The 144,179-nt window shown below is 42.6% G+C and overlaps 2 protein-coding genes across 3 annotated transcripts; one reads left to right on the top strand and one right to left on the bottom strand.

The window, feature by feature from the left end:
* Nucleotides 1–80,023: 80,023 nt before the first annotated feature.
* Nucleotides 80,024–116,357, bottom strand: LOC120722073 (teashirt homolog 1-like). 2 transcript variants are annotated; one of them, XM_040012839.1, is made up of 3 exons: nucleotides 116,211–116,357; nucleotides 113,461–114,034; nucleotides 80,024–85,459 (listed from the first exon to the last, which is right to left on the bottom strand). In XM_040012839.1, the coding sequence occupies exons 2-3, from the start codon at nucleotides 113,498–113,500 to the stop codon at nucleotides 81,921–81,923; spliced, it is 3,579 nt and encodes a 1,192-aa protein (XP_039868773.1). In that variant the 5' UTR covers nucleotides 113,501–114,034; nucleotides 116,211–116,357; the 3' UTR covers nucleotides 80,024–81,920. The 2 variants fall into 2 exon arrangements, with proteins under 2 accessions (XP_039868773.1, XP_039868772.1); XM_040012838.1 differs by lacking the exon at nucleotides 116,211–116,357 and adding an exon at nucleotides 114,255–114,599 and having other exon boundaries at nucleotides 80,255–85,459.
* Nucleotides 115,414–128,732, top strand: LOC120722074 (prostaglandin reductase-3-like). Its single transcript, XM_040012840.1, has 2 exons — nucleotides 115,414–116,045; nucleotides 118,317–128,732. The coding sequence occupies exons 1-2, from the start codon at nucleotides 115,762–115,764 to the stop codon at nucleotides 119,245–119,247; spliced, it is 1,215 nt and encodes a 404-aa protein (XP_039868774.1). The 5' UTR covers nucleotides 115,414–115,761; the 3' UTR covers nucleotides 119,248–128,732.
* Nucleotides 128,733–144,179: the final 15,447 nt, after the last annotated feature.

The raw sequence follows: 144,179 nt of genomic DNA, 5'->3' as shown, positions 1-144,179 counted from the left end.
CAGATGTCATTTAGATAAAGCGAATATACAAAAGCATTAAAAGCCGTATTTTGCAGACATTAGCCAAACAGAACATCAAGCAAAAGATATAAAGGAAAATGTTAACATGGTTAACCTCTTTTTTTTAAATATCTTATTATCTTGCACAATAATACAGCACAGCAAATCATGAACCAACTGTGGTGATTTGATAAATGATATCGAGGAAAAACCAGCAATGTTTAAAGCAGGGTTGTCAAATTCATTTCTCATTATGGGCGTCATTGTTTTTAAGTCGGCCAGAATGGTGAAAATCCTTTTTCCTCAGAGTAAATAAGTTGAACTTTATATTTAGTCCTTGTAATATCTCAATATAAGGAAAAGAATTTGAACAGTATGTCGCCATTGATTTTTACATGACAAAGAAATGCTGCTGAAAGAAATCTGTCAGCATTACTCTGTAAAATTGTAAAAAACCTTCCAGTAGCTCATTGAGCAGACTTTCCCATAATTATAAAGCAGAAAGTTTTTTTTTAACTTACAGAAAATTTTCAGTTTTATTGATTTAACTCTGGACATATTGTTCAAAAGAATATTATTACTTAATTACGTTGGTGTCATATGAACTACGTACGAGTGAGGGAGGTCTTTATCAGGAGGACTAGCTGTAGAATTTATGAAAATACAAAATGTTTGCCCTCCTGCACATTCTCCAAATTCTCCAGTGGGCTGGATTGGAGTCTTTGCCGGGCCTTAAGTTGGACCTCCCTGGCTTAAAACATCACAAGGTGATTAATTATACTGAATTTAACCATCATAATCATATATGTATCTTGTGCAACAGAGGTACAAATTGCCTTTTCAGCAAGAGTCCGGTAAAGACATATTAACAAATCAGGCCAGTCCTGTTGTGGGCTTCAGTGAGGTCTAGCATTATAATAATATCATTTTATACAAACCACTCAACTATGTGCTTCACAGGCAGTTTGGAGAAGCTTCCAGGCTTTGATTTTGCCTCACATCATGCCTAACAGCACCTCTCAGCTCTCCTAAATTCACTGTAAAGCACTGCCTCTTATCGCATATAGCTTAAATCAAATCAGACCCATTGCCACAAATAACATGGCAGGCATAAAAAGCCGACGGGGTTGCAGAATATTTGTCTCACGAGTGGCCCTCAACTTGTACCTAAGTGTTACCTCTTTATTATGCAGAAAGTTCAAAGGTTTGCCTGAATGCATATTTGCATTAAAGAGGAGGGGCAGGGGGGGTTGGGGGATAATAAAAATGTATGGTTTCAGCCTGAAGTTGTCATAGCAACACTGTCATTGCTTTTCTTAAGCCTTTCATTTTATATTATCATTGAGCGAAGTGAGGAAGTTACCTGCTGCGTGTGTGTCTGCGCGTGTGCGCGTGTGCACTGCGCGTATGTGACGGGTGGGGACTTGTTGTGCTCTGAGAGAGTGATGGGTTAGGCAAGATGACAGGCTGGCACAGGGGGCAAGCAAGATGGCGACTGAACATGCTTGGATCTGGGGAGAGGTGTCAGTCCTGCAGCCAGTGAAGCAGAAACACACAGGAACACTTAGGAAGAGGTGATTCAAAGAGGAAACAAACAGAAGCTCCACTTTAGATATTCCTGTGAACCCGGAGGAAGTGAATGCTGGCAGGAGATGATTTCTTCCACATTAAAACAATTAAATTACAGTGTTTACATTTCAGCACGCCGTTCCTTCACCCTAGCTTAGCAGCGTTTGCACAGAAAAAGGCAAATCAGGGAGTTTACATTTGCAAACAAATTTTGCAAATTCATGCATCTCCAGGCTTTCCTAGCGGCACTTATCTGACGTTCACCCTTCATTATAATGACAAAGCAAGATTGAATCTGTTAAATGTGATCTCCATCCACAAGGAGTAAAAGGAAGACATACCAGCTGCTCAAATTCATAGGTGATGAATTGAGCTGCAGGCTTCCAGGCATCATTTTTCAAAAAAAAAAAAAAAAATCCTCATGGTCACAGTCCATTTTTTACATAAAACAGCATGAGGGTTTTTTAAAGAGAGATGCTCAACTTGTAGTCTCTCTTAGTCATGGCTAAAGAGCGATATTGCTTCGGCTTCATCGTTTACGTGGTGCAAAGGGGGGAAATTAATCAAAGCTGAAGAGTGATTTTTTTCGAGCAGCTCCCTGGGAGAATAAACATCAATAAACATTACTTAATACCCTACAACACAACCCCGCAGGGTCCCATTTAATTTCACTGGTGGAGAACGCCTAAAGTGCTACTGTTTTACACCAAATTACATACTTTGAAAGTTTGAAGAGGCAGCTAGTTTTCCCGCCCTTGAGAAAGAAATTAAATTAGCTCACATAAAACTGTGCACGTGTGTGTGTTTGTTCCTCAGTCTAAATTATTGTATTTTTTTTTTAAACCTGAGAATTTCCAAGTTAGTGCAGAAAGTGATTAACAATATTATCCATCAAGCCTCGACGTGCGCAGCTTCTCTTCTGTTTTTTTCAACACTTTTCCTGCAGCTGCTTGCCGTTCGCATAACTTTGAGCTGTCGCGCTCGCCCGCTACAAGGTGACAGCCATCACAACACTTCACATTGTACTTTTCACAACACACTTTTTAAGGAACTGCTTGGACTGTTAATTAATTACGGCGCAATTATCCGACAGCTTCGGCGGCGTGACGTGTTTAAAAATCAGCCGCAGAAATGAGTGACACGGAGATGTGAGGCTGCCTGCCGCCCTTTTACATCCTTTTTTTGTTTTTTTTTAAAGAGTGCGCACACACACACACGCACGCACTTGCATGCACGCTTCGCTTTAAACCAAGCCGCGGATGGCTGGAGAACACCGTCAGAACATCGTGCAGTCGTGTGGGGATTTCATTCACCGTGTCAGTTTGGAAACAGACGTTCGGCGAGGATGCCGGGTGTCGTCATCTCTGTGCGTTTAACACCGTTTGGCCTCGTGTCAAACATGAAATGAGTCATATTTCATCATGCTTTTCTGAGATGTTCTAAGGAGCTCGGCAGGCATTTCAACATGTTGACTTATCTGGTATCATCAAACACGGCATGTGGGAAAATCTCTGTCAGTCAAAGCTGTCACAATCTCTTTTTCTGATTTGACTTCAGCTTGATTTTCTTCTCTCATTGCTCCATCTCCTGTCAGAGCTAAAGCAGCTGCCTTGATATCATCATGAATTTACACGTTATCATTTAGTTATTTTTCTTTTTTCATCTTGTATGAAGAGTTGAAGGAGCGTTGGGGTCGAAGTAAAGTTTTAATAAAAGCTGAGCCAGTGTTCACTTCAATTGATTTTATGTGGTTTTATCATAGTGACCAAATTACAGTTTTTAATCCCCGGAAATATTATCACAGGTCACAAAGTTTTAGCTGCAAATGACATCCGACTCAGAGACTCTGCCAGAGTCCCTGCAGAGTCCCTCAAAGTGTCCCCCCCCCCAAAAAAGAGCCTCATTATAGCAGCAGACAAGAGCTGGGTTTGTGTACTGACTATCATTCTGGACTTCCAAAACCATAAACACTGTGCAAGCCCATGAAAATAAATAGTCAGCTAATGCCAGAACCTATCCCTGCTGTGTTAGCACACTTCTTTTTTTTCAAAAATAAAAATAACAGAGGGAGTGATGAAAGAGCATTTGGATCCAGATTTCCTAATGGGCTGCAGGAGCCTGTTTCGAATTACAGGACGCTAGATGGTGACGGAGCTGGAGCTGGGAGCACCTGATTGTTGTGTTTTTTGAAAAAAAGGAACACCTGTCATCCCCGCTCATTCATCCCTCTTTGCATCCCCTGCTTTCAAGCACTCACAGAGAGAGGAAGGGCGGCCCAAGATGAACGAGGGGCACTGGCAAATACCCAAGCCGCTGATATCTGATCACCCTCCCACGTCCTAGCAAAGGCAAAGAGACAAAAAAAACCCAGTCACATCCCAGCCCGCAAGAAAGCAAGAGAGAGTTTAAGAGATGAGAGCTGTGTTTCCTGTTACTCTCACTCCTCCTCCTTCTCCTCCTCCTTTTATTTTGATTTAAGAGCGGAGCTACTTTAGCAGCGATATGAGGGGCTGAGAGAAAATAACAAGGCCTACCAAGAGATTAAGCCTTTAGCCACATGACTGTTATTGGAGAAGAGCCTCTGTGATCCTAGCCAGTAAAACACATTTCAAAAGTTTACACGATGCTGTAGCTTTGTGCTCGCTGCCATCATAACAACAGTCGGCTGAGCTTTTGAGTTGCCGTCTGAAGATCAAATTTGAATCAAATGGATTTAAGTGGTTACACTGAGAGTTGAGCTTTAAAAAAAATAACAATATAAGTGCTCCATTGGGATTTATGTATGCATCTCTGTTCCTTACTTTAAATCAAGGAATTAGAAGTATGTATTAGATGTTTTTATTCCCGAAAACATCACGTCTTGACTTGACTTTTTTCTAATAAAGTACCAAAAAAGTAAGAATAGAAACATTAGTTTCAGCTGATGGGTCGATTTTCATTCTTCCTTCATATGTTTGCAGAGAACATCCTTCAAATTCTGAAGCTCCACATGACTTCAGACAGGGCTTTGATCTGATATGCTACTGCTAACCATGACCTTTGACCCTTTAGTGTTCCTATAGGGACCACTGTGGTATTACATTGTATTTCTTGTGCTTTCCTCAAAGGTTTTAGTTTTAAAAAGAGTGAAACAAATGTAGCTTTGAGTAAGCATTTGAGAGCTTTAATAAATGTACAAAAACTAAGCTGTCAGTATTAAAGTGCAACGTGTAGTTATCTTTCTGGGTGTAGAGTTTCAGAAGGGTTTTTGGTTATGATACCTAAAGATTTAATATATAATCCTGTATATCAGGGGTTTGGTTAGTGCACGTGCGCAATCCACAGGAACACCCATACATAGGAACCCTAGACTGTTTTCATTCTTCTTTTCTTTCTTTTATCAGCTCGTTTTATTTTTGCTTTTTAAAATTTAACATGTCTTAAAACTAAAATATGCAATAATTCTGAAAAACCTGCCTAAAATTTAAAAAGATTACCCCGCATAGTTTTGAGGATGGCAGTCTTTCTACACTACATTTGCAGCTGTATAAGAAATCCCTGACCTGTTAGCCCGGCGATGGCAAGAATCTGAATCTCCAAATTGTCCAATCCTGCAAGAAACCTTCCAGATCCTTTTTTCAGCGCTGATGAATCAATATTTTTAGTTACTGTTGTGCATTGCAAAACAGAGCTTTTGTGTAAACCATTTCCCTTTTTAGATTTAGAGCAGAGTTGTGTGAAGTGTGTTCAGGCCAATTTTGTTGTTTGCCAAAAAGAAAATAGATCATGTAAAGGGACCATTGAAGAAATTGACCTCAGTCAGTCAATGATGACTTTGCTGTCAATAAAATCTTATCAGTGTTGTTCCTCACCCCAAACCTAGACCCTAAATATTATACATTAACTTTACAATATTAATGCAATGACTTTAATATACTTTAATGTCATTTTAAGATTGCTGATCAAACTTTCTGTCTATGTTGTGAGAAAATCATTGCAACATATTTAGCTTAGTGTGTTCTTTACGGCTCTTTTTCATACAAGAGAAGTTTAATTTAAAAAAAAGTTTACATCATGATGAAATCTACTCTGATCTACTCTCATCCTTTTTTTAAAATTTTTTTTAAAATCCTTTTTAAGCTAGTGTTGCATGAACCGGTCTTTCTCTAGGCCATGCATGCTTACTTGGAAGGCTGCAAAATGCTTCAGGAAATGCTTGAGGCAACACCGGAGCACACACACAGCTGTATGCACTAACAGACACATGCAACACAAGCGTGTAAAATCAAAATCCCAGCTATCGCCAACTGAACAACTTAAAGGTTAATTTGCAAGTTTATGTCTAATACATGTGAGTTTTTCACAGTAGGGTCTCTGCAGATAGATGCAGCGAAGGAGCGTACTGGGCTGCTAATTTGTCTAATTCTGGCTTTGAACTTTCAACCTCTCATCCACAACCCTGGTTATCCTTGACTTGTCACCCCTCGTGACAAATCTTTTATCAACAGGCACGATTTCATTTGCATCTCATATCTCTGTTAGATAAATGAATAGATTGGTCACTGGTAATCATTTCACTGTCGGTGACTTTTCAGAAAGAAAAAAAAAAGAAAGCGAAAAAAAAGGGCGAGATAATCTTTAAATAAAACTGATAAGCTTAACATTCAGTGCACAGTGCATTTCATTTCCTCCTCTGCAGGGATAGAATATCAAACACAAAACATGAAATGTGTTTTAAATCACTGGAGGACGGTGACATGATTGTTTCCAGCACACACACATGCACACACTGACAGACAGCACTTTCCTTTTCTTTTTCCCCTCCCTTGTACGTAATCTGCAGAACAATCACACAGAAGCCACACATCACAGTGACAGAGATGCACCTCCTCTCTACCTCTCAGTATCGATCTCCCATCCAATCTAAATGACCCTGTTAACCATTCCCTTAGCCCACCCCGCCTCTTCTCTTTACTACCCCTCACTGCTTTGAGCCCTACTTAGCGGCAGCAGCACTAACCCCCACCACCCCGCCGCGCCCCACCCTACCCGAACTGCCGCCCACCCACTCACCCACCCACTCACACACATTCACCACCTTAGTCCTCTTAGTTTAAAATGGCCCGGTGTGAAATAACTCACATCACTACAAGAGGGATGAGGTCATTAGAACATGTGACGCCCTCTTGAAACAGCAAGCATGATTGAAAAATCAATTTTGATGCCTGTTTTTTTTTTTTTTTTTCTTCCTCTCTCTCCTCCTCCTTCTCCTCTGTGCTCACCTCTCATGCCGTCTGTGTTTGCATTTACTCTTAACAAAGCTCCCCGGTAACGCGTTTCCACCACTGAAACGCCAAATCAAAAGACATAAAACTATTACAGCAACGCTCCTTGTACTTCAAATAGCCTTTATCTTTGTCTACCTCTCGCAGCTTTTCATGCTGCTGCTCTGATTTTTGGTGGGGTGGGGGTGAGGGGGGGTTGTTTGAACATGTGGGAAGAATACATTTTAACCGAGGAAGTAGTTGAGGGTGGGCTCCGGAGTACAAACTAGGCTGTCACACTCAAATGATAATGATGCTGTGCTAATATGTTATCATATACATAACATCACCCCACCACACACACATACACACACACACACACACACAACTTCCCCCCTCCACTCCTCTCTCTTGGTAATATTTCAATCTAGCTCATTACTCCGAGCCTCTCGATATGACTGCAGTCTTTTGGGAGTGCAGTGGTGGCTTTGAGTGATTTCTGAGTTTTTTGATCTTTTTAGCGGATCGCTTCAGGTTAGCTCTTCCGCTCACCTCACATCTCCTATCCATTAAACCCGAGTCATTTTGAAGCATGTTCTTATTAAACAGCTCCTGTGTTCTTTTTGGTTGAATATTTTCACGTTGGAAACCCAAGGACAGGGCCTGCCCACGGCGAGGGAGAGAGAGAGAGAGAGACAGAGAGCGAATGAGAGAGAGAGAGCGGGCGAGAGACGTCAGTGTTTTTTTCTTTTTTCTTTACCAGCCGTCAACCTTGTTGGGTTCAGTGTAACTTTCATTAGAGAAGGAGATTTAGTGCACTTGAAAAGACAGATGAAAGAGTTAGAGGCTAATTATCAGGAAATTGAAAAAAGATAGATGTACTGCAGCGACTACAATTAGTGAAGCACAGAATATCAAAGACTTATCAAGAGCAAGTGAAAAGGCTGCCTTGAAGAGCGAGCACAATTAAGGCATCTGCAGCCCATGTGAAATGAGAGAGAAGAGGAGGAATAAAAATATGCCGGCTTGAATAGAAGTCCTTTTTTTTAACATTACAGGGATAGAGGGGGCTTTAGCGAGCCAGCAGATGACACTAAATCACACTGTTTGATGAGCTTCACTCGCTGTGGCAGAGTTCTCCCACTTCTCTTGCTCGCTTGCCCTTCTCCCATCCTCACTTCCCCTTTTCTTCTTTACATTCATGGTGCCTTTTACACCCTGCTCCTTCCCCCTCGTGGCCCTACCCATACCCACACACACACACTCACACACTCAATGGTGGAGATGGGGGCAATGTGTTGCCTCTGCTCTGACGGGACTCTCTTGCATGCTTCATTGCCTCACAAATTTGCACTGATCGACAGTCGCAGGTCACACATGCTCACAAATAGGTCATTTTGGGGCTATGTGTGTGTGTGTGTGTGTGTGTGTTGGAGGATGTACCAGTGTGCAGTGATACCGCCATCGCAAATCTTCAAATCAGTTTGTTCTTTTTTTCTTCTTTCTTTAAAGAGGAACAGGAGTAATTTGAGGATGTTGTCCGAAAGTTTGGAAAGCGAGGAAAGCTAAACCGAATGAAGACAGCGGCGTTAGAGGCAAACCCAACACATTAATGACCAATTTAAGAACCATTTGTTTAACTTTTTTTTTTCCAAGCAAACGATTAAATGAAAAATCTCAGTCATTTTCTCCTTACATGCATCTCCAACATGAGATAAAGGTGATCAGCATGCTCACTGTTCATTCATTGTTCAGTGGTGGCGTAACGTAGGTGGTTTTATAAGTCACGTTACAGCCATGTGTTTTGACCGTGAGCTACGTGAACTCTATGCCACCTTAAAGGCTAATTGTTTAACCCAGCTATTCTAAATTTGGGAGCTCGTTTTTTTCCAACGCTTTTCCTCCAGGAAGCGGTGTTCTCATTCGGGTAAAAAACTCCCAGGTGACTGAAGAAAGCAAAAACAGTAGTGTTTCACCATTAGGGGCATCTCTCTTTGCAGCCTGGCCATGATTGTGACTCCTCAATATGTGAGAGATGCTTCGGGGGTCTGTGCTCTTTCCAGACAGGCTTTTACATAAACTGCATGGCAGAGGCCTCGCCAAATCTACCATCTGTTGGATCTCTCTCTCCTTCTCTCTCCCCCCCTCTTCTTCCCATCCTTTCTCCCTCCCTTTTCTCTTGTCTGTCGTTTCTTTTTTTCCTCTCTACTCTATTACAAATACGACACAAAAAACCCACAGCCATTCTCACACTGTTTACAAAACAAGAGCTTTTTGCTGGTTAGAACAGAGAGCTCAGTTAAGGCAAGTCGTCACTTTTTTCTTTTTTTCCTTTTTTTTTCTTACCGAGCATTTGTTACCAGAGATCTTTAGGGATACTGCAGTCTTTAGTCAGAGGACCTGCTTTTTTTGCCATTAGTAGAATGATATAAAACATGACAAAACAGCGTCTCTGTGAAGCCGGGTGTTAGACGGGTCTATTCTCTCCGGGACTGATATGTAGGGCAAGAGAGGAACAGCAGGAGGAAGAGGGGGGGAAAAAGTGGGGGGGATGGGCCTGATCCGAGAGCTAGGGGGCGCACTAGCACATGCACGCTGCACTGTGGCTCAAACACAAAAAAGTGATGGCCCTGTTGGCATTTATCTCTATAAGAGTAACAGTGACAGAGCAATGTGTTTTGTTAAATGTACAGTCTTTGAGTTTTTCTATGCAGATTGGAAGCAAAAAAGCAAAAATCAAAGTTCTGCAGATTTGCAAGGCACATATCAAAACCACAGCGTGTGTTTTTATGTGCATAAGTGAGAGCACACTCTCTGTCTCACATTCACACTCGCGCATACTGAGAGATGAGATGAGATATTGGGAGGTGGTGGTGTCTCTTTGACTGTTGCGCCTGAGGCTCTAGCACATGGGATGGGGGGTAAAACAAATGCTAATGTCTCTCAGCCAACTAGCACACATGTCTAGCAAAGTGGAGAGAGAGGGGTACGTAGATAGACAGAGAGAGAGATTGGCATCTGTCTGTTAGCGCCGAGATCTGCAGTACAGTCGAGTGTTGTTTTACGCGCTTATTGTTTCGTTTGCCTTACAAGGCCCCCAAAAACTGAAGTGCCAGGAAATTAATTACTCTCTTTGGGAAATTTCTCTTCCTGTTGAACACTTTGAATTGTATCAATTGCGAGAACATGAAAGGAAGAAAAAAAAAGCGTGCTCGAAATATTGGCAGATATTTGCTAGATGAAAAATTTGGTACACTTTAAGGGCTGAATGAGGAGACAAATATGTCCTCTAGCAGCTGCCATTGTTTTTTACTCTGAGAGAGTCAGATCAAAAAAAAAAGAAAAGAAAAGGAAAAAAATAAAAGATCAGTAAATATCAGTGAATGACAGCGCAATCCTTTGGCTGAAAAAGAGGATTTAAATTGGGATTTATTTTTAAGGGTTAGCATCTGCAAATGCCTTTGCATGCATGCATTCATGCACACATTAATGTCTTCTGTGTGCGTGTGATTGTGTGCGTGTGTGTGTGTCGACAAACCAGAGCCACTATCTGCTGTCGCCTCATTCATTCCCGCCACCTGATCTCCATCTGAATTGACAGCTGTAATGCTGACTCTTTTCATCCGTGCTACAGTTGAAAACAGCCAATAACAGCGCGCACAGCACTGCAGCGTGCTGATGGCGTCCATGTGTGTGTGTTTGTGTCATTCACTCATCACAGACAGTGTTACAAGTCACCCTGTATTTTTAACTCATCTCCAACAGAACTGTAATCTTGCCCATTGAACCTTCAAATTGTTGGATGTTACCTCAAAGGGAATTGGAGAAGAAAAACATTACCCATTGCTTATCGTCACCTCTCTTACCTCTTGTCAAACCTGTGTTTGCTTCTCTGCCACCCTTTTATTCTACCTGCTACTTTCTCCTGATTATTTTTTTCCGCCTGTCTTTTTCTGAATGGGCGCACCCCTCTCGTTCAATTCGAAGGCTTTATTGGAATCCGTGTGCAATATTGGCAAAACAGAATGTCGGTTTTTACACTCTGTCGAGCATGTTTATGCACTGAGATCACAATGGAATATTTAATCATTTAATTTGAGGGCCACCGTTAAGATTATCTAGAACAATGTGGAAGGAGCAGCAAGACGGAGACGCCGCTGAACGTTTCCCCCCATTTATGTTACACGGCGTCAACGCCTGCTCCGTGTCTTTTCCCTTACGCTTCACCCCACGCTGCCTCCATCTCCTTGTGTCTCTCTGTTTTGTTTTCTGTCTCTCTCCTCACGTCTCTCATCCGATCCTCCAGTTGCAGGATTACAGGGCTGAGGGTCGGAGTCGGTGTGCGCTGGACTAAGGGGCAGAGATTAGCTTCTAAAGTTCCTACCCAGCTCAGTTCATAACAGGAGGAGGTCGCATGTGTGCGTGCGCGTGTGTGTGTGTTCTGTGGGTCAGGGGAGCAGACGTTGGTTGAATGAAGCAGATTAGCTAGCGTGTGAGACCGAGCTGCAACTCTCTAAGTAGACCCCTCAGTCTCCAAAATCTATCCCACCCTGTCATAGAAGAATGGTATAGTCCTCTATGTGTGTGTGTGTGTGTGTGTGTGTGTGTGTGTGTGTGTGTGTGTGTGTGTGTGTGTGTGTGTGTGTGTTGTGCGTGCGTGCGTGTGTGTGTGTGAGAGAGTCTTTTTCTTTTTTATTTGCTGTGCCCTGTCAGGCTTTTGGTAGGGTCTGGCCCAGGAGGAATGCTAACTCACAGAGCTAGTGCTTGTCACAGATTCTACTCTCAACACACACATACACAAAGGTACACACGCACACATTTTGCTTGTCAAGGCTTCTCCACACCAGGCTGGTAATTAAACTCCCACTGATTTATTGAGTGACACCAACAAATCCCAACCCAGCTTTTTTTTATGACAACCATACCTCCTCGGGCAACAATCACCATCTTTTTTATTCTCTCTCTCTCTCGCTGTATATATAAATGTTGTCTTTGAACGAGGTTTGGGGGCAGGGAAATACTTCAACCATCTTTTTTTAAAGACACATAAATTACATCAGTTCATGTTCACATGAAAAGAAAAGATCTATAAACTTAGACTATTTGTAGCATGCTTTGGTGTCTTTTTTCTCTTTCCTCTTTCTTTTTTTTTTGCTTTTACCCCCCAAGCCTCAAGTCACAAGATTGAAATGTGCATGTCTATGTTATAAATGAAGTCTTTCATAATGCTTGGCGAGCCCAAGAACACATAGTATAAACTATAATTAGCCATTCCCTGTGACAGGAAGCCTTCTAGGTGTCTCTCGCTGTCCACTCATGATGACACTGTGGGATGCTTCACTTTTGTAATCACAACACAGCGTCTGATTGACAGCTATCTCACAGGGCACTAAATGCCAATGGACGTCAGAAACTTTGCCTTCTCTATCTGATTCCATCCCCCCAAAGCGAGGTTCTCATCGCCAAACCACAAGCAAAACCATTGTTTGTCGACAAGCGCTATCATTTACCCTCTCTGAGTCAGGGAACATTAGCAGGAGTACGGGGAGATGAGGGACTGTTGGTGTATCTGATTCCTCGGCGGGGGCTCTGAGATGATGCTTAGGTGGGTGGACTGGTGGGATAAGAGCCTCAGATCCTTGGCAGCTGCCAATCAAGCAGCTCTCTGAAGTACAATCAATGTCATCAGGCTCCTAGTCAACCTGATCCACATCAGAAGAAAGCGTGTCTCTGTGCATTTGGAGAAGAACAGGAGATTTCCATCAGGAAACGTGAACTAGAAGTCAATCAAACAACTCTTCTGTTGTATCTTTTATCTGATTCGCTCCTATCACTATAAAAGTGCAACAACAAATGTTTTGTGCAAAGTTTTTTATTTATTTTTTTCGTTTTGTCACGGCAACGTTGGCTGGCAGATAGGTAGGCGGGTGGGCGGGGCTGCAGGCTCCCAGACTGCGGGACTAAAGGTGTGTCACGGAGGTGGTGGAAGAGACGGGGTGGCAGCGGATTTGCGCTGACAGCTCGACACACCGAGGGTTGCTGGTTCCCCCATGACAGAAAGAACAGCATACTAAATGCCTACCTGAGGTGCCACAGATGGAGAAGTCAAAGACAGAGGAATCTTTACAAGGCATTTTGGAAGGCGCCATTAATATTTCATCAAAACTGCGTTTACACGCGCAAACAAACAAAAAAGAAAGTGTGTTGCCTTAATCCACCCTGCAGTCTCTCACTCACTCACACACAGACACACACACACTGATGCTCTGTTCTATACTTCTGATCCCCCCTTTGCTCACTCTTCTTTTCTCTTTATTGCTTCACCCACAAGCCCGAGCCCAACATAATATTTTGTTCTTTACTTTTTTTTGTTTTACTCACTGCTGCAGCAAGTAGGTTAAACCATGTTTAGGGATGCCATGCTAAGCAGTTAGATACAGCCTGTTGTTTGCTATAGTCAAATTTACAGTCTTAAAATTCCACCGCAGGAAGTCTGTGCGTGACTACTTTAGTGTCAGCATTAACACAGTTTACACATTATCCTTAAACCTACAGTATAGATAGAGTATAAAGGAGCAGATGGCTACCTGTAATGTAAAACGTATCCGTTCTATCTCTGCAATTATCCTCAGATCTTTTTCTTGTAATAGTTTTTTTTTCTCTTACACTTCAAGCAGAACTAACAGAAGACTTAATATTGAAGCTAAATGTGTGCATACTGCCTTTGCATATAAATAGATGAAATAATTATTGGATAACTGCCATGCAACTCTCACAAACTTCATACCTGGAGTATAGTTGGTCTTCATTAAAATCATATAAAAGATAGTATTATTATATTAACAAATGCTGTACATCTTTGCCACAGCTGTTTTGTATGTACAACGGAAAACCAAATTTCACTGATCTCCCACAGGTTGGGAATTTATCCATGGCGGTGGTGGTGCGTGGTGTAAATTGTGACCAATGAGTATGCAGACGATGTAACCAAAGTTGTATCTTTGATTTAAAGAGGGAAACACCAAACCTTTCAATATACTATTGATAGATGCTTCAATTTACCAGTGTTCCCTTATTTGAACTCTTTTCCCCATGAAAGCTGACTGGGAGTAGCCTTTGAAGATCTTTTCTGACCTGAGAAGTGGTCTCTGCCTATGCGGCTACCCTCAGAAACTCTTTTAATGGTCATCAAACTACATTTTTGGGGAATACAAACTTGTGTTTATTGGGATGGCCCCAGTGTTGCACTCCAGCTGGAACTCGCTTCAAATGTTTGTAATTCCCACCACCAACTGATAAAGTCATATCCTAGAATCCGTTTGAAGATGCAGTTGTAAAAATCATATTTCCCCACAATCAATAATGTATTTTTTTTAAATCACAAAGCCTTTACACAAATTACAAAGACTTTAAATAAATTTGTGTAAAATGACTGTGGTTAAAATTGCCATAGAAAAACTTTTATTGCCATGCAGTTCAAATCTGGCTTCTTCATAAAAATCCAATCTATTGACATTATCTCAAAATCAGAGGGATATTCAATCAGCCCTTTTAAAAACCCTGCTGCTACTACATTAGCTGCAGAACATAAATAAATTTTTCCTCTCTGATCCCAGTGTGCTTCACTAATGCATTGTGTAGGACTCTTGGATTGTTGGCCAATGTGATCTGAAGCCTCAAAGGTATTTATGGAAGCTGTCAGTGACCTGAGAAATCAAGACAGCAGCAGGGTGGCGCTGCTTTGGCATGCTAACTAAAGCATGGACTGTTTAGATTAGAGATTTTGAGAAGGCTGGAAATCTGGATTGCATGTTCACTCACAGTAAAATCTTGTGTAAATATTGCAATGATGTGAGAAACAATCAGTCCGATCCACTTAATCCAAACACACGACGGCCTGACCTGACTTTATGTGCGCAGAGTAACAGGCGCCCCTTGTACGTACAGTGAAGGAAAAATATTAATTTGCAGAACACAGAAAGTTAAAGGCGCATAAAGAATAATGTCAATACGCTCACACTCTCTCTCCTACACTCGCAGTCACACATGGCACAGTGGTAGATCAACATGTGACGGTGAGAGATAGCAGCAGCTTGCCGTCTTTGCCGGGAGCAGCCATTAAATAAACATGTCAAGTTGTGTGCGTTTTAATGATGATCAGCCGAGCCTGGTTTCCCTGTGAAGCGCCAGCCAAAAAGGATAGACACAGTGCAACTCCCCAGACCTCCTCTCCCTCTCTCTCTCTGTTTCTGCCTCTCATCGACACTTCCTTCACTTTGACAGAGATGGAAAGAAAGAGAGAACAAGAGGCAGGCCCGTTTGAATCAGGTTTGGGGGTGAGGGAGGTTGTTTGTATGATGATTTTTCATTTGAAAAGAAAGAAAAACATCAGTCAAGTGCAAGCTTTTGTGAGGCTTTAACACAGCTCTATCCCCGGTAGTGTGTGTGTTAGTTAGTTCTGAGTGCTATGTGTTTGACATGAGAGTGAATAACGGGCCGGCTGGTAAACGCTCTGTTTGTGTGTTTACGGCATTGCACGCCCTTAGGTGCGGCGTCTCTTGCTCTCCCCCCCTTCTTTTTCTCTCTCGCTCTCTCTCGCTTACTTCCGTCTCCGCTTTGAAGAGCAGGGGCTCGGCGTCGGATTAAAGTTTGTTTGTTTTACGTTTAGCGAGCGAGAGCTGCCATTTCTCTCCTCCTTTCTCCCCGTCTTCTCCCACTCGCCTCGTGAGCGCTCGCGCTCTCTCGCACACACGCACGGTAAATCTCACAAACACTCTCGCGCGCATACACCTCACATCAGAAGTAGTGTGGAGTGCTGAGGCTGCATATGTAAATGCTGAGAGATTGTCAAGTGTCTGGGTGTGCATACATCAGGGTAATCAAGCCAGTGCTGATGGGGAGAGCTCGCTCCAGGAGCAGATCCGCAGTACTGGCAGTCACACAGCCGTCACTGAACTGCTGCCAATAATGGGTTTGAGAGGTGCTGGAGGAGGGGGTAGAGAGCATGTGTGTGTTTGCATGTGCATTTGCTCGCACACAAACATGCCCATCTGCAAGTTGCCATCTATTTTGTATGGCATGTGTGCATGCATGTATGTTAATGTGACACCTCTATGACAGAAAAGCTGATTGAGAGTGTGAAGGTGAAGCCAATCTGCCCGCAGTAGCATCGGAGTTGCAGTTGGAGTGCTGCTGAGTTACAATCTGATAGAAAAAAAATGCCTGTAGATAAACTGGCCTACCGTCACCTTCCTCTGCAAAGCTACTGTGTCCAATGGAATAATAACCTTTTAAGTCCCATCCAAACTCATCCCCCCATACTCTGCTGTTTTTGTATCTGCCACACCAGTCAAAGCCCAGGGATGAAACAATATCTGACTATCAAACAGCCAGTTTATCCAATTCCATCCGGTCTTATCCTATTAAAAGTCCCCTACTTTTTTGTTCCATAGTTTCAATTTGAATAGTTCTTGTAAAAACAGTAAATTGAATGCAGCAGTGTACCTTTGATATGAGGAAAATCAAAGGCAATCCCATTGATGATGAACTAAAAGGTAACAAAAGATTTGACACAACCATGGACTATCTATATAAGATGCTAAGTTACTAATCCAATGTTTAGTGAAATTCCATTTCTAAGTCTGGAGTTGGTATCTTGGAGTTCTGAAACGGGATTTTACAAGTGAGGGTTTGAACTGACTGGTAAACCGATATACACATATGACTTGTCAATCCCATTGCTTTACTGTGTATTTTACTCCAATTAAGCCTGAAGTTTACAAAATGACCATTGTGTTACTAGAACTATGAGCCTTCCCTCCCTGGCCATGATAATGAAAGACTGTTTAAGGCACTTTTTCAGTGGCTTTGGTCCCATGGGGTTTGTGTATCTTTTAAAGTCTATGGGCTTGGCGTTTGAGAATAACATCACAATGACGCACAGATGTTACTGTAAGTTGGCATGGGTGTCTAAAGAGCTCCCTGAATCGAAGCATGGCACTGTTGCAACAACTCTGCTTATGAAATTACTTTCCTCCTTGATGTTCCATAAGGGGTATTATTGCAAAGTGGAGGCGTTTAACACCACGACAATTCCGATATTGACAGATTGTCAGACCATGTAACGTTATAGAGCTGGGTTCACGTGTTCTGAGACTCATACTGCGTAAAAGTCGCCAAAGCTCTGCTGACTCAATAACTGCAAAGTTCCAAACCTCCTCCTCTTTGTGCCCACAGCTCCATGGCATCGGTTTCCATGGCCAATCAGCTCCTATAGGCGTCATGTGTAGGTGGCCCATCACCTTTGCCAATATAGTCGATGTGCTGATGAAGTAATATATAGACAGTAGTCAAATTGGGCACAGATTTTTTTTTCATATAATCTTGAGCAATTACGTAGATTAGCCATATCATATATTATAAGATCATGATACAGTATGTTTTACATGTAAAATCATTATTCTTTAAGAAATTAGTGCAATTTTTCGCCCAAGATAGCAGTGAAGAACAAGAATAAAGGCTTGTTAGAGGTTGTCACTACCCACTTATCAACACAAAAACACCCCAAAGTGGCTGCTGCATATCTTACCATCATCTATAGTAACCCATTACCATATTTTCAACTGTATACCAGAGCACAGAGCACTATGTTATTCATGCTTAGCCTTACAGTGCTATTGTAGTCAGCAGTATCCTTTATCTCATCCAAGTCTTTCACGCCCTACTCGCTTATTATATCCTACACTAGTCTGTTCCCTGGCCTGGCAAGAGCACTGGCACGTCTGATCAACTAAACAGATCCCCCAGCAGGCCTCGCTCTTCCCTGTGGAGATCCCGGGATTGGGAGGAATGTTAACATTGCATTACAGTATGTCGCCACGTACACAATGTCCTCAATGAACGACACGGCTTTATCTGTCTCTCCCGGGATCTGGGCCGTGCCTCCTTCTCCTCTCTGCCGCTCTATTCATATGATATTCTCACTGTCCCTTCCTCCCACCTCCCCCTTTCTTTCTCTGCACACATGTGCGATAGACAGAATATCAGGATTACAGTATGAGCTGACATGGTGACACGGTGTTAATCGTCAGAGTCGTGTTTGTTTCCGCCCAGAAACTGTCACCCTCTAATAACGAGCCCCCCAAACCAAACACAATTGGCGCCGGAATGGCAGGAGTGGCACAATAGGCACAAAACCCAGCAATCTTGTCAACATATACAAATGGAAGGCAAGGAAGGAAGCCGCACGCGTCCCCTTTTCTCTTGTTGTCATAGAACACACATGCGAACCTTTCATGTCTTCTTCCTGCGTCGTGTCAGCAGAGGTCTGCAATTAATTTGTGTAATTGCCTCTCACACACACACTCACACACACCCTCATATCCATCCTAACTCCACCTCCAAGCCATTCTTTCAACCTCCAAGCAAAGTCCTCTCGTTTTCATGCCGCTAAAGACACACACATTCACAAAAACCGAACATGTTTTGTTCAGGACTCTGATCGGGCGCCGACATCAACAGAAACACAGAATTTATGATATCTCAGTGGTCAGTGTTGTGTTTTTTGTTTTTTTCTTCTTAAGGTTGTCCACTGGGTTATGAAGAATTTAAAGGCTTACATACCCTGCACCATGGAAGATGAATTGACTTATTTCTTGTGTGATATTTGAAAATCTTACTAAACCATTTTTTTTAAAGAAAACTACATCACAGCAGAAAAAGTACTAGGGAGCTATAATCTGTATAGAACATTGATAAAGTTTCTTTTGCAAAAGTCAATTGTTTTCAACTTTTGTAATTTCGAACATTTGAAAAAGTCTCGCTGTTATGCTGAACTGTGCTGAGCCGGTGAACTTTTGTTCTCTGTTGGGCCACGAGGTTTCAACTATACACTCAAAGACAGAGATGCTAAAGATTCCCCCTCCACACACGCTAGCATTGCACATTTGCTTTTATATTATTTAAATAACTGAAGGTAATATAATCTTCTACTTCTACTGGCTTTGTATCAAAAAATGAAATTCCAGTATTGGTAAAACAATATATCGCTTCAGTGTTTGTGTGTTTGTGTGTGCGCCTGTATTTGTGCTTTAATAGCAGCGCTCCCGTGCTGCCACGGGGAAAGTATGTGTAGAGCGGCAGCTGCAAAAAAGGGCCCTCCCAAACCTAGGCTGACGTGAAGTGACAGCTCTGTATATCTCTCACTGCCACTGACAGCTGACAGATGGATAGCACTCATACACCGCAGGAAAAAAAAGACAGGGAGAGAGCGCGGGGGAGTGCGAGGAGTGGAGGGATGGAGAGAGAGAAAGAAAGAGAGAGGGAGAGAAAGAGAAAGCCCCCAGGATGATTCGCCAGCATTGCTCTCTGTTCAGAGGGACCGGCGTTTGATTGAGTGCTACAGAGAATAATAAACCCTCCACTACCCGGTGCAGTGCCAGGCTTTCTCTCCCTCCTTATCTCCCACTTTCCCCTCCCTTTCTCTCTAACCCCTCTCCTCCCTTAATTCTCTCCTTCTCTCTCCAACCCTTTTATTGTCGCCCCTCCTTTGGAGCTCTGCTCTTGCTCCTTTATGCTATGCCTCCTATTCCCCAGGCCCATCTTCCACACCTCGTGGTCTATCTTTATGTTTTTCTCTCTCTCTGCTCTCCCTTTCAGTCATCTGCTATCTGCCTCTATCTGCCTTCCCGGTGTATTTGTCTCTCTGTATCTGAGGTGTGAGAGACAGGGGTAAGAGGTCTCTGTCAAACAAACCAACAGTACTCACTCACAGCTATTCCCCTGTGTATCTGACAGTGTATCTGGATCTGTGCTGTGCTCTCTGTTTCCACCACTAAAGATACAGCGAGCATACATGCACACGCACTCACAAACACGCGGCAGCTTTCACCACAGCAGGGAACATGTGATCGGCAAGGCGAGCAAAAGTATTATGTTAAAAGCAAGTAAAAATTCATTTTTGGCTATATGAGGATGAATAAACCCTTATGCAATTTAATTACCTAATCTGAACAACATAACTTTGTTCTTGACCATGAATGTATGTAACACTAGAACTAATATTGGGAAAGAGTAACCAACGTCAAAGCGCCAAAATTCAAAACATTCTCAAAATACAAAGATTTTTAGAAAGTTGTTTTATGATGCAACAGGTAACTTTTTGTTTTCCAGGCAAACTTCTTTACAGTTGGTTAAACAATGACACGTGCACACGAAGTGCAGACTTTTACAAAAGGCTTCTACAAAAACTTTGCATTAACTCTTCAGCAATTATAACCATGTTTTACACACAGTCCCCCATTTTCACAGGCCCCAAATTAACTGGATAAGTGACTGACAAGCAGGTTCATGGCCAGACCTGTTCCTTTGTTTTTTCTTGATGAATTAAGTAGACATAATGCTTGGATTTGATTCAAGCTGTTGAATTTGTTTTTGAATCAGAATTGTAAAAACAGAGTCCAATCTGAAAACATCTACAAGGGAAAATCTTTGGACAGATGAAACCAAGACTTACTTGCATCAGAATGATGGGAAGATAAAAGCATGGACAAGGAAAGAAACATGAAAGCTCATGATCTGAGCCTGTAATGACTGTAACCACAAAGGGGCGGTTCAGGGTCACCTGATCCTATAAGCTTTGTCAAAAAAGAAAGTTTTGAGCCTCATTTTAAAAGAAGGGAGAGTGTCTGTCTCCCAAATCCAAACTGGGAGCTGGTTCCACAGAAGAAGGGCCTGAAAGCTTTGGCTCCCATTCTACTTTTAAAGACCAAAGGAAGAGTAAAGTGCTCTATCACAGTGATACGGTACTATGAGGTCTTTAAGATACGGTGAGGCCTGATTAGTCAAGACCTTTTGTGTGCAGAGAAGGATTTTAAATTCAGTTCTGGATTTAGCAGGTAACCGGTGAAGAGCTTCTCGGGTTACACTTAGAACTGTGCAATCATACTGAATTACTATAAACCAGCCTAGAAGTAATAAATGCATGACGAGGTATTTCAGCATAAAAGCAAAAGCTATTTTAAATAAGTGCAGTTTGCAGTTTTCCTCCTGTTGCCTGTCTTAAATGACAATAATGATGTACACAGTGTGTGTTATCAGTACACTATAATGATTTCATACTGACACATAAAGTCAATTTCAACAGCAAGCACATTATTGAAGAGTACACAGTGCAAATTAAAGTATGAAAGGATGATGCAGTTCACTTATCCAGCAACAATGAAGAAATTATTTAGTGTGTACAACTCTCTGAATGTGTCTACTTGCTAATGAGGGCACACGAACACACTTGAATGAACTTGAATTACTAAACTTATGTGAGATTATACTAACTTACATTAATAATTGGAAGGTCTAATGAGCCAGTAGTCTAGACCTGAAACTCTAGTCATAATTTGGAACTGTAAAACTTGAACAGCAAAGTCCTGCTAAGAAAAATCAAACTTTTTTGTGGTATTCAAACAATGTGTTCTTATGTGGCTCAACCTTACAATAGCCTTACATCTATGGATGAAGGTCTGGCACAAATCAGCTGCTCTTTGCAAGCCCCCCCTGAATCCCTGCCCTGTCGTCCTCTTCTGTGCTGCTTTTATTTGGGAGTGTGAAGGAGAGGATTAGCAGTGGCTTGTGGAAAGGAAAAAGGATGCGATGGAGGGAGGAAGAGATAGAAGGGTAGAGGGTCACGCTGAAGAATTAAAGGTGTGTATTCTATTTGCTTTTTTGCTGTTGTCTCCACTCCAGAGACATAAAATGGACACTGCTGTGTGTCGGTGCCCATCTGAATGTCGCTGTTCATCTGCCCTCTGCCTCGTTCTCGCTGCACACACGCAGATGCACACACACACACGTACGTATGTTCAGTTCCGCTCTATTTTCCATCTCCTCCATGAGGGTTAATCTGTGGATGTGTTCCAGTGCCCTCCTTCTCTTTTTCTCCATGTCTTCACCCCCACCTCCTCCTTTTCTTTTCCCCTCTCATCCCTCCATCCCCTGGGTCTGTAGACGGCCTGTTTCCCCTGCATCCCAACATTGAAGGGAGAAGCTAAGAGGCTGTCTGGCTGCTTGGCTGGCTGGCTGGCATGGAATTGAAAGATGTTTACTAAATAGCCCCCATGTCCCTGCGCCTGGCATTTAGTAGTCAAGACTCTGCTTGCCTGTTACAGAAAAATATGAAGAGAAAGTGACTCACAGTTCACCCCCAGTGACACGCAGCATGCTTTCTGCACCTTATGTAGTGTTCACAGTTTTCATTTTTAATTGTATTTTCTGCTTTTGTGTTTACGTTTTAATAAGCCCTATTAATTAGTGCTCAGTCTCAAAAGCATGTTTTCGTACTCGTGTTTTTTTAATCTTGGGAACTACTCAAGCATCATTTTCACTTCCTGCGACACCAAATCACACCAATGCAACTCTGAGAAGAAAAAAAAACAGCACCTCCTAGTTGCTAAGGAAGTGCAGTGTGCACCGCCGGTATCAGACTTAGGATTTCTGAAGGATGTGATCTTAGCGAATGCAATATTAATAACTTTCAGAGGCACCAATTTTTGCAGCAAGTGGCGCACACAAGCTTTCATTTAATATGTGTGTGTGTGTGTGTGTGTGTGTGTGTGTGTGTGTGTGTGTGTGTGTGTGTGTGTGTGTGTTTGTATAGGTGTATCTGTATTTCACACATGTATAAAAACACACACAGACATCCAACCTTAGACTCCCCCCATCTTCCTGGCTGTGAGAGGGACAAACCAGGCTCATCATAAATCAAAATGATAAATCCTGAACATAAGTCAGTCAGGCTGGTGTCAGAGCCAGCAGGCGGAGACATGCCCTCGAACGACAGGGACACCGGTGACACCCATCACCTTCACATGTCACCCAGCTAAGACACATACACACATACGCGTGCACACTCTGCCCACTACCACTTTGCTCTCCTGTCCTTCAAATATCCCGCCAAGGACGCATTCACTCAGGTCCACATACTCATCCAAAATAGAGCTATCTGTTACTAAACCAGCACCAGACTTAAAGCAATGACTGCATTCACTCCTTTTCAGGACAATTTCAGCAAAGTGAGAGAGAAATGGCCTCGACTATTAGCCTGGGCCGACCCTCATTAACTGATCACCATTGATTCCTCCTAACGGGCTGTTTACCTAATTAAAAGCAGGAACCTTACATTGCGTTACCTAAATAAATGTCTATTAAAATATCACTTTACCATGTGCAGGCAGAGGCGGTGAGGTAGGCTTTATTTCTCTGCACTGTGCTGCCGGGCTTTGTAGGAAGACACAGAGTTAAATCACACTCTGAAAGGTGAGTGTTTGACAGACCTGGTCCTTGTGTCGCTTGTCACGCACATTTGATATTTTGATAGCTTCCCGTCTCTTCCCATTAGCCCCTGGGGTCCCAAAACCATTTTAGATGTTTATCGGGAAAGCGCTGGGGGTTAATTTCGTGTCTCGTCAGAAGTGCCGACACAGAACGGTATCACACTGTAACCCATCGCGGCAAAATCACAGCAATCGGACGGGCTTATCAGGGAGAGTTGTGTTACACTGACTGACACATGACAATGACCCTGGTGACTCTCTGTGGGCTGATAGCATCTGGGTTTTCTTTTCTCTACTATCCCGCTCTTTTTCTCCTGCTCACTCCCCCCCCCCCCCATCTTTCTCTCTCTGACTGCAGGCAATGGAGAAATTGGGACTTTGTCTCTGGGGAAGTGGAAAGAGTAGGAGGGAGAGTGCATGGTGTCTTTGAAGGAGTGTACTGCTCACGCACATGCACAGATAGCACGCACGAAACAAACCCCTGTAAGCGCTGTCCGTGCGTACGCGCATAAGGCAGCTCCGATTGAGCCGAGGGTGTGTGCACGCGTGATAATATGCATGCCTATCTCCGGCCATCCAGTTTTATCAGTGACAAAAAGGTATCGGTTTCACTGTTTGGTGTGGAACAGCATGGAGCCACAGGGCATGCCTGCTCAATAATCTGCTACACGTACACAAATACTCACACACGCATACATGAATGCATGCACACACAGGTTCACAAATGCAAACCAACCCAGCATGCTGGACACGCACGGGTGGTACATATAGAGGTGTACATGCACATGTGTGGTGCATGCAAAAGCACACAAACAAACCAACATAGAGATTCAAAACACACACACACACATACACAAAGTGCATTCTGGCTGTCCATCAAGACTCCCTGTCATTTTCACTCTCCCCTGTCCCCCCCCTCCCCCGTGACATGGCCGAGTCCCTTTTTTCTTCCCCTCAGCTTTAATCCCCCATTTACTTTCAGCTGCTGGTACTGAGGTAGAGTTTATCTTCACTCATACACACGCGGTGTGGCTTGAATTAGTCTATATTTATGTGACTGACTTCATTCGCAATTGAGTGATGATACAAGTATTTTTTATTTTTGGGGGAACGCATAAATCAAGCATGATGGCATGATTTTAAGATATTTCTTTGACAACCATAAAGCAACAAGGGCTGGATTATATTTTGAGGTTTTTTAAATTTATTTATTTCAATTTTTTTGTAGAAAAACTAAAAAAGAAACTACTGTTTTATGACACTAGGGGTGACTGCTTTGTGGCACAAATCAGACGATTCAGATGATTCAAAAAAACAAGAATAATTTCTGACATTGGCATTAATGAGATCAGTGGTTCCCAACCTGCAATAAATGAATGGGATGGCAATGTCGTTCAAGCGGAAAGAAAGAAAATAAAGGTATAAAAAATCTTTTTGAGTTATTTCTTCTTCCAGTTGTGTGAAGATGTGATTATTTTCAAATCTTCTGAGGTCTATAAATCATTCAGGTATATCTGAATATCTGAGTAGGAAAACCCTCTTTGTTTGATTAGTTCACCACAGAACACACAAAGCTGGGAAGCTTGTTTTTTAGGTAATGGATCCGATCATTACGCCCAGCTGATCGGGCCCGAACATCTACAAAGCAGAAAAACCTGTGGTGTCATTCAGGTCTGAGGTTTGAGACTGGGTGTCTGGCGATGTGTTAGACCTGGGTGATCCACAGCAGCTTCCCCCTTTTTACTCTACTTCAGTCATATGCTTCAGACGCGAGCTGACAAATAGTGAAGCACACCTTAGAGGTCTTGTAGAGTCCATGCCTCAGCAGGTTGGAGCTGTTTTGGCTTCACGTGGAGGACCAGCAGCTGGGATCGTCATAGTGTTTTGGCTTCTCAGTGTATTATTTCTGGATTGATTTAAGTGAAAGTAATTCTAGTAATTCATATATTTGAGGCCTATAATTTGCCTATTGGACTGTACTAATGCAGAAAGTCTCACTCATAGTCACTAGATGATGCAGTTGTGGATATTTGCACAAGTGAAGAAGGCAAAAAAGCAAATATGTGTTGGTTTCTTCGTGCGCTTGTGTGTTAGTGTGTGTAATTCTTTGGGCGTCAGCCATGTCAATCAGCCCCCTGCAGCGCAACTGCCCTTCACACTTCTGTTTATCTGCTGCTGCTGAGGACTGGGAAGACTGATAAGAGTACACCACTCCCTGTCTCCCTCTCCCTTTCTCTCCATCTTTCTGTCTCTCGTCCTCGCACATTGTGAGCAAACAGACACACAGACTGTTAGGTGTCTCTTTCAGCGTCATCAGTCATATTCATCCTCTTCAGGTTTTCTCAGAATCAGAAGAACATCATGCCGTTTGAAGCAAAACCTGTTCATTGTTAATATTTGCTTCTTTATGTTCACTTTACTCATGTCTAATCTGCCATACCATATGTTTAATCTGTGTACAGTGAGTGTGTATTGGATTAACGCGCTCGTGTTTATTCTTCAGATGTTAACGGAATGATCACAATGATGTATCTAATGGTCAAGGCGAGCCAATTTTCTTGGTTTTCGGTTTACTTATTCAAGCTCCGTGTGTGTTTGAGCTCTTTTAGATTGTGCCCTATATTATAATCAAGGATCAGAATCCATTTTCTCTATCAAAGCGCTTGCCGACGGCAATGTTGATTAGCACAAGCCCCCAAAATGCTTTTTTTTCCTCCTTCCTTCCTTTTTTTTTTCTCTCGCTGCCACCTGAAATGTTCTCTTTTCATGTCTGAAGACTGGCAAAAGTCAGGCTCCACATTTCCCTGGAGACCAGCCATTGTTACCATGGTCTGTGGACATTATTGGCGGCCACTGTGCCACCCATGTACACCTGTCACTCAAGGATAAGGAGGCCGCGGTGAGCGCACAGACACAGGCTATTGGGCTGAATGTGAGTGTATAGATGTGCTGAGCGTTTAGGGAGTTCATGCGTGTATATTGAGTGGGTTGAGTTTGCATGTCTATGTATCTGTGTGTGTGCGTGTGTGTGCGTGTGTGTGCGTGGTTGTGTGTGCCCTCAAATGTCTTTGTGTGTGTGTGTGTGTCCTCACTCAGTCAGCCAGCTGAGTCTGCAGTCAGTTTACGTTTGACTGCAGGGCAAAAGCTCGAGCAAGAAATGAATTCTGACTCGCCGAGCGCCTCACATAAATTCCTTTTCTCATATTCCGACACAAAAGACAACATATCTGCATTGCATTAGCCCTGGGACTCCTTTCTCATTCTGATGATGATTTAGGGATGTTGAGATCTCCCCATGAACATCAGAGGCAGAGGCAGAGAGAAACAGTAAGACAGAGATAAAGAGGAAAGACACACTGAGAGATGCTTTTGGGTGTGGGTGAGGGGGTGTGGGGAGGATGCTATGAACGGAAAAGAAATGATAAAATGACATTTAGGTTTCATATAGCTATAAATTATATACTTTTCGATTATTTCTTTGACAACATTGGAAGGCTGTGGAGCTGCTGAGCGGTAAGAACTGTTCCCTTGCAGCAAGAGGCTCCTGGATTTGAACCCAGGCAGCTGTTTTCATCTTGCTGTGCCTGTAACCAACAAACAAGCTAGGTCAATAAAGCCTATTTAGGCCCAGGACACTCTTGCAAAAGAGACTCTATAGTCATTTGAAAAATCAAAGTTTTCACAGGACTCTTTGCAGTTCGGTGGAAAGAGTCCACCCCATGATTCAGTAGCTTGTAGCCACCTTTAGCAGCAATAACTGCATGTTATCGTTCTCTGTATGTCTTCATCCGTCTCTCAGATCATGCTCACGAATTGTGGCCCAACTCTGCTTTACAACTTTGCTATAATTCATTTGAGGTTTGTTTATGCACAGCTCTCTTTATGTCCCACCATAGCTTTTCAATCAGGTTGAGATGTGAACTTTAACTTGGCAGCACCTTGATTCTTTTCTTTTTCAGCCATTCTGTTATAGATTAGCTGCATTGCTTGTAATCATTGTCACGTTGCATTCCCCAGTTTTGACCAAGCTTTAGCTGTCGGACTGATAGCTTCACATTTGACTCTAGAGTGTGCAGTGACTGCAAGGGACCCAGGACCTTTGGTGACAAAACAAGGCCAAATCATAACCTCACCACCCTCATGCTTGACAGCTGGTATGAGGTGTTTGTCTTGACATACTGTGTTTCTTTTTCTCTGTGAATGCTGTGTGGCCAGACATCTTCACTTCGGTCTTTTCTGTCCAAAGAACATTCAGAAGTGTTGTTGTTGGTTTCAGAGGCAACCCCTCTGGGCACCCTTTACAAAAAAGCTATAACTGTTCATTCTTTTTGTAATTGTACTGTCATGAACTTTCACATTTAGCATGCTAACTGAGGCCTGTAGAGTCTGAATTGTAACTCTCGGGTTTTGGCAAGTTCTCCGAGGACTGTACATTCTAACCTTGGGGTGAATTTGCTGGGATATCCACTCCTGAGAAGCTTGTGGCAATGTGTGAACTTTCTCTTTCACGTGACTGTAAACTGAAATAGCAAATGCATTTTGTGTAGTGCCCTGGATCAACCTGTTAAAGTAAAGTAGGCTTTACCCGTGACAGCCTTGCATTGATTTCTTTTATGCATCTGCATATGCATCATCTTTGGCACTTTTTCATGCAAATATTTTTTTTTTCTCTCGCACATGGTTTTGTCCTTGAGGTGAACAGAGTGACATGCTGGATAATGTTTTCTTTTGACTGAGGTGACAGCCCCAGATTACCATTTGCTCCCGGTGATGCCACTATCTCAGAGACAGGGAGAAACAGAGTAAGATGTAGAAATAGACACGAGTGACTTCACTTTTTTTTTTTTTTTTTAAATTTGAGCACCTGTTGTTTGTAAAGGTCGTTTGTGCAAAAGAAAAATATTTCAAAGAAGGGAAAATACTGTATGTGCTCTGCTTGACACATTCATAAAGGAAATCATCCCTGGTTATGAGGAAGGCCATTTCTATTTTGTATGTTTTATTGTGAAATGCTTCGCACCGCTCAGAGTCACATCTCAGTCAAATCATCAGATGAGGGTTTTCCTCACTGTTTCTCAAGCACATCTGTGAGGACCGCTGATATCTCAAGTTATGTTACAGTTAGTTATGTTAACTTTTAACGTTTAAAGGTGCTGCAATGTGTAACCTTACCACTAGCTCTCTGTCGTGATATAGTGTTTTTCATGAGAAATGGAAAAAAATCACTCCTTCTTTTGCAAATGGCGCTATGTGTCACATGGAAATCAATTAAAACACTCATACAAATCCTTATTCTCTGTGCTTTCTTAATTGTCCCAGAAGCCGGACTGTAGCAGTCAACCAATTTAAAACAACATCCATATTAAAATGAAAATACAGCTTGCAGCTTGTATCCACACTTAAAACTTCGACATTTCCTCATTTGTAAAACAAGATGTTGATTGACTCGAAGGGTGATCGCATCACTGGTGTTTGACTACATGTTGTCTTGTTATTATTGCCATGTCTCAGGCACAACGGAGGAATTGTCATTGTGAGGGTGGACATGGTAGTGTGGATGGAGGGTGGTGGTGGACTTGCACGGGGAGGGTTGGGGGGGGGGGGGGCTATATATGTGGGCATGTGTGTGTGTGTGTGAGTGTATGGTGGAGGGGTGGGTGAGTGCAGTGGGGACAGGAGAGGCTAAGATGCAGGTGTGAACCTCTCATTATCGAGTGGCATGTGTCCTGTCACTCATTCATTGTTACTGGCCATGTTCACATCTGAGCTCTTTCACATTACTCATCCTCTGTTTGCCCCACCTGACCTCTCTCTGACGCACGCACACACACACACACACACACACACACACACACACACACACACACACACACACACACACACACACACACACACACACACACACACACACACACACATTCAATACAGCTGAGTATTCAGGCAGACAAATCCTCAGTGCACTACAATATTTATACATCTCAGTTGTTCTTGTGTGCTCAACTTAGATTAGGGGAAATTGTTTTACAAAATACTGCTTATACATTATTTACCCTTCATTCCCTTTGTTTGTTCTGCTCTCCATTCCTTTGTAACACCACTTTGTGAACATGTGCAGGGAGAAATCCTCTTTACACTCCTGCAAGTCTATCAATGTGCAATTTGAAAGGGAGCCTGCGGTATCTAAAAGATTCGTCACACTCTTTAAATAGAGAGTCACCTTTAAATTATTGCACCAATTAAACAATGTCAATAACAAAGCATCTTAACAGTATCTTGTCGTATTAATGCTGCTTAATGTGACACGAAATACGACTAAGTTATTGCAATACACTTCATTTAAGGATGCCAGAGTGTAAGTAGAAGTTGACTCGTAGATCGTTCATGTGAGGAGAGCAGTCAGATCCACTGCAAGAAAAGACCCTGGGGTTTTCCTGATGATCCGAGTTTCCTGGGAGCTCCTGGTCCCCTCTGTGTTATTCAATGCAGAAGATATGAGGTGCATGTTTTGTGTGTGTGTCTTAGGGGTGACGGTGGGGATCTTAGGGGAAAGGAAACTGGGTGAGAGTTGTATGTGAATGTTTGGTGGTGGTGGTGGTGTGTGTGTGTGTGTGTGTGTGTGTATGTTGGTAGGGGGGTGTTGTGCTGGGCTCTGTTGTGTTGTATGCATCATTTCATGGGTGACAGAAAATAGAGAGCCCCCATGGGTGCCTCCTTCTGCTCAGAGAAGCCGGAGAGGAGAGACTTTAGGGACTGGGAGAATGAAGGAGGGAGAGTTGAAGAAATGGAGTGAGAGAGGGGGGTCCTGTCATCACATGGGACAGATCAAACCACAGCTGGCTGATTTCATTCGTCCCTTGCCTCCCACTCTTCACATCCTCCCCTCCATCTCCTTGAAACTTCTCCCTCCATTTTTTTCCCTGTCCTCTTTCAGAGACACTGTGGAAATCGTTTTCAGTATTCAGCCTGTTGATCATGTCCAGAGAAAAATGTGCAGTATGAATATTAGAAAATACCATGCGCCCATTCATGCAGTCTTTGTTTTACTAGTTAGTCTGATTGACTATAATCTAGCCTGGTTATTTACAAAGGCCAGCAACTGTTCTGTTTGCATAGCAAGGTCTTTGGTTTCATAAGAGTTGTGCAGAATTAAATTTAAAATCAACCAATAGATTAAAACGTTTCAGGACTAAAGTGGAAAACTAACAGACCCAATAAAATTGCTCTCCTTTGTGTTTTTGCTTCAGAAAAAAATCTCTGCCAAAGATCTGCTAAAAGAAGGTGCAACTGTCTTCAGGAAATACGTCACCACTGTAATTGTATGATTAAACCTGTCAGAAGGAAAATAGGTTCAAACTCTGTATTTTGATACATTGTGCATCATGTTATTTTTTTATTTTTTTTGGTAGGGTATTCAAAAGATACTGTTATCAACATGAATGGATTTTTATCAGGCTTAATAAACTGCCTTCATATAAACTGTAGGTAAAGATGACCAAATTCAAGGCAGTAAACGATGAAGGCAGAAAGTCCACATGACCACCAGCCCATGGCTATATTTCAATCAGTGCTGTTACCCCCACCTCCCACGCTTCCTGCTCCATGCTTTCCTTTTTTTCCCCTTTTTTTTCCATGCAGAGAAGGCGGAGGACGGAGAGAGATCAGACCACACATACAGATCCAGGCCTCCACCCTCCACCCCCAGCCTCCAGTTCCCCCGCCATCTGTGCACGTCCCTCTGCCTGCAACTCCACAACAACAAGGCCCTGAACCTCCGCCGAGGAGTCAATCCATCACTGGAGAAAGAGAGAAAAAGACAGAGAAAGGAAGTGGAAGGAGAGAAAGGATGGGTGGCGGTGGAGGGGGGTGGAAGGGGTTGCAGGAAAAAGGAGAGGTGAGGAAAAGCGAAAGTGAGATGCCATGAAACTTAATCACAGAAAGGGTCGTGTCGGGCAGAGGAGAGGAACAGATTAAATTAGCATAGCATTAGATATGGAAAATGATCTCTGTCAAAATCATCCGCTGCACAATTATAATATGTTAATTACTTATTTCATTAAGGAAGTTTATTATGGCCTCGCAGATGAAATCATGCAGGCCAAAGACACCTGGAGGAAAAGCACTGATGCCTGAATCTCTCCCTCTCCCTCGCTCTCGTCACTCCTCAGTCTCAGCTGCCTCTCTCGCCCCATTCTCATTCCTTCACACATTTCTCTTTGTTCCTCACTACGTGGCTTTAAGACACAACGCTTAATATTGGCTACTGTGGTTGTCATATACCGACGACCACCAGAGAAGAGGTTTGATGTTTGCCTCTCTGTGTCCCATCTCCACGTGGCTCATCGGTAAGAGTGCGCATATAAATAGAAGTGAAAAAGCAAAGCCATATACAAACAGGCATGGGTACTGTGCAAACATCTATATGTGCAGGTTCTGTATAAGGTTTTCTCTCTTTTTAAAAAAAATCCTAAACTCTTAAAAGATATACATTGTCATCTAAAATTTTATTTTGAGTATTTTTTTCATTACAATCTCAGATCTGTACCATTGCTACACATTAGTGTGTCACCAAGGGAGAAGCTTGTTCTCTTTTGATAAAACCATGAAAAGGAGACAAACGTGGTCTGTCCCCGTAGAGCAACTTGCCCAACACATATTAATTATTTATTTTCTGCAGTGGTGTTTTATTCATTCGTGAAACTGAGTTACTCACTCCTAACACAACTGATAAAAACATCGGTAATTCACATTCACTCTTTTTGTTTCGTTTCAAAAGTTTTGCATGTTATTTGCTTAGCACTTGAATTTGAACAGAGGGGCACGGGGCACTTTGCATTTGTTTCCACAGCCCTGCTGTCTGGCTCGCTGGCGTGCTGCCTTCCTGGCTCATCACTGCTGTTCGGACAGACAGACAATGATGATGACAGTCATCAGGGATGTAGCAGCCTTCCGCCTGTCCATCCGACAGTAAGAGCGAGAGGAGCAGGTGCAGAAAATCGAGAACAAAGAGGAAGCAGTGAGTAGAGAGATTACACCTGGCAGTAACGTGTCCCAGGTTACGCTGGGTTAAAATCAAGGTCAGTTAGACACAGCAAATCCACAAGTAAACGAATTCAACCAAACCGTTCCTCTCCTTCCAAAGGTGGTCCGAAGTACTTTTAGATAAAGCGAGATTTTCATGCATTAAAAATCCACATATTCGCATTATCAGTCAATTGTAACTTTGTAGTAACACTTTAAATTAAACCTCTTGGTTATTTAGCCATAGCAGATATTATGTTGCATTAAGGTCAGTGGAAGTGTCATCAGGTTTCTGAGCGTTTGGGTGCCATGGTGAGGAACATGGTAAGGAACAGTTTTTCTGAGGGCTTTTTGCCTTTATTTACAGATTAGGAGTAAATATTAGACAGTAAACAGGGAGAGAGTGCAGCAGAAGACACGCAGCAAATGGCAACAGGTCAGGTTCAAAGCCAGGCCACTGCATTTCAGTCATAGGACATATGGGCACCCGCTCAATCACAGCGCTTAACTGGACCTGGGACAACTTTTACTTTGAAGGCGAAGGATCTTAATAGTTTAAGTATATCTCAGCAAGTAGTTGGCAAGTGTTTGCAGACCAGTCAGCATTCTCTGTGCAAACTATGAACAAGTCTGGCAATCTGCTTGCAACCACAAGGAGGTTTTCATTGCAGCAGTGTATAAATCTTTGTGACCAAGCTCACCTTGTGACTGCCAGCAACCTTCAATTCAATCCAATCCAATTCAATTCAATCCAATCCAATTCAATTCAATTCAATTCAATTCAATTTTATTTATATAGCGCCAAATCACAACAACAGTCGCCATAAGGTGCTTTATATTGTACAGTAGATCCTATAATAATAGATACCGAGAAAAACCCAACAATCATATGACCCCCTATGAGCAAGCACTTTGGCGACAGTGGGAAGGAAAAACTCCCTTTTAACAGGAAGAAACCTCTGGCAGAACCAGGCTCAGGGAGGGGTGGGGCCATCTGCTGCGACCGGTTGGGGTGATCGAAGGAAAACGGGATAAAGACATTCTGTGGACGAGAGCCAGAGATTAATAACAGGTATGATTCAATGCAGAGTGGGCTATTAACACATAGTGAGTGAGAAAGGTGACTGGAAAGGAAAAACTCAATGCATCATGGGAATCCCTCAACAGCCTACGTCTATTGCAGCATAACTAAGGGAGGATTCAGGGTCACCTGGTCCAGCCATAACTATATGCTTCAGTCACCAAAGACTCAGGGACTACGTATTTTTCCCCAGTAGTAGCCTAGGGGTTACTTTCCAGTCTCTCTGCATGTGTGACTGGGGCTTCAGCACCCAATTTCACTGAAAATGCCATCGACGTCTAGCAGTCACCCAGTCAGACAGGCTAGATGGTCCTCTAGCCTGTCTGACTGGGGCCTTAAGTAATCGGTTTAATCGCAGGTGATCCATCCATCCATCCAGCCTTCCACTGTTCACATAATACTTCTTATTCAAAACCACACCACATGAACTGCTTGGTAATATGAAATCAATAGCCAAGGGTGAAAGTAAGTAGGCTTTATCTTCTGGATACTATGAATCTGTGTTTAAAATTTGATAGCAATTTCTCATCTTGCTGAGATCCTTAGTTATGGAACAAAGTGGTGGATCAGGCGACTGACCTACTGAGAATGTAAATGATGTGGATCTACCATGGCTACAGGGTAGACAGCAAATGCGACCATCAAGCATGTATTAGAGATAGACATGAATGCCATAGAAGCCATAGAATACGCACACACACACACACACACACACACACACATATAAGTGTATATATATATATACACTTATATGTGTGTGTGTGTGTGTGTGTGTGTGTGTGTGTGTGTATAGTTTAGTACATGTGAGTTTTATGTTGAAGGACAATGTTTTTTGGACAATCAATTTTTTTTCTTTAATTTTTATTTTTTTTACTTTATCACATTTGTTAAGCTTTATTGAGAAATGTTAATAAGAATTTATTTATTAAGAAATTCCAAGAGTCCTGAAACTGCCATTATAGGGATTAGCAACATGCTCAGTTCACCATAGAATGAAGCGAAACACCATAAAGATAAAGTTCCCATGAAGGGAATTTGATGCAAGAAAAAGCGGCTGAGCCACTGACTGGAGTCTTTGAACTTTACATTTTAAAGTGTATCATATTCTATACAGACATCATGCAAAATACAGACAGAAGAGCGAGTAATGCAGTGTTGGTTTCTAATGAAGCAAACTGTTTTCAAAGTAAATTTATGAATATATAAATATGCATCACATGTTCATTTTGTAACGATAATTGCTACATCCCTGATTTAGTGATTCCCTAATAGATTCAAATGCTGGAATCAGAAATATTATATAAAGAGCCAGAGAAAGATCAAAGATAGCCGATAAAAAGCTATAACGTCTGATGCATGTACAGTATGCAGCTGGGAACTGGGAAAAACAAATTCAGACGTTTAACATCTCTCCGATGATCCCAAATTTTCAAAACATCTTCGCTGTTTAACATGTTTAGCATTCTAACTTCAAAAATCCCGTAGCGCCTCTCATATTGGCTGCGAGGCTTCAAGCAAAAACCGTATTGATCGCAAAGTGAGAGGACTTGCAGAAGATAAATAAAAGAGAAAAAGAAAGGAGATGAGAGAAGAGAATAAGGAGATATATATGGCAAGAGAAAGAGAGGAAAAAGAGAGACAGAGACAGGCCAAATAAACCAGGGGCAATATCTTCAGTATCTGGGGCTCTGTTCTGCAAGGAACACAAGCAGAGGGAGGGAGGGAAAAAAAGAGGAGAAAAGAGGAGGAGAGCAAAAACATCTTAGAGAGTGTGTACAAAGGGAATGAAAACACACGCACACCCGAAGGCTGGGGTCACAGTCAGAATGCTAGAGAGGTGCAGCAGACCCAGCAGCTACGCAGGAACACCTCGCTCTGCCTTTAATATACCCTGCCCACCGCGCAGATTTCAAAACAGATAGTCAAAAACAAAAATCAACGCCCCCAAACACACACACACACACACCTCTCAAACACAGCCTCCACCGTGTACATAAACTCTGCAGCCCCCATGCAGATGTTGTGTAGTCTTGTTAGGTCGAGCTCACAGGGTGGGAATGGGTAAATTCAACAACAATGCCAGCCACTGGGGAATTGCAGAGCAGACTCACACATACATACACTAAACTCTCTCTCTCTCTTTGCACATCACAGTCTCCCTATCTCGATCTCTCATGTGCACGCACGCAGAGTGAGAGAAGGGTGAGGAGAAATGAAAGGTAAGCTTTTCTTACCGTTTCATGCATAATTCTGCCTTACAGCGCCAAACACTGCGATGAGTTTTCGTAGCGCAGATATTTCTTTCTCCTTTTCGCCTCTGTTTTTGCCTGTTGTATGTGTGCGTTTGTGCACGTGTACTTTAAGGCCAAAAGGTGCCATCATGATAAAATAGTTAAGTTGGTTTGGGCAGCAGCTTGTTTTCAATCAGGGCATTTATGAGGGGTTGAATCATTTATGCGCCCAGCGTCCCGGGCGTATGACAGATCCCTTGGAAACACAAATTATCATGTTGACTTGCAACAAACACTGTGTAATTACATCATGGCCTGTCGAGAGGCATTAAGGAATCTTCACCCTATCTCCAAAGTAATGAGACACTAATGCAGCTACGTATGACACAGTCATTGGCAGTTAAAAGATTCACCCAAATATGCTGCCACTGAATAATTATAAAACATCACAGTTTTACAGGTTATCACATCAGAGTGTCTCTAGCATGTCGCTTCAATTTCAATAAAGGACTCAGTAATAGATTCACCATCAGGGACAAACGTCTCTGTGGCCCGCTGCTATATATCTGGCGTGCCCCTGTGTATCAGACCTGCCTCTGATTTCATTTATACATTTCTATTCTTGGGTGAGGAGTAAAAGTGTAGGTCCCATTTGAAATCCAGCAGCTCCTGCCATGTAAAAGAGCCAGAAATGGGACAGTTCTCCTGCATGTGTTAGCTCTCCACTTGATCCATCAGGCATCTATCTATTCACAGAGGTCTCTTTAGGAGCAGACCGCTCAGGGCTGTTTGCCTTCGCGATGTAAGTGTGAGAGAAATTGGGAGGGCCGTAGCCCTTAATGGTGTTGCCCCTCCCCACCCACCCCCAGCCTCCTATCCTTAAATCTGCAGGGAATAAAGAGTGCTGTTAAACCAAACTGGAAGACAAATGGTTTTGTTCAATGGGAAGCCGCCTCCATAAATCCCCACTTAATGCAGTGGAGGAAGGCTGAAGCAGAAACAGGTGAATTCGCCGCAGTGAGGGAAGCCATTCATTACCTCTCTGGAGAAGGGGAGAACAGGCAAAGAAAGGGCCAGGTAGATGGACAGACGGGTGGACAAGTGGAGAAAGATGAAACGAGGGGAGAGAAACGAGGGGAGAGAAACTCAGCGCTTTTCTAATCTTTCCAGGCCTAGATTTAAACATAACTGGGAAAAAAGGACAGTCGGTGGATCTTTTATGTGATTGATTTTAGTTGACTAAGGATATAATCAGTGTGATTTAACCCAGTCTACAGATTGGAAATGCTTTTCATCTGGAGAGAGTCAAACATTTCATCAGATTCCACTCGACACCCTAGCTTAGTGATGATAAATAGAATGATTATTATAATATCAGTAAAGTACCTAATGTGCATCTTTTACATATCTTTTGAAAACACGTGGAAGTTTACACTTTGATGTTAAATACTGTTAAGCAAAAGCCAGAAAAGTCATTAGCTACAATATGAAAGCACCTGTGCTTCTATGAGCGTTCAAAAATCTAAATAATGAGCCTTGACAGAAACACTTAGGCTGTATGATAACAGTGGTCTAGAACAGATTTTGAGTCACTGAATGTTGCCAAAGAGCTAAAAGTGATTTCTGTTCAATAATGTAATATCTGGGCGCACGGCCTTGGAAAGGAGATGTTCTGTGAGAGATGAGGTGAGGATAAGACAGGACGAGAGGCTCTGAAGGGCGAGATAAGTGAAGGGGGAAGGAAAGGTAGCATGGGTGACGGGGCGTAGGAGAAACAGTGGCACGGGAAAGAGGACTGGAGTTTTGGAGTGAGCAGTAAGTGAGTTATATTTAAACCATTAGGCAGCTTATTCGCTCAGTACAAATGCAAATGAACCGGCATTATCATCACGGCCTCTTCCCTGGAAATCGACTCCCTCTGTAATACCTCAGCAGAAGTGGACCGGTCGTGAACCCTCCTCCTCTGCAGTGCCAGCTAGCCCTCAAATGGCCTACATAGACAGCTAGATGCACACACGCAGAGACATGCGCGCGCGCACACACATGTAGAGTACCCCTCCTCTCCCAGGCACCCACCCAAATCAGAGATCAAAGGCTGGATTTGTAAAGCTAATGGCTGCTGCGCTGCAGCCAGGGACAGGGAATGAGAGGAGAGAGAAAGAGAGGGAAAGAGGGCAAAACAGACAGCAACAGCGGAGGCAGAGTGACACAGACGCGCCGAGGAAGAAAATGTCTTTGTGTTTCGAGCATGTGAAATTACGAAGCACCATGTGGACAGCCACCGCAAATGCCACTATTTAAAAATAAGGCGACGCAGAATATAGTGGGAGGTATCTCCAAAAACACCTTAGACAAACGCCACAGTGAGGCATTCACACTTTAACTTTTCGCTGGGTACAGTTTTACTTTTAGGCAAAGTGATGAGAAACACATCCACAGATGGTGACTATCTCTCGCTCATCACTGTGTGGGATTGTGGAATTGATGGTGTTGAAACAGACCTTTCTCTTTGTCTCACACATGGCGCAAGTGCTGCTGCTATTCCCACAGTGCACTGAGGGGCCATTGAGATAAATGGCATGAATACAAGAAAAGGAGTGAAAAAAAAGAAGAAAGGAAAGGAGGAAAAATGCGTCTTCGCCTTACAGAAAGAGAAATCTCAAGCATTCAGTCTGCCAGTTTGCATTGTCCCAACATTTATAATGCTTTAAGCTTGTCAGTAGTGCTCTGTCACTCCCACTCGTTACATTGAAATCCTCGCTGTCACGAAAAAAACAAGAAGGGGGGGGGGAGGAAAAAAAAAGACCCAACAAAAACAAAACCGTTTCATCACGTGCAATGATTTTGTGATGACAGAAACATATTGAGGAGCATATTTCACAGCTAAATTTAAAACTCCTCAGCATGTATACCGAATCTCATATTCTTGTATATTAACAGCTCAATTCTTGCCTGTTTCCAGTTCGCTCAATTAGGAGCCATTTTGGTGGCGAGCGGCTGGCTGACAGTGATGAGAGAAGAAAAGTAGCTCTTGCATACATTAGCAGTGGAACCAGGCCAAAATGCTAGATTTCTCCTGATGACACCAACACTGTGACTTCATTATCATGACAATAAACAAGCGAAATGAGCAAAAATAAAAGTGTCAGAGCAGCAAAATTGCGCTAGTGGCTGGTTAGAGCCTCCACTATGATGTCAATACCTTATTCAATGTGCTAATCAAGACAGCTGGTGATTCTCAATGGAGATGGTTTCGTTTCTATTTTTGACAGTGAACAAACAGTGAATTTCAAATCTTTTTGTTGTTGTTGTTGTTTTTTAAACCACTTTTATGGCATAAGCAGTCCTCTAAGTTTCCCCTGTGATGAAGATAGCCTTTGAGATTTAGCGTCACCCCCACCTTCTTTCTCCTCACTCATCCTTGAGACTCCATCAGTCATCATGATGGGGTGCTGAGGCCCCTCCATATCCCCGTGAGAGAGAGGATGAGGAAGAGCATGATGTAGAGGGATGAGGGCCAAAGCCAGAGCTCTTTGTCAGGTGACAAAAGCTTTCCAACACAACAATAGCTATCAGTCACTCCCCGAGCCTGTCGGATTATTCGGATCACTATACAGCTGCAGTGGTGTGTGTAGGTGTCTGTTTAAGGGTTGTGGGGGTTGGGGGGAATGGGGGTTTAGAGGTAACGGGAGGGGGTAGGTATTGTAAGAAAAGCTGGTCATGGTCGCGCTTCACCCCTCTAACATTAACTATCAGTAGCAGATCGCTAACGTTTTGCTTACATACCAGATGGTTTGTAAAGCAGCGGGGTACCGTAGGAGCTCAAGCCTGGAGGTTCGTGGTGTTACATGCTTACATATTTGAATTTATAGATATTTCTAGGGCTAGGATGCTCAATTGGACAGCTAACAATCAGTCAGTATGGCATGCAACAAATTTACCAGAAATGAGACTAGGAAATTTTGGAAATAAATGTAGCACTGGAAAAAAATACACATATGGAAATAGAAAAAAAAAACATGAAAAATGAAAATAATCTATAATTGCTTCTACATTCATTAGATTCTTCAGAAATGTGGTAGGTTATTGTTATCATTGGTAAAAACAAGGAGGCTGGGTGAGAGTGAGGTATTGACAGTGACCTCCAGCTCCACTCTCTCTCTCAGGTCAAAGTTCAGGGTGAGGCTGATGCTAAAGGACCTGATGAGCAGGAGTCTGAGAGGAGGGCTGGGCACCCGATAAAATAAAATAAAAAATCAATGCATGGCTGGTGGTGGGTCTCCTTCTCAATCAGCCTCCGTGACAGCTACTCCAGATGGCCACTGGGCAGGTTGGCTGTCAGGCCATCAGTATCATCATTACCCATAAGGCACAGCACGGTCAAAAGGTCAAGGGGTGGGATCTGTAGATTTGTCACCCTGCAACACCAGGGAGGCTCCAAATATTTGTACCATTGTCAATGTGTGTGATTTCTTTTTATTGTCAGTGATATAATCCACAATATCCAAAATAGTGGATCAGGCAGGAGTAATTAATAATGGCAAAAATTTAGATATAATTTTAATGTGGAACAATATAAATGCTAGAACGGATCCAGCCTTAGCAACATGTGTTTTTCTTTTGTTTTCATGCCATAGTTTATACAATGCATAGTTGCCATGTACTGTGGAGACTAGAGTTGGATGCTCAGTCACTTCCAGGAATAACAATCTGAGGGTGTACATGGCTGCTGGGGGGTCTCTGTGTGCCTTTGAACAGTAGATGAACTCTGTAAACTCAGCAGCACCACTGCCCTGGTCACAGGGTCATTGGAGGGTCAGGGGTCACAGAAAGGGCTTCCGTCTGAACTTTAGCACTGTGGCCCTCTGATAACCTTGTTGTGGTGTGAGGAAGCATGGCGTAACAGCAAGTAAAAGGATAGTATTAGCACCTTTAAATTAAAATGATATTAGCTTTAGCCATCTTTGTTCCCGAGGCTAGCTCTTTTAGTCAAGTCTACTTTTTTCCAGTGTTGTTGGCATCTTGGAATATATTCCCTGACAACTACATTATAAGAGTCACACAACTTCTATGTTTTTCCTTTAAACTGATAACCGACATCAGCTGACTAGGTTAGCTTAGCTTGCCTGATTCTCCCCAAAGGTAGCAAATGTGGCTACCAGCATGTCTGCGGCTCACTAGTCAACACAGATGCATAGGCCCTGTTTGTTTAGTGATCACACAAACTTAAGCTCCAAAAACATCTTGGTTGGAAATGTCTGGTTTTACAGGGAGGGAATTTTCTTTTCTTGTACTCTTTGGAAATCAGTGGCTACTAAAATCAGGCTTCATATTTAAGCTAATATTTACTCTCACAAAGCAAACTAAGTCCATACCCTGTCAGGTTTTTTCATTAGGCACGTTAGTCTCAAAAGAACCAGCTCTAAATCTGAGAAGGCTGTTTATTTTTGATAGGCAATATGTAACAATAACTGTATCTTCAGCAGGGCTGCAGTGCCACTTGAAAGCACTCTGTGTCCTAGTAGCACAAAGCCATATTCTTCTGAAGCGGTGAAATTATGCTTTTAGCACTGCGCGTGGAGTTAATATTCAGTAATATACACGTTATGATATTAAAAGGCACTATGAATGAAGGCAACGTTGAAGTACCACCTTTGACAGACAGCCATAATAATATATGTTCAGTTTCCTTTGCTGGCTTCCGCTGATTAAACACAATGAGAGATCAACAGCATGTTTTTATGATTGCTGTCTGTTTACTGCCTTGCCTGGTCAAAGCCTCAGAGTGTGTAGTATGTAAACATTATGTGCTGTCTTTCACGCACACACACCACATGCCTGTATGGGAAAACAGCAGTCGTGTAGGAGGGACTGCAGTTGCAGTATGTCTGATGAAGCCACAGTGTGACACGACCCTCTAAACAACAGATGCAGCCGCGCACACACACTCTGCCAAGTCCCATGCACGATGGAGCACACTTGTATCCACACGGACTGCGAGAAGACAGAAACCATATCCGCATACATCCATATAAAAATACATACACTAAACGTGACCTTGCCCTGACAGTGGCATCCACCTACGCTACAATCTGTGTGACAGCAGAAAGCAAAAAGAGATGAGATGCCCATTTTTCTTGAAGTGGCATTTCTTTTTTGGATTTCTTCCTGTTACTAGTATTCTGATGTGTCAGAAATGCGATGTGTTGCACCTGGCAGAAATCTAGCTCTTGCTAGCTATCAGCAAAGAAGCTGAAAACGAGGATACACATAAAGAAGAAGTAGATGTGTCGGGTGATAAAGCCGCTAACTCCAGGTGAAAGAAGTAACCCTTTATTCCAACCCTTTAGACCCCTCACCAACAACCTATGGAAATGTGAATGTTTTGATAGAAGTGTCCAAAGGTAAGTGCAAGAGTATGACGAACAGTGGAATTTATCCAAATATCAGTGTAGTTCTCTGCTATCCCGAACTCATATCCTGCATTTACAATCTTCAGGCCCCGAATCTTTATAGGCTTTCTGAGAACCTGTGGAGAAAAAAAAGGAAGAAGAAGAAGAAGAAGGGGAGGAGAGGGGGGCAACAAGAAAACCTAAAGGCTGTTGAACTACATTTGTCTCTCAGACAGCACCTACAGTCTGCTCTGCCAGCTAGGAAAACAAGGAAGGAGCAACCAGACGGAGGGGGGGCTGTTGTATTATCCTCCTCACAGAGGGGTGGGGGGTGGGGGGGTGGTAGGTGGAGGGGAGTTGCTCTGCCATGTTATTGAAATCTCCAAGTCCTGAAGCACTCTGCTGTACTTCTCATTAACCGGTGCAACGTTTGCCGGGGTGTCTCTTTCCTCTTTAATAATAAAACAACGCTCCCCTCTTTTCTGCCGACTTAAAGGATTTCCTAATTTAATCAACACGGGCAGGAACAATAACAACAAAAGCATCAACAATGGTAACATGGCCTCCAGTGTCTTGTTGTACTTTTGCATAGCAGGGAACACGCTTGGATGCGGGGGGAAAAGTCATGTGCGCGAACGCTTGCGTTTGAGCTTCCTGCCTGGCGGAGGATGGAGGGAGAGCTGCAGAGGGGCTGACATTTAGTTCAGTTTCTTCTCGATGTGCTCATAACGCGGCTGCCAATCCGTTAGCAGGCTAATTGATTAACGCGAAGTGAAATGAATACTGTGTTTTGTCTGAGCGCACATTTACTCCACATGATGGTTTTGAACTGCGGTCACAGAGACACAACCCAGCTGGGAAGGAATCTCGTCAAAGTTAGCCACAGTGGCTGCTGACTGACCCACGTAGCACACACTAGCCTTAGTCTACACAGGCAACCTGACCTGACCCTCACCCTGAATGTCCCTCCAACACCACTACAGTCCCTCACACACACACACACATACGCACACACACACACACACATGTGCAAATGCCCAAAGAAGCACACACCAGTTTCTTGGGTCTGCTGACCTCTTGATCACCCTCTCATAGTCCAGCTGGCCTCTCTTTCACCCCTGACCTCTAGATCACCCCAGATAGCAACCTGAGAGGCTGTGGTCATTTCCCTCTCCTTGGTTGAGAACAGTTTCATTCTGCAAGTCAGGACCTCTTATCAAACCGGAGTAGATCAGATATTTAAAGATAATGAAAAAAATTTGTGTTTGTATTGTTTATTTTTTTCAGAATTATTGTAACAATTTAATTTTAGCTATAGAAATACATAGATTCTTTCTTAACAGTGTAAAAATAATACATTTCAAAAACTAAAGATTTTATTTTCCAGGAAAAAGTGAAAAACTTTAAACTCATGTGAGTTGACTGCAACTAACTTGCACGGCAAGCTTAAGTTAAAATCTGACTCATATCCAGTTTACTTTACTGTGCCGGAATATTTAACCGGTACAATTTTTTACACCAGACTTACAATTCTCAGTGAAAATAACTTTTCTAAGTGCTACTTCAGTACTCTTCTGGTTCACATGTTGTACTCACTTAAATTAGCAGCATCCTGCTACAGATAGCACAGTCGCAGAGCGAGTTATTGTCTGAAGAGAGAGGCTGCATATTTCAGCAGTAGTTGAAAATCATCTGTTTTTGTCTCCCAGTCAGGTATAACATGTTACATGCAGGAATTCAGGGAAACAATGAGGAAAAGGTAGAATTTTGTGCACAATATGCAATTGCTCCATCATATTTGAAATGCAGACTGGCTCTTTTGGTGAGAGACTAGTGGGAGTTGGAGGTGCACTGCAATGGCTTCTGGGAGTAGAAAACAAACAGTGCTGTCAAAACAAATGCTTTAATGCCTGCGGAGGCTGTCCTGCACTCTGCAGTTAGCAAGACTGGTCCATACCAGCCGACTTAATAGGCTAATATGGATGAGAGATTTTTTTTTTTTTCTTCTGTGGTGCTTTTGTAAGCTGAACTTTACATCAAAGACCCATGATTAATTACTGATAAGGGGTTAATAAAACATTAATGCTTTTTGTAATTAACTACGTCTCTGAGATACAGACAGCCCCTCTTGCCACCGCCACTTCTCTCCTCACTCACCCCCAGCTATGTCTTGTCTTCATCTTTTTATGTCACATTCTGCTGCATCGTGCCATCTCGCGTTTTTTTTTTTATTCTGAGGTTGAAGTGAAATCATTAAAATAGAGTATAGGATGGGCCAGAAGGGAACAAACACAGCCCCAGATTTGTTTATCCTGCTCCAGAGGAGGATGGGGTGGCGGGTTTTTAATTAAGAGCTTTTGAATATTAATTTCGAAGGGTGATGGAGGCTCCAACAAGGTCAAGATAAAAAACAAGAGCTTCATGACGCTCACTTTCTCAAGAACTGAGCCTCCAGAAAACAAAACACTCTCATTAGCTGTCTCGAACAGGCCAGGGAGCGGGTTCAGACAAAAAGTAACGTTGCGTCATCTGCAGGGAGATTCTCACTGTTTTCTTCCACCTGAGTCCAGCGGAAAAAAAACAGACTTAATTACTGGAACAAAAACTATTGAGTTATGAAGTGTTTTGCATATAGCATTGGATCTTGTTGACATAATGGGATGTCTTCTGAAACAAGCTTGTCAAAGATTGACAAAAAAAAGGCAAAATATGATTGTAACAGTTTCTTTCTTTCTTTGTCTAAAGTAAATATTATCTTTGGGCATTTTTAGCTTTTAAAATTAACAGGAAATTAAGTAGAGATTAAGGTGTGGGTGTGGGAGGTGAATGGGACATATGAAATGGTCTTGGGTATGGTCAGGCCTCTGCAGGCTTTTGCCGTATAGGGCGAAACCCAGTTAGCTTAATAGGTTTGAAGTATTCAGTCTAAATTGTAATTTTGTGATGGCTATGTTGCATGTAGGCTTTGTTGTGGGTGTCTAGTGTGCTCTCTGGTGTTTGTGTGGTTAAAAACAGCGTAAGAGTTTTGCCAGTGATAGAAACACGGTGATTAATCACATCTACCTGGTATCCATTTTCAGTGTGCTTGTTAAAATCAAAAATACAGCAGCATTCCTGAAACCATGAGGTCCTGGGGATTTGAGAATTTCAGCACAGCTGATGCCTTCTCATAATCCAAGAAAGAAACAGTGCAGTGGGATACCTGGGTGAGGAAATTCAGATAAAGGAGGCATGAGGCATGGTGTTCTTATAGGTACAAAATGTTCAATTCACATTAATAAAGTGTTTAAGGAGACACTGAAAAAAACAGTATAAGGGCAGCAGAGAACCTGACATACTGTAAAGCTATACAGCACAAGATTTGCACATTAAGAAGCTGATATAAAATACTGTAGGTACACGGCACCATAACTAACTGTGGTTACTTCAGTACTCTACTGTAATTTTACAGGTAGGCCACATTTGTTACAAGGTATTAAGCTTTGGATTTAAAATACTTCAATTTTTTAGTGCATGCCCGGGTGTAAAAGGGCCTCATTTTTTATTTCTAAGTTTGATTATGAAATCAGAAAATTATAGTTTCCTGTTTTGAATCCCTCAGCATGGATGTTTTCAAAGTTTAAATACAAAAAAAGTAACAGATCAAAATGTGTTATTGGCGTTATGCAGCTGAGTTCCTTTTTTTGGACATATATACTCATGTCAGAAGCCTCTTGAGATGACTGACTGATCAGGGTCTGTAATAATCTCAGTGATTGCCGAGCGGCACACATTTGATAATTTCAGGAATTTGTATGTTTTCCTATTTATGTGTTTGCCCGCTGTACTATCTCTCTTGTGCATTGAGAGAGTACATTGTCCTCAGGGGCCACCATACCATTCCGATTCTAATGAATTTGTTATTTACATTAAAAATTGGTATTTTTAATGAGACTAAGAATTTAAAAGGAGGAAAAGGACTCAAGATAGAAATGGTGTGAGGGCCTTCCTCACTACGCTAACCAATACACCCTGGCAGTTAAAATACACACACACACACATGCACAAATATTTGATGCACATATACGTGCATGCACACATGGACACAAATAGAAAGGTTGCACACGTAGCTTTCTCTATCTCCCAAACACCCACACCTATACACAGTGGATGAGACAGCGGGAATGTGTGGTTAATATTTAACAAGCAGGAACAGAAATAGATGGGCTTGTGTGTTCAGAGCTGAATAGGTTTCTGCAGAGTGGCCTCTGTGGCACATGAAACATTTAATACACTCCAAACAGTAAATCATAGGAAATAGAAAAGTTTACATCATGATAGACTTGTAAAAGAACCTCTGCTGGGCTGCATGTGACTTCCCTTTTTTCTTATATTTGATTAAAACAAAAAACAAAAAAAGTTGTTACTCAGATTTTATTCTAATAAAAAATGCACCGGGCCTCATTAAGAGCTGGCTGAAAGCATTTTCAAAATTACCAGCAGCTGATAATCATGCAAACGGTACCAATAATAAATGGTCGCTACTTTCGCTTTCATGCAAAGGAAAGGCGAATAATTACTGCCTGTTATCGATTAGGCGGTCATCAGCAACAATTTGAACTTGTCATGTCACCGGGTCTGCTAAGTGTAAAGATCACGTTGCCTCAAAGTGAAACAAAAACATCTGGTCTATGAGTTTGTGAGCGCGTGTTGTTTTTGCTTTTCTCTGCCTTTTTGGAGCCTGCACATGTGCTACCTGTGTGAATGATAAATCTGTTCCCTCTCATAATCTATGTGATTCAAAATGTGATATATGTGAGCATGAACTTTGAATTATGACCCAAACCGTGGATCGTAAATCTCTCCTCCCAAACTCTCTCTGAGTATACACTCTTAGACTCTTTGGTTTGGTCCACTCATAAATCTCTCCAAACTGGAGCGGAGGTACACGCTCTTTCTTTCTTACTTTCCAGCGCTCTCCCTCACACAAGTTGGAGATTTCCGATTGGACAAAACAAACGTGGAGAGGTCGGCTGATTGTTGCAAAGACAAATATGGAGGATTCAGAACAGAATAAAGGAGATCATTTCGATAGCGTGCCATTAAGATCTTTTGATATATAAAAATATATATAAAAATGTAAAAGGCACTATACTTGTCTCACTGTATAGTCACAACATATTCATGCAATAGGGCAGAAACAGAATAGCAGGCACTTTGAACTTGGTGTAAGATAACAATGGTCTTAGCCAAAAACCTCCCACAGCTTCCAGGCTGACCACTGATTCGGAGACTGGAGCCTCGAGGGTGTTTTCCAGACGGTGTTTTCTCTCTCTGTCTCATTTGTGCCACAGCCAAAGTGGATTTCAGGAGAATCACAGCATCAGCAGTCGAAACCTGAGTGGTGAGAGGACAAAAGAGTCGTCTGCTATTGTTACCCCGGCTCTCAATAATTTGCAAGTTAGCATGAGGTGCGATATCACAAAACAAACGCCCTCAAACAGAGGGGAAAAAAATATATTGCCATCTCGGCATTCCTTCTGTCACCTGTGAAGAGAAACACCTGTGATGCGCAAGAGTCAGTGCATGGTGGTGGGATTATTATGTAGTAAATATTCAGAGGCTGCTTCTTCTATTAGTTTATACCCATACTGTGCAGCCTGTGGGCGTTGGTGAAGAGCAACACTGTAAATGTATACGCACACGGATGGGGTTACCTTTCGGCTTCATTTTGAGACGTGACTGAGTTGTCTCTCAAAGCCACCCAGTTCCTTCAGAGCAGATTGATTTACATGTTTGAAACTCAATTCCTCAATTCCTTACACAAATATAAAGCTATCTTTATGCTATGCGCTCATCATTTACCTACATATGTTAATTGTATTATAGTCAAACATACTTAAATAACATGAAAATAATGTTTTTGATTTGGAGTCAGTTTGGTATCTATTCAAATGGACTGAATACAGATTTACACTGTAGGGTCAACATTTGTTTGTTTTTTTTGGTTTTTTTACTAATTAACGAATTAATTTTATATTTTGAGCCACCATGTTTCATAGGAAGTTTCTTCCTGGTGAAGCAGAAAACAAGCCAGCTCATTGGGCAAAACCATGTCCTGCTGTGTCATGGGGGAATCTGGTTTTAGCTGGTTTTGTTTGTGTAGGCTTTCTTCACTCCCTTGTGTGTCATTCCCACATATGTACTTTAGTTAATTTGATTATTACTATATTTTATAAGCACAGCCGTTAACTTCATCTTTCATCTTCTTTCCTTTGTATTTTTTAGGTAAAATACATTTTTAAAAATCTTGTTTCCTCAGAACCTGACTTCTTGCTCCATAAAACCTAGAGTATCTGCTATGCAGACAAATTACACCCATGAAAGCAATACTGTACACTGCATCACTGATTTAATGGGCATTAATCTGAAAGCAGCATATCTAAACTGGATGAGCTGACCTAATTTTAAACCAAGTCAAATGTAAAGGTTATTCTATATAATCTTTTCAATATATAGTTTGCAGCAAAAAAAAAAACAGAAGAACAAGAAGTCAAGTAAAGTTCAAGTACTTTAAAAACTGTTGTTAAGTGAAGTATTTTAGTAAATGTTTCTAGCTATGTTTCAGAATTCTAAATAAGGCCTATTAAAGAGGAGTGTTTGATCTAAAAGTGCAAATGTATGTATTTATTGACTGCGTGATAATAATGTTTCACCAGTTCGTCCCCAGAAATGCAGGCCTGGTGATTTAAAAAAGAAATCAGACACAGCTTGCATTTAGTGAACTGATGCACCTGATATGGTTCATTATGATTGTCATTTCCACTTCTGCTCCTACTGGTGCCGCTGCAGTCGTTTTGCTGCCGGTAACGGCGCTATATGGAGTAATTAGCGCGAGTGTGTTGCGGTGGGTTTACGGGACGCAGCGTTGTCGCCTCCATTACGGCTGACATTCATCGCTCATCAGTCCACTCACAGATGATGATGATCAACATACGGCGCATCATCGCTGCTAATGAGATGCGCTTTGCTGATGAAAGCCATTCGTCGAAATTCAAGCGTAAAAAATAGAGGCAGAGAGGAAGAAGAAAGAGAGACAGGAGGAAAAAAAACACATACACAGGAAGGCACATTCAGACAGCTCTCATCTTTCAATCTAATGGTGTTAACTAAGATTCATTAACCACCAGCCATCTTTGTCCTGCAGGAATCTTGGAAGTGTGTTTGTGTGTTTGTCTGTTCTCTGTTTCTCTTCCACATACACTCTGCCTTATGTGGCATGTGGTCATGTGTGTGTGTTTGTGTGTGTGTGTTTATGTGCGTGTGTGTTTATTTGAGTGGCCATGGGAATCTGTACAAAAATTTGTCTGTTTCAAAGAGAAGGTTCACTTCATGCCATTATCCATAGTAAAAATAAATTCACAAATGATTTGCTCCTGGAAATGTGGCCATGTGTGTGTGTGTGTGTGTGTGTGTATGTGTGTGTGTGTGCGTGTGTGTCGTAGTGGGTGTGTGTGGGTGTTGTCTGTGCAGAAGGGGTGCTCATCATCTCCTGGAAGGATTGATATGAACATTCTGTCACTCACGGGCAGCACAGATGGCTAATTTCCGGAAAAGAGCAGATTTGAGCCAGGTTTTAAAGAGAAAAAAAAATAAAAATGGCACTTTTTCAAAGTGCATGTGTGCCTGTGTGCGAGTTTGGGAGAGGCAGAGTCAGTGTGTGTGAGTGCCTATAATGTAGCGGGGGTTCAGTCAGGCTTGACCACTGACAGATAAAAGCTTTGTGTTGTTGAGCTGCCAGCCCAACATGGCTGCCTGTCAGAGTGTGAGTGAGTGGTGTGTGTGTATGAATGTGTGTGTGTATCTGTATGTATGTATGCGTGTGCGTGTGTGTGTGTCTGTGCGCTCAGTGAAACCTCCAATGTGATCTAGGCGCCCACAGCTGTGGAGCTCTTCCAAAGTGCTAACATTTAGACAAACAATCCCTGCTCCACATCCATCGGAGAAAAAAGAGAGAGAAAGAAATCCAGATAACGTCACTTCAATACCCATTTAACACTCGCTTCTCTCGCCACCAAACATTGGCTATGGTTTTGTGGAAGAATGAAGGAAAGGCTGTGACGGGATTACAGCGCTGTTTACTGTAAATAACCAATTTAATGACCGCTGGCAAGCGTCAGACAACAGGCCAGAGGCTCAAAGAGAGAGACAGAAATACAAATGTGAGTCATCTGGTTGACTCCCCATTAGACCAACGTAGCGAAGGTACTTTGGAGCCATGCTCACGTGATGCCATGAAATAAAATAGTCCAGCAAAACAAGCACATTTACATAAGAAGAGCTTCCTCCTTAGGCAAAGAGTGTTTGAGCTGGACTGTGAGTGACTGGCAATGCCATAACCTCAAGTGGGACAAGACTGGGAAACAATATACTGTCTATGTGTGCACACCCCAGAGCACTACTTAAAAAAAAAAAATATATATATATATATAGGGACATGATTTGTGCATGTGCATCCACGTTTCAAAACGCATGTGTAACCGTCATTGTTTAGATCACATTTAAACAAAAGAAACTGGCATTTTTCAGTGTGTATATGCAGGTGGCCACATTTGTTCATTCAACCAAACACCGGCACCTCCTTATTTTAAATAGATTGACGTGTTTAGGCTTTTTGTGTGCGTGAATGTGTGCGTGTGTGAGAGAGCGGTTTGTTTGACTGGGCATGCAGTGGATCTGTGTGTTTGTCTGCGCTAAGCGGATGAGGGACCCGGTGAGCAACGCTAAAACATCTAACTCCTTGTCCTTGCCCTTGTCAACATGGCGCCGTCCGTTATCCCTCACCTAGCAGACAAAGACACTTCTTAGAGGAGGGATCATCAGTTGCCTTTGCAACTCTGCAGATTCACTCCATAAATCCTAATTACCCCTCCCAAGCACCCCCCCCCCCCCTTCCCCCCCACCCCATATCCTTTCCTCACTCCACAAATAAATGGTCAGAAAGTGTAAAACATCTGCTGCGTGGATCATCTCACTGGCTGCAAAGGTAAATCATCCTCGTCTGTTTCTATTATAAAGGCAGCACAGTCAAGGGACTTCAGCTCAACTGAATGTGGAGCATCACTTCACTGACTCTGTTTCACTGTGTCAATTGACTTTTCATTCAGTTAAGCCATGAAGTGATGTCTGTTGCTATTTTCTATGTTGTTGACAATTTAAAGTAAAGCAGTGGTCATAAGGCAAAACTAAAGGTGTCAAATAATGACAATATTACTGGTTCAAAAACCAATATTTAATACCATATCTGTGTAATATCATATCATTTACATGTATAGCTATGAGATATATATTTTAATATAAACTTGAGAAATTATAGGCAAAGAGGCTATAGGCAGGAATTGCTTTAGTATGAGATGCCTCAGGTTTAAGGATTTCTTCATTATTACAAGTAAATCTTCACTAGTTGTCAATACATCACTCTATTTTTGCTTTTCCAAAGGAAAATACTTAATTGTGTACAGACTACACTTGTTTTATAGTCCACATACTAAGTCATTGTATCCATGGAAACCTTACACTTTGTGTTCTTTATAAAAGTTCTACGTCTGTTCACAGCGGCGACATTCAATGAAAGATTCTTAAAAACCTTAAATTGAAATTTGAGCTAACAGTGGTTATTTTAAATCAAGTATAACTCCATTATTCATGTCAAGTGTGGTGATGATCCACAACAGGCTTAAAAAAACCTGTTGTGGATCAACAACAGGTTTTGTTGTTTGTTGTATCTTGCAATTACTGTATCATGTAATTGCAAGATAGGGTCCTGTTTTTTCTCTTTTGTTAAGGCAGTAGTCTTCCATTATTTAGAATGTAGACTATTATAAAGTTTAAATAGCATCAAATGCCATGCCAGTGATAGACGTTAATAGCATCGTCCCAGTGCATGTCACAAGCAAAAAGGGACCACAATCCCTAAGAAGATGCCTTTCAGTTAAACAAATTGGTCTTATACTGCATGTAACCCTTTATGAACAGGTTGTGTTTGCCTTAGTCACATGTCATGTTGAAGTGAAGCACCTCTCTTTTTCCATAATGCAGCCATTGATAAAAACAGCATTACAGCCAAAACGTAAAATGTCCTTTTAGACTTAATACGTTACTGTGACTTTTCATAAACATAATTGCACTGATTGTTTACTAGGTGATAGGCACTTTTGAAATGAGGGCGTCAACCAAAGACTTTGACATCACTACTCATTTGTGAAACTTGATTAAGGCAATAAATCCATACAAACAGACTTCTTTTTGCGTAGGTTTAAAGGACCCTTTATACCCAGAGGCTACATCCATCTTTTTTATACAACACAACTATACATGACCAAATAACCTGCCGAATATGTGAGGTTATGTAAAGTGTTGCTTTCACTACTTGATCGTGGTAAACCATGTGTAAAATTCTTTGCTTGTGTTCCCTAAAGTGCAGGTCCCTCATTATTAGATTGAAAAGTACAGAAAGTCATGGATTGACTGTGCATAAGTGTTGAGTCAGCCCTCATTTTGTTAATATTTTGCAATTAAACTAGGAAATATGTGCAAAAATATGTACAGTATGTAAGGCAAACACAGAGCTTGAAAGTCAATATTTGGTATGACTGCTTCTTCTCCTTCTTCATCAACATAGCCTGAACTCTTTTAGGCAATCTTTCTTAGAATTTATTTCAGTTTCAGGTCTCCAGGCTTCTTGAAGGACATTCATAGCTCTTCTTTGGATGTTGGCTACCTTTTCTTGTGTTCTCTGTTAAGGTGATTTTAAGGTGGTTAAGGTGTTTTTTTGCTGCCTGTTGACCAACAACCAGAGTTGACTTTGTTTTAAATGTTTTAAATATATACATAACTTGACCTCTTTCCCTTGATGGTACTTTTCTGTGTTCATAACTCCATCAATTTTGAAAAGATCCCCTCACCACTGGCTGAAATGCAGCCCCAAACCACGACAGAGCCTCCACTGTTTAAATAAAAAATGTCACATTTGAATTCATCGCTGCGTAACATCTGCTTCCACTGATTTTCTGTCTAATTCTTGTGTAATTTGGAATACCTCAGCCTTTTCTCCGTGTTTTCCCTGTGAAAGAATGGCTTCTTGACAGCCACCCTTTCACTCAGGCTGTTTCTGATGAGTATAGGACCAGATGCATCTCTTAGGCCCTGCATCAGATTTTTGTTGGATGTCTTTCATATTTCATAAGGATATGACTTTTAGATATTGCTTATCTGCTGTAGAGAGCTTTACAGGCCTCCTAATTCTTTTGTTGTCTTCCACTTGTTCAGTTTCCTCACATTTTTAAGGACACACTGCACACCATGCTGAGATATACCTAGTTTTTGGCTAATAGTTTTTTGTTGATGCAAAATTCTATTTAGGGTGTCAGACTGTGTTATCTTCGGTATTTTGCACAGTACTGTATGCAAGGTGTCAAAAGCTATAACAATAGGTAGATGACTTTACAAACGTTACAGTACAGGAGGCCTTACAGCACAAAATGGGAAGACCAGGCTGTTTGCTAGAGAGAAGAAATTGGCGATGTTTTAAGCGCTTGAACAATACCAGATTGTTGAGGAAATGGAAAGGTTAATGGCAAAAAAACACACAAAGGAGAAACTAAAAAATGCAGATTGAAAAAATAAATAACTAAAATAAACTTTGGCATTAGCAATACCACTGGCATGATACAGAGGCAATAGGATTCATCTCATTTACACTAATTATGGGACTTTTAGCTTTGACAACTACGCCAGTTTATTTCTGTTTGGTATTAAACAAGTAGACTCGCCCAGGCCTGTTGGTATTGACATTGCATTGTTGTTTACTTGTGTAAAAAAAAAAACAGATGGCCTTAACATATTTGATATTGGGGGAAGGGGCGTGGGTGGGCAGCAGGTTCATGCTAGTTTAGTTTTGTGTGTGTTTCTTGAGCAGGCGTGTGGTATTTTATTTGCCCTCGTCCTTTTCTGCCTGTCTCTTCTCCCCTTCTCCCTCCTTCTCGGCTCTCCTCAGCCTCCAGCCAGCCTTGCCACAGACAGGAGGTCAGGCCATGCCACTCCGCTCTGCCTGCTGTGAGCGCTGGGTCACTGAGCCAGATAACACCACCAACTGTTCAATATTTGAAGAAATCAAGCATTCTGTTTGTTTGAAATTTTGCTATTTGTTCGTATTCTTTCCACCTCCCCCGATAAATCTTGCAGTTTATGCAAAACAGAAGAGAAGCTCAAGGGTGAAAAGTAGCAAATTAAAGCTTTGGGAAAGCTGTAAAGCAATAACTCTTATTGTAGCATGTGCATTTAACCTATAAGATAAATGTATAGTGTAATGCCTGTACTTTCTACATCTAATGTAGAATACTATTTCAGTTTTAAATCTTGTTAGAGTTGTGATGAATCATTTAAGTTATTTTCTAAACCCCTTTGTTCATCTATCTAAAATAAATAAAAGTCAGCCATGTGCAAAGAGTTTGTTCAAAATATCCTCTAACTTCTACCTTACTCGTTTTAAATGCACCTCTTGATTTTTACAGCAGTGTGAGGCATTCAGTTGAGCAACAATGTTTCCACTCGAGAGGGACATTTTGGCACTTCTTTTCAGTGTTTATCATGAATATTCAAAACTGTGATGCATTCCAAGACTGACACACCAGACATGCAGATTAGTGGAGAAATATGCTACTCCGCGGTCAGGGTGGTAAAAAATTGATGCCGGATAATGTGAATGTTTATGTTTCCTCTTTGGTCACCTACAGCGAGTGAAAGCAACCAATTTCAAAATAGAATGCGACTGTAGTGAGGGTGTTGTGTAAAACGGTGCTGTTTAAAATAGGAGTGCTCTCATGTGCACCCGAGCCACGCAGTTTTCTCCACAATAAAAAGGTGATTTATTTAGTATTTGGAGGACTGTCAGGCCAAGCAAAAGATTTCACAGGGTCTAATTTAATCTTGAATTGCTTAGCTCCATACACCATTCAAAGTCAAGAAAGGGGCACCCGCTTTATTTTTCACAGCACAAGAATTGCAGACATGCCATTCCACATAACCGGGAAGTTGTGCATAAGCAAACCGATATGCACATTAACGAGTGCCAATATGCAAGGATGTGGCAACGCGCGCAGAGTAGCAATGGCTTGTCTCCTACGCAGCCTGATTTTGTGTTAAAATAAAGAACAACGGTTTAAACACCAGAGGTCAACTGAGGTCACTGAATCAGATGGAACTGGAAATATTTTTTAACAACATTTGAAGAGAATAAGGAAATCGTCTGAAAAACCATCAGCTTTTAAAGTCACGTGTGTAACTTTACAACAGGTTTTCTTTCTATTGGTCACTATGTAGCAGTCTGTAGGCCACAGGAAGCATTTTTTTAATGGGTTAACAGTCTTAATTGCTTCTTCAAGGTCTTATTTACACATTACACACATCACATCACATTACACACACACGTGTGTAATGTGATGTGATGTGTGTAATGTGTAAATATATGTGTGTCACTATTTTCTACTATATGCTCCACTTGTACGCTCTACTCGCTGCTCGCTTCTTAGCTGTTAAAGGCTAGCAAGCAGTTGATCATAGTTTTCCTTTTATTTAGTGCGGAGCACACATACTGCTGGAAACAAAGATGGAAGAGGTAGAAATGAATCAAAACTATAAATATGTGGGCTGTGAAATTAATGTGCCAAAACACAATAAAAACTGTTAAATTCTACTGCCGTTCTAGCCGATCTGCGAGGCTGTACGCATGCACAGCAAAGCTTTGAGTGAAATGGTAATGCCACGCTCACAGTGAGCAAATTTCAAAGTAGCGAAATGCATGTCTTATTGAGCGTTGACTTTATTAGAGAGCGCACAGAAATAGCCTAACAACTGTTTGAGGGATAAGCGCCAATACTTCATGCACAAAATTTTTAAGTAATCTTAACAATCCAAAGCGAAAGCCCAGCCCTGGCGGGTTATTCTTCGTGATCAGTCAGTATGTTTCAGGTTAATGTGCAGGGTTTACTCCTCACTGTCAGACGATTTCAAGTCACCCTCGGCTTCATATGGCAGCTTCTCTCTCTGCAGGTTCTCTCTGCCTGTCTTACTTACTCTCTCTTTCCATAATGTCCTCTCCAGACACCAGTACACTTGAAGGGTTTAAGGTAATTGCACTCAGGGCTTCATCTTAGCGCTGCTCTCTCACATGTGGAATCATTATCCAGGCTAACAATTACAGCCTGCTCTAGTAATTGATCAGAAAACTGTCTCAGGGAGGTTAAAAGGTATTAAATATCACCACTTTCTTAATTTACTGCGCCTGTCAAATAAAAAAGGAGGAAAGAGGAGTGAAAATGAGAGTCTTCAGCCTTTTCCCTCTCTCAGCTTAAATAATGACCCCCAATTAGAGTTCTTCTCTGTTACTATGCACTGCTCTAATGCAGGTCTGTTGGCCCTGTGGCTAATCTTGTGTACACAGGGTCATGAAGATTTTAATTTATCGTCTTGGCATTGTACATGTGTGTGCGTGCGTGTGTGTCTGCTTGCTTCTGTGTCTTTGTGTACGTGTGGATGTATTTGCATGTGCAGCATGTCTACACGCATGCATTTTATTTGTGTGTTTTCTCTTATTTTTCAACTTTACTTTCACCAAATCACCAATTCTAATGAGTTGCCACTGGCAATTATTGCCCACTTTAGCTGTGACCCTACAAGATGAGGGGGTCAGAGTGTGCTACTTTGTGCTTTTGTATGCATCAAAATGGGGAGGGGAAATTATCAAAATGTGCAAAAATAAACACAAGATGTTCATTGTGTCCTAAGTGGTCCATTATGTGCACAAATCTGCCTTTGTATGCTATTATCGCACCTCTTTGTACTTTCATTACGAAAAAAAAAAAAGATTTCTTTGATGTTAAAGCAAGAGTATAAAACGCATCAGATGCTGTTTAGTGATTATTGCATTTATTATTCTACCTCCTTCTTTATTACATTACAACAAATTTCTGTTTTTGTGTCACGCGTTCGAACACTATACTGAATAAAATCCAGCCGTGTTAAAGGATTTGGTGACTTTTGCCCTTTGTAGACAGTTTGGTCAAGAAGAAGTAAGAAGTAGAGAAACGCACAGACTAATACATATTCAAACACACCCTTAAAAAACGACCACCGTGTTCTTGCGTGTGTCTGCTGATTCCTTGTTTTTTTATTAAACATCTATTAAACAATCAGCCCTAACCCATCTCCCTCTGTTCCTCTCTCTCCCCTGGTAAGGATAGCTGACAATGATAGGCAGACAGAGCGAGGTGGAGGAGGTGATGGGAGGAAGATGAGGGGAGGAATGGAGGGATAGAGGGTAACAGCAGGGGACAGCAGGGCTACCAGGGTGAGCGACGCTCGGTGCCTCTCAAATCAGGTCCATTTTTTCATTAGCTCATATCCTTGCCAGGCTTTACAGCTGGCTGATCAGCAATCAGTGGCCGTTTGTTTCAATCAGGCAGCGACTCCACTGTTACAGACAGGACCAGATTACCGAGAGAAAGAACAGGGGAGGAATGAAGAAGGGAGGAGAGGATGAGGAAGGTGAAGGCAGGGGGAAAAGGAAGCACTTGTCTTTACCTCGCCATCAGTGTGATGAAAGGGGTGAAGCAGGGGACATGCAAATACAAAACGTACAAAATGGAGAGCAAGGCAGTTGCAAATATAAAGTTTTAAACAATGGAGTCAGCTGTACTGAACATGCTCCCCATCAGTGCAAGGACAATAGAACGAGGCTAATTTTATTTCAGTGTTGCCACTTGTGTGCTGGAAAAGTTAAGGGAGAAAAAAGGAAAATCTGAATGATTGGTACACTGCAAAAGGTATCTCTTTTAATAAGTCATTTCAGGAAAGTCTTTTGTTTTGGGGTCTTTTTTGTAAAACAAGTGAAAAGAACCTGTCATCTAGCAAGATAGAGTTGGTTGTTTTGCTTTTTTTTTCCAAAGGAGTAAAGTAATCTGCATATTTTTCTCCTTCTTTCAAGATATTGTGGCGTGTTTATAGCAAAAAAACAACGACAAGTGAGACTGCTAGAGTAACAAAAGAAATAAGCTCACCCTGGCTGCCCAAATTACTTTCCTGTTGCCTTCCTGTTTGAAGAAGAAGAGAAATAAGACTTTAAGATCAGATAGGAGATTAAAAGCCTTGATGAGAGTGAGTGCTTTTTTTTTTTTGCTGTGAGGGGAAGTATGAGGAAATAAAGAGAATTGAGAATAATATCTATCTCATTCCTCTTCCAGTCATCCAGCCAGCCTCTCAGCCTTTCAGTGCTGAAAGGACAGAGTGAAAAAAGATGAGAATGAGGGATGATTTAAGGAGGAAAGCCAGCACCGTGCCCAGGGAGGCCTTGTGCCTACTGAGCGTGCCCAATGAGTGGCGGAGACTGAGGCGTGTTGGATCTATAAGCAAAGTATTTATCCTGCCAGAGACCCTGAGAGATTAGCCTCCGCAATGGTGATTTATACTGACACACAGCCATCCTTTACCTTATACTACTCTCTCTCTTTCTCTCTCTCTCTCTCTCTCTCTCTCTCTCTCTCTCTCTCTCTCTCTCACTCTCTCTCTCTCTCTTTCCCTCGCTCTCTTCATTCCCTGTGGATTGTGTCTGTCAGTGGGCCCTGATGCCCAGTTAGCCTCCAGCTATGATATTTGATCATAGTAACTACTGACTCTGTCACCTCCATTTCTTTTCGGCTCAGATACATTATATATAAGGCTGCTGAGACATGGATGTATAGCGGAGAGGGCAGGAATCATATGGAGATGGATTAAAACAAGTTTGATGAATAGAGCATCTTCAGCATTAGACGGCTTGGATGCATGTTTATTTAGCTTCTTGACAACCTGGTTGTCTCTCTATATGAACAAGACAGGATGGAATACATCACAGTAATCAAATTTATTAGATTCTATTAAATTGTAGTTATATAAAACCAAGACTGGTCAATTATGGAACACAATGTTAGACGTAGAGGTATAGGTAAGATCTGCTTTGATTTATTTGTAGTCTTAAAGTCAGAGTCTGTGCTATTCTTTGGCCTGAAGCTGCCAAAACTGTTTTATGTATTTTGAGGCCTTGTCACACCACTTAACAGGATTTAGAAGCAGCAAAATCAGTTCGTTTAAGTGGAGCTGCTGCAGTTGCTGGATTCTCTCATAACATGTAAACCTTAACATATTTTTCAGGACTAACCTGTCATGAAGTCTGACATAGAAATTGGCAACACTGAGTAATAGCATGCTAACTTGTCAATGCTGCCCTCTGAGGAGACTGAGAGCCAGAATGTAAGAAAAGCAGGCAACTCATAGCACATTAGCTACATTTTATAATCCCCCTTGTGGCTACTGAACTAATTTGGTCTGTAAGTTATTCTTTATTAGCTTTTTTCTTCTGTAACTTTAATATAAATTATGAACAATCATAATGTAGGCAACACAGAACCAAGAAAATAAGCCGACTTGCATCAGCCAGGGCTTTAGCTAGCTATCTACCATGAAAAAGACAAAGTGTTTCACTAAGTAGACAGCATGGTAAATGTACTGCAAGCCTCTATAATTATTTTTTATGTAGAGGCTCATTAAAGTAAGTGTGTGTAAAAATTTTTCGTTAGAGGTCAGTAGATTGCAGATTGAATTCTGTTTTCTTTCTCCTCCCAGTTTAAATGCATAATCCTAGGTGTAGTGGCCACTGTAGGACGAACATATTTTAGTCAGGCAGTAGAAATCAAAAACATTACGTTTAGACTGTATCCAATAACAGCTGTGGCCAGCCAGCGTGTTCCTGCAATTGTTTCAGAGCCACCCTGAAGTTGTTACCTATCTGAGTATGTCCACTGTCTCTGTGCACTGTGAATTTGTTAATAGGTGAGATGTATAGCACATGCTGTACTTTTCTATGGGTACAACTGCTGTTTTTACTACTGTTAGCCTCCATTAGCTGCTGTTAGCTGATGATAGTGACACGATGTTTGCTACTCTTAGCCTCCATTAGCTGCTGTTTGCTGATGATAGTGAAACCATCTTTGCTACTGTTAGCCTCTTTGGCTGCTGTTAGCTGCAGTTAGTGAGAGCATCTTTAAAGTGAATTTAACTTTATCAGGCTCTGACACTAAGTAAATAAACTCTGTGTGAGAATACAACCAAAATGTTTATCAGTAGTAAAGTGTGATCTTTTTGCAACACATGAGCCTAACATTAGCTGCCTTCATGTTAGCTTGAAACCAGCTTGTATTGTTGTTTAGCTGGCTCTTGTGAGCTATCTGAAGATGGGAGATGAGGCGTCAGGTGAGGAGCAAGGGAGTGATATTAGGTGTTGGTGACATTGTCAGTGTTGCCAACTCCTCAGTAAGGAAAATCGTATTGGCTGTCCTAAAAGTTGCTAGAAGTTGCTAAATGACATCATCACATAATTTGCATAATTGATCATGCTTGCTGTAGGAGAGAGAAATAACATCATGAAAGAGATATAAACTGAGTAAAAAACACCCTAAATGTATTTAGAATATATTTAGAACTACGAATTAAATTTCTTTTGGCAATTATATTTTTTTAATGTCACAATTCAAACCCACCTCCTTTATCTGGGCTTGGGATCGGCAAAAGTGACCTGAAATAGGCACTTTGGTGAAGTTACTGTTTTTTGGGTGTGTGTGTGTTTTTATGTAGTTTTAAACCTTGTAATCCACAAAAAGCAACAGTCAAAGAAGAACTGAGTTACAGTCAGGGCGGGAGCAACGGCTTCGCTCATGCACAGTTCATTTGCAGTTTGGGCGTGTAGGGGTGAACATCTCCTGCTCTGACAGCAGCTGGGGGCGACTGCTGCGTGAGGACTAGCCGCCACCTGTGAGCGCTTTGGCACGGGCGAGGTGCCCACAGCAGCACCCACTGCTTGTTGAGAGCAACAGTGATACATGCTTTTACATCAAAAAGTCGTCATAAGTCTCCAATAACACCAGCAAAATTTGCTAGATTTTTTTGCTAGTGGCTTTTAAGAAAAAAGTGGCTAAGGGGGTCTGAAAACTCGCTAATCATAGCGACTAAGTCAGTAAGTTAGCAACACTGGGCGCTCCTTTACTGATTATAACGCTTAGGGTTGATCGTTCATATCTTGAGTCTAAAGGTGGAGACACAAATTTAAATGTTTCTCTCCAGCATGTGCATGCCTGCAACTTCTCTTATCCTCTGCCTTTGTTCTTTTACCTGTGTTACCAGTCATTAGCCTCATTCGTAAAATCCACTGTATTCAAATATTGTGGGGGAGCATTGCGCTTTCCCCAAACCGCAAACCCTAATAAACGTATTGATTATAAGGTTATGAAAACCCATCAGTTTGTCAATAGGATTATTACGCTTGAATCTATGGATATTTGTGCATACAATGTTCTTTTTTGCTATTAAATAGCCTAAAAATTACTGAGTGCACCTTTTTGTAATTTAACTGTTCCAAAACTAATGTGGAATAATTATACGAAAACTTATGAAACAAAACCCTTCACCGGACAGTGATCTACAATTGGTAAAATGTTAGTTCATAATCAAATCAGCGAAGGTTTTAGCCACAATTACTAATAATATTTAATTATGTTGTAAATATATAATGAAAGGCAGCACATTAATCAGTTCATTTCTGGGTAGTACAGCCAATATAATAGATGTATGCAAAACCAGTATGAGTGATGGTATATGTCAGATTGTGCTGGACATCTGAAAGAGTCGCTACACTCAACAGAGTTTCCTTTCAGATTTACAGTCTGTTGTCAGGTTTTATATTATTAACAATGTGTTACACTTAAATCATGAATAACAGTCAGTGGGATGTGAAGATTGTGTGAGGCTCTATTTACACCCATTGTAGACCCCCAACCCTCGCGTTGCAGCTGCAGTTCAGCAAGCTCAGACAAATACAGTGTGACAGCTAAAATCAGTAGACAAGTTGGCACATTATGCTAATTATGAGATGTCATTACATCTTAAATGGGAATGGCTGGTGGGCTTAGAAAGAGGAACGAGGGCATCGTCAGTAGCCCCATCGACACAAACTCGATCCATTTTTCCCCACACCCCAACAATCAACCCTGTCCTCCAACTCATTCTCTCTCTAACATCTCACCCTTGGCACCAGCACCCTAAAGTCCCTAAATGTCTAATCTGACCCAGTGTGACAAACACAGCGAGGCTGTAATGTATCATTTCAGTGCGCGACTTCGACTGGTAACGATGGATGTTATTGAGAGAGAGCATGTCATTGGCAGATTCTTGGCTGGATGTAATTAGATAAATACGCTCATATTGAAAGCTGTGCACACATAGAAACTTATATACAGGGTGGGCCATTTATATGGATACACTGTAATAACATGCGAATGGTTGGTGATATTAAAGTCCTGTTTGTGGCACATAAGTATATGTGAGGGGGCAAACTCCTCAAGATGGGTGGTGACCAAAGTGGCCATTTAGAAGTCGGCCATCTTGGATACAACTTTTGTTTTTTCAATAGGAAGAGGGCCATGTGACACATCAAACTTATTGGTAATGTCACAAGAAAAACAATGGTGTGCTTGGTTTCAACGTAACTTTATTCTTTCATGAGTTATTTACAAGTTTCTGACCACTTATAAAATGTGTTCAATGTGCTGCCCATTGTGTTGGATTGTCAATGCAACCCTCTTCTCCCACTCTTCACACACTGATAGCAACACCGCAGGAGAAATGACAGCACAGGCATCCAGTATCCGTAGTTTCAGGTGCTGCACATCTCGTATCTTCACACCATAGACAATTGCCTTCAGATGACCCCAAAGATAAAAGTCTAAGGGGGTCAGATCGGAAGACCTTGGGGCCATTCAACTGGCCCACGACAACCAATCCACTTTCCAGGAAACTGTTCATCTAGGAATGCTCGGACCTGGCACCCATAATGTGGTGGTGCACCATCTTGCTGGAAAAACTCAGGGAACGTGCCAGCTTCAGTGCATAAAGAGGGAAACACATCATCATGTAGCAATTTCAAATATCCAGTGGCCTTGAGGTTTCCATTGATGAAGAATGGACCCACTATCGTTGTACCCCATATACCACACCAAACCATCACTTTTGTTGGTCCAGCAGTCTTGGAGGGATCCATCCAATGTGGGTTAGTGTCAGACCGATAGCGGTGGTTTTCTTCTTTCTGGTAATATTTCTGTGTCACTGAGACAAGCGAGACAATATCTGATATTTTTTCTCAAAGTGCCAGCAGGTAAAATGGGTAATCAGTAAAAGCAAAAGCAGTCTTACAGACACATGCACACACATGCACACAGACTTGCATGTTCACATACAGGCAGAGCATTCATCTCTCAGTAATCTAACCACAGGGATCCCTCACAGTTATGGCCCCAAATAGCAGGAGCTGTCAATATGGACAAGGTTAGTGAACCCAGGGTCATAACAAGCCAGACCCCTACCCACCACACACCGACACACTTCATCCACATAATATGACACTGCCTGGGCTGCATATTGCCTAACTTTGATTACATACATGAACATCATGAATTTAATTCGGAATATCAAAAAAAAGAGTGTGCACTGTACATGCCTTAATATATCTCAGCCTGGTACTAATTGAATTTTATTCATTATACTCCAGGCTCCACAAATGTTTGAGGCACAACATGGCAAATAATTAAGCATTCATTTTTAGTGACATAATATTATATGGATGATATCACAAGGCCTCTGTCAGGGGGATTGTATTGATAAACTCAATAAGCTCATCTGGAATAAAAATCGGAACGTATAGACAAAGTGCGTGCCTGTCAGTGTTTTTCTCTGCTCATAATTTAGATTAAATTAGAGTTAAATAAAAAAAAAAAGTCAAAAGAAGAGGAATCATCAAGCCGATAATAGGATTATTGTTTGTTGTTTGTTTGTTATGGATGGCGGATTAAAAAGAAAACCAGGGTTAAACGCAGGGAAGATTAGCACAGCCTGCGTAGTTATCGCCCTGCCGTTTCATAAAATTAGCAAACGCAACAGACTGAGAGCTCATTTGCATGAGGAGATAACGCTGGCATTGTTGTACGAGTGTTGCTGCTAATTAGAGGTTGTGCGAATACTGTTATGATGAATTAAACCCTTCATCATTAACACTGAGAAAACTCGCAAATGATTGGACAGAGGGGGGAATAGCTGAAAAGCGAGCTTGAAAGAGTATTTACAGGGTGTCAACTTGACTGACACCCCCTCCCCCCAAAAAGAGAGTCTAGGGAGGGGCAGCTTTCTCTTTTGAATGTTATCAAAGTCACTAAAGCCCCAGATTGAAATATTATGGGGTTTAATAATCTTGGGGTGGGAGGTTGGGGGGTGACCTGCTTCTGTGCAATGGCTTGTGCGTGTCTGGACTGCCTTCTGGATTTAGCTAGGACGTGTCTGTGTGCGTGTGTGTGTTTGTGTGCGTGTGCGTGAGCTCATTTGTGAGTGTTTGCGATGTGTGTGTGCTTTCCTGTACCATACTGCATGTGTGTTTGCCTTATCTAAAGTGGTTAATTAAATAGCAGAGTGGAATTGTCATTTAGTTTTAATTATGTGCCATAAATGAGGAGAGCAGCTGACTCGCGCTCCTTCTCTCTATGAACTGGTCCTTCAAAAACATCAGTGAATAAAACCTAATATATGGTTCAGTTGGAAGTTATGCAATCTGACGAGAGTCGGCGAGAGGAGTGGAGAGTGGGGATGGTGGGTGGAAGTCGGGGGGCGGGGGGGGGGGGGGGAGTAAAAAGGGAGATGGTGCTAATTAAAGTCAGCTCTCTGTCAGTTCTGGTGGATAAACACTTCAAGAAGCTTTGCAGATAGACGAGAGATGCCTTTGTGTCAGGGAAATCTCTCTTACGTGGAAACGTACTCCGAAAAGGGTGACATTCCCCAGGGAGAAAGCGTCTGATAAGGACCTTGTTTTAGTTTAAAAAAAAAATACAACCAAAAAAAACCAAAACAGGCCAAAGTCATAAAGATATGCCCTTCTTCTAGTTTGTATAGCCAGCAACAATAAACCCCACAATACATTTCATTGATTACACTATTTGCATTGATTTGATCAGCTCCATGATATCTTAGCCACATATTGGTTCTTTTTTCTAAAAGTAATAATTTGCATGTAGTTTATATAAAACTACGTTTCCTAATCGTTTTCTGAACATGCGTTCTGAAGGCCTTTGTAGGCACTACAACTGATAATTGTCACGGCCCGTGGCTCAGGATCCAGGGAGCCGTGGGAGGCTGCAGTGGCCACACCCTCGGGCTGGGCCGCCTCCAAATCACCTGCGTCTCATCTGAGGCAATCACCGGAGGACTACTTCAGCCAGCTCTGACGGCTTCTCCCCGCCAGTCTGTAAGTCTCCTCCCAGTGTGACCAGCATTCGGCGTGGAAGCCTGTCATCCTGCCGGACTGCCTCCCTCCCTAGGATTCCCTTCACGGGCACCTCTCCCCTCCAAGCTCCACGGTGCTGCTCTACCTGTAAGCCTCGGCAACTTATGAAGTCTAGCCGTTCATTTCTTGATAGACTGCGTGCTGTTAACTGTGTCTCCCCTTTCTGTTGCAGTTTCCCCACGGTCCCGATTACGGTGCTCCTGGGCTCCACGCTCCTCGTTTTCCCCCCGTGGCATGAGCCTTAGTTTTTCGTTAGCGTTGTTAAAAGATTCTTCAGTTAAATAAAAACTTGTACATAGTTCTGAGCTGCGGTGTGCTGAGTCTGCTTTGGGGTCCTGTTACCTGAACACTCCGTGTTCTGTGACAATAATGACATGAACAATTTTAGCCTTTCTTGCTCACAGTTATTTTCTGTATTGACTGAACAAGCTTATCTTTTAAGAGACGGCCTTCTTGCTTTGTACGGCATCTTGCCTGCTTTTCCAAAGGATTGACTGCACCGGTCTGAAATAGATTGATTATCTATTCATTGTTGTAATGCTTGGCAGTTGGTGTTTGACTCCACATTCTATTAGATTTCTTCTGTTTTGATTCTCCTTAGTTACAATGAATCAGAAAAGGAAAAATTACCTAGAGAATGCATGCTGAAAGGCAACAGCATTAGTCATGAGTGCACTACCATGAACGTTCATCTCTTATAGTTATCCACTTAGATTTGGATGGTCCAACCAGATGTTCATTGTTAGGCTCAATGTAAAGACTAGTCTTAACAAAGACAGACTTGAGATATATAAGTGTATACTCCTGTGTATTTGTCTGTCTAGACCAGTTGGTACAACCGGCCTCAGAAATCAGACTCAGCAGTTGAAATGGGCCTGATACCCTTTTCAACTGTTTCACTCACTGAAGACACACTTAAGCAGTCAGAGCTGTGTGCATCGGATTTTGAATGGGAACATCATCTTATCTAAGGAACTACCCCACAACTATCGAAATGCAGTGAGAGGAATATTGATGTATCTCCTAACACTCATACAACTCTTGTACTGAATTACAGTGAGTAGTATGAAAATGTCACTTGCTAGGAATTGGTTTGGGCAAAACAAAGCAGAATAACCCGTCAGGTACCACACAGTAAGAGAACTAACACAGCTGAAATACTGCAGTGAAACTATATCAGGCTGTTGCTTGCTTAGAATAGGGAAGAAAAAAAACCTTGTTGACATGGTTGTTGAATGTTACTATACAAGTGAATTTGTTAATATTTTACAAGTGCAACAGATAGAGAGACTGGAACATTTGTTCTGCTATGTTTTGGTCACTGGCAGCAATGTGCAGCAGTTGGGTCATAGCAACCAATCAAAGCTGCTCAACTCATTGCACCACCTCAAGTGTTACCAAATATATATTTTTTCAAATGTCAAAAATTTCCATTCACATACCATGTTAGGTTAATGGCACAGTAACCTCTTTCAGATTGCCAGATGTTGAGCCCGTTCTCATTTGTCTGCTTTGGTTTGCTCGTGTTATTGCATTACTTCCTGGTCAGCAGACGCAGCCGGGAACTCAGTTCTTGTAGATGTTGGTTGAGGGTTGAAATTCGAGGCGCCTGCTTCTCCAAAGGACCCCCAGTGCCTGCAGGCAAAGCTGACCCCATCACCGTTCTCCTCCGACTGTCTGTGGTGCCGATCCTCGCTTCAGGCTACAAACTTACAAGGGGGGAATGCATGTTTGGAGAAGAGAAGGGGGAGTACAAGGCTGCATAGGGCAAAGGCTTAATTTGCCTGTTTTGTCACTAAATTTAAATAGGAAGATGCTGGGAAGTGTAATATTTTACAATGTGATTAATCCCTCTCTGTCATGGCATACAAGGGGCTAATGGGAAATAATGGGGTGAGGGAGTCGGGGTGGATGAGTTGTGGGGCACCAGTTGACTGGTGATTTGCTTGGATATTTGCCTCTTCCATGCAGTCAAATCAGCCTCCATTTAGAACATGAAAAGTGTGTTTAATTTGTGATTCAAACAAAGTACTTTGAATACATTGTTTTATAGAATCCATTGAAGATATCTGGATTTTTATGATTTTTAAAACAGGTACTTTAAGCATTAGTTTTATATTATTCCATGGTATCCATATTATTTAATTTAGATTACCTTAATAATTTCAGATAACTCAGGTACTGGGGGGTAAGGGGTGTGGGTGTGTGTGTGTGTGGGGGGGGGTATTCATTAAAGCTACTTGCAAGCTACTTGCATACATTTTTTAATTACTACTATAAAATTAATATTCTTGCGGGCACTGTGAAAGGAAGTGATAGAAAACAAAGGAGTATTTGGAAAGAGTTTTTTTTTTTTTGCAAAACAACACCACATTTTTCTTTGAGTGACAGCCAGCAGTATTTTCAAGGCTTTCCTTCCTAGTGAAGCCCAGGCGACAAACTGCACATCACAAGCCGGCCAAGATGGCATCCATCGCACAGCCCTGCCACTGATCTCACCGCCATCGGCCGCCAATCAGACTCATCACATGGCTGCCTTCTGCTTGCTGACAGCAGCCAGGGCCAGAAAAGTTAACTCTTGCTCCACCAAACTGGACAGAAAATCTAGTGGAATGACTGGGCCTTTCTCTGTGTCTTTTTTCCTCTTTGTTTGTGGTCAGATTATATCTGCACAAACCAGGATTGAACCACAGCAAGCGATCACTCTCTCCAGGATCCACCTCAGCCTCCTCACTGTCACTGGGACAGCAGAGCAGCAATTTTTTTGTTTTTTTGTTTTTTTCTTCTTCTTCTTTCTGCTCTTTTTTTGCAGCTAGACCAGCCTTATCATCTCAGTTTGCATACACAACACTGTGGTAAATTATCGTGTGAATGTGCATAGTGAACATTTCTAACTTAATTGGGAATATTGAATAGCAGATAATTAGATATTTGATGTGACACGTGGCGTCTAATGGGCTTGATGCAGTGGTCTCATGTTGTTCCCATAGCGAGAGGGATTTTTGATGTGTTGTCAGGCTCCAGTGTAAAAATAACTGAAGTGACAGCAGTGACTTGGTTGTCAGTGTTGTCGAGGCTGGTGCGGATTTTCACAGCCATGGGTCCTGTGTATGTGTGTGTGTGAGTGTATACGCCTGTGTATATGCGTGCGTGCGTGTGTGTGTGCTTGCATGCACTTGTATACATGTGTGTGTGTTTGTGCACTGCAATGTTGTGGGTGACAGTGCTGATCGCTGTGTGATGACAGCCTATCATTGTCGCTGTGCAAGAGTGAGAGTGGCAGGGGGGCCTTTTTGGCATGTGATTTCTCCACGCCTTCATCTGTGTCTATGGCACTCCGAGCTTGGCTTAACAAAGGAGAAGCAGGGTGGCGAGGTGGAGGGGGAGTACTCGGTGCTGGATGTCGGAGGCTGGGTGGGGCTAGCCGTTGAGACACTGTGATAGTAGCTGCAGTCACATGGTGTCACTTCCACCCACGGTTCAGGAACAGGAAGCAGAATTCACAGAATCTGTAGGGCAAAAAAGTCACCATGGCAACCAGCTCCTTTTAAACTTTTTTTTGTATGGTTGCACATTGAAGCAGTGAAAACATGGCTAACTATCAGTCACATTTAACATGCTTGAGTAATTTCGATTGTTGCAGGTTTGTCAAGTTCACTTGCCATTTGCTAGTCATCTTGTTAAAGCCTCCAAGCAGTTACTTCGGTTTAGCAAGACCAAACCTTTTTTTCTAAATGAATCGTAAGAAAGCCATTGCTTTCATTTCTTTTGTGACTGAGACATAAAAACTCATGTATAGAATTAGCAGCCAAATCTAATGAAAAATGTTAAATTCTTTGATTGCCTCCACCAAGGAGGTTATGTTTTTGGTAGCATTTGCGTACATGTGTGTCATTTTTTTGTCTGTAAACACAATAAGTCAAAAAGGTTTGACTGGAAAAATTTTGTTGGGGTGTAAAGTGGGGTCATGTTAATAATCCATTAAAATTTGGCCTTTATCCACCAAGGTTTTCAGGGCCAAATCAATGATTTATTATTTGAAAATTGAAGGGGAAAAAAACCTTAGAATTTAGAAACCATGATTCTTACAAGCCGAGATGGGCAGTAACACGTTACTGTAATCCGATTACTTTTTTCAAGTAACGAGTAAAGTAAGGGATTACTATTGCAAAATCGGTAATTAGATTACCGTTACTTTCCCGTAGGAACACTGCGTTACTGCGTTACTAAAACCGTGATTTTTTGCGAGAATGTCTCATGACAGTGACGTAAGCAAGTGCGACGTTGGTGACAACAGCTGTGTGCAGATCAACAATGGATAATATATCGAGTGTGGGAGAGAATGTGAGCGTGCAGCGTTTAAAGTGTGGAAGTACTGACCTTACTTTGAGTTTGATTCCATAAAAAGTGACAAAAACATTAGTGTCTGTTGTGCCTGGGAAGAAAACGTCGTTTTACAGCGAAAAAAACCCCTAAACTTCCAAGCACGCACCGAGTGCGCAACGACGTAATGGGAAACTCACAGAGAAACTCGCGGATTCTTCCACTGACCGCTGCGGCACACCTGCACCAGGGTAAACCTCCGCCTACCCCACTCCTGCTTTACAGGTGAAAATAGAGCAAAAGGACCGCTAGTCTTTGACTTTATTTATTTTCTGCTGTGTTTTACTTGCATCTATTTGAAAGAGTGAGTGTTAACACAAAAAAAAATATTTTATGTGCTGGAATGTGCAGAAAATAGGTTTAAATATTAAACAAATTTCTTCCAGTCAGAGAATGTTGCATATAATTAAATTTTTGCTTGATGCATAAAGTTAAAAGACTAAAACTAATAAAACAAGTTTTAAAAAGGGACTTTTCCATTTGATTACATTTTGTATGATGGATTATGTAGAAAAAGTAGAATTGGGCTGAGAGATCTATCGCTTTATCACCTCTTCAGGTTGTAAATCGTGTTTTTAAAAAGTAACTAAGTAACTAAGTAATTAATTACTTTTGAAAATAAGTAATCAGTAAAGTAACTGGAATACTTTTTTGGGGAAGTAATCAGTAATTAGTTACTGATTACTTTTTTCAAGTAACTTGACCAACACTGCTTACAAGTGTGGCGTGCATTATCAGCATATAGAAAGTACCATACAAAGATTTAAAATGGCACGTCACATTTGACCTCTGACCCCTCCTTCAAGGTCAGTATATTGATTTAAAGGTCAAAGTGATAATAATAATACTCTACAGAGCTGTTTAAAACTATTTTTCTTACTGTCATTGTTTATTGTCCACATACAGATATATATAGGGAATAATATATGTAAATTATACATTAACATCCAGATGTTATGTCACATCCAACCTGTGACCTTTTACTTTTCACATCTGCCCTTCAAGTTGATCCCAAATGTGTTATGTCTTTAAAAAAAAAAAAGTAATGTCAACAAAAAGAGAATGAGCTGCCTAGTTAGTTAGAAACACTGTAGTATAATATTATATAATGATATAATATATAGAATATAATCTATTATTATCTACTTCTACATAACATTTGTATAATCAAAGTAAACATCTGTCATGCTACCCTTATCTGATTTTTAATGAACAGCAAACTTAAAAAGCTTTTAGAAATTACAAAGAAAATAAATTGAATACATGAAAAATACAATACTATTCCCTTAAAAGTAAATACTGCCCAGAGAGTGAATGGCCTTGGTGAAGGTTTGCAACCCTTGGAGTTTATCTTGTGGTAAGTTGTGTTAGGTGTGTGTTGGAAAGTAAAGACCCTAATATATTAGAAAGAAATCCCAACAATCACATGAGACCTATGAGCAAGGATTTTTGAGACAGTAGGAAGGAAAAACTTCCTTTTTAACAGAAAAAAACATCCGTCAGAACCAGGCTCAGGGAGGGCTGTCCATCTGCCATGGCCAGTTGGATGTGAGGGGAGGTAGAACCGAGCAGAGAGAGGCAAAGACTACTACAGAAGCACAGTGTTTCGTAGCACGATCTCTGGCTCATCCCAACAAATACCGTGCTAGTTCATATACAGAAAGTCAGTAATTGAGTACTTACACTGCGAAAATTATCAGATATGGCTGTGCATCAGTGTCAAATCTACAAGACTGGCTTGTATGTTTCCTGGTTCAGCTTTTGTAAGCAGATGATTGGCTATTACAACATCAGTCTCACAAAACAATCCCACAGATTTCTATCTGGGATTCTTTGAGTACCATGTCCCTTATAACAGCTCTGGTTTTACTTTGTACTGGTTTTGTAAAAGGAAGCAGAAAAAAAAAATCCAATCTGACAACATCAAAAAGTTTCCTGTGAAAGGAGTCATTTCATTTTCTGGTTAGATTTTTGATAAGGGGAAGGGCTTTTGTAATAACTTGCCTTAAGTCATCAGGGGCGAAATTTCAAGGAGACAGATCACATGATTGTTTCTGTCTAAGGCTGCTTTGGAAATGCTCCAAAAAGCCTCTTTCTTTCCTAGTTATTACCTTATTTATATATGAAAAGTTAAACCAAAATAGGATTCATAATGGAAATATTTCCTCTTTAAGATCTAGGAACAAAAGCTCCCAGTGAGGTTGGCCTTGGCATACTTTGAAACTAGTCCAGTTCATTGCACATACAGTCCACGCACACACAATGGCTGAAGTAAATTATCTCGATGAAATGAAAATGAAGAGACAGGCTGTCCATTAAGTCAACACCCAGGAATTCCAGCTTCCTATCTTAGTAGCACTAAGGTTATGCGTGACTATTAACTAGACTGTCTGCCCATCTCACCTGGAGACTTCTTCATGGGGAAAGAAGTGAGTAGTAGCTCACAAGGACTTAGTGTTTGCTGATTGTCTGTCCTGATCATTGTTTTCATATTAACAGTAAACTCAAAATATAAAAGTTATGTATTTATATATACATAAAGTGTATTTTGTTTAATACTTCCTTACCTCTCATTCACCTGCTTCAGTGTCTGTGTATTTTCAGGTTGAATTTAGAGTCGCCTCCCTGAGTTATTTATGCCAGATTAACTGTGACAAAGATTGTCATTTATTCTTTTATCAGCAAAGAAGACAAACTTTTCAGATGCGTCAGAGACAAGCCACCGCATGTTGTACACTCTGAGGAGCATGAGAAACGTGCGCTTCGTAAGTGTGGAGGCAGTTAACCTTTAATAAACAGATGGACAACTCCAACTGGTGCTGTGAAATTAAAAGGCTTGAAATAACAACAGTACGATTACATGCAAGCTGCCTACAATGCCAGTCTGTTTCTTTTTCCCTTAATTTTACTTTTGTTCCTTCAAACTGATACCAAAGTGGTCAGGGCTCGTCTTATTTAGGGCTCCAGGCCACTAGAAACTCTTAGGTGGTCCTCCACAAAATTACCTAGTGCAGTCAAGGGGGTTCACATGACATAACCTCAGCAAATAGTGGTAATCATTAATAAAAAAAAACCTGCACATTAACAGCAATTGATCAGTGCTTTACACAACAGTGTTGTGCTCGCTTGGATTGAAATTTTACTCAATACTAGTAGTAAAAACTAGTACTCATTTATGGTTGACACATGGAATCAGATGGAACAACCACAGTATTTATGCCAAGCAAAAACTCACACACAGCAACAGATACGCCTCTCTTGTTTCTCCCTTCTTTCATCTTTGCAACCCCCCCCCCCCCCCCCCCCCCAAAAAAAAAACAAAAAACCCTGCTGGCAACCTCTGGCTACAAAAACTTGAACCAATAATGTTAATGGGGGATCACATGGGAGCAGCGATTGAGCTGGGTGTGGGGTTTGCAGGGGAAACTGCTTCCAAGCAAACACATTGTAGTCCTTTAAAGAAAGGGGAAGAATGTGCAACACATGCCCCTGAGCTTCAAATCCTCTGGGAAGTGATCAGTTTATACAAGTCTTGGAAACATGATTTAGTCTTTTACAGGACACAAAAAAATCTCCATTAAAAATCTATATAAAAAGTGTTCATTGCAGGGTTTCCAGACTGAAAAAACTCCCATGCCACGCTGGAAATATTTCTGTGGTCACACTTTCTTTGAAGCAATATTAACAAAAACATATTGACAAGTTGTGGTCAGGGGAGAAACCACCATCAGGGCAGGAGAGGTTAGATCTTCTGTGTCCTGTCCTGTCTCAGTATATATATCTTGTCCTGTGCAATAAAGATCTTGCATTAAATGGATATCGAGCTGTCTTACTGTGTTTTTGTATTCAGCACAAGCAAACTTTTATTCCGTTGGCACCGCATTTATCTGCTCGAGGAACAACAGCAGCTTTGTACACATTGCCCAGTTTGTGGCCTATAAAAAGCCTACGGCTAATTTTCCAAATTCCATCCACTCCAATAGAACAACCTCCTGATTAACAATATGGATATCTCTGCTTTTTGTGTGTGTGTGTATGTGCGTAATTATTCCATTTTAACTGTTTTTTGTGTGGGGGTTTAAGAAAAGAGTATTTTTTAGGACTGAAAGCAGATTTGTAATGCAAATGGTCATATAATGATCATGTATACTACAGTCAGACAGGGCCACATTTACAACTTTGATATTTTTCAAGCTCTTTGTCTTTGACCCCCAAATATTTAAATTTAGTGTGATTAGAAGAGTGTAAGTTTCTTTTGCATATGAGTTCACGTACATGGTGAAAAATGATTTTTTAGTGTCCTGTGGAGGAAATGGCCTTCAACTTTATTACCAGATGAGGTCTTTATATTGGTCATTGGGATACATTTGACAAAGTCGTCTTTTTTTTTTTACACCCAATGAAAACTTTTTTTTTCTTTCTGTAGTATCTCTCCATGGCAACCACAGTGTGAGGAAGGTTTGGAAACGAGCTAGCTCGGCTTAAGCAGAGAGCACTGGTTAAAACTGTTGTGTGTTTTTTTTAATAACCCACAGCTGACACACATGTATACAAAGACACAAAAAGAAAATTTACGGCTTGAATTTTTAAATCTCAACCATCATTTGGTTACACTGACAAGTAAAGATTACCGAGATTGTTTCCTTACATGGTGAAGGAATTTAAACACTCCAATTCTCGTCTCCCGCTGGAAGATAGCCTGTGGGTTACATGGCAACTGTCTTAACCTAAGTGAAGTGAATATATCCCATTAACCACCAGCTTCAGTCTGGTAATACCACTGGACAGGTGACCTGCAGGCCTATAACATGTCTCAACCCTCATTCATGTCTGCCTGGGATGAGGCCTGTCCAGAAAGAGGCCTCGAGGGCCTACTGTATCTCACGGTCATGTCTAATCTGGTTACCGCAGCAACAGCAGGGATTAGGAGTGTGATAAGGGAGGGGCTCCTCTAACGAGTCTGGTCATATACATAATTCATGTAAACGAGCCAGGCTAGGAGGAAAGCATGAGAAGTTGATGGTTGATGAGAATATATAGAACACACACACACACACTTAGACATATACACATGTAATTAACCACTATCTCATGGATATCTCCTTGCAGTGTTGATGTACATGCAACACATTAAGTCTACATATTCGAGGTAAATCATAATGAAGCCGTATTTGCTGCAGACTTTGAAATGAGATTAATTAAACTTTTCTTTCATTGCACTGCTCGGCTTTAAAGGAAAATACAAACACACCTACATGTTCACCCTGAAATTCTTTATTGAGTCAGTGAAGCAAAAATTATGTGAGGCTGATGAGATGTGGTGTCATCCGTGCTTTAACAACACGCTGCAGCTGAAGCCCGGAAAACAATCACATCCAACGGTGTGACACGGGGTCATTTCAACAATATTAGTCATTTTCACTCACGAGCAGATGTCTTAAGGGACGAGATTATGGCTGTGATTTCACTGTGACTCAACCTTCATATCACTAAAGTGCGAATGTGCTTGTGTGCGTGTGTGTTTGTGTGCGACAAAGAAAGAAAGAGATAGTCGGGGTGTCTGCATTAGTGAATTTGAATGCACTTGTTTATGTATATGTTGCTTCTCAGTGGACATGACAAATGTGTCGCCCCCTTCAGTGTGTGCTACAACGAGAGGCCGCCTTCCACCGCCCCTCACAAGCAAGCACACTAACACACAAACACACGCATACACACTCTGCCACCTCTTCGCCCTCGCTCTTCTCCTCGTGCCCCACTCCCCCACACCCCACCTGCATAATAAACCCCCGCACCCTCAACCCCACACCCCCCTTCTGTCTTTCCTGCCAGAGCGCCCATGTCCAAACCAAACACAACAGATCAACAACTCGACATGCAGATCGTGTCACGGGATAAATTATGCGCAGCGTGTCAGCCTCATACGTGGGCTCTCGGCTGGCTGTCCGTGACATGTGTCAGGGTGCCCCTGCGTCTCCGCTGCACAACGCTAATGACGGGATGCCGGGTTAGCCTCCGATGCACCCCACCCCTCCGCCTGCCCCCAACCACCTTCTACCCCTTCAACCACTCCCCTACCACCAGCACCCACCCCCACCACCCACTCATCACCAGCGATGAGACAGTGTGTCACCTCTGTGAGGGTGGAAGTTTAAAAAAAATGTTTTGGTCCAGTGTTTTATCAATGTGGATTTTTGGTTAAAAAGCAGTGAAAGTAAGTGTTTAATGTGTTTGGATTCGTGTAGAGTCCACGGATATCGATAAATATTATAAAATAGTCAACCATCATAAACTGACACAATAAACAATAATAAATAAACAATAAAAATCATAATCGACACAGAGGCTTTTGTCCTTTGTTGTTATTAAGTGGTGTGCAGCACTAAACCAAATGCCAAGTGTTGGTATCAGTTCTGTACATCCTTTGATATACACAGCATGACATGCAAGACCTTTTTAAAACAATTTACCGGTCTCCCCTTCCTCCCCACCCCCGTCCTCATCCTCTCCCCTCCTCTCAAATCTCTACCTTCTCTTGGTGCATTTTTTATTTATGCCCTTTTTTTGTGGTCTTTGTATGCAAATCCTGTCTGACTTGTCTGAATTATGTGTGTCTGTCCGGGAGCTTCTGTGATTCGGAGTGACTGAGGATTGCACACACGGTGATTGCATCCACTGGGCCCACTCTGAGCCTTGCATAAGTAATTGAGATGTCAGTATGTGTTCTCATATTCCCACAACAAAACTGTAGGAAAACATGCACTGTTGAAGGTCATTTGAATAATTCCTTAATGGAAGGAAGGCCTTGTTTTTCAGGATGCATGAAAAAGCAAATGTCAATGATCAAAATCAAGCAGCATCATATCTCATGGAGGCAGCACTGATTCCTGGAGCACTTCACCCTCCATCTCCCTCTCTTTCCTCTCTGAAAAGATAGATAAGGGATAAGTGTCTTTGTGCATATCAAGCACAGCACAAGCCACTATTTCTCAAGGGTCTTTTTGAAACACAAATTGGTTTTGAGACATTTTCTATGTTGACCTCTTTGATTTGAAATAGGAAACGACAGGAACATGGTAGTTCTCGTGCTAAAAAAAAGAAAAGAAAAACCCTGAGAGGTCAGTGATTAAATCATACATACACACAATGGATGAGGGGAAATATGTCATTAATCTTTCATATATAGATTATTATCACAGCTATAGACAAGTCCCCAGGTGAACAGCCAAACACAGATAGTTATTAGCTGCTACATGGAGAAGGTGTGCATAGAAAAACACGTACCGGGCACAGGGCATGTTTATATCCTAGGGATTAACAATTCAAATGCATATTTTATGGAAAGATACATGCCTTTTAACGTACACTTTAATGAAACTGAAAACGGCAGAGACTTACAACAAAACAGACCCGCTCCTGACCAAAAAAGGCAGGAAAAAATTGACACAGTGAGAACAGAATGGATAGGTATCGTATCTTGTTTTGTAAAACCACATCCTTCATCCACCAAGCTGGAGGAAACATTTCACCACCACCCCCACCACCCCCGCCCATGCTTTGTGTTTTGTCCGGGCTTGTGATGGATGAAGGGCCTGGCGACACACACCTGCAGATCTCATCCACCACCAAATCATAACTAAAGGCTTGGCAGACTGAGATGATCTCCTACATCCGTTAGCCTGCTACTGTCAAACAACATCATTCTCTAAAGACAACTCTGTCACATCAACCCTCCCACCGCAAAATAAACCCACCTTGATGAAAGACTGCTGCATGTCCATCAAAGAAAAAAAAAATATGTGTGCACAAATACACTGCTACTCAAACCAGCTGGGGTATTGCACATGAGCAGCAGTGTAGCATGTGAGCTTTAATGAATAAAATCAACACATTTTAATACATTTACAATCTTATTAGTGAGCTATGAACGATATGAGGAAGGTTACAGGTGAAAAGTTAAACAGTAATAATAATAATAGACACTCCAAAGTGTCTCAAAATACAAAGTAAAAGTTGCTCCAAGAGCTGACTGACAAAAATATGACTTAAGGTTTTTAAATCCGTGTAACAGTTGCCTCACGTTTTACAATGAGAAGCCTAGCAACAAAAATGAATCAAGTCCACGAAGTGACTTAGATGAACATAAAAATAGACAGAGGCAGGTATCCTCAGCTAAACGCGAATACTGATAACTTCTTCCCGAATGCAATTTCCACAATGAAGCCTCTTATCAGGATCCGAACAGATTTCTCCGACTTTAGTTTCTGATCCCGTACAAAGGCTCTCAGTCGTTGTTGCTTTGTTTGCTGATTCTCTGTCAGACATTGTTTGTTTGGTTTGAGGTATTTTGGAAGGGTATTAAACCATACGTCAGAGTTGTGTGCAAAAAGTTAGAGGTTTTGCACACTGCAGACGTACGCCGGGATCCTCAGCGGGAGCTTTGTCTTTGTTTCGTGGTTGACGATGAACTCCGCGTCGCTATCACACACAAAACCTGGAACGACGACCAGGAACATGCGAAGCTGTTCAAAAGGACTTGTCAGGGAAAACCACAGGTGTTGTTTCCGCTGAGCATGCGCACATATTGAAGTAATAACACGCCTCGGAACTTTAGAGGTGAACCTCTGAGAAGAGATCAAACGGCATGAGCGCTTGGATCAACATACCCTGTCTCATTCAGCTTCATTTCTCTGTGAGCCCTAACCCTAGTGTGACACCTCTCTATGACTGCCTTTAACAGATAACAGTGTGCTTTATGCAATGTACTGGATAAGAGTGTAAAGCTGAGTACACATTCCCATGCTATCCCATATATACATTCTGTATATATATATATATATATATGTGTGTGTGTGTGTGTGTGTGTGTGTGTGTGTGTGTGTGTGTGTGTGTGTGTGTATGTGTAGGTTAATACTCCCTCCCCATGTTCCCACCAGCCCAGGTAATTTTGTTATTCCGTTTGCGCCCTCTGTCTACACCCACCCCTGTCTGCTGTACATAATGGTCCAAGCCCTGGGAGGAAGCAGGCATTTACTTATACAAAACCTTGAGGAAATCCCTACCAATCCTCAGGGCTCACGTTCAGGAGCGCCCAAAACACAAAGGCTATGCAAATCTGCCCAGCCTGCGTTTATCTACCCTCGGTTTCCGTTTGCACCGCGGGAACCAGCATTGTGCTGTGCGTGGCGATTATCGCATGTAATTTACATAGAATACGCACAGGAAACAGTGCACTGATCTCTAACAAAGCAAGAAAGAGTCTCTATCGGCTCAGGAGCTATCTGACGGCGCAGCAAAATTACAGGTTTAGCTGTGGGGTATTAAACCTACAAGGTGTTTTTTATTTCTGGTGTGCAGGGAACACTATCTCCTCCAAATGTTGCTTGTTTATCTGCCTTGTTTGTTTTATAACCCAACTCTAGCAGTCCCCTCTCTGAGAAAGCTGCATCTTCAGCCAGGGCTAATCTGCCCTCTGCCTGTGTTTCCTTTGTCACTGAATCCATGTATCAACACAGCGAGGTGCAGTCAGATTGAGGAGGTGTGTAATTGCACAAAGACACTCGTGCTAATATAGCTGGGAGACTGAGTATGTGTGACTGACTCAGCTGACACAAGACATGTTGTGAGTGTGAGGAATGGAAGTCATAACACTGCAGCATGGCTTCATCCATACAAAGGCTGGTACTGTAAGTACTCTATCAGAAACCTGAGACATGAGGGCGAGATGAGAGATCGGATTCCTGATGCAGACGCTTCACCTGCGGGACTGCCCGGAGAAGAAAACCCCAAAGCTTGTTGATACCTTTGGCTGGGGGTCACACAGAGGTCGTGGCCCCTAATAAATCTCCTTTCAGCTTTCACACCGGCTGAATACTGAGGCAGTTCTATAAATTTAATAAAGCTGGATGTGAAACATAACAAAAGTCAACTGCGCGCGCACAAACACACATACAAAAACAAAACAAAACTAAAACACAAAACTGATGACACAGAAGCTGTGTGATTTGTCCAAAACAGTAATTACGAAATATCTGAAAACGATCAGTAAAGTGGAACGAGAAACTGCAACAACTTCCACTATATCTGACTGACAATTTAAAACACACACACGAAAAAGCCTGTATAAGTGACACTTCATCAAAAAAAATACAGTTGGACAAACCAACCAAAAATGTGTACATGTGCTAAAATAGTAGCATTTATCGCACGCATGTATTCAATTTGGTTGTGATTAATGTGACACAGGCAGCAGATTCACCCATAGCGTCTCAAGAATCACATAAAAGGTATTATTCAGTTTTGATTATAGACTCCCTATTGCCCCATTTTTTTTTAAACTTAAGCAGAACAGACAGCCATCTGATTTTGCTCCAAGAAGACATGCAAAAAATACACTGCCGTCATTAATACAACACTGATTCTTTCAGAACGGCCCTCCGAAGGCCAGTCACAAGCCTAGCATGGGTTTCTTACTGTACAATAGGCACCCTTACAGGCTTATCATCCCCGTCATCTTCATCATTATAATCATTGGTGGTATGATGCGGCTCAGTCATCAGTTGTAAGTATGACACCAGTGACTTTTATTTTGTCTAACAATTTGGGAAAAACATAAAAGCAGGCCTGTTACAGAACACAGAATATGTACCAGCAGTGAGACGTTTCGAATCTCACCTCCAGTTTGCTAAGAATAGCCACTAGAGGAAATCCTGTTACACTGGGTTAGGATTTGACATGGGTGTACACACTTGACTTTGCTCGAGAGCAAATTCTACAAAGCCGAGTTTTTACATTTTGAGTTCGGTGCACCGCCATGACAAAAGAACACACAACCACAAAAATCTGACTGTTAACAACTGCTTTGGGGTTTATTTTACAATTCAGAGAGAGAGAGAGAGAGAGAGAGAGAGAGAGAGAGAGAAAAGAAAAATGAAACAAACTAATCGGTGCTAAAAAGTCGTGTTTTTTTTTTCTTTCTTTACAATATTGTCGATAAAACATTGAAATGTATAGTCATTGTGCATCGCTTATTTATTTTCCACACCATTTCATGCATCAAGTTGGATGCAAGTAATAATTAAAATCATTTCTGTAAACCAAGCCAAAGAAGCTAAATTTGTATTTTTCTTTAAAAAAAAGGTCATTTCGTAGCTCTACAGCATATATCTATGTACACCATCTGTTTTTATTTTTTAGCTTTTTCTTTTTGTATATAAAAATGACAATATAAAAGTTCAAGAATGCACACACCTTAAGATACAAACAATTTTGAGCCGTTTTTCAAATGGTAAGATATGTCTCATGGAGTACTGACATTTCACTGGTAATCATTTACACGTGACGGACTGTTCTCTTTACAGCTGAATAAAGCGACACAGTTTAGAAAGAGAAAAGTTGTAACAAACCATACACCTGGAAAATTGCTATGAGGTGATACTTCACAACAAGGAAAAAGTTTCTGCAGCAAACTTGCATACCGATGGCCGTTCATTTCCACTGATTGACTCAGAACCAGAAGCAGCATTTCAGTTTTTCCAAATGTTCATGTGATGTTTTTTTTTCCTCTTTTTTACACTGACAGATTTATGAGCAGGCCATTCATCATCAAAAACATTGCCGTGACAGAAACCCAAGAAGGAAAGAGGGGCGGGGTGGGGTGGGGAGGGGGGGTTGATAATCCTTGATCTTTTAAAATCTGATTTTGACAAATGCAAGATATTTCAAAACATGTTCTCTTTACAAATTCAACTGTCTAAGGTGCTACTTCAGTCTTTCGGGGTATTCTTTCATTCTTTTGGTGTATACATTGAATTTTCCACCTTCTTCATATCAAGTAATATACAGTTATCTTTTCCACCAATTCTGTCCACTCGCCACTTTTACCGTTGAAGCAGTAGTTGTATTTTTGCCATGAAAAGATTAAAATCTCGTGTTTAACCTTGATTCACTAAAATACATGCACAGATCAGACAAATAGCATATAAATATATTACAAAATAAGTGTAAAAAAGCTTGGCAAAACAAAAACAAATTGACATGAAAAGACATGGTCCAGTCAGGCAGTTATCACAAAAAAAAATTAATAATAATAATAAGACTTGATTTTTATTTTTATTTTTCTGGCGGCTCAGTTCGGCCCAGTGCAGTAACTGTGAACAACGTCATTTTTAGTGCAATGAAAATCGAGTCAGTTCCACAGCTGTCAGTCTTTACTCTCAGCTCGAGACATTGTTTAAACCTTCTCCATTTTGTCTAGCTTCTCCAGTTTCTCCAAAGCGGTGACAAACACCAGGTGGTCCTCTGGAGACTTGCCATGGGTCTTGCTGAGGTGCAGTTTGACTGCGTGTTTGCTGACGAATGTCCGATTGCAAAGTCTGCACTGGTACACGGAGCCTGTGTCGTCCTCTGGCGTGGTCAAGGCTGACAGGGGGCTGCCGAATGTCATTTTGTCTGTGATCACCTTCGAGGCAGCCTGCTGCTCCCGTAGGTGCTCAGCTGACAGTTTGGACAGGTCCTTCAAGCTGAAGCCCAGGTGAGACTCCAGGTGGCTGATGTAGGAGGAGGGAGTCCTGAACTGAGAGGCACAGTCACCACAGAGGAACACGGGCTGGCACGAGTCCATGTTCTTGAGAAACTTGGTGCCCCCAGTTCGTCTCAGCTGGTACTTGACATTAGCCAGCCAGTGGGATATGGTAGTCATGGAGAGGCCCGTGAATTTACAGATGTGGACCCTTTCCTGAGGGCCCAGGTCGGTCATGGCGTAGCGGCCCTCTGGGGTCTCCCTCAGGCTAGACGCAAACTGTGCCTGCAGAATGAGGAGATGCTGGGGATTCCAGTTTGACTGTCTCCCTTTCCTCTTCTGCACTGGGGAGAGGTCCTCGAGGGCATCCTCAAACGCGCTGCCATCAGCGTCCGACTTCTCTGAGATGGAGGAGGGAGTTGAAGATTTGGGCGTAAGTCTCCCGGTGAGGTTCTTTACCATGTCTGAAATGTCCATCAGAGCGTTCTCTCTCAGGGGTGAGGAGACTGTGTCAGGGAGGGAAATAAGGGGTTTGTTACCATTTACGCTACTGTTGGTCAAAAGTGCACTGCTGCTTTTGTTGTTGTTGTTGTTGTTGCTATTAGTGGCGGACTTATTTTTACTCAGGTCTATGGGCTGGTCATTATTTTCATACAGCTGGTAGTGGTTGACGGGCTCAGCTGGCTTGCCCTGAGGAGTTGGGTTGAAAGCTGGCTTTTCCATCATGCTGTTGCTGATTTTGTAAAGCATAGACAGTGGATCTGCTGCGGGACTTACTGGTTTTGAGGCTTTCCCCAGGTGTGTGTTCATGATTGATTGGAGTGCGCTAAGAGGGTTGATGAAAGGACTTTCAGGTGAGTGATCGGTGATGATGCCAAGACTGTTTCCGTTAGTTACTGGGGATTGGCACGTCTCAGAGCCATTCTTTGAATGGTTGCTGTGGCTATCTACTAGGCTCTCTTTGGGCTCCTTCTTGCAGATAAGCTCTGAATCTACACTGCCCGGGCTGCTACTTCTCATACCAGATGGTTTACCTACGGAAAAGTCATTTGGAGATGCCAAATGCTCTCGCTGTTCTCTCAGTGCAGGGGAAGGGGATTTTCCCAGCGATGGTTGTCGGCATCGTTCCAGGCTCACCATCTTCTCCTCCTTTTCTTTCTTCACAGTGGCAGCTTTTCCTGTCACTTTCTCCACGAGCTCCTCCATGGCGGTGACATTGCTCCTTAGGGGAGTAGGAGAGGAAGGGCTCCGAGGTGAGTGGATGACTGAGTTGGGGTCGCTCACAAGACTTCGTAGACCACTGTTAAACATTGGCTGCATCTGAACACTCTGGACAGTCGGGGGTAGAACAGTGGCTGAGCTTTTCACGGCACCCTGCAGCTGGTAGGCCGCATGAATGCTAGGGTAGCCACCCCAGGTGGGCGTGCCTGTCTGAGCCTTGCTGATAGCACTAGATACTGTGTTCTCAAGGGATTTGAGAATATCTAAACCCTCTTTAGGGGTCTCCTCCAGGTCTTCTTCTCTAAGGTATTTATACGAGGTGGTGTCAGTCTCAGATTTCTCACCTGAGTCGTCTTTCTCTTCCTTGATTTTTTTCTCCACTTGCTCGCCTCCTTCGACTTTTTCATCCTCACCCGCTTCCCTCTTTTCCTCTGAGCCAGAGGATAGTGCAGGAGACACTGGCTGGGACTTAACCGTACTGGGAACAGGGAGTCTGGTGGTGGTTGGCGGTAATGGGATAGACTGAATCTTTTCTTCCACCACTGGATCAAAGACTAGCTGCTTGCCCTTTTTGGAAGCAGAATTTGTGACCTTCAAAAAGTGACCTGTAACCATCATGTGGGCAGTCAGCTGCTGCAATGTATCATGGGAGCTCCCGCACTCCATGCATTTTAGAATCTGTGCTTTGCGAGCTTCAAACTGCCATGTGTAGCTGGCACCATTCTGGTAGCCATAGCGGTTGTTTGGCGTAACATAGGGGTTAGCTGCAGCTTTTGTGTCTTTGCCAACATCCCCAAGAGAGACACTGCCACCACCACTACCAGCATGGATAGAGTCTGGGGAGCATGGAGAGACTATAGCATCTTGGATAGCACGTTTTTTAGCTGAAGTGGGCACCAGTTTAGTGGCCAAGGCTGGCACTGGTTCTTTGAGAGGCACTTTCTGGTAATGCTTGGTCTTGATCATATGAACGCTGAGATCTTGCAGAGATTCAAATGAGTGGCCACAGTACATGCATTTCAGAACTTTCTGGGCGTCCTCTTTCCCCTCCATTTCCATCAAGGAACGCTTACGTGGTTTGGACCAGCGCTTTCCCTGATCTTCCTCTTTGTCTTTGTTGTCATCTCGATAGTGGCCCGTCTCATTCATGTGGACCGTCAAACCCACCAGTGTGTCATAGGCAGCACTGCAGTCTTTGCAGCGGAACTTGCTCGCACCAGTAAAAACAGAGCCATACAGCTTGTTGTTCTGTCGGTAGAGCTGCACTGTGCTGAAGAGGCTAGGCTCTGGTAAAAGGTGATAGGGGGTCTGCTGAAGTGTTTTGGCAAGTGCTGCCTGATGCCAGTCATAGGCTACACCACTACCATTACTGGCAGCAGCATTGCTGCTCCCACTGCTGCTGGTTGCACTGTGGCTGCTAACAGAGCTAGCTGCTGTGCCATTTGTACTGCCACTTGTGCTCCCTGTGTGGTTGACAGTGGTGCTGGAGGTCTTGCCGTTATGGTGACTGCTAGCCATGTTGACCCCACTGCTCTTATTTATGGTTGTAGTTGTGGCCACAGAGGCAGTAGAGGCAGGCTCTGGACTAGTGAGGGCACTGTTGACACTGCCAGCTGCAGCAGGCTTAGATTTCATGATGTCCATTGTGATGCTAGACCAAGAGGCATCTGAGATGAGGTTTGCATAGACGGCCTTCATCTGTGCCAGGCTGTCCTGGAAAGAGAGGCCGTTGTTGGGACGGAAGGGAAAAGCTGAGCCCTCCCTCTCCTGACCATCCCTGGAAGAGGTGCTCTTGAAGTCTGCAAGTCGGTCGCTAGCATCACTAAGCGGAGACCCGTATCCAGCGTCAGGGTTAGTGCCATTGCTGAGTGGGGAGTCTCTGTAGCTAGGTGGTCGGCCCCCATCCACGTCTTCTTCTTCCTCGTTGCAGAGGAACTCAGTGTCCTGGCCGTCTAATGAGAGGCCGTCATCTTGCAGGTGCTCTTCCTCATCGTGAGCAGCTGCCTTAAGCTCGTCCTCGGGCATGTACGCTGGAGTACAGAGAGACAGCAAGAGAGAGGAGATAAAAATGGAGGGGGGGGGGAGAAGAAAAGAGGTCAGCTCAGTGAAATTAAAGATTTACAGCACACTAACAGGACCACTGTCAAAATAACATGGAATGAATGCTCAATGGTGGGAAATGCAGGCTTTTATTCTCACCCAATGTGAGTGTGCGTATATGTCTGCATGCATGCATGCATGACTTTGTGTGTACTTTGCACACATGTGTCTCTGAAAGCCAGTGGTGAAAAAGACCTCCAAGGGAAAAATAAATCACTGAGCTTCTGACAGTTGTCCTTTTCCTTCCCAACTATCTATTCCTCCACACATGCCTCATGTTCCCCAGGAAATGACTGGCTGTTTGGCCTTGTTAGCCAGCTGCATGCTTACATGTTCAGCTCCCTCCCTTCTCTTTCTTTCTCACTTTTCCAAGCCTGTACTGCATCTCACTCATCTAGTCCATGAAGCCTAGCTCCTCTCCCATTCAAGTTATTCGACTGAAGAGGGACAGAAGAAAAAAATTACCACTTTGGAGATATCACAGTTTTCCTAACCCACTCCAATTAGCTGACGGCCATTTTCAACTGTGCTACTATGCAGGAGCTGGAAAAACAATGCTCTCTGGTTTGAGAGCGATACAAATGCAACCAGTTTATATATTTGCACTCCAGCTGTTCGATGATCCACGACAACACGGACAATGTCTTAAAAAGACAAATTAAAACAGGAAGGCAAACACTCGATCAAAGAAAAAAAGCCAAGCGGAAACAGAACTAAGATGTAACAGGTTTCAAGGAAAAAAAAAACGTAAAAACAAACGAGATTGAAAGACAGACTACGTGCATTTGGAGGCGTGCATTTTTGTGAGTGTGTGTGTGCATGCAAAGAAAGGCACAGTAAGCATTAGCAAGTTGCGCAGACAGGAGGTGGTTAGGGGGAGAATAAGTGAATGAGAAGAAGACGTGGGAGAGAAAGAAAAAGTGAGCAGGAGGCGGTGGGTTTGTTAGGTGGGGAGAGGCGGAATGAGAGGAAAAAAAAGGGAGAAAGAAGAGGGTGAGTGAGGCAGGGAGACAGGAAAGACGGCCCCCTAGCTTCTTCCTTTATCTCCTTCCTGCATGGTGAGATGTGTGTCCTACATGCCAGTATCAGTCTCTCCCGATGAAACAGATGTGCTGTCAACTTCAAACGGCACGCTAACCTGTCATATCATAATCTAAGTGGACATAATACCTGATATATATACACTGGCACCATTTACTGCTGCCTGAGAGGAGATGGGTGGAGGGTGGAGGGTGGTGGGTGGCGGCGGGGAGGAGGTGAGCAGCTGCACCATCAACTGTGAGTATGTGATGATGTGCATGTGCGTACGTGTGAGTGCCTCCGTAAGTGCCTGTTTGCGATTGCGACTCCGCACGCATGCTCACCTTCCGTGCCCATGTGTGTACTTTATGCATTTTTTCCCCCCCACTCGTACACATTTGCTCTTACAGCGCGAACCTGAACCCACCGACCATAATATTGCCTATAAGTCTGAGTTCGCTGTGTGCTACTGATACACCCTTCTCCAAATGAGCAACATACTCCCCTAACGCCTGACAGGATTTCTGTGAAATGAGAGCACTACAGGAGAACCTGGCTGCGCTTCAATCCCACTGACAGACTGAGACCGAGACAGTTTCTAAAACTCCTGAAAATCCCTAACACAGCAGATTAGCATTATGTGCTGTACTCTCTACAACACATCTGCAGAGTGTCTTCTGCTACAGTGCCTTCCCTCTCACTAACCCGCTTCCAAAAGAGGAGGCTATCAATACATATCAGCCTTTTTAATATACAAAGCATCCTGCAGAACGGCTATCCATTCTTCTCAAGCACACAGGAACGGCGCAAGCATACAGTAGGAATTACCTATGTGAATCACTCACATCAGTTGCAGCCAAAAAAAACAGCTAAACCCCAATAGCTGGCAGTGTTTAATAAGTAGACACGCAGATACACAGACAGCAGGAATGAGAAGCAGCAGATCAGAAATATCCCTGGGTGAGTGACAAAACACAGACTGCAGCAGGGAGGGGCTTCGAACGATGAGCAGGTCGCCAGGGAACCCTTTGACGATCCCTGTCAATCAATTCCTGTCCTGCCATGTTGTCATGGAAACAACAAAGAGGGAGATATCAAAAGCCCACAGACAAAAGACTGGCAGAGACAGACATCTGTAAAAATCACAGGCAGCAAGTGGACGGCTTCGCAAGCCATAAACGTACAACGTTCGTGATGAAACTTGAGTCTGAAATAAATGATCTCTCCATCTGTTTTGAGATGCTGCATGAATTCTGACAGGATGCTAAAACCCAACAAATATTAGAAGCTACGCATCAACTCAATCACCCGCAACTTGAAGAAGTGCGATTGTGACTGGCGGCCAGATTAAGCCCCTTCTCTTCTCCTGGGTGCACATATGCAGAGCAACACCAGCAGCAAGGGGCGGGCCCGGGAAGGGCTGGCGTGCCGTCCCTGGCGGTTTGGTTTGCCGAGTGGGTGATGGCTGTGAGCAGGGCCATCTGCACGGGCGCCAAAGCGCCTGTCACTTTTGCTCGAGGACGTGCCGCCATCAAGGAGACAGGCGGCAGTGCGGCCAGGATAGGACTGCAGACTCACTGTCACAAGCAGCAGCAATCAAGCCCGCCACCAGCCACGCCAGATCACCAGCAACAACAACAACAGCAACAACACGGGGAAAGGAAGCAAGACTTATCCACCCAGTGTCTCTGATCTCCTGGTACCTGCTCAGAGGGTTAATGTAGCGCTAACAAAAAGGCTTATAAAATTTGTAAAGTAGCAAAATGGGTTTGTAGAAGCCCCTTTAAGTGTTGTAAAGAGCTCTTTGAAAAATGCATAATGCACAAATAGATTGACATACACACTTAATAGAGCTGTAATGCATGCATTATCAAAGGTTTTCATGTCTCTGGTTACCAAATACACTTTGGAACACAGACCCTTATTTGATTAGAGATAAGAGCTTTAAAAGAGCTCAAGTATGTGTTTTGTTCCCATCTGCCTCATTTATTATTATTCATATTTAAATGAGATAGTTCCTGAAGGACTACCCAAACTAATGCACCCATGAAGCACCCTTGATTCTAACTTCTGCCTAATATGTAAAGATTGCAGAGCGCCGTGCGCCATTACAGATGTTTGCTATCGCAATCCGTGATCAAGTTTGTGCGTTTAACACGAGCACTCAGGGACCACACCGGAGACGAGTCTGTGCAGTGCCCTGTTATGTTTGATATCATGTTTTCTGATGAAAAGTCTGCGGTGAACGCCCTGCCTGCTGCCTCAACACAACACTGGGCCTCACAGCGAGACAGAGCGATGGACCTATGTACAGATCATCTCTTAAACATTTTCTCCATCTACACGCAGCGTAACTTTTTTTGTGTGTGTGTGTGCATGACTTCTGTAAATGATAGCAAATGAAATACAACCAGCGGGATACGTCAGCTTTTTTGGCGAGGAGCAGAGCAGAAACATATCACTCCTTTTCAAAACTTTGTATCTTTCTCCGCCCTACCCATTTTTTCCTTTTTTTTTGCTTTCTCCTTTTTCTTTGCTGCGAGTCTGCTGGTTGTTAAATCAATAAAACTCTCTGTCAGGCTCGCAGAGCTTCACCATTTGGCCGCTGTCAAAGCCAAACAAACCAGATAAGAAAGGCAGAAAGGCGATGAAACGAGCGAGAGAGAGGCAGAGAGGGGGGGGGCAAGAAGGGGATGAAACCAGTCAGCCTCCCCTCGCCACCACCTCCGTTTCACCAGCAACCCCTCCTTCTATTTATTTACACACATTTCTTTATTTATTTGATGTGAGTTTGGGAAGAGGGGGCAATCACGGCAGTCATTTGCGGCACTAATGTCCAATCATGGGGCCCTTCACTCATGTGATTTAGGCAGTGCGGGAGTGGGGTTCGCGGCGCAGAATGGTGCGAGGAGGGTGTAGAAGGCGGCGGTGAGGTGGGGGGCAGAGGCCGTTTAGGCCGGCCCCTAATAGGAAACTGGCAGTCTTATTCCTTCCCCAGATTCTGTTTGTCACCCCGCTCTCCATTACGTGCCTCCCAAGCCTGATGGCTTTGGACAGGAGCTGATCAAAAAGCCATCGCTTGACCTACACGCCGTGGCAGAACGAGACTCACGTCCTGCGCAGGGAGAGGAGAAGATGAGACAGAAGAGGAGAAGGAGGGGTGTATGTCAGTGCGTGGTGCAGAGCTGGAGAAAGAGGGGGGGTGATAGCTCTCGGACCGGGACAAGAGGGCTGTAAATAAAATGACATTATTATTTCCTCTGTCCCGTCATGTAGAAAAGCCAATTATGGTAATGCTGCTGCCAGCGTGTCAGAGGGAATGCTGGGATGTGCTTCCTGTGAAGCGGCTAACATGAGAGCAATGCCCTGATCAGGAACACAGGCCTCAGTTTGACAAGATACTGAACAGATAGGAAGAACAAGAAATAGCGAGGGACAAGGGAGAGAGAAAGCGAGAGGGGTAGGGCCTTGTTTTCTTAATAGATAAATATTAATACACCTGGATGGATTGAGGACCTAGAGTCATCTATTCACTTTCAAATAGTTCACTTTCAACGAGGTGTAGAAAGTAACAAAATAAACACCAGCGAGGAGGTGTGTCATACAGAATCTTATTAAGTTCAGCTTGGTGATGTGAAAATGATAGAGATGCCTGAGAGAAGTTATCGACCCCAAAAGTTCATGAATTATATTCTGTCACACCTCAAAATTTGACGAGATGAATTATGCAAAGGCGACGGTGAAAGAGCCGGATATTGAGGGTGAAGGCGATCATTTACTTTAGAAGCTAATTCGTTCTCATCTCATCTCAGGCTTCTCCACAGTATCCCGTTCTTAAAAATTCCTCCCGCGCTTGATAGGGGTTCTCTCCTTAAAATAATTCCTCAGCTACCTTTCTCCTTTAACTCTCATTCATTACCCCTTCTTTCTCTTTTTCTCCCACCCTCCTCCTCTTCCTCCTCCCCTCTCCGGCTTTGCTCACACGCCCACATGGGCCCCTCCCAAGCGGAATAATGGGAGCATATGGCCTAGGCAGCACCTACAGGGCCTTAAATAACTGCTGCAGCATTCCAGCTCGCTGTACCAATTTATCTCTCTCCCCCCCCCCCCCCCCCCCCTTCCTCTTTGCACCCCATTTCAAAACACTTCTAGCTTGAGTTGAGCTCAGCAGACAGCAGCGGATGGGACATGTTGTTCTTCAGACACACAGCAACATAATGGACTGACACAGAAAGTGGTGTAAAAGTGATTAAGCGTCGTGCGCACGGTACTGGTGTTGAAATCCAGTTTTATTGGCAGATATTCACTGGCCTTCTTAGCGATCATTTTACACCAGCAAATACCTCAAGTCGTGTTGCGTTACGGTGAGCTAGTGACGCATTATTTAAACTCACTGCAGTGATGCTTTAGATGGTGTTGTGTGTTGAGTGAGCTGAGTGTATACATATCAACGCTGGACCTTTATTTGCCAGTCTGTCCGTTTAAGTTCTTGGTCGACAGCTACTGAAAGAAAAGCATATGCTAGCTGGAAGTTGTAAGAGTTTCCTTTTGGTCTTTGAGAGAAAGGAGCTCAGGTTCAGTGTGTTTTGAAAGAATAAAAATGCATACAAAGTGTCCACTTAGTTGCCTAAATTCTGTTCACCTGATGAGATTACTGTCCTATAAATGTGGGGCTGAAGAGGCGCTAACCTGCTACAGGTCACACTCTCGTGTAAATATGTCCCGCAGATTTCCTTCTATACGACCTTAAAAAGAATGATATATGGATTAATGGGCAGCTCGTGTTGGAGTGTTTATGCACACGAGTGCCATGTAAGTGCCTGGGCAGGTGTAATGTCTAAGTAGAGGGGCTGAATGTGTGCGCAAATGAGAGAGAGTGAGTGCGAAAGGTGCTGCTGTTTTATTTATAGAGCCAGCGCTATTTATACCCAACTCAAAGATCAGTTCAGAGAAGCTTGCTTGTGGGCCACAGCCAAGATCACTCTCCATTACGGTGCATGCTTAACACCAAAACACACACACGCACGTACACTCTCGCCTATATGCGAGGTGGGGCTGTGGTTGCCATCATATCTGCTTTTTACGTATACACACAGCAACAAAACAAAGTGATTTAGTGCGCATATGGTACAGCCATGCATTCGTTCACAAAGGGGTGGATGAGGAAGGGGAGAGGGTGGGGGTGCACGGGGGTGAGCCCACACTGACTGACTGAGTGTTCTTCATGGAGTACAGCAGGCTTTAACATGCTCAGGGATCAATACAGTGAACCAGCGCCAATCGATTGCAATTCATCTGGCTATTTTTTTTTTTTTTTACATTTCATTCTCACCCACTCACACTGCACGCTGAGCAGCAACCCTGCGAGGCAATACATAAATAAACATACACACATTTGCATACAGAAGAACACACACACACACACACCTGAGCCACTGGAATGATGCCCCCCCTCCTCCCCAGCCCCTTGCAAAAGCGTGTTCAATAAACCCGTATGGAATTTATTTATTTTTATTGAGCATATCAGCCCATCCTGGTCCTCTCTGCATAACAAGGCCTGTATAATTAAACCATAAATTTCAGTGCGCTCCTTTAATTACCACAGACAATGTCAGGAGGCAGCAGGGTAAACAAATGGCTTTGAAGTGAGCGAGGGAGAAAAAAAAAAAAGGTTCGACACAGCAATGGAGAAGCTGTTCATTTTGGTGAGAATGTTGTTGCACTTGAAAAGGATGAAATGTTAAAAAGAGTGTACGTGCTCGGGGAGTACAGTATGTATTTTTTTTCCTCCCTCCTGCCTTTTCTAAGAATACTTTTGAGGGATGCAGTTTTGTCTCAGAGTGAAGGAAGAAACAATCAGCGCATTGCTGCAAGCATGACGACGTGCAAATATGTATGTCTGGATGAGCACAGTACACTTGCGACTACTAATAAACTGAGTAATGGAGTGGGTGTTTTGGGGGTGTGTGTGGGTTTGCATTTGTGCCTTTTTTAAGCCTCTTTTTCCCATGAACACACAGAAGATGCAGATGGTACGCTCGTGTTTATATGTCGTTTACGGGGAAACCAAGTTTCTTGAGTATGACTGGAGACACCTATACGGTCTTCAACAGCATACATTATATACAAATGTGTGTGTTTGTGTGTGTATTGTGCACACGCGTGTAAGCTTTAGGTCAATGTCAACACACAGACCTGTTTCTCAGCAGCTTAGCTAATTACACAAGAGCCCTGAAGGCCACTTAGAACAGGTTAGCTAATTAACAAACAGGCTGATTGCAGATTAATTGAGAGGTGTTCCTAATCTTCACCCCTAAATGCAATGACAAATGCTAACTGGCACTAATTAGGCTGGTATGGAGAGCTGAGAGTGGAGGCTGTATTTACAGTTACCGTGGCTCATATGGATGTGTGGCTTGTATCCAGCTGCCTCTTTCAGACCTGCCAACAGGTTAAAGCAAATGAAACTTTAGTGAAAGTACGAGGAGGCTAAGAGGTAGTGAAGACAGCTTCATCAACAGCCTTTTTAGGCTGCAGTGCGAGGTGGCCTCAGTATGCATGGTACATTAATGGTATTTTCTGTGCGCAAGAGTAACTAATACATATTTGAATAGCTCACTTATATTAGAATGTGAATATTTACTTATTTGCAGAAAGAGAGGAAAATTGTTCAATACAACACTGTGCAAAATTGGTGGGACACAACGGATAACTATAGGCCACTGGCGCCTCTAAATGTGGAACACTGCATCCTGAATTATTATTACAACTGGCAGTAAATTTTTTTAAGTGCTGCTTTTTTTGCACTCTCTGTGAAAGAGAAACATGTCCCACTTTACCTGTGGGGATAGTACTTTTGAAAACTCCCTCTCATATGTCTATTGAAAGCCTACTGTTAAGACTACACTATTTGCAGTTTGACCTTTCCCTGCGTGTGAGGATTGGTTCCCTCAGCTTCAGCATGAATGGCGCGCACAGAACATGAAACCTGAAACGGTGTCAACACAATGGGTTAAGGTGGATTACAAGGACAAAATAAAGAGAAATAGGACCCTCGGTGGGGATCTGAACCGGCACCCATCTGTGGATGATCACCTGCCAATAGAAAATGTACTTTATTCACAAGCCACACACACACACACACTCACATGCAATCTTGCAATTTTCACAGCCACTAAAACTACTCCCCAAGGCCCGACTTCTTCTAACTTCCATCTGCCTAGATAAATTTATCATTCAGTTCCCCTGTCTATCACACACACACACACACACACACACACACACACACACACACACACACACACACACACACACACACCTGTGCCTTTTAAGCTGCCCACCCTCCCCAAACATGCACACGCACTAAGTTTCCACCTGGACTCTTTCAACCTCTGACCCCACCCTCACTCCTTCTTATAATCCTTCTCTCCATCCATTGACTTCATTGCTTCCGTCTTTCTTTTGCAACACCTGCGCTTTTAAATCCCTACATCAGGATGGCCCATTTTACCTGAACAAACACACACACTGCCAGTAAACACACACAGAAGTACCTACACGTCCTTACCCAGATCCCAGGAAACACACACAAACGCAAGTATGTACAAACACACACACACGCACACACACATGCACTGTCCCTGACAAGACAACAGCCAGCAGCAGCTGCTTCCATCTCCTAGCAACAGCCAGCCTGATAGATGACCCAACGATGGATAATTACCGTAAATCACCACAGCTCACACACTAAAGGAGAGAGAGGGGCAAGGGAGCTTAAGAAAGACTGAAAATGTAAGAGAGAGGGAAAGAGCGGGGATTGAGAGGGATCAGAACTCGAGGGCTTGGGGCTGGTCATGTGTGCACTAATGCACATTGATGAGCTCAAATTCATCTGCTTTTTAAAGCACACACACACAAACACACACACACACACGTATATATTTAATTCAGACAACATGCTCTCCTACACACATGCAAAGGTGCTCACCGTATACATAAATGTGCGTGTGTGCAGCACACAAACACAGTCACACAGTGTCAGCGCTGTGGCTGTAATCTGAAACCACAGGCCCCACCTTCCTATAGAGGAGCTTGTCTGTCACAGGTTCCCATCTTTTTGCACAAAGGTGCCTATCAAAGGCCAGAGGGTGCTGTACGGTGAGTCTGCGCAGTGCTCTAGAGCACAGTTAGGAATGGAAACAGCAGGCTGCTGCTTAGAAACTCTGACAACATGATTGCCTTTGATTTGTTTGAGAAGTGTTTGATTTAAGATATTGACCAGATGGATGCCAAAAAGTTCTCCAAACATGCTCTTTTTTTCTTTTATTTGGAAGCGAATGTCTGATTTGAGAATCATTCCTATTTTTTTTAAAACCCTCTACCGACAATGATAAAGCAGATTTACATAATGTCACATCCAACTACTGACATGCAGTCTGTATTCCATGAATTCTAAATATAGCAACATGACAAACTACCTCCAGAAGAACAAAGTTTACTCCAAATTATCAACAGATCTTCGATATGCACACGCAGCTGCTCCATTTACTTCCCCATCATTTTCAGCTCTCCCAGACATGCAATCTGTCCTTCTCTCTCTCCCTTCTTTCTTTCCTTGCTATTCTCCCCTCCTTCCCTCATTCCCCGACTCCCTCCCTGTGCGAGTCCTGGCTGCTGCAGACATTTGATCTGGCTGCCTTGTGATAGATTGACAGGTAATGAGGAGGTTGAAGGGGCGTTGGAGACAGGAGCAGGTGTTCAGCACAGTCTTTTTGGCCAGCACTAAGCTGCCATGTCCTTCACTGCTGCACCGCACCACTCCGTTTCCTCCTTCTCTCACTCCTTCTTTCCCTCCTTCTTTTCCTCCCTTCTTTCCACCATCCCCCCCTTTCTCTTCCTTAGAGAAGAGGACTATGCAATCCATCACACGTTGACACGGTCGGACATAGACTGTCTTTATATGGGAAAAATGCATGGGCCGTGGAAATAAATAAAGAATAGAACATCGTGTCCCATGCTGGCAGCAGCAAACTAGGCCTCGGACTGATCACTCAAACTGTGCCGTGAGGATGAGACTGATTTGGAACATCCGCCTGTAGAGGAGACCAATAATGGCTTCTTATAGTCACTGACGTGACTTTTAATGCAAAAAAAAAGTTTCCTTTGCAAAATAAAAATGCTTTTGTTTTTAGAAACACCAACATTTTCACATGATTCTAAAGTACTTTTCAGAGGCAGACTGTTCAGAAACTCACAGGAGTAAATTTTAGGTATGTTAGTCACGTTATATTAAAAGAGGACTCCCTTACAAGCTTTACAGTACATAAAGGTCTAACTCGACACCAATCGGAGGCAGATTTTGACCTGTTTCAGTCCTGCTGACACAGCAGAGCACCACTCTGCATCACACCACACAAACTAAACAGGAGGATAGAGAAGAGAGAAATCTGATGAGTTGGGAGACGGAGCAGAAATCTGAGGACGAGGATGTGAATGGTTGCAGTAGAGACAGCTTTTTTTGGGTCCAACTGTTGAATTGCTACTTTGCTGCATTTATGTGTTGCACTGATTGAATTTAAAATTAGTTATTCTCAATGATCAAGAGCAACAAGAACATTTTGTGTTTAAGTTTAACCCCAAAATGACCTCAGCTTGCTATAATTGTTCAGAATCAGGTAATATTTGACAGAAAGTCATTTGTGAAGCTTCTCTTGTGTCGAGCAATGTCCTGACATACGCAGACGCAGGATTTAAGGTAGAAATGGACGGTTGCACCTTTGAAACCACCTTAAATGCAGTAACAGAAACTTGAATTGTCGTCATGGGAGCCAACAGGCAGAGACAGCCAGAGGAAAAACAAGGCTTCAGGCTATAAATCCAACCCTCCAGTTTACTGCCCAACATTAAAGGACATGTCACCCTCCTAAATCAGATCACCAAGAGGAGACAGACGGGCTAAAATGGGGAGCATTTGCATGTTCAGTAAAACATTCCTAAGAGCTCAACAAAGTGCTTGACCACTTTCTTTTTGTTATATCCTGCAGTTAAAGATTGTTCATACAATTTGAGATAGGCACAACGTGAAGGAGTCAACTAGCTTTCTGTCACGACACACCATTCTGAATGAAAGTAAAGATAGAAATATTTATCTAGCTTCTGTTTTTAATCAGCCTCCCTAAAGGTGGATTTAAACACTGAAACTAGCACTTGGTCTGGTGTCTGACCCACGTTTCTTCCTTTAAATCTACAAAAACAGCAGCTTCACCTGGACAATCTAACAGACAGTTTAATTATTTAATATAATGCCAGATAAGAGTGTGTGTAGAATTAAAGAGGAAGCCACCAGGCTTAAAATTAGCCTATCCCAATTGTCACCCTACTCAAAGAGAACCTGTTTTCTGAAAAAAAAGAAGTCATTGACGTGCAATCACATTCAAACACACTCGCCTGTCAGTTTATAACTCTCCTACTCTCACGCACTCACACACACACACACATACAGACCAAACATCGGCCAACACACAAATAGACACCCACACATACACACTTTTTAAGCCCTTGCCTGGCATCAGCTGTCACACAACCTGTCTCAGAGAACTAAGCAGAGACAGACGCTGTCAACTTAGAGTGCCTCAAATGCCCACATCCACCCAGGCAGAGGAGAAATCAAGCCTGTCTCCCAGTATAATTTGCGCTAATCCTTCATGGGAGATAGTAAAGTCTATGGCATATCTGCCTAATAGCATCAGTCACCGGCAGGTTCTAATCTCATATTTAGACCCATTTCCATCACGGACTGACGACAAAAGCACCAGCACAAAGTGTGATTACCTTCTTATTTTTTTTACATTTCTGCATGACTTGACTCCTGATAATAGTTCGGTAGGGAGGTGGGGAGGGGTGAAAACACGAGAAGTAGAAACTTTGAGGTTCTTTTCTTCGTGGAGGAAGAAGAAAGTCATTTCTACAGAAGACAGGTGGGCAGAAAAAATGGAGTAAAAGTAAGTGGCAAACTGTATCAGGAGAGAAAAAGTGGAGGTAAAGAGAGTGAAAACCTTTCAGTCAAGAGCCTGCCCAGACTCACACACGCTCACATTCACGTTAACACATCCTCATGCACGCACACACCCTTACAGACTCGAAGACACACACACACACACACACGCACACACACACTTCTTTTCAATGCGTTTACAACCTGTGGTGTTTGTCCTGCTCTACTGGCTGCTTTACCGCGTGCATTTGAATGCCGACTGGAGTGCATCCCTCTCTTTCAGACAGCACCATAAAAGACGACACACACAATGAGGGCTCTTTTCAGCAGAGTGGGGCTGCCTGGGGGTAGGGAAGCACCTCCAAAACCGCCACAGCACTTCAACTCTCAAGGCACAATGAGGTGCTAAGCCTTGATGAATAATGAGAGATTATTCATAAAGATGACAAACAGAACAGAAACCAACTATACAAAGTGTTGCGATGAAAAGTCCTTTAGCTGCAGCTTTCCCTCCACAGAGTGTGTGTTGACTGTGGCCGAGTGTATTTGTGTGTGTCTCTAAGAGTGACCTGGCGAAAGGAGGGAGACAAAAAGAAGGGGAGGTAGCGCAAGGATCCTAATGAAGCCGTAAATCAGAGTCTGATGAGAACAGACTCTGAAGGAGGATCACATCAGTGGAGATCAATGCAGACAGCTACACACACACACGCACGCACACTGACGAGAATAGAGATGAGAAAAAGCCAGACGCAAACACATGCCAGCGTTCCCAAGTGTGGCAGACTTATGAAGGTAAAAGCAAGTACATGAGAATAAACACACCCATTCATTTCCAAACACACAAAATGACACACATACACACACACATACTCATCTAAAATCTATTAAACTCCCTCTAAGTTTAAAGCCCATCTTCCCCCAAGAACTCACCCGTGGGCTCAAGAGTCCCACCTCCTTGTTCAATCCTGCTCGTCTGAATAATATCTGCTGTGATGAATGGCGCCATAACTCTGATATCCACAATCAATCTCTGCTTTAAAGACACATTCATCTTGTGCAATGCTGAATGGATTTAGGGGTGGGGGTGGGGTGGGGGATGCAGATGAGAGGGTTGGGGGGTTGTAGGAGGTGGTTGGGTGCTTGCCTGACCTCCCAGAAGGAGGGTGGGTGGGGCTCGAGGGTGCTGATGGAAGGAAGAAGGGGAGTCAGGTTGGGAGGGCTGCACTGAGTGATGTGTGTCAGTTCACATCTGGCTGCAAAAATAAATGAGGCTTATGAAGACAAATGAAAAGGGGCTGTCTCCCCAGTTCCCCCCCACCCACCCCACCGCCCTGACGCACACTCAAACTCAGACAGACAAGAAATGCACAGAGAGGGATGAAAAAAGGGGCGAAAAGACAAAGAGGAAGAAGCAAAACAGAAGAGCTGAGAAGAGACCGAGTGTATTCACCGATGTAATGACCTCACAAGGATAGTGATGAAGTTCTGGTGTCGATGAATGCATATGCTGCTTTAGTATGAGCTGAGTCATCCATGGGTGCCAAAAAAGCTATGGTGGGGTAGCGTATGCTGCCTGAAATGATTGTTTTATGATACAGTAGCTAAACTTGACTGCGCTCTTTGCACTAAAAAAAAAAAAAGGGAAAACAAAGAAATTAAAACGGCCACTGTGTGAGTGCAAATTCTCAGCCCTGAACTCACACCTATGGCTGAGGATACAGAGGCGGGGGGAGGGGAAGTATTTAGCGGGCCGGGGGGCTTTTAAGAGTGAACTATCCATGACCTGTTAGAAGGGTCATCTGTCGGTGACACTGCCACTCAATATTCTTCTTAATGATGTACCACGTCTTTTAACCCCAGCAGACAAAGTAAGGAAACATTACACCGTCAGGAGGGCTCCCCCACGTCTTCTTCCTCCCTCCCCGCCCCATCTTTTTCCCCTCTCATTCACTCTCGCCGGTTTGCTCACCAAGTTGTACGACCCAGAGTTGGATTTTTAATTATTAAACAGAGAATTCCAGCCAGAGAGTTGTTCAGCTCTTTTTCAGGCTATATGATCTGCCAGGACCTGGCTGGAGTCTGCACAGTGAGCGCCATATACCCTGTTTAGTCTGGTTGTTGGAAAGCGAAAGTAAGCGCACAGGCACGGCTTTCAAAGTAGACACGTGCTGACAAGATACATCAAAACTGTATTTATCCGGACACCTTAGCATGCCTTAAAAATATCCTGCATAAATTCCTGTCACTTACTAACCAAAGAAAAAAAAACTTTTACTTATTCGATGATTTAATGTTGATTTTACCATATTTCTTCTCATCAAAGAAAAAGTTTAATATACCACATAAAAACACACGAAAACAAGGCCTGCTCTAAGGCATCTAAACAGATGATGATGATAATCAGGCTCTGGCCTCTCTAAATACATAATATAACCTGATTGGAGGAAGGGAAGGGCACACAGGTAAGATAGTTCATTGATTCGGGAAGTGGCTGCAATGGAGTTAACCCTAGCTGAGGTTATGATGGGGGTGGATGAAGGTTTGGGATGAAAGGTGAGATGATGATTGATGAGAGGAAGCAAGAAAAAGGAGTGCATGCAGTGAGGTAAGACATTAACGGAAGAAAGTAGTAGTAGATAGGCATGCCACAACTGGACCGACACTGTTTGCTATAGTAACCGACACATCAGCTACAACGGGCTTTCCTATGTACGAGCTGTTCTGCAGAGTAATGTGCTCTTAAACAGGCCCAGAGCATTCAGTGCTGTGACCCCCGCGGACCTCCGACTGGGTCCCGAACAGCCAGAAAAGCTGTAATCTCTCTGTCAAACAACTCTTCAGTAGCAAGTATGGAGTGTGTTTGTGCATATAAATGTTTCCAGACTGCATCGACACAGTGAATTTAAAAACGACAGCAAAAGAATGACACGGGGGAACCAGCTATTCCGTACGGAGGGTGCAATAATGACATTCAGAAAGATAAGGCGGGTTTTAAACATGTCAGAAAAACAAAGGTAAATATTAATAGCATCATTTAGTGAAAAATTTGTGAATGAATGTATAAAAATATCAGTAGATGTTGTTAAACTGCTTGTAAGTGTTTCTGAATACCCTCCCAACTTATTGAATATTTTAATTATTCTTTCAGATTTTTTTTTTCAAAAGTTGGCTTTGAAGATATAGCCAGTGCCTGTACTCAATGGGTCAGCCCTGCATACACAAACACACAATTGTATGCACACACAAACACACACACACACACACACAAACACACAAAGCGGCTGTGTGAGAGTAGAGGGAAGACAGAAACATTACAGGGCCCGTTTTTTTGGAACCAGGCAAAGTGAGTAAGGAGGGTGGAGGTGGTCGGGAGGGGAGGCAGGGAGAAGAGAAAACGAGGAGGAGAGTGAACAGCGGGGGCGGGCTGAAGGAGTAGAGATGAGGGAGGAAGGGAGGGAGGGAGGAAGGGAAGGAGGGTGGGTTGAGCGTTGGAATGAACTCTCTCAGGCTTTGTGGTGCACGTTTCCCAAGGCCCCCGCCTGGCCCCTTTGATAAATGACACATGTCATTCTGTCAGCTTGTGACACTGCAGCTGGGAGGCCCTGTGATGTATGGCTCTGCTGAAAAAGGAAATCAACTTTTTTCCCCTTCTCTCTCCCTCGCTCTCTCTCTCTCTTTCCTTCTGTCTCCCTCCCTCCTTTCCTCAGCCCAGCCTGAGTGCATGGCCCTTTTATATGAGGATTTAGGTTTCCTCTGGTCCAGTAAGCCCCCACCGCCACCCCCCAACACACACACATACGCAGCGACAGACAGGCATGCATGCAGCCAGGTTGCGGCTGGTTTGTTCTCACGCAGACACACACACACACAGATACACACAAGCGGTGACGCAGCTATTATGATCGTGTTCAAAGCCGTAACCTGAGGAAAAGAGGGCAACACCACATTGGAGGTAGATCCAGGATTTATGGCTAAAAGCCGAGGAAGTAAACAAAGTGCGCACTTTTTAATAGGCAAGGGGGGGGGGGGGGGGGTAGCAAGATTCCGGTTGGGCAGGATGGCTGGTGTCTCCCACTGGGTCATCTGTCATCCATGTGTCTGACTGGGAGTACGAGCACACACAGCTCTGGAAATGTTGCGCATGCACGCACACTCCCACAGGAACTGGGATGAACTGAGAGAGGTCTGCCACACACACACACACACGCAGCGTTATACAGATGCATACAGTTTATATGCAAACAGATAAATATTCACACACGCCAAAAGACTTTTCAGAGCAAATGCTCGCACTATCAATCTTGAAATGGTGGAGAGAAAAAAACGAAAAAGAAAACAAAGACATGATGAGATTTTATTTCACAGGGCAAATGAGTCTAGCCAATGAGCTGCTCCCGTGAGGCCTGCCCTAGCCCTCCCTTCCTGGCAGATTAGCCTATCACGGCATCCTATTGACCTCTCTACTCCATGCACCGCCCACGCAATGGGTGAGCCAGCATAAAGACCAATCTCTCTCTTTCGCTTTTCCCCCCCTCTTGCATACACACTCCCTTACTCACACACTCTCTAATCATATCCCAGTCTTCCTCTTCCTCACTCTCCCCCTTCCAGTTTCTCTCTCTCTCTCTCTCTCTCTTTACACTCCTCCTCCCTTTCATTTCTCTCTCAACGGCTGACCTGTTATCAGTACACTGGAGATTTAACGGCCAAAAGAAAGAAAACAGCCGAGCGCGAGTCAGGCGTGGCGGAGGGACATTTCCCAGTGTCGCTTCTCAATCTTCATGTGCTTTCTCTCTTCCTCACACACACACACACACACATATTCACCCACTACTGACTTGAAATCATCCAAATGTCTTCACTAGCATTTACTCCTTGCAGTCAGGTACAAAAAAAGAAAATACAAATCACGATGAGGTGATGGTTGTGTTAGTACGAAATCACAGGAATGAGGAGCAGGATCCAGGCCATTCATTGGGCTGCAACACACACTAATGAGTAAGAGTTCACTGTGTGTTGCTATGGGGACTAGGGCTACTTTGACTAAAGGAGAGCAAAAGAGCCTGAAACACCGAAAGACAGGGAGAGGAGAAAGAGAAAGAAAACAGCATGAAAAGGAAGACGTTGGTGAGGATCCAATAGACAAAGGAGGGGAATAAAGAGTAGAGTCAGACATATTTAATAGATTTCCTTGCCACATATTAGAGGATGACCCATAAGGCAGGTCTAACACTGTGTACCAATTTCATCATCATGTGCTTATTGGGGAAATCAAACACAATGGTGTCATGAAAGGTAGCCGGATTTAACTTAATGTAGCGTTCTGATTGGATTACACAACAGGGCAACAATATTTTTAGCGTTCTTATTATTATCGTTGCTATTAATATTGGCTTATTGGCTTAGAGCATTTTAATAATGTGTAATTCTGGTTGAACCACAAAATTATTTACATTTTTTGTCGGTGGCATGAAAATCGTCAAATTAATACCATGCAGCATTTTAAATACCAGCTATCTGTTCCTCCCAGCAGCGAAACACTGATATCCTGCATAAAAAGGTTCATATCTCTTTGAACTTAAATAGAATATGAAGCTAGCCGAAAAGAGAGAAAAGAGAGCAAATAAGAACCTGCTTCGTTCGGACCGTGGCCACCTGGGGGTCACGACCTGCCTGCGACCCCGTCGGATGTGCACTCTGGCTGGGGTGGGAGTGTGTGCAGCAGAAGTGTTTGGAGAGGAGTTGGGGGGGGGGGAGCACGGACACACATTTATAAATGCCAGAAGGCCTTCATGACGCTGTCAACAGCACCAGTGCAGGAGGGGTGGGATGAAGGACCCCTGGTATAACCCCCCCCCCCTCCACGTTAACAGGCCGCCTCTGTGACCCCCACAGGATATTGCTATACACATGCAGACAACAAACACATGAAAACACCGCGCTGTTGCCACTGGAAGAAAATCCCTACCCCTGGAATAGTGCAGCCACTGTAAGCCATTTTGTTTTTGTTTAGTCTCCTCTTTGGACAAAGTTCGGCCTGAGTGGTTTGATTTTGTCTTTTAATCACAGCTGGAGGACAGGAAGAAAGAGGCACGAGGAAATGAAGTGAGGGATATGACAAGAGGGGCAGTGTGTGTGTGGAGGCAAGAATCCGGGAGAGTGTGTTGTTGCAAGCGCGTATAAAAAGCTAGCAACTTTGGACTCTGAGGTCAGTTGATAAACACGACATTGACAAGTCAGGAGCAAGGACGGGGGGGGGGGGCAAAAATAAAAAAAAAACCTCCAGTTTCCCTGATCTTTCTAATCTGAGCCAAGCATTCACCTCAATTAATCACTGGAATTGTTACACCATGGTAATACTGAAAACAATCTCCATGATCACACGCACAAACAAAATTTCAAATTGCTATCATCCATCTCACCTGCCCCTGTTAAAAGCACACAGCAGGGGGGGGGGTGGACTGTGTATGAGTGTGTGTGTGTGTGTGTGCGGGGGGGAGGGGGGGGGGGGGTATAGATGGCTGAACCATTTGTTGGCTTCCTCCCCACCCCCGTTCCCATTCTAAAGGCCCGGCCAGCGAGATGATGGTGAAAAATTAACGGCAGGCAGCCAAACAAGTAAAAGCACCAGGGCGAAGGGATCAATGTGCGGCATCCATGGCGGGAGCAGCTATGTAAAACACTTGCCTTAAGTCAGCCGCATCCGGTTAATATTTAATCCCTCCATCCATCTCCACAAAGAGCGTTTCCCTTTTAGCTTTAGCTGCCGTTTACTTTGATTACACACAGCCGTTTGGGGGTGGCTGGGGCCGGGGCGGGGAGGAGGTAGCGGGGGCAAAGCAGGAACGATAAGAGAGAGCATGGTGGGGTGATTTGCATGGGGATGGAAAAATATTCTCAGGTTTGATAATCGCTCAGAGCAGTCTAGTGCCAGTGTGAGACAGCAGAGAGGAGGTAGGCCTGAAAGAAAGAGTGAAATAAACAGAGAAAGGAGAGAGAGAGGGAGAGGTGTTAGATCTGTGAGGATGAGGGGAGGAAATAGAGGTGATGCTGAATGAAGCTTAGGAAAAACAAAACAAAAAAAAACCAAACCGAGTTTCACTCCGAGGGGGTTGCCTTATTTAAAACAAGAGATATGCAAATACGGCTAGGAGTAGCAAAATAACACTGATATTATCTTCCCCGGTTATTTTCTGTGGCAAATTATTTCTAGGGAGGAAATCCAAAACTGTAACTCCCAAGTGAACATGCAAATCCATCTGCGTATTCCTGGGGAGCCTTCGCCGCTCGCTCTCATGTTGCTTCTTGCGCGTTGCTGTTTTTGCTTCCCTCCTTTAACCGACTGAAGTTTCCCATGTTTATTCTGCACCGGCGCCGAAAACTGCACATTACAGAAGCCGAGCAGTAAACTACGCAGTGTCAACAGTGTTACGCATAGGCGTATAATAACTTCATATATATGCATGTAACGGTAAATTAGGTGATATGTAATTAGAAATAATGGCAAATGTAAAACTGAACTTTGCGTTTCCTGCTCTGCTACTTACTGTGCGCAGTCACCACTTGGCTGCCTGAAGCCTGTGCACATAATGCTTTCGATTAAACTTTACCAATTACCGAGGGAAATGACCTACATGCCGCTGCACTGATTTAAACCCTTAAAAATTGAGAAAATATGGCAAATGTGGAACACACGGCACTTAAATTTGAGGGTTTTTTGGGGGGGGGTTGTTTGTTTTTTTTCCACTTTAATGCCAGAAGCCTGTCGACTCAAACGTGTTTGTCAGCCAACGGGTTTACTGGAAGGAAGCCCTCAAGATGGGCAATGGCAACTGTTCATTTTCTCACTCGCTGACCTCAGCTCCCCACTTTACAATGTGGAATAAAAAATGGGCCCGTGTTAGCCAAGAGCGCGAGGAACACGGAGGGAAGAAGAACCAGCGGTTAGGTTAGTCTGCAGCTGCTGCTGTTTTGCAGAAGGTGAACTTAACATACACTGTGTATGTATGACGCACACCAGGGATGAAATGAAGATGCTTTTTTTTAAACCTGTGGAACAAACTGCATAGCGAGCTTGATCTAGAGTTTTGCTTTCGCCTACCGTCTTTGCATCGTTCTGGTATTATTCAACTACCAGAGTGCAAACCGGCCTATAGATCGAGGTTAAAATGGGGAAAATACCGGACCTTCCACCCATCCGCCCAACACTCGCTTCACCGTGATTGCTAATACAGCGAGCTATTGATCAATGAGTGCCTGCCACTGGCTGCTGTTTCAAAGGGGGAGAGAACAGGGGCTGCAGGGCCTGTGACAACTCTGACAAGGGTAAAGTGTTATTTCTCTCACACACCGACAGCTGGACAAGGGGTGGGGAGCGGAGGAGAGCGTTGGAGGGGAATGTTGTAGGGATGGAGGGACATGTGCGTGAGTCGGGAGGGGCAATTCGGCCGGCCAGGCAGTAATTCTTAATTGACACCTGTCAGGATAATGGCGGCAGTCACAGCTGTTGTGGGAGAATTTGTCCATCGTCCCGTTCATCTGTCAGCTTTAATGCCCATCCTAAAAGCTACACCCCACCCACCACCCACCACTCCACCCCATGCAGCAAATACACAAACACACACGCACAGATTTCATCTCCCTTCCCTATCCTAAATATCCACCTCTCTTGAGCTTCACCCACACGGCCAATCTTCTTTGGTGCTGCTGCTTGGCTAAACATCGGTGCCCACCGCTGTCATCACACCATCACACATCCCCCCCCCCCCCCCCCACACTCCATAACAGAGAGGGGAAAAACCCCACACTTAATCATTACATTGCTGTATGGATTTAAGCCATGCTGAGATAATTTAGTATTTGTTAAAAGACGAAAAAAAACGCGCTTTTCAACTCTTTCACTCCCCCAGCTGCCTCCTTTTAAGTGTGTCATTCGACCATGACAATCTCCACCTAAGTTTGTCCACCGAGGTACAACCAATGGGAAAAATGAGGAGTTAAAAAAAAAAAGAAAAACATGTATTTTTTTAGCCAGCCTCATTTTTGGGTTTTGGGTTTTGTTTAGCCCCAACACCAGAATTCCTTTTTTCTCTTTGCTTTTGATTGGCAAAAGAAGAAGAAGAAGAAAAAAGAAGAGTATTTATCCAGAAGTGAAAGGGGTGGGTGGGACGGGGTTGAGATGAGAAACATGCTGGAGAGGGTAAAAGAGCAAGAAATAAAGGGAGACGGAGTGCTGCAAAATGAGAGGGGAGATATGTGAAAGAGTCAAAGAGAGAGAGCGAGAGAGGTAGAGGGAGATAGAGAAGAAGAGAGGGAGGAGAGGGAGGAGTGTACAGGGGTTGGGTGTCCCTGGATGGGGCTTTTGCTCTTCTGTAGTGGGCCCATCTCGTTTGTCTTGTTTGTTTGTTGGCATCAAAGAGCTGCCTCTCACTCCCCCTGCTAACTGATGTAATGAGTGGGTAAGCTACATGTTTTTTTTTTTGTTTGTTTTTTTCCTGCGCCGAGGAATTCAAATACTTATTAAACAAAATATTCTGTAATTGCTCATCTTTTATTGATAGTAGTAACATGTTAAATTTGGCTCTAGCAGACTTTCCCATAGCCTCTCGAGGAGGCACAGCACTGATCAAGAGAGCAAATTTACCCTCGGCAAATGTAATACTTTACTTAAGAAAATTTAAGATGTCAATTTTTGTGCTGTAAATGTTGCATGACTACTTCTCTTGAACGTTTCCCCTCTTATCCTCCTCATGTCTCAAATTATGTGCCAGAGGAAAGCAACGAATAAATAAATAAAAAACACACACACACACACAAAATATCAACAGTTTTTTTTTTTTTTTCATTAATGAGCTCGGAGGTCTTACATCCCTACTGTGGACCCTTAACAAACTGTAATTACTCAGCACAACACAAATATTACATAGTAATTAAGCACACTTAACAGAGAGCTGATAACGGCGACAGCAAGTCATTTATCAAAGCTTTGAGTCCTTTCTGAAATTTCATGAAAGTTAAGAAAACGAGTTTGTTATGCTGCTGCAACATTGAAAAATGAGAACAAAAATTCTTTATTTGGGGGGAAATTGTTTTTCTATGGCAGTCAGGAATAAGACTGCTTGTCAGCCCAGTCCCAGAGGGCTGCTTTCTATCTGTTTCAGACTTGATTTTCTCAGACTAGCGTTTTTTTTTCCTCCTTCTTTTTTGGATCCCATGACTTGCTGCTGTTTTTATGTGCTGCAAGGCAGGCAACAAAGCACATCTGGCTTCTTTAATGATATGATTTCCCATCATACTAAGCCACCTCCATTATGACCTCCCACAGAGACATGCTGGCTGCACTTAAGCATTAGGTGTAGGTGTGTACATGCGTTTTTGTGTGTGTACGTGCGCGCGTCTGTCTGACTGTCTGTGTTTATGGTTGACGGTGTGCATGTGTGTGTTTAAAGTGCAGCGAGGGCAACACACTGCTAGTGATGGTAGCGGCGTGCCCCGAGGGCAGGTTTTTGCTGCGAATGCCCCGAAAAGAATCAAAAAGAGGAAAAAGACAAGGAGGGGCATTAGCGGTATGGCGTGAAATCTATCTTTTATCCATGTGAACCACAAAAGCTACATGGTTACAAGTTTGCTAATATCATCTATCTTGTAATTAGTTATTCCTGATAATCCTTTTTTTTTTAATTAAAAACATTCAACAAACCTGTTGATCTTGAAACCGTTTTGGTAATGCTTACACAACTAATATTTGCACATTCATGCAAAAGAATTACAAGGATGATAAATGAAACTAAACCATGTAAGAAACTAATACCACACACAGACACACACACAAACACCAGGGGCACTCGTGGTGACTCGAGGCATTAGAAGAGCGAGCTGAGCAAGTTTGACCTCTGACTGGCTCAAATCCCAGATGTAAATTTAACTGCTAGTTTGGGAGGGTGGCGCAGGAGCAAAAGTGGCTATTGACGAAGTCGATCGATGCCACCTGCTAACGACGCCACCGCTCCAATTAGTGTAACCTCTAGCTGAGTCCGCACACACCGGGCTAAATAGAATGGCCAGAAAACATTCAGTACATGCGAGGTGTGTGTGTGTGTTGGGGGGTGTTGTGGCTGAGATGAAACAAGGCTGCGGTGGATCGATAAGTGTTCCCGCTCTGTCTGATATCTCTCCTTTTTGACTGGGAATAGTGCAGAGATATAACAGTTGAGATATGAGAAACATGGCGCTGCTCTTGGAGCTTGTTTTCCTGCTCTTGCAGTGATGTGGGGGGTTGGGGGGGGGGGGGGGGGGGGCAGAGGGGCAGGCCACGCTAAAAAGGATGACTAACATGGCGTGGTTACCGTTACACTCGTTGGAGTTATTCATTCCAGGAAAACTAACACCGGTCAGTGCTAAGCTACAAGCTCACACACACTCTCACCTCATCTCTCTCCCTTTCCTCCTCTTACACACTCACACAAACATGCACACACTTCTTTTTTTTTCCTCCTTTTTTCATCCAAATCTAACATAAACTTCTCATTTCTCAGAAGCTGTGCAGCCTTTGAGCCATCGGAAGTTAAGCCTTCCAACTTTCAAGCGAGACACTAGTTCCTTTCTTGAAAAAAATCAACTTTTCATCAAAACAAGACTGTTCTAATTCTCGGAGGGGGGGGGGGGGTATTCAAATCTGGCAACACTGAGCTTTTTCAATAAAATGCACACACACACACACACACACACACACACACACACACACACACACACACACACACACACACCTAGAGCCTATGCAGTGCAGTATTCCTCAGGACACCGGTGCAGACAGAAGGGTGAGTTGATGTCTGTGCGTGTGTGTGTGTGTGTGTGTGTGTGTGTGTGTGTGTGTGTGTGTGTGTGTGTGTGTGTGTGGAGGGGGTGCCACATAAATCTCAGCGTGCTGATTATTTCGAGGGGAGAATATCACATAACAGCATCGTCAAGTAAGAGCACAAAGGTCGCTGTGTAATCTTAGCTACCCCGGGCATGCAAAATCATTAATCCCCGGGCACTGTGATTCTCCAGCTCGGAATAAACTGGAGGCCTTCAGCGAGGCGGGCGGCTACAACACCGAGCTGGGAGAACGTTCAGCCAAAGTACGAGGAGGCCGTTCTATGAAGTGGCAGTGATTTACTGGCAAGGGTGGGGGTGGTGGGGCTGGTGGGGCCGCAACACATGCAAAAGTGTGAAAACTTCAACAGAACGTCGAGATTTTTAAAAATGGTTCCCGGGATTACTCTGGAGCGCTGATGCATCAGGCGGTTAGAACAGGCCTCAGCCGTGTCATTAATACAAAAATAAATAAAGCTCTCGCAAGAGTTGAGAAATTTCCACTGAGAAAATTACAGCAGAAAATAAGAGGAAACTTCACGAAAAATGCACTGCATTAATGATAATAATAGTAATTTTTTTTAAAAACAACCCGAAAACGATTTTCGTCGTAACCGAAAGAATTCAAATGAAAATAAAAACAATGGGACAAGCAGAAAATTAGCAGAGAACAGAGGGACAGGCTGCAATGTGGTGTGGCTGGTCTGGCTCGCTTATTGCAAGGTTATAGGAGGTGGTGAGGATGGGGGCGTATGTGTGTGTGTGTGTGTATGGGGGGGGGGGGGGGGGGGGGGGGGGGACACCTTACTGAGGTCATTAACTGGCATTGTCTCCTGATGTGATTAGTCAGGTAGCAAAGTCCATTTGTCACCTGCACAGGCAAATTGAGTTGGTGCTGCACTAGGGGCTATGGGGACTGTATAATATCAACTTGATTACATCAAGGCAGCTGTGGACTTGACACCTTACTGAATTTGTCAGCATTAATCGTTAGGGCCTGTCACAAATCCATCAGCTCCACAGATAATTAGGGCTCTCTCTAATGAAGCCAACGGGATGCAACCCTACCCCCACCACCACCACCAACACCACCCCTTCCCCACTCTATACACACTCACACACACACCGTTTCTCTTATAATTAACCATCATGCAACGGAACAAGAGCGACTATCTCGTCGTCTCTTTTCCCTCGTCTTCCTCATGTAAGACTATGCAAGCCTGCCTACCATGAAAGGCGGCGTCACTGCTTTCTGTCCTTTACTTTTTTTGGTTTTTCCTCCTGGCCTCTTTACCTTTAAATCAAGGCATCGACTGTACGAGGTGCACGTAGTAATGCACAACAGGAGCATCCATCTTTGCACAAACAAGAACACCAGGGTGTGTGTATATATATATATATTTTCACAAACTTGCTGATTCAGGTTTGCAAAGTTTCTTCACATTTTGGTTTCCATGTTCTGGAATTCCTGCGTGTGAATTTCCTGATGAAAATTATAAAGCAACAGGAAGCGTGACAACGAGTGCTGCGTTTTCATTCCATCGGTGGAATATGTCATTAATGGGGTTTTTTGTCATCTAAACAGCAGTGTCTCTCACACACACACACACACACACACACACACACATGCAGATACTTCAAAATGATCCTAAGAAATCTTGTGATAATTTTCTTTAAAAAAAAGCAAAACAAAACAAAAAAATTATTGTTTAAAAAAAAATTGCGGAAATTGTAAAATTTACTGCAAAATAAAGCAATCGATTAACAACCTGATCAAAGAAAAGTTTTAACATGGGAAGCTCAAGCAACCCGAAAATTCAGCTCTTTGCCAAGAAGCTGCCTAAGAAGTGCACTGTGTATGAAAATTAACAGGGAAATGTGCACATCTGATTATGTAACTCAAAGAAATGAAACTGTTAAGAAAATCTTTTGCTGTTTCTGATTTGCAAAATATAACTTTGCATGGTGCGGCCTCGAAACATAACGCACCTAATAAAAGTCTCCACAAGCTTTACAAAGTGAGAATGAAAAAAATAGGCCGTCCACACAAGTCTGCTATTGTTGTTTTAATTGTCTGACTCCTGATTTCCATGCCTAGTCCCACTATGAGCTATTTCCTCTTTGAGCAGTAGCACACAGAGGAAGCCACAGGTCAGTACGAGCTCCCAGTGGAGCATCGGGCTAGCCTGGTGTGTAAGTCGGTGTGTGCATGCGTATCAGCGTGATTGCGTGTTAGTCAGTCGCTTCTGGAAGCGTGCAGTGGAGGGCGTTATCTCTGACCGGCCATCGTGTTCGTGAAAGAATGGAAAACATCCCGTTTGCCAAGCTGTGATTGACCATTACAACCCATGATGTGCATGGCACTCAGTGGACGTTGTAATGGATCAATGGTTTGTGTGTATGTGTGTGTGGTGTGTGTGTGTCAGGAGAAAGGAGGGGAAGGGAGGGGTCACAGAGATGTCATGTTTTTCATGCCTCCATCTACATGCAGAAACCTAACGGGAGTCCCTCTGCTCCCATCGTGGCCAACCTTTTCCAGGGGGATATTTTGCCAAAGCAACAGCGGTGACTGTTCTCTCCGTCTCACGCACACAAATGCAGAAAGGTACAGCGAGACTCGGTATATAAAACTCGATTCTTGCTTCGCAGTGTGGGCCAGAAAACATATTACAGGTTGCCACAAAGGCAAACGAGAAAAGGCGAAGTTAACAGCGAGCACCGGTTGAATGTTCATCCGTCCTACACTCCTTCTCATCCTCCTCCTCCTCATCCTCATCACCACCACCATCATCTTCATCATCGCAAGCTCTCTGTTTAAAATGATAAAACCTGCTGAGTTCAAAGTCTTCGTCGGCTGGCCCTCCTGTTCGACCCGCTTTGCACCTCATATTTCAAAATCTCTTTAAAATTCTGTAACTGTCTTTTGTTCACTCCAGTTGTTAATGCCTAACTTCAAAGGCTCGGCCTCATTAGCACAGAGGTAGAAACCCCTGTCACTCATTTACATTTGTTTAAAGGCTGCAGGGAGACAAGAGGAAAAAGGGGGAGTCCACATCCAAACCACTAGAAGTCAACCTTGTCGGTCCTCTGCCAACACCTGGTTTTATCAGTTGGTCACATTATAAAAATCATATCCAGCAGTGGACCTCAACTGTGGGCTGATTCTTGCAGCGAATAAGGGAGGAATATTTCGGACGAGGACAGCCAGAACCTTCCATATTTTCATCTAAGAATATATAGGAAGAGGAGGAGAATTCAAATACCTGTTCTTTTTAAAGAATGTTGGGGAATTTCTTGCAATTGAACATACACACGGTGCTTTCATCTGCTTTCTTTGCATACACATTTGAAGAAATAAGGTGATTTTTTTTCCACCACAATTCCCAACTTTTTTCTTTATCCTTTTTTCTTTTTCTTCCTTTTTGTCTTTGCTTTTCAGTTCCTGGTTAAAAGCAGGGTTGTGCATTTGAGTGGCTACCAGAAGCATGCTTGTCTTCATGGAGGGATTTATTGATGTTTATCAGGGATGAATAGATCAAAGACTGCCACATGACAGACGATCAATCACGCATCAAATCAAGGGTGGCAATCCTCTAATAAAATAAAAAAGAAAGGAAAAACCAGCTCTCGCCCGTTTTTCTCCCCCCTTTCTTTCCCAGTCAATTATTCATCATTACTCACTCTTGAACCTCAAAAACTCCCTTTTATCCCCATAACATGCCATTTAGTTTATCTCACCATTCTTAATAGAACTTTCCTGGCACCGGAGGATTTAAAAAAAAATCTCAAAGTGGCATTGCGCAGATACGTGCGTCATTTGCGCAATTAGATACATTTTAAACACAACAGTGTGTCCAGGGGTGAGTTGTGCGCTGTGTTATTAACACAAATAAATTGATTTAAACCATAAGTTGTAAAATAATAATAATAATAGTAATAAATCGCAGCATGCAGTACTGCTAAAGAAAAAAAAGGTGGAAGGAGAGACTTCCAATTGGCACTTGGAAATAAAAACTAGTTGGTTACTGGGATGGGAAATGGTCGTAATGGAGGGGCGGGTTATACCTGCTGATCGCCGCGGCTCTTGCTGCTTTCTCCTCGGCATAGTGACCGTCGCGTTCCACGGTGCTTCTCATGCAGGAATTACAAACAAATGGAGTCTTATCAGTTTTGAAAAATCATCCCGTTTTTCGGGGGAGGGGTGTTGTTGATCTCTGAGCTGAGAATGTCTCTTCAAACCGGCTGCTCTTTTTTGGATGTGATAGCTGGGTCGGCTTCAGCGAGACTGAGCTCAAAAATTACGAAGGGATTCGGCCAGCTCCTGACACCTTCACGTCCATTAAAAATCATCTTCCTTCATCTCTCTCGTGGCAGAGTACGAAAAGAAGCAAAAAAAACAGCACCTTGAAACCCAAGTTTTCGGTTCACTCCCTTTGGGGGAAAAACAAAAAAAATCCCCCTAATCTCCGGTGCTGTTTGGAGGGGGACGATAGTTTGCTGCGCCTTTTACGCACACCAAAACTAAAAAGAAAAAAGAAAAGAAAGAGATTTCTGGCGGTAACCAAACAAATAAGTCCCGAGTGCACACCTCTGATAAGTAATGTATCCTTGTGTTTCCTTCCGTTCTTTTGCCACAGACCTGAAAGAGAGAGAATGGGAAAGGAGAAGAGAGATAGACAGGCATTAGATGGGTTAATGTCAATCCCGTCACCACCACGCCACCTCAGCCCGGATCCAGCCTCACCAGTCCGGCGGAGACTTTTTTCCTCCCTCCCCTTCTGCCCTCTTTCTCTCCCACAGAAGGGGAAAAATAATTAAATAAAATAAATGGAGACGAGTAGGCTTTCTCTCGTACTTACGTTTTAAGAGTCGTGAAAATGATTTTCACCGCTCATCTGATCGCATGTTGGACAGAGTCGGTTTTTTTTTTTTTTTTTTTTTGGAGGGGTGGTTGATGCGGTGGAGAGGATATCACTTGAGAGAGAGGGGAAACAAGACGCAGGCGCATCCAAGCTTCGCCAACAACAGATCAGATCGACATGGACTAAAATATTTGTCTCTTAAAAAAGCCAAAAAAAAAAACAAGACGGGGGGCAAAAACTCCAGGGACTGATCCGCGGTCTCTCAAAAAAAAGAAAAAAATGGGAACGCGGCGGATCCAGAAGCTGTTTCAGACAGTCTCAACTGATAGACAGACGCATCGAGTGGCTTTTCCTGCTACATTTTTACTCCTCCCCTCTCCACAAGCGTCACCCCTGACAGAGGAGCCTACCTGTCAATCTTTTTAATTGTCTTGTTTTCCCCCTCTCTCCCTCTCTCTCTCTCCTTCTCCCTTTGCTTAAAAAAGAAGCCAAACCTCCGACAAAAGGATATGATCCTCTCAAAACTTACTGCGAGATCAGCTAACAAAACCAAACTTATCCCAACGCCTCTTGCAAACTATCAAAAACAACAAGGCTCACTACTTAAGTCTGAGCTTTTTGCAACTCAGGTGACATCTTAAGATCGCCTGGTAGTGACACGGCACGAGTTAGGGCACGACTCTTGCTCCCGCTGACGCTTTAATGTCCCCCAGTGCGCTCCGGCAGCTCTGTTAAGAATAGATCCTTCCAGAAAAATGACAGTCAGATGACAACAGACGATAACACAGCTGCATGGAAGGAGCAGGCAAAATAAATAAAGAAACAAATAATGGAATGAGATGAAAACAAGACACTTTCACAAATCGCCTGTGGGAGCTTTTTGGTTACAGGTGTAGTGTGGGCAGAAACATCTCCCTATGACGCTCACAACATTTAGTATTAGGAAGAAAAGGGGGGGAAAGGCGCCAGTCAAACGGGAGCGCAGTCGTAGTGCACGCTCGGACCGTGATTTTTGTTGTTATTTGTAGGTGTTGGGAAAAGATCCGATGGGTTGGCGTTCTTTTCGTGGGAGTGAAACGGCTGAGGATAGCCTGTGTGGGGAGACGAGGATTGATTTGTTTCACCTTAGTAGGAAGTGAGTGTTGTGTCCGGGAAGGGGAGGGACTCCCGACGACAAGTCTGAGGCGCTGCTGTGCTCCACGCTGGGGCTGCACCAGTGCAATGTTTTAATCCTAAACTCGATCCCCCGCTTGTTTGCTTTGCGTAAGAGTCACGCTACGACGCATCGCGCTTTTTTTCTCCCCCCCTGTTTGTTTTTTTTTATTTTTTTTATTTTTGGTCTAAAAGCTCGTTTGGCTCGGCTCAGCCTGGCCCGGGCCTGGCCTGTACGCCGTGCGTGTGCAGAGGGGAGGCTTGTGGTGCAGGCTAGTGGCAACTGATCGACCTAATCACAGGCACGAGCACGCGTCAAGTTTGGTCGTGAACTTTGTCACATTTCGGAATCATGTCCAGGGCGCTGATGGCGAGAAACGGCAGGAGAGCACTACCGCTAATCTACGGGGGGCGCAGAGGCACCGACACACTTTCAGGAGTTCATCTGGCTGCGAGGCGGTTCATCGTAGATATGTCCTACTCGGCGCACTTCATGGATTTTAAAGGATCCTCCATAGCGAGCAGTATGAAAAAGCTGGTAGTCACCAAGCTTAGCCCGAATTTCAGAGAGGCCGTTTCTACGCAAACCGTGGCCGTTCCGACACCCGGAGACGCGGACTTGCTGGTCAGAAATCGGTAAGTTAATTTTGGTGACGGTGGGAACACACGGACTCTGTTTTTCCGTCGGTCGGGAAAGCGTTAGGTGACCCGAAGCGTCTTCTTTCTTTTCTTTCTTTTTCTTTTTTTAAAATGCCGATCTGTCAGGAGATTGTTGAGAAGTTATTAAACGGCTCCGCTTACCTCGAATCACCCATGTCCAGCACCTGCGATCACCCTCATCATTATCATCATCATCATCGCCACAAGATGGAAAAATACGTGAGGAATAAGCGCTGTACTGTAATTCCAAGTTCCGCCCTCTCTGCATTTGTCTATCAATCCATCTCGGCATCTCTCTCTCTCTCTCTCTTCTATCGCTCTCTCCCCTGCTCTCTCTCTCTCTCTCTCTCTCTGTCCTGTCTCTCTACGTCACCAACCTGCAAACAGAAAGTCATGGGGGGGCTCAGGCTGGCATCAAGAGATGGAGATGATGGAGAAGGCGATGGGAGTGCTACACGGCGCTGGAATTGCAGCATCATTTCTTTCATTCACAGCAGCAGAAGGCAGAGTGTATCCAGGAGTCTGTTGTACGGGCTCTGTTGTGCTTGAACAGAGTCGACATTATTACAGTAACAGATAAATGAAATTAAAGCCAAAAAACATACATTAATGCTTCTTTTTTTTTAATAGTTGGATTTCTGCACAAATTTCTGATTCCACCTCACTCTGCTTTCAGGTTCCTACAACATTGCTGGCTGTGTGCGCCTTATGTGGTTTTTAATGTTAAGTCAGCTTTACATCAGTCCACCTCGGGGTTTACTGTTGTATTTACTGCCAATAAAATACAGTCCTCCCCGAGACTGAGTGTAAAACATACAACATTAGGATCTTATTAGCTTGTAAGACAGTCGCTTGGTGCACCGAGACCCTTGACCGTCTGGGTCGTCTGTGTCAGTGATGCATCACAGTCATGGGAAAATGTTTTAACTGACAGGGGAAAGTAAACCAGAGAACACTTTGTCCCGTTTTGCACGGTGGAAGAGAAATTTTAAAGGAATATAAAATACAGAAGAGTGTGAGCGGTTTTTATTTTAAAAAAAATCATAGCTGCAGTGAAAGGAGGAGACTGAGGTTTAATATATATATATATATATATATATATGAGTAAATAAAAAAAAATGCGTGCAGACATTTTTTACATGTACTAAAACCCTTCACTTCCAAGAGTAGCATCTTATTTGAGCCACATGTGCACAAAAATTTGGTCACGCACATGCAAAAGATACAAGTCGTATAAAATTGCAAGATGTGAGTTTTTGTAGTTTTCTGGACTGTCATTAATTCTTGAGAGACATAAATAAGAGAGATTTATTTTTTATCCCCAAGTGTAGCGTTTATCAATACACTGTATCTTATTTTGTAATTTCAGTGGAACCAGTGTCAAATTATTAGGCTCGCTATCATTTAACAGAGCATTTTGGCCAAACCTGTGTTACCTGTTTGAAAAGTTTTTCCAGGGCTTGGGCTTGCACAGACTGAGACTTTATTGTTACAGATCCCCTGCTAATTTGGAGTGTTATTTAAACTCAGACGCCTTGCTAGTTTATGCACATGCAAACAGTTTGTACCTTTTTGATAATAAAATAATACGTCGCTGCGAGGAAACTGATTCCATAGATGTGAAGAAGTCAAACCAAGGCGTTTTGTTATATCGTCGCCACCCATCTATAAACCACACAAGCATTATCTGGGAGCTCAAAGTACACGTGTGACATGCACGGTAATGAGGCACAGCGTGCGTGCCGCTCTAAAAGACAGTAAATGATTTATTTATACGTTCCTTTCTCACATATTTGTTTCCAGCATGTTACAAAAGTAAGATGAAAACAACCGTCTTCATGTTGAGGCAAGAAGCAGCTATCTGAATTTTTTTTTTTTTTTAAAGTGCAGTTTGTTGTGGGTGTCTCTGAAGACAATGAATCATGACATCATGCAATGCGTTTTGTGATACAAACCTTTCCCTGTCAGTGCAGGACTTTTCTTTCCGAGCAAAGAGAAGGAAAAGAGAAAAAATAACTCATTGCGAAAACAAACCAAAGTGTTTTGGCCCTGTGCGCGCCCGTCTGCACAACAAGGAAGTTGACCTTCATACAGGATTTCAGGAAATATGTGCTTACACTAATAACCGCATAAAACCCCGTTAACTGAAATGCAATGTTAATGTATCCATTTTGCTCAGCACATGCTGATGTAGCAGGTTTATTTCCCTAACTTTTAATCCTCAATTATTTTTCTCTTGTGTTTCAGTTTTGTGGGAATCAACGCCTCAGACATTAATTACTCAGCGGGCCGTTACGACCCTTCGGTGAAGCCTCCCTTTGATGCAGGTTTTGAGGGCATTGGGGAGGTTGTCGGCCTTGGCCTTAGTGCGAGCTCCCGCTACACCGTCGGGGATACTGTGGCCTACTTCGGCAGTGGCGCGTTTGCAGAGTACACGGTGGTCCCAGCCAAGGAAGCTGTGCCTGTTCCTGCGGTGAAGCCAGAGTTCCTCACCCTTTTGGTCAGCGGCGCCACGGCTTATATTGCCTTAAAACGTCTGGGCGACCTGGCTAAAGGTGAGACTGTCCTGGTCACGGCGGCCGCAGGAGGAACGGGACAGTTTGCTGTGCAGTTTGCCAAGCAGGCTGGTTGCCATGTCATTGGGACCTGCTCGACCAACGAGAAAGCCGGTTTCCTCAAATCCATCGGCTGCGACAGGCCGATCAACTACACCGCTGAAGACTTGGCTAAGACCCTGAGGAAAGAGTATCCACAAGGCATAGACGTGGTCTATGAGTCAGTCGGAGGGAGCGTCTTAGAGCTCGCAGTAAACAGTCTGGCCAATAAAGGCCGGCTGATAGTGATTGGCTTCATCTCAGGGTACCAGAGCGCTTCAGGGATCCCACCTTTCAAAGGAGGAACGCTACCAGTCAAGCTACTCCAGAAGTCGGCCAGCATTCGGGGTTTCTTCTTGCCCCACTTCTTAGGTGACTACAGGGAGGCTCTGAGTAGCATGATTCAGATGTTTGCCAAAGGGAAGCTAGTGTGTGAGGTGGATTGCGGTGATTTGGCAGAGGAGGGGAAATTTGTAGGCTTGGATGCGGTTTTCCGGGCAGTGGACTACATGTATGCAGGGAGAAACCTGGGCAAAGTCGTGGTGGAAGTGGCACCACCGTCTGTTAGTAATAGCAAGCTGTGATTTAACTGATTGTAGATGCACTTAAGAAATCATACTTAAAATTACAATGATTCAATCAGTAATATATATATATGTATAGTTTAATGAAGGATTTTTAACCACGGAAAAGCTCTTTATTTTTGTAAAATGACTGATGATACAGCCCAGTAACTAAAAATGATGTCATGAATAAACATACAGCAACTTTGGAAAGTGATTTGGGTTTGTTTTTGCTTTTTTATGTGCACATGCACTCAGTCATGAATATATTCAGCACAGAATTTAATATAAAATATTTAAAGTTTTAAATAAGTGTGTGCTAATCAAAAGTCACCACATATTGAAACTCAGAAACAAAAGCTAAGGTTTTTTTCACCTCCCCGACACCTTCCGTCCACCTCCAAAATCATGTTAGACCTGCTGCCATAATGCGCTTGCTTTTGGCGCTCTCGAGCACTTTATCTACCATAAATGTTTTATGATAGACTTCATTGTTTTTCTAATAGGGCCTTACATTGGTATGTGCTTGTCAAAAGTGAGTGCTGCTCCAGGTGTGCTTGGCATTTCATTGCCTGTTTGTGGCTGACAGAAACAGCGTTCACACAATCAATCTTTTCATTCACATGCCCCGAAGCTGCACATAATAAAAAAAAAATTAGTCCAGCTAACCAGGAGTTGGGCTAGAAAATGTCATTATTTTCTTCCACCGTGAGTAAAAAAAAAAAAATCACTCATAGTGAATGCTCTGCGATATGCCCTTTGACACGTTTTTTTTTTTTCCATTTCCATTTTTTGAATTTAATTTGGCTTTTTGAAACAACAAAGCCTTAAAAAATACCATTTAAAGTTTAATCACATTGCACTCATTTTTATAAAACCCAAAGATAAAACTTTAGTGTTTCTTTCAACTTTGAAAAGCTTATTGAGCTTAAAAAAAAAAGTTTTCAGAGTCCCAACTTCAGCAGTGTACTGTTAAACCACTCCAAAAGCAGGAAATGGACAAGAGATGCTTATAACAGTCCGTGTTGGATTACTGCACTGTGTGTCATTTTAAACAAACACCTGTTCCTACCTGGCAGGGATGGCTGTAGTCTTCATGCACCGTGAACACGTTATTTCCTCATCCAGGTGGCTACTCAAAATATAACCCAGTGTGAAATACGTTACAGGTGTGACCCCAGCATGCAAAGCTGCTACTTTCACCAGACGGTGCAGGAAATCAGAAACACACCAGGCCAAGGCGGTTCTGAATCCGTAGTGGAGCAAGTCAGAACACCTCTCAAAGTCACTCACACGTACGCCACAGCCTGTGTCAGCAAGAGACACCGTAGGTATGTTTGTTGCTTTGAGTCAGGCCCGTAATGTCTTACGTGCACGGTTATTTTCAATTTTCCGAGTAGCTGTTAGATTTAAAAAAAAAAAAAAAACTATTTTTAGCTGCTTAAAAATATGTGTGCATGTTAATCATTGTTTCTGTTACAGTTGGAGTTGGATGACTCACGCTAGTCGATGCTTTCCATTTCTTCGTGTAGCTTGCTCTTACAAATTTAGGTTAAAAATTATTTACTTAAATCACGGATGTGACGTTTTTGCACTCATTTATTCAGTATTTAAAGCACCACATCTGTGATCTAAAGCCTCTCGGGTCAGAATAAAAAATTTTTTTTACCCATGACAGTTCAACTTTGATTGCACAATTTAAAAAAATGTTTTTAAAGATTTTTTTATGGACAGTAATTAAAGCAGAAATGGAAGTACTGGGAATTGCATAGGCGTAAGTGACCAAGAGAGCAAACACACTTTAAATGACTGTTAGTCACCTCTTAACACCACTGCTTGCTCAGGAGTTAAAATGAAAAAAGAAAAGCAAGCTCTTACATGCCGGCCACACAAAAGGTGAGAGGAGTGATGATGCACGTGGGTGCGTAGACGAATTTAGCATGCGTCAGTACTCCTGTGCATCCATGTTGGACTGTGAGGAGGAGGAGGAGGCCGGGTGTAGCATCTCTTCAATTAACAGGAGAGGCCCTGTCTCGCCGTCCTCCGGGGCCTACCTGTACCTCCACTGATTAGTGAGCAGTCACAGCCCCAATTAGAGAACACAGGAACCTGGAGAGACAACACTCTTTATTTAATTGGATTGTGTTGCAGTCCTAGGCTGCTAACTGGCATCGTATTGAAGCAACCTGGAACTGCAGAGTGTAAACAAGACATTAAAGATGGTGAAGGTCTTCTAGAAAAGTATTCACCGGCTGCTGTGAGGTGGTGAAAGAAAGGAGAAAAAAATCAAGAAATTAGAAATCATGCTAAGTGTCTCTCTCATTTTAGTTTTGTTGCTGCTCCTCAGAAGGGACAAACATTAACACACAAACTTAAATAGGTGATGTACATGGAAGGAATGAAGGGTAAACTTCATTTTCCCTTTAATGTGAATGTGGATGACATTGTAATGCATGCAATGCAAATGTAATATACTGATTATCGCAAGTATTATCAAACTGATTGCATAGGAATTTATAACATTGGAAAAAGTTGAATGTGTTGCCTCCATTGGATCGCCATCTATTCCCAGGAATTTACCTTGTGTTCTAGCTACTGTGTAGCATTTCAGATATGATAAGATTGTAGTTTTATTTTACATTTACTACAACAGTTACTATGTAACGTTTAAGGAGAAAACATTCAGAAATAAAAAGCTGAATCCATGAAAATTAAGCACACTGAAGGCTATTTTTGCTACTACAGTCATATTTACTCTGGTGTGACTTCTTTAAGCTAATGGCAGAAAACCAAATATAGTCTTTAGTGTATAACACTGTGCACTCAGTCTGCTTATGTTATATTTCCTCGCTATTTGTGCTTTAGTTTGATGCAGCAATTATGGAGTAATTGTCACTTGTGACCATGGTGGCCACGAGCTCAGCAAAGTTAAATGTACTCTACGTTTGAAATAAAAATGTTCAGTCGTTGCTTCTTTTTTCCACCTTTACGTTAATTAGCAGTGATCACAACTTTTTTGTAGCTCTCAAGTCCACTTTAATTTGCCATCCAAGACAACAGTGCGGTGCCGGATTTTATTGTTGTACGCTGACATTCAGGGTAGGAAAATTCTCAAAGGTCTCCCTCTTGTTCCTTTTTTTCCCTGCTAAATCCTCTTTTTTTTCACAGTTTCTTCTTGCTGGAATATGTGGCACATAACAAAGACATCACCCTCTTTAGTGTGGGATGGTAGTCTACCTCCAGGCACCTAAGGGACACTGGCTGGCTGCTCAGTGCTGCCAGGATCTAGACAGTCCAGTTTCTTTCTCTGCAAGTCAGTCAGGCCCTCTCAACTCCCCAACTCCCTGAGCCCCCATCACTCCTACCTCCGCCTAATTACCAAACCTAAAACCCCACTCAACTAATTAGCCACAGCAGACCCAGGAACTGTGAGTAAAGGTAAAGAGATGGCTTCATTCAAGTGTGTGTGTGTGTGTGTGTCGGTGTGTGTGGTGGGTGGGTGGGGGTGGGGGGTATGTGTTAAAGAGAGGGAGAGTGAAAAGAAAAGACAAGAGGAAAGGGAAATGGAATATTCAAGTCTCCTTTAGCGAGCACGTCTCTACAGCCAATTAAAGTCATTTATTTTAACTCTTTGCAAAACCTGTGAGTTGTGCATGACAGCATGACAGGGGGGATGTGTTTGTGGCTGTGCGCATGTGTCCCAGGATATGTAGCCATGCACGCATCCGCGCCTAGCCTCGCACACAGACCCACAAGCGTCCACACGCGTCTCAGTATGGCTGGCAGTCTGTCGGCTTCTCTGTCTATCAGCGGAGGGAGAGCTCAGTGGGACATAAATTACAATATGCAGCAGAACCACTTGTGTAAGTCTCAATGAAGGGGAGGAATAACTTTCTTAATCAAGTTCCTGTGATTAATTGTAATAAAGGTGTCATCCGTAAATGTGTCCTCCTGATTGAGTAATTCGGGGCCGGAGACAGTAAGCACATCCCTGGTGATTGGGGGGGCTGGACAAAGTGTGGAGGAGGGAGAGGGGGAAGGTTTGTGGAGGACATAGTGAGACACAAATAGCTCCTGGGCACACTGGCAGCCTTCGCACAACTGACAGTTATGAAATACAATTATCAGTGTGATCTGCTTAAGAATTCATCAGCAGCTTCACCGGCCAATAAAGGCGTTCAGAGAGAGAGAGAGAGAGAGCAAGGGAGGAGCAGTGACACAAGAGGAGAGAAGGCCCCACTGATTAAATGAGGTTTTTATTTTGTCCAACAGATTGTTCACATTATGTTACACTATTGTGAAAGGATTATCTGCAGCCTTCTTCCCGCTCTAAGAATTCCCCATTTTGTACCATATTATCCATTTAACCTCTGTTCCAAACAACTGCATTTAATAAGGATAATCTTTTTTGTGTATGGTCACCATGATTCAGTGGTTTCCATGCCAAACCCTCCCTGAAAAAATAAATAAAAAAATAAGCATATGGGTTTTAGATGATAAATGAGGTGACATTTTAACTGTGGCTTGTTAATACGGAACGATGTCTTCTAATGACCAAAAGTTACACTTGGCATATATCAGCCGAAGAGTTCAAAATATCCTGTTCATTTGAATATTTCTGAAATCTTTGAAAAGAGACTTTTTTAAATATCCTAGAATGAAATGAACAAACAGAAGTCTGCCGAGAAAAAACAACAACTACGAATTCTTTCTTTTCTGTACTAGAAGTTTTTCAACAATCACTGAGATTCTGATCTTTGATTTGGGAACTGCTGGTTTATGTTTCAATAGCTATAAACATATAACTTTATGTCAAAGATACTGTATAATACCATACAAAAATAAGTGCACCTGAGAGGTTTAGATTCTTATAAATCACCCAATATTATATATTCCACAGCTCTCACAAGAATCACCTTGAAGTCTCTTTAGTGATGAGAATAAAGCTTTTGCTACAGTCGAGGTAGTACAAGAGAGAGAGGAAACCCTCTTTAAATGAAAAGGTTTTAAGAATCCGACATAATAAAAATAATCTTAGCAGGTCTTAAAATGAGGTAAATACAAACTTTGATTAACTACAAAAAATTATATTGCAGAATTCTTTATTTAACACAAAGTAAGCCAAAAGGCAGAAGCAGTGCGTTAAAAAAAATAAGTGCAAACTTAAGTAGCAGCCAGGTGGTGATAATCAAATACTTGATACTTGATTAACTGATTGTTAGAAAGTGTGAGTACCTCCATAAGAGTAGAGGTTTTGGTAGTTTGCTGCAGCATTCAGGTGTGTTAACGTAGTACCGAGGAAGAAATACATCAGCAATGATGTTAGAGAACTAATCGTTGCAGCCCAGCAGTTCATGAAGGGTTATAAGGGAATTTTCAAACATTTTGAAGTTCATCATTCTTCAGTAAAAATCATTTTTCACAAGAGCAAAACATTCGAGACACTTGCCAATCTTCCCAGCAAATTCACCCCAAGGTCAGACTGTGCAACGAGAAAGTGCAAAAAACCCAAGAGCAACACCTCTGACTCTGAAGACCTCGGTCAGCAAATGCAAAAGTTCATTTTAGAGGAATTAGAAAAAGACTGAAAAAGTGCGGCTTGTTTGGAAAGGTTGAGGAAAGAGAAAGCTTTTGTATCCCTAAAAAAAGGAAGATGGTAGCACAGCTTAGTTATGAATAACCCACAAGATATGTTAGATGACGTCCTTTGGACAAATGAGACAAAAGAAGAGATGTTTGGCCATAATTTACAACCAAACGCAACATATCAGCACAAACACCTCATACCAGCTGTCCAGCACGGTGGTGGCGGAGTGATGATTTGAAGTGTTACAGCATGCAGCAAAAGGGGCAAAGAGTTAACACCCAGCAACACAGGAGGAAACTGGTAGAAATGGAGAGACACAAAGACGGGGCACAAAGAGTGAAAAAACGACAGGACTATAAATACACAAAAATAAAATGAAAACAAGATCCAGACCCATAATGAAAACCCCAAACCATGACAGCCTCCTGCAAAACATGGCACAGACTCCACACACTGAGCCCTTATCTCAAAATCGTCTGTGTGTAGTTACATGAAGAGACTTTGAGACATCCTAAATCCACATAAGAGCTGTTGCAAGTTCTCCCAGAGGATTCCAGCAACGTACCTGCCAAAAGCCTCGAAACACCAGGTAGAATAATTTAAAAGGCAGAAACATTGAACTGATTTAGATGATTTCCATTTAGTTTCCTTTGTGAGGTTCAATTCACATAATTCACGCTAAAATGTTTATATCATAAACTAGACGTGCACAAATATTTTACACAAAGCTTTGCCTGAACTGAACATTTTTGCCTAAATAAAGAGCGCCGAGTTGGACAACCAAAAGCTTTTAGATCAAGCATGGTAACCAAGGTAACTTTTGACAAATGATAATTGTGTGCTAGTGGTCAAGTTCAAGAGCAACTCAAAAAAAAAGCACACATTTTTAACAATGATGATTTAATACTAAAAAAACATCGGAACAGTTTTAATTTATAACCATCATAGCAGTGTAATAAAACATTATTCTAACACACTGTGCCACCTTTAAACATAGTGCATAAAAGATCAAAACGGGCACTAATGTTTCTATTTGACAGATAAAATCACACTCGGTAACATTCATCATGTCTTTCTGCCTACATTGACCCTTCGGGGCATCTTTTGTGGCCTCAGGAGGGGAGTGAGGGTCCCTCGCTGGGTCTGTTCAGATGTAGATATACATTCAGGTGAAAGGCAAGGGCGCTATTCACCACCGCAGGATTAATGGCAACATCGTCACCAGGCTGACCAGCCCCACATTTCTATTGGCTGGATAAAGAGGAAAAGAAAAGATGGCGGTGGGAACAAGGGGAAATATGAACACCCTGTCGGTGTGATGACGGACAGGTCCTCAGCCCAGCTCCCCCAGGTCCCTCCCCGTCCTCATTCTTTACTGGCCCGAGTTGGCTAGTGAGGCAGCATCTCTGCGGCCAAGGACACAAGGGTGTCAGCGATGCGTCTGGGTAACATCGTTCATCAGGGCGCATCGGTAATGGGTAGCTCTCTGTGACAGTGGTCATCAGGACACAAAAGCAAAAGGGCCTATAAACATCACATGACAGATGGCTGGGAGGACAGCTTTGGACAGGGAGGGAGGGATGGAGAGCGAGAGATAAAGTGAGCTAGAGGTAGAAGGACAGAGCTGGAAGAGAGATCTCAGGCTGGATTGTTAAGTCTTAGGAAAAGTCTCAAGTGCTGGACGGTTTATGAATGCCCATGTTCAATGTCAGCTGTGAAGGGAAAAACTAGAACCCACGGGGGAAATGCTTCGCAGCTGACGTCCGACAAAAAGCCATCAAATGAGCAAAGTCGGTGCAAAATAGCCCAGTGAAATAGTTGATATGCAGAAATGAATGCAAATTATTTTGTCTCATTGCAGTGAAAACACCAGTTTTTAACATTTGTAATACATCTGAAATGCTGTTCTGCTGTTTTTTTATGCAACGTTTAATTTTAAGAGTTTGTATTTTCCTTTCTTTCTTTTTTTTAATCTCCTGGTTAGTTTAACTCTATTTCAGTCATGACTTTGGCCAATTAGTGCAGTGAAACACCTTCAGCATGGTGGGTGCGGTCTAAGAAAACAGATAAACGGCAAGTCCGATATGAAAGATGTGCAAGCTTAAAAGCCTAACAGTGAAAGAATTTTTTTTTTTTTTAAAAAACTGTGCTTGGAAAGTAAGAATGAGACTTTCAGAGCGATGCAAAAGGACTTCACCAAAAGGACATTTAGCACAATTTTCACTTTGAAAAGTTTGATAGATAAGTGCCCTCCACTGGAAGAGATGCTGAAGGAGGAAGATGTTTTTCAAGAAATTACAGTTTTAAGCAGTCTGAGGCGGAGTGAAAGTTAAGGAATAATTATGGAGGTGATAGCAATGACAGAAAGCGAGAAACAGGTTGTGTGAAAATGAGGTGAGGCGAAGGTGTCGAGGGCTGTCACAGAACTGACTGCAGAACCTGTTGTAGGTCCCTGTAGAGGGAAGGCAATTGTTGTGTTAGCAACACCTTTGTCACCTCGGGATGTATACTTTGTCTCTGCGTGTTTACAGGGACATCAAATCCCAAATGTGAAGTATCGTCTTCAAAACAGAGGGAAGTGCAGCTCTCTGCCCTCCATAGCGACGCCGCGGGCCACGCTACGTCTTTTTCTTTGTTTTGTGGAAACAGCCTTGCCCGTCCATTAATCGTCATCCATCCATCCTGCGCACCTGTATATAAAAGGGAAATTAGAATATCCATCACTTGAGCGAAACGTCACCGTGATTGATGGGTTAGTCACAGGATCCCCTCCGTTTCCTCCTCAAGTCTGTGTTTCAGCAGTGAGAAGTGAACATTATCTAGCGCCATGATCAGATTTAGTCCACACATTTCCATCTAGGAGAGCATTTTTGAGCGGATGATACACAATCCACGCGAGGAGGCAGCCAGCAGAAGGTTTATGGAAATCTAATATCATAAGGCTTTTTGGTTTGTTAGACTTGTTATTCGTGGAGTGGGCTGGTGACACTTTTGATGTAACAGTATAAGACAATGTAACGAGGCAGAATCTCATTTTGTTGAAGTGTTTCTGTCAAACTATGGTCTGAAGGATGATGGGGAAAATCTGTGCAAACAGGTTTTGAGTGGGGTGTGCTAAGACTAAAATACCAACTGTTCTCAGAGAGAAGCCTTTGGTAAATAACAGGAAACATCCTCTGAGAAGGCAATATGAATGCCAGGGAGTGTGGAATCCATATTTGCCTTTTTTTTTAAACGTAAAGTAAAAAGCAAATGGTTAAAAAAAAAAAGCATAAATAGATGGGGCAAACAGATGATGGGAATGTAACTTGGAACTGAGATGGAAACTGCTTCTTGTCATAATCATCTGCTGTCAATCCAGAAACATCGTTTAAAAATCCATCCCGGTCAAGTTTATGTCTCCTTCTTTGTCTGATTCCCCCCTGTTTGTGTGTGTGCGTGTGTGTGTGCTTTGACGAGGTGGAGACAGGAGCCCTAACGCTGCAGGATGGAGAAAGGTGAACAGGAAACAGAAGGTGCCCATGGAGGAGGTATATGACATCTGTCAGGATCCAGGGTGGGCGGGGGATTCAGCGCCCCCCTTCTGCCGGCCGAGGGTCACCCATCGCACTGCAGTCGCTGAAGTTGTCACGACACCGTGACACTTCCTTGGCAATGGTGGCTGAGAGCCGGACAGCCCTCGGACGTTCAAGACACACACATATTTTTGAGTAAATTTGTCTAAGGGGAGTGGGGGGCATTTTGTATGAGCTGTTTGTTCCTTCTCTGTACAGAAATGTCAGCGTCTTGGTTATTGTTTCCTCTTTCTTTTTTTTTCCCCCTTCCCCTCTCTCTTCAGGGTCCTGGACAGAGGAAGGTCAGCTGACATGGCAAGGTCGACAAACAAACAAACAGAAGGAATTAAAATGGAGAAAAACAGGGCAGATGAAATGTGGCGGTGTTTTTTTTTTTGTTTGTGTTTTTTTATCTGTGTGAGGGCTGATGGCTTGTAGCAGCCATTACTCTCTGTTGTGTCCTCTGCCCCCCATTGGTTGCAACAACACCGCCTGGCACTGCTGCCAGTGTCACGTCATCTCATACTTCTGCTTAACTACACGGACAACAAGAGCCACTTCACACCAGGATCAGTTTACTATTTCTCAGGCAGCCGTGTTTGCTCAAGGTGGCAAAGGTCATTCACAGTGGATTTGATAAAAATAATTTTCCTCAGCCAGCATGAGTTCAAATTAGATTTTATCCCTTTTTTTTCTCCTCGCCCTCTCTCTATATGAAGGGGAAAACAAAGGAAGTATACCCGCAAAAGTCCACTCAAACGCTTCGCAGTAGCCTGGACCCAGACCTCTAGCTCGCTGCCAAATATCTGATTTCTTCATGAAATGGCAATTCAGTCTGATTATCTCATCAGGCTAATTGGAGCATCTTAATGTTCTGTCTACACTGATGATGTCTGGCTACCCTCGCTTTTACAGCATTTATCACACAAACCAAATGACAATACGTTGACCTCATGATTAGCTCGGCTGGTCCACAAACGGACAGTTTATAAAGAGAGATTTGTTTGTTTGGTTGAAAATCCTTTTAGAGTGAAAGATGAGAAATATGGATAAATTATAACTCTGAACTGAGCTTTAAGTCCTAAATTCATTCACATTTAATCTATATAGTGCAGGAAACTGTGCTGTAGGTACATTTTAGGACAGTTTTAAACCATAAACAATTTTGTAGCCCTCTTGAGTGGCAGTTTTGTGAAAAGATGAAAGGATGTTGTTATAGATCATGATTTGAAAGTAAAGCCTTGCCTAGAATTGTTCTTTACCAGCTATTGTGCAGAGTGCAAAGCACGAAGTCGAGCGAATTCAGACTCAAGTGCATGCATCAAAGTTTTTCTGGTGCTAAATTAATTTCCAGCTCGCGCTTACAGATGACAAAGAATGATGCCGTCATTTAGGCTTCACCGCGTGGAGCCGGTAGGATCCTCATGACGTTCGGCTCGGGCTGCTGCAGGTGAAGCCTGGGCCTCACCCTCGCAGATCTGTATGCAGAGTGTGCCTTTAAAAAAAACATGTTTCTTTTGTTTATTCTTTGCGTTGTCTTTTCCTTTCTGTGTGGAGTTTTGACATCGGAGATGACAGGTGTCTGTGGAGTGGAGGAGGAGGAGGAGGAGGAGATGCTGGTAAGAAAACAATCTTTGACTGCCTGTGGGTGAAGGCAGACTCCTCTAGGCAAAGCGGCCTTCAGCGTTTAGCTGGGGGCGCAGTATCAAAATCACAGCCACTGCTGTACCCCTAAGGCGCTAATCTCAGCCAGTTACCGTCAAGTGCTGCTTCTTCTTTATATAATCCTTCATTCCCCCCCTTCCCTCGGCTCTCTCCATCTCCGCCATTCCTCCGTTTTCCCAGACCCAATCCGCAGAGATGTGAGGATAAATGACAGTTTGAGAAGGTGCAGGGGAAGCCAGGCATCTTGAATCCAACAATGTTTCTTTGCTTACCAGTGTTAAATCCAAACTGCGCCGCTTTCAGAAAAACGGTTTGCTGGAATTGTAATATCATAATTAGCACGGCTTCTGTGCTTATCTCCACTAAACTAGGCGTCTCACCAGATGCCGAGGAGACCTCAGCCGTCATTCAGCCGCCTAGATGGAAAAGGGTTGTTGTTTGATCACTGGATGACTGCTAATTTAATAAGTGTTAACTATGGTGCGGCCAAGCGAGCGGGAGGGGAAAAAAAGAGAGAAAAAAGGGAGGGAAAATGTTGAAGTAAAAAGCATTAAGATTAAATGATGACATGTTCAACTGTGCGCATAATATGAGGCTTAGTTAAGTACGCGCATGCTGTTTGTCAATTATTTAAAACCCCAGGAAATTAAGTCCAGGTAATCTCATAAGGTGTAAATAACATTCTTTTCCATGGCAGCTTAATTGAATTCATTTGACACTGTTTAGAAATAACAGAATTAGATTTGCTTTCACATGAAACTAAAGACTGTCACAGGGAGCTCTTTGTAAAGTTGAATAGAATTGGAATTAAAGTTTAGTATTTCAAACACATCTGGAGGGATCAGATATGAGAATAATTGAAATAACAGAGGATTATTCGTGCTGCCTGCCTTTTGCAAAAGAAACCAGTGTGGACTACGGTAATGTTTGCAGCACGTCAGAGGTCAGAACTGACCTGTTATCTGTGCGAGAGCATCACATAAATGCCCCCAAATGCAAAACATTTGGCATTAAAAAGGATCTCGACCCTCTGCTGACTTCTAAATGTGGAATAAATTCAATTTCTACTCTCACTTCAAAACATTTTCTGTAATTATTTTAATCTTCAGTGTTTTTCACGTGGAAAGTAAGTTTAGTTCTCGTACATTTATTTGTTTGCCACCGCCGGTTATTCCACTGCAGGCCCCCACTATATTAAAGCATAAGCTGAAGACCTAAAAAAGATAAGTAAATGTGTTGCTGGTGAGGAATGAAGCAAAGATGTTTGACAGCGGGTTGTAAAGACCAGGCAAGCCATGCAGACACAGAGACAGTGGCCTCAGGCATTTCTGATTTGGCCTTACTAGTGGGATGGCATGGCTTGACGCTATTTAAACACACACACATACAAACGTGCACACACACGCGCGTGCGCGCGGACAAACACACCCACGAAGAGTTTTGATGCAGACTGTAGGTGAAGGCCAGTGTATGTCTGTCTTGTCTTGTGAGTGAGCGGGGCCGGAGATGGAAGCTGGGTAGACAGATTGGAGGGACGCAGGAGAAGAGGGGAAATGGAGGGATTAGATGAAACCTTTCAGTGCGTGTCATCATCCCTGACATTCTGTAGGGCTTGACCTTAACAGAGCAACATTGTGTCAGAGACAGGGTCTCATCACAGCCCACACACACACACACACACACATATATGGGCGCACAGAAAACTCTTCAGAGATCCCGATAGCCTGGACATCAACAGCCAACATATTTTCAACCTGGGGAATAAAAACAGATAAGTCAGGTGATCCTAAAAGTCAAGTATCAACAACTGAGGAACTATTATGTATCTCTGTTTTGATGTTTATTATGCTCTGTGATGACCTATTTACTGATTAGTGAGTGATTACACTTGTTTTGTGCAATTTAAGAAAATGTGATGAAAGAGTTTTGTGGATGTGTTGCTTTCCCAAATTTGCACACTGTTGGTAGCGAGCTTTCCTTTCAAACTTGATCATTCATTGCCTGGTATTTCCGGTTGGTGTTCACATCAGCTTTTGAAATCAACAGTAAGAAGAAGAAAAGCAGACATAAAGACTGACAGGTGACTCGTTTTTTTGACGACTATCCCTCATCATCGTTGCCGCATCCCACGGGGAAATCAAGTTCCTTTGATAGGCACCAGGAAGTGCAGCTCTGCTACTGATCCTTACATGTACAGCAGATTTACATTCTCTGGCATCACAAGGTTGAAAGAAAAATATTACACGCGCCGTTAGTTATGATCACAACCTTGTTATAAATGACAAACACGGAGAAACAGGACAAAACGAGGCTCCGGGGTTTCGTTTTACACTTCCATGGCAGAGGAGAGATAAGAGAAAATCAAAGAGATATGACTTTTAGTCATTTCACATCAAGCTTTAAAACTGTAAGACTGATTTCAGTAGTGCAGCTTCATATGACAAATGGGCAGTTTTGGGTGGTATTATCAAGGGTAAAGTGGGCTCGTGAGAGGATGGTATCCCAATAAAATTAATTCCATTAAAATTTCAATATATTAAAAACAAATTATTATTTCTTAAATACAGGAATACTTCCAGTCCCTCAGCCTAACTTTGGCATATCATAACATCTATTAATTCTGCTGAGAGGATATAGGAGTTACCAACACTACCACCAACCTGCAGCTTTGGTGTTGTTGTTTGTTTTTCAACTATATTTTCACTGTAACAGGATCCTCTATGCTTCTAGCACTGCAAAAATTATTTGTTTGGCTTTTTCATGGAATGGTATTCTGTGTAATTCTCTCTCTTTCTCACCCACCCCCACCTCATGCATGTGTGTGTCGCAGGGAATATTGTCAAGGCTTGTTGCCAACTTTAAATAAAACCTATTATTCTCGTTATTTGAGCCGTCCCTTTATTTATGTTTTTTTTTTTCTTTTTTTCATTTGAGGGCAAAAATGGAAAGCAGTTTTTACGTTTCACTGCACGATGTGCACACAGAGATTTGTGTCCTTAGCCGTTCACGTGCGGTTAAGAGACTAACGTTTGCTACTGCTTTCACACTCACAACAGAAATTTATTTAAAGCCAGCCTATAAAACACAGAGGGAACCACAAGTCTTATATTGTGTTAGCAGTGTTGGGGTCGTTACTCGTGAAAAGTAACGTATTACACATTACTTGTTACTTTACTTAAAACCAATGCGGTACATTACTTTATTAGTCTCTGGAGAAAGTAATTTGTTTCATTACTTTCTTAGTCTTCCGTAAAATGACATGAAATGACACTAAACAATATAAATCTCATGCTACAGTCCCACACACCAATACGAATCCCTATCTAATGAGGATCTTTTAGTGTTTAAGGTCGACAACACAAAGTTGAAAACCATCACAAAGAGAATACCTGGTGAAGCTCAGGGTCTTACTGCTCAGCTGGGATCAGCATACACTCGGCTTTATCATTACTCTGGGTTGGCTAGCTTAGCGTTAGCATGCTGTCTGTGCAGATGCTTGCAAAGATGTTTTGTTTTTTCCCATCTTAGAGTTTTAGCTAAATCCAAAAACTTGGTTGCAGTAGTAGTTCGTTTAGCATCGTATCATCAAAACAGGTATTAATAAGTCGCCCATATGAACATATACATATATGTGCAGGTAAGGGATTAACGTTTGCTACTGCTTTCACACTTACAGCAGAAATTTACTTAAAGGTAGCCTATAAAACACAGAGGGAATCGTAAGTCCCATATTTCTACCCTGCCCACCTGTAAAGAGCGCGTCGTAACAATGCCTCGCACACGTACTGGATTTTATCTCCTGCACCTTCTCATTGGATGGCTTCCATTTTCCCGGGGACAGATTTAGAGTTGGCCATAGGGCTGCTATTATAAAAATATGGTTGACCTTTGAGGACCAGGGATGGTTTAGAGCCAGATTGTTCCTCCCCAATGCTGTTTGGGCAGCCTGCTCTTCTCAGTCTTATTAACATATGCCAGTCTCTCTAAATGTTCTCAGTCACTTTATTAAAAAATTTAAGTACAACAGTATAATTTTTATGAGGCCTATAAAGGCAGAGGTAGCCCATATTCATTTTTTCATGAACAGTGAACTTTCGGAAAGAACCTCAATGGGTTACATAATTAATTTGTGCTTTCTGCGAGTCCGTTGCCATCCATTCTAAAGTCCTGCTCTTTTGGTTTTTGCTTGAACCTTGTTTATCTAGCTATCTCAACAATGCTGCCATTATTCAACAGGAGTTCTCTCATAGAAGGTGTTTGATTGGGACATTATATTTTTCTATTTTGAAACATCATAATTCAACAAATAGCTAGATGGAAATACTTTCTGGTGTCTGGTGTGTTTGTCAATAAGAGTGGTGCTAGGAGTCTGCAGAAGCAGTGCAGCAGTAACTGTGTTTCTGACCCCATCATGCTATCTGTTCTAATGATGCTCAGGCCTCCATCAAAGTAGGGACCCCCTGTGGCTCCTGGGGGCCCCTGGGCTCAGGCACAGTTGCTCTGGTTCGGGTTTTTTTTTTTTCCCCCTCACTGCTTGAGGCTCGGCACAGTAATGAGAAACAGAATTTAAAGAAAAGCAAAACAAAACAACAAAAACCCCTCAATCTTAGACTGACATGCAGTCTGTGTTCAGTCAGCTTGCTCTGTTTCTCCTTGTCTGTATCAAAAACAAAGATTGTTTTAATGGAGCAGTTCAAACACACTGGGCAGCTTTTGTTCAATGCAACATTTTTTTTTCTCTTCCTCACACGCACACATGCAACTCACAGAGGGGTGGGGGGTGGGATTAGTGCAGAGCGTGCACACATATGGATTGATATGTTACAGTTTACTGGACCGACGCAAGACAGAGGGGGAAAAAGTATTGATTTTTTGCCAATATGGCTGCGTGTTGATCCTGGGGCCACATTCATTTTCATCACTTAGATGTGGTGGTGCTGGTGGTGGTGGGGTGTCACACTTGTTTTGCCAGTTTCCATGGCAACGAGGATCATCCAAGTCAGAGGAGGTCAGGCCGCTGGTGAGAGGCGAATCTGGGTTCACTGAAATCAACATTACATGAAATGCCCTCCACAACTCTCTGTCTGTCGGTCTCTCTGTGTGTCCATCACCTCTTCTGTCTCTCTTTAAGCTGCGCTTTCTGCTCTTCCGCGAGCACAATCACTTATCCTCACCGTTCAAACTATTTTCTGGTGTTCCCGCATCAGCCAGGAAAAATCTCTGACGGTATGAATAAGAGCACGGGTGCCCCAGGGGTTCTTGTGGAACTAGCCAGCAGCCGCCACTAAAACACAGAGGACCTTCCCTGCATTTATGAAGTTTAAACAGATCACTTGTCTCTCTCTCTCTCGTGCTCCTCCACTCTCATTTTAATGTACTGACAAGGCAGCATCCTTCATCCCTCAGTCTTCTTCTTATATTAGAGTTTATTACTGCCATCCCAGATTTGTTGTCACTTTGTATTTGGGTGAAAATTTGTTTTATGGCTCCTCATCCAATTTGCTTGGGGCTGACGGGCGGCTGATTTCAGGAGAAGTGTGAGAAGAGGAAAGGATAGCTGCCAACTGACTGAGGCCAACTGACTCTCCTCAGGTGATAATTGGCTGCTGATCCAACATCCAGGCCCTCGTAATTAATCTTTGTTGTTGTTGTGTGTGTGTGTGTGTGTGTGTGTGTGTGTGTGTGTGTGTGTGTGTGTGTGTGTGTGTGTGTGAGAACATCAGAAATGTGATTATCTTACGTTATGTAATCTGTGTTAAAATAGCTCTCTGGTTTGGAGGTTATCCCTTGAATGCAAGTGCATAGAGTTGGATTTTTTTTTTTACTTTATATCGTGATGTATTTTCTTAGGTGTAAATATTATATTGCTGACATGCTTTATCTGGCCAGTATTTGATTACTGTAAAAATCTGAGTTTATTAGACACAGTGAGTCTGAAGAAAGTTCCCACAGTTTGCAAGTTTATGTAATAATCCACTTTGCTTGGTCTTGGTGTTGAATAATAATGATAAGTCAGAAAGGGAAGAAACTCTTTGAGGACTCACTTTTAAATACCATCCCATCGGTTCACATGTGAAAAAAATGAAGAAGCAAGGATTCACCAACATTATAATCAAAACCACCATTGTGCAAAACACAAGACTGGATAGGGATGTGGCCATTTTAGTCAGCAGAACCACCATTCCCTTTGCTTAAAAAGCACTTTAGTTGCCATAACAATAACTATAGCAAATATTTTTTTCTGTTATCAGTCCACCTTACCATCCAGTTCACTTGTTTTATCTGATATTGTGACATGAAAAGAGATAGGGGTCTATCTGCAGCTTCGCTACATGACACACACCGCCGCCGCTTAAACAAACTCCTTGAAGTAATGCTAGCTAAGTCTGTGAAGGAGGAGGAATAATACCAGTAACAGCTGTCATTGTTTGTTTTTACTTCACTTTAGCAAAACCAGTATGTTGGGATGACTACACATCAGCTCCAGCTTAAAACAACAGTGGATTCAGAAAGATACAATGAGCTCTAGTGTTGGTTAGGGAAAACTGAATCCTCTCCCCAATCAACATCAGTTTGTGAAAAGGTTTGCCACACCAAAGAAAAAATCTGTTATAAACAACCCACCAACTGGAATGGTTAAAATAATTGCCAAGTCTATAAATCTAAGTTTCAGAATTATAAAAAATAAAAGAGCAGCGTTCACAACTTTGAAATGTTGGCGTCATGTCCACTGAGGGGACTAATTCAAAGCTCTTAGATCAGCTCAGGTAGACTGTCCCAAGTAGGCAAATGAAGCAGTAAATAATTTTGTCACCTTGGCGCTCCTTTTATGTGCGGTCAGTTTGGAAAGCTAAATTTAAAACTATCCAACAAGGTGGCTGGAAGATGTGGATGTTGATGGGATTGCAACTTATTGTCTGGCGCTCTGTGTTGTCCGTGTGATGGACGCTATGGTACGGTGAAGTGGAGTGTCACTGTTGCTAATATTAACATAAAATCATCATCTGTAACTTTTGTCAAAGCTGAACTGTTGCACCTAAGAAACACTCACCATGACCTAAGAAATCAACTAACCATAAGAATGAGATAATAATCTACATTCACCAGTAAGGTTCAAATCCTGCTCATAGAATTAACATCTTTACCTGGTCAGGTGACCCACTCCTCTCACAAATCAGTCCAAAGCAAGACCTTTTGAAGTACGGCTGTAGCTCAGGACATAGAGCAGGTCATCTATTAACTGGCTGGTGGTTTGATCCTTGGATGCTTCAGTCTGCATGGCAGAGTATCCTTGGGCAAGATACTGAACCCCAGATTGCTCTCTGACGCATTCATAAGAGTGTGAATGTGAGATAGAAAGCACTTAGGCGTAGAAAAAAGTGCTTGCATGAATGAGGCATGTTGTATAAAACACTTTGAGTGCTCAAATAGAAAAGTGCTATACAAGAAACAGTCCATTTACCAGTATGAAGTGCCAACTGTGACCATGTGCACATTCTGAAAAGTTCCACTATTTTAAAAACTGAATACACTTACCTACTTAGCCATTCACCCCTAACTGCATCCTTGCTGCCTGTTAAACTTATCTGCTTATTAATAAATCAGTCAAACTGGTGACAGTTGTCTTGGTCTGCTTCTAGGTGTTCTGCTCACGATTAAAGTTTTTGCTGTTTGAGGGTCTGGTGCATTAAAGTAAGTATTAACAAACTGCCAAAATCTTTTCAGGAATCTCCTAGCAAAGAACTATATCAATGACAAAAAGCCTCAGTTAGCATGTCAAATGTTAAAGTTCAGGATAGTATAATTAGTTTATGGTTTATTTTGAAAGGTTGCCAGCAGAAAGCATCTTCTCTCTAAAACAAAGCTGCACCTTAACAAACCACAAGCCTTCTGCAACTGTGCTTAGAAAGACGAGATCAAAGTGACAATACAATCCACAGCAGATCAGCACAAACTCATTTAGGAACTGTCAAGCATGGTGGTGGAGGAGTGATGATTTGGGCCTGTTCTGAAGCCACAGGACCTGGGCATGTTGCAGTTACTGAGTCACTCATGAACTCTTCTTTTCTCACAAATTGGGTCACGCAAAAGGACAATGACACGAAGCACAGCAGCAAATCTACAACAGAATGGATGAAAAACACAGGGATCAAGGTGTTGCAATGGCCTAGTCAAAGCGCAGACCTCAACCTGGCTGAAATACTATGGTGCCACCTTAAAAGAGTTGTGCATAGATGAATACCACAAACCTAAAAGAACTGAAGCAATGTTAGAACAAAAAACAATGTTAAGACTACTCCAAGTTTTTGCTGCTAAAGGTGGTTCTACCAACTACTGAATCATGAAATGTACTTAGTTTTTCACAGAACTACACAGAGACCTGTGAAAAGCATCTTTTTCACATGACTGCATAATCTTTTAGAAAAACAAATATTTGAATTTTCTTCAGACTTTAAACTGGAGGCGACGTCAGACTGAAGACAAAAAGAAGTGTAACAAACTGACAACTCTCTCTGATATCAAACAATATGTTTTTGCCAAAACCAAACCCTTAACCAGTACAAATAAGTGCCAAGTGCAGATAGAAAATGAAGAAAATATTGACAAAAAATGATACTGGATGTAATATACTTCATAATCAGCACTTTTTTGTTTGGCATTAGGGTAGAATTACACACGGTTATGTTATTTTTATGCATTATTGTATTTCAAAGACCAAGTTTTAATGAACAGTTAGTGTCAAATGCTGTTTATTATTTTTACCCAACCAGTGATTACAACAACACTGTTTTGCATTTCATTTCCAAATCATGCTCATGGTGATATTTGAAATACAGTATATTGCTTATTCTTCTAGAATCCACTGGCAAACACTTGAGTATCAGCTTATGGGATAATTTTATGTAAAATTTGCAAAGAATAGTGTATTATTCTACAAAGTTAATTAGAATACATTTTTTTGAAAACAATATTACAGTATAACTTTTCACATAATACAGATCCGGCAGTTCAAGTCATTACATTGCAGTTGGTGATAAGCCATGAAAATTACCTGACAGAGTACAAGGTAGAGATAAGAGGCAGATAGAACGAGCATCTATCTTACTGTGTTAATTAAAGATAATCAGTCCTTAAAGACATCCAACTCTTCAAATTAACACAAAATGGTGAGCCCAGCACCCACCTCAGAGGGAAATAGACTGAAAACAGAGATATAAACACAAATAGAGATAGAAACTGTTTCCAGGCAACTGTCAAAAAGACTTATAAAATGTCACCAAAAAGTAAAATGTTAATTACGTGTGTTTGAGCTGAGATGGTGTCATTATACACTTCTTAAACATAGAACAGATATATAACAAAAATACATGCAGGAGATGGCTAAAGCTGATGAGCACATTATTTATTCATAGCTGATGTAGTCGCGTGTCATGTTGTCTGAGAATGAGCACAAAGAAATATGTATGATAATCTACTAATTAAGCGTTCCTTAATTTCAAATCCTGTGTCACTCTAACACCAGTGGAGTTATTATAGCCCTGAAGTCAGTAGTTGCTTGTGTCTTGAGGCTTTGTTTCTCATTTTTTTTCCTATAAGATTCATAATTTTGTAAGGGCAAAACTTCAGGGTTTGAAGGAAGACAGTCATAATCATTAAGCCGTGTTAACAGGCAGAAGCAGTTATCTACCATTTTCAACAGCCTATAGGAAAGAAATAACACAAGAGCCTATTGCAAACAGTGTTGGGGTCATTACTCAAGAATAAGTAATGTATTTACTTTTAACTTTAAAAAAGCAACATATAACATAATTACTTCCTGGAGAAAGTAATTTATTACTTTGCTCATTGCATTACGTATTTTTTATTCTGCAGCATGGCCTGAGATCCATTGTCACATAATTACCAGTTAACAATATAAACCTTAGGCTACATGCCCACACACTGACACAAATCCCTATCCTAATGCGGCGAACAAACAAAAGATCTTTCTTTTAGCATTAACACAAAGCTGACAGAAAAGTTGGTGGAAAATCAGCCCGAAGAGCACTTCACAGACAAAAGCTGTGGCCACTGTGGAAACAGGTATGGATAGGTTTGCTACAAGCCTGACTGCGAATCGCTATTTTGATGAAAATCCAGCTTTGGCTTCCCGCTGGAGTCTGCTTACACTCAACTTTAACATCACGCTGGGTCCTGGGTTCATTGCAACTAGCTTTGTTGTCTTTGCAGATGTTTGCAGAGTCTGTGTCACGTTAACAGCAGTGCATTTTAGTTTTTAGTACGGGCACTACTGGTACTTTTCTGTTATGTTTCACACAGTAAAAAGGAAACTAACTTTTATATGCCCATTTCTCATAAGATGTAGATTGAGGTGCTATTTTTTTTTCTCTCACCAGACAAACTGACGTCAGCTGAGGAAGAGTGCAGAATTATTTGATCATTTTTATCCACTAAAAAAGGAGGCAACTGAAAAACACGATTTCTTGATTAGTAACTGTATTGTGATTACTTTAGTACGGTAATGGGTAACATTACTGCATCATAGAAAAAATATAGTGAACTTGGAATTGAAGATTTTGGAATGTGTTACTAACCAAACCTATGTCTGATTATAGACTCACTGCACTTTGTATTTTCCTTCCTATTGTTTGTCTTCTTCTGGCCAAGCTTACATATTATTACTATTGTTCAAATTATAATGCAAAAATGGGCTGAAAATTCAGGGTTCAGTTCAGTCCAATTCAATTTTATTAATATAGCACCAAAATCACAACATCACCCCAACAATTAGAATTTTCTGGCAATTATTTCAAGGTTCAGGCTTTAAGGGTTAATACGGGCACTAAAGGATCCAGGATGACTCCAGGGTTCCTCACAGTGGTACTGGAGGCCAAGTAACAGTAATGCCATCCACGATAAATATCTGGTTAGATACCATGTTTCTAAGGTTTTTAGGCCTAACAGGAAATCGAGGTCATCCTGGTATTTTTGTCTTTAAGTCATTCCTGCAGTTTAACTAATTGGTTTGTCTTTATCAATAGATAAAGCTGGTTATCATCTGCATAGCAATGAAAATGTACGCTATGCCTTCTAATGCTACTGGCTAAGGGAAGCATGTACTTTGATTCAAGTATGTTCAGCCTCAATACAGTGAACAGTATTTTTACTGTATGTCACCGATTTTTAAGTATTTAAACTGTTTAATTTGCACAGCATCAGTTAACTCGGTTGCAAAATTAAAATTTTGAAGCAAGGAAACAAAATAAAAGCTGTTAGTAAGTTGCTTCTGGAATCTTAGATTTAATAAAAGTTTGTAAAGCAAATAAATTTTTTTTCCAAAAAAGTAGCTAAATTGGTAAAAAGGTTCTGAGGCTAATATTTCCAATTATTTCCATAATTGCCAGAATTATTGTCTTCAGCTCATCTACACAGGTTCTTTCAGGATTACATTTTGACTGCAGACACTTTTTCTTTTTGTGTTAAGGTCACATGAAGCCAGTAAACATAGACTGTCAGTAAATGGATACACTTGGCACAAATCCTATCATGATTTGTATAAAAAACTTGGCTACTGTGGTTAACGAGTATAATTTCTGTATTTACCGAATGATAATCCACAAAATAACAGATCATTTTCTAATATTGCATGATTTCCAGAGGTAGCTTTTAAAAGACAAATGAAATCAATGTCTTTTTATAGAATTGTGCCAGTTCATCACCTATGTCTTAGGCAAACCACACAAGCAAAGGCCTGTCTGGGTGTCTGCTGCTTTTTTTCCAGTGATCCAGTGGCTGGCAACAGTAGGAAGCCGGGCTTCCTCACCAGGCTTTGTTCTCTGTGACTCCCCAACGGTAGCTTTCATTTGACTCCCAGTGTGAGTTCCGTGTTAATTAGGTAAATGAATACATGTGTACAGACGGGGCTGCCCCGCACTAATAGCGACACCAGCACAATTGCAACAAAAGGGCCCCACCAGCTAAGGCTAAGTTTGTGATTAAAGAAAAGGCCTCTACGGTGAGGTGTAACAAAATGGCATACAGCAGGCTTTGAAGCTTATTTATGGCGCTTTATCTAATCCCTACCACCCGTGGCTATGGAGGAGATATGGATGTATTATTCATGATAATGTATGGTGGTGACTCTTATGCAGATTCACAACAAAGGCAAACTTTCTTTTTGTGCCTCCAAACGGCCAATTAATTTTTTTGCTCTTTTAGACTGATGTTGGAAGGATCAGATGATGAAAAAACCTTGTGTTTTTGACGTTTGGTGGACCGATTTACTGTATGTTCTTGTCTGTCTTGTGAGCCTTGTGTGTGTCTCTGAGCCCTCCAGCTATGGGCTTCCTTGGCAGAACTTCTGACTACAAATCACAGTTTTATTCTTCTCACCTAGGGGATGCCAGAGATCCTCTATAGTCCTAGTAGTAAAATTTGAACTCAGTCCAAAACCACATTATGAACACACAGGTTGCAAAATGTAGAGTGTTCCTTAAAAACACAAGTCTACACAAAAATATTTAAAATGATGAGTATTGTAATGAGTATGATGGCATCATACTTTGCATTTCTTTGTTTTTTGGTAATGTTTCTTTTCCCTTCCTCATGTCATCTGTGGATTTGTGACATTGAAAACATGTTGTGGATTGCTGATTATTTGATTTACATATGGAATTTTTCCAGGAATGATTTGTCACAGAGAGCTGGGAGTGAGCACGGAGTATAGTAGAATATTTTTCTTTAACCAAAAATAACCACATTAAGAAAGACTCAATTTAATGAGGGCTTGTTAAATGCTCACCCAGTGCAAATGAGAATGTCATAAGTTAATCTGTGTCCTAATGAACTAAGTACACAAACAAACAAAAGTCTGTTAAATGAGAAAGTTGGGGTATTAGTGCCATTCATTGAAGAACTTTACAGAAGATTGGGGGGAGTGAGTCCCACAACAATGATGGCACCATCAGAGAACGCGAAAAGCCCTGGAGTTATCTTCTCTGGGTTAAAAAAGAAAGTTGATAATGACCATTTTCAAAGAGATTATTAGGGCTTAACTATTGTCAAGCTAGTTTTTGCAAAAACACACCTTTGGATAATGTCTGTATTTATTGGGGGTGAATTGCTGTCAGAGTTTACTTTAGCTTTAAAACACCTGAACCCTCACACACATGTATCCACTCCATTTTGCATGTCAGCCACAGGTGGATGGCTGCTTTTTCACTCATTTTCAGTCCAGATGTTGTACCTGTCAATATTCAGAAGAAATTGTCTTTATTAAGCCACTTAACAATCACCACCTGTGGATCATTCAAGCTTAACAAAAGCACTTAACACTAGAGATGAAATAATTTTGTCTCTACGCATAAAAGCCAGCTTAGCAAAGAACCAATTTTAAATTGTATATTTAGGCACTTGCTAGCTGCCTGTCGCAAAAACACATCATTTGTTCCCATTTCTTAAGTTGAAACTATAAAAAAATGCCAAAGATAACACAGTTTGACAGGAGTAGAATAGTATTTTTCCACCAACAAGTTGATTAGCTGAAAACTTGGCATATCTCAGCATGGTGTGCAATGTGTCCTTAAAACTGGACAAGCTGAGGACAAAAGAAGAAGTGGCAGGGCTAAAAATAATATGTACAGAAGATGAACATTGTCTAAGATAAATATCCTTAAGAAATTCAGCAAAGGCCTGACACACGACCTGAAAGATGCATCTGGGTCTTCAGTTGATTAAGCTACTGTTCACTGAAGCCTCATCAGAAATGGTCTCAGTGGAAGCGTGGCTATCCAGAAACCATACTTAAGGAAGGTAAACAGGGAGGAAAGGCTTAAGTAAGCCAAATTACACAAGACCTGGACAGAAAATCAGAGGCGACAGGTCTTCTGGAGTTATATTGAATTTGTACATTGTCAGTTTGTAATCAAGCAAAGAGAGGTGACGTCTGCAGTCAGGCTATAACAAGGTCTGTATAGTTGGGCTGCATTTCAGAGTGGTGTGGTGGACCAAAGCTTCATGTTAAATAATCTGTGACACATCTTGAGCCAATGCAAAAGCATACCTGGATCCCGGCCAGTATACTTTGGAGTTTAAATTATCTTTTTTTAAAGCTTAAACAGTCGCCCACCACGACCTGCGACCCCTAC

Source organism: Simochromis diagramma, unplaced genomic scaffold (assembly GCF_900408965.1).
Source record: "Simochromis diagramma unplaced genomic scaffold, fSimDia1.1 OVJJ01000618.1, whole genome shotgun sequence".
In the NCBI taxonomy this organism is placed as follows: domain Eukaryota; kingdom Metazoa; phylum Chordata; class Actinopteri; order Cichliformes; family Cichlidae; genus Simochromis; species Simochromis diagramma.
This window is presented reverse-complemented; position numbering and strand designations above follow the sequence as displayed.

What these genes read in the sequence shown, in the direction of transcription:
- LOC120722073 (XM_040012839.1), bottom strand. Translation starts at nt 113,500, where the DNA reads ATGCCGAGGAGAAAGCAGCAAGAGCCGCGGCGATCAGCAG. An exon ending in AGAGCCGCGGCGATCAGCAG is followed by an intron (nt 85,460 to 113,460) that starts GTATAACCCGCC and finishes TCTGTACTCCAG; the next exon opens with CGTACATGCCCGAGGACGAG.
- LOC120722074 (XM_040012840.1), top strand. Translation starts at nt 115,762, where the DNA reads ATGTCCAGGGCGCTGATGGCGAGAAACGGCAGGAGAGCACTACCGCTA. An exon ending in GACTTGCTGGTCAGAAATCG is followed by an intron (nt 116,046 to 118,316) that starts GTAAGTTAATTT and finishes CTTGTGTTTCAG; the next exon opens with TTTTGTGGGAATCAACGCCT.